Here is a 144,179-nt window from a genome sequence, read left to right as displayed (position 1 = left end):
CGCGGGGAATTCGCCGCCCCCACCCTCTCACCCCCGCCCCTACTTACCTGACCACCAGGGGGGTGCGCACCTTCCATGCGTGCCCTCCTGCAGTAATGCGTGCTCCCGCGCACAGCAGCCGCCAGGATCAGGCCTGTTTTGGCCTGGATCGGGGCCCCTGTGGAGCACAGAAGCATTCCTGCGCTCCGCAGGGGCCCAAAATGGACCCGATCCGCATCAAAATGGGCTCAATCCGTGCCAAAAAGGGTGCAGATCGGGCCCGTTTTGGCGGGCCCAAAACGGGCCCGTTCCACACCAAAATGGGCCCAATCCGCGCCCGTTTGGGCGCGGATTGGGCCCGTTTTGGGCTGCTGCGAAGTGCAGGAGCGCAGCAGCCCCTAACGGCACAATCCAGGGGCTGTGTGATGACGTCATTTCACAGAAGTGACATCATCATGCTTGCAGGAGCGTGCGCGTGCCCCCCCCCCCCAGGTAAGAGCCAGGCCCCAATCTCGCGCTGGGCGATTAAGGGAGCCTGGCAACCCTACTTTGCTATCTTGGTGAAAATGGCTGCTTTGGAGGGTGACGCCTATGGCATTATACTCTGCTGCGGTCCCTCCTTCACCAAACCCATGCTCTACCTCCCAAATCTCCAGGAATTGCCCTGCCTGGAGCTGGCAACCCCAGCCGGGAGCTGGCAACACCCTCGCCTCTATAGGGCTGGCCAGCTGTTTTGGGCGGGGCTTCTGTGCTTTTCCCAGCTGTCTCACATGTAGAAATGAAGAAAGCCCAGCTGTCCCCATAACTATTTCTTTTCCAGGCCCCCACTTTCTGCTGTCAGGTAAGCTGTTCACGGGGTAGAGGAGCCTTGCCAGGGCAAACGAGTTGGCAACCCTGATTCCACCTTCAGTGTGTGCTTTCAAAATGTCCAAATGGCCTCTCCACAAGCAAGGCAGGGCACAAAATGAGAAACGATGCCAAGCTAAAAATATTTTGGAGATTTGCAATTTAAAAACAAGGTTTTGAAAATGTAAAACAAAAGAACAGGGAACCGCAGGACAGAACAGCAGCTGCCAAAAGAAGGTAAAACTATACTGAAGAGGCCACTGGAAACTCAGCGTGTAAAAATGCCGGGGCAGTGGCTCTGGGGAGGGCATTCAGCCATCCCCCCCCCCTCCCCTCATCCTCAAGGCCCCATTTCGAAGGCAGGACAGACACAGTCTCTCTACACAAGACATCTTACACAGGGACGTTCAAGTGACTTACTTTCTGTGTGGTCTTATATTCAAATGTACTCTATCTGGACTGGTATGAAATACCTTCAGCAGACCTCTCAAGCACTCAGTAAGGTGTGTAAAGGCGCTCAGGATGCAGTGGTTGTTAAAGATGACCAGAAGTTGTTCCACCAACTTGCCTCTAGCACACAAATTCCACTTGACATGCTTTTTCCGGACCGCCACTATAATCTGTGACCCACAACCAACGGTTCTTCCTTCTGGTTCATAGCCAGAGCAGTTCATTCACAGCTGTGGCTGTCCTGGGAATTTCCCAGCAATGCGGAATAACCACATATCCTCCTAGACGTTAGGGTGGAGGTATGGAGGACGCAAGGCTCAGGTGACGTTTCCAGCAACCCTCGTGTGATAAAGGTATTGCGCAAGTTTCTCCTACTCAATGATGCGTCGATGAGCATGGTGCGTGCCAATGTTTCAGGAATTCTGTGGTGGGGCACATCAGCCAACTCAATGCTCGATGCTGCAAACCTCGGCTGGTTCAACAGCCACCACCTCCCAACAGAACTCTAGAAATTGCGCTTTTTGTGCAGGGTGTGCATGCTAAATATCTGGCATTCTCCCCAATGTATAATGGCAAGGATTCTTCAGGGAGGAGCCAGAACTGTTCAGCAGCCATACAACTGTACTGAATCTGTAATGTAAACATGAGTTTGACTACACTGAGCGCCTTGTTTTCCTAACACAAAATAGATGCGTCTGTTTCCTTCTCTCACATGCTAAAGAGTTTGCTCCCCTGCTCCTTTGCTTGTTAAAGTGCGGAAGAGAACCGACCGGATGGGCAAAGTGAAGGTGCTCCAAGTAGGATGAGATCCAGAGGAGTTAGCCGTGTTAGTCTGTAGTTGCAAAACAGTAGAGTCCAGTAGCACCTTTAAGACTATCGAACTTTATGGGAGCATAAGCTTTCGAGAACCACAGCTCTCTTTGTCAGATGCATTGTCAGAGAGCTGTGGTTCTGACGAAGAGAGCTGTGGTTTTCAAAAGCTTATGCTCCCATAAAGTTGGTTAGTCTTAAAGGTGCTACTGGACTCTACTAAGTAGAATGAGAATCCAGGCCCCAGCCTTGTAAGGGGGCAGGAGATCCGGAAAAGGGTTGTCAAGTCCAGGTTGGGAAATTCTTGGAGATTTTGGGGTGGAGCCTGAAGAAGATAGGGTTTGAGAAGGGGAGGAGCCTCAGTGATGTATAATGCCATAGAGCCCACCCTCCAAAGCAGCCATTTTCTCCAAGGAAACTGATCTCTGTGGCCTGGAGATCAGTTGTAATTCCAGGAGATCTCCAGCCACTACCTGGAGGCTGGCAACCCTACACAGGGTTGTCATCTCTGGGTTGGGAAATGCCTGGAGATTTTGGAGGTGGAGCCTGGAGAGGGCGGGGTTTGGGGAGGGGAGGGACCTCAGCAGGGTATAATGCCATAGAGTCCATCCTCTAAAGCAGCCGAGTTCTCCAGGGGAACTGACTTCTGTGGTCTGGAGATCAGTTGTAATTCTGGGAGATCTCTAGGCCCCATCTGGTAGTTGGCAACACTCGATACAGCAGCTGTGGGGAGCCATTAGCTAAGCCCCTGACAGAAGCAGCGAGATCTATCATTTATCATGATAGCAATGTCGGAGGGGGGCCATCGGTCCTTGAGGATATCATGGGTTAGACCTTCCCCATTGCAGAAGGAGGAGTAGAGCAGAACTGGCAGAGTGGAGACCGATAGACCAGCAAGGACAGCAGAAGAGATACAGGTTTCTAGTACAGCAACTGTGGACCGAACCATGCCAAGAGGCAGTGTTGTATAATGGTTGGAATGTCAGACTAGGATCGTGAAGGCCAACATTCAAATCTTCATTGAACTCTGAGAGACCTTCGGCCAGTCGTTCTGGTGGGCGGAGGGTCTGATCTGGTATAAGGCAGCTCTTGTGTTTGTGTGTGTGTGTGTGTGGTGGCCAAAGGTCTAGTACCAGCCTCCCAGAAAATATAAAATAGTTCTTTGTTGCTTTGGTCACGGACGTGGCATCTCCTCTTCCCTCCAAACACGACAGGTATGAAGAAACTGCTTCTGGCTCTCAGGGCCGCCTCCGCCAGACTTCACCAAACAGAAAGAGCTGCTTATTTTAGGAATGCCACGTAGGCAACCCCGGGCGTGCACCTTCGGATCCTGTTTGGGCACGCGTTCGTTGTTGACTCCAAAGGAATGATGCCGTCTCCTGGCTCGCCGATACCAACCTGTAGGTGTTTAACAGGAATTTTTCCGACCTCTTCTCTTGGGGCTTTTCGCGACGCCTGGATGGGCATGTACAGCAACCAACCAGAGTGTATCACTCTAAAAATCTGCTTGCAGTGGCATGAATAATAAACTTTGCAAAGGGTGGATTTTCCTGCTGCAGGCGTCCAGCTTTCTCGAAGCGGGATAGTTTTCAGGAAGAAATTCCACAGCCCTGACTGTACCTGTAACATTCCCTTTTAGACGGCCAATTCACCAAGGAGGAATCAATCGTTCCGTGTTCTTGTGTCTCTAACGGCACAATCAGCTACAAGAGTCTTCCCTGGCACAGCCAAAAACATTATCACCTGCTAATCCAAAAGCTCACCAGCAGGAACCAATTGAAGAGCTGTCACTTTTTAATTCCCATACATTGCTGGAATTGCCAACCTTTTTTTACCAGCAATGCTCTTCTGTCTTTAATAGCACCCTGACCCACAGACCTCTGGCAATGGGAGATTCTTCCTGGCACGGTAATAAAGCTGTACTTGTTTAATTTCTGTTTGTCAGGGGCGCTTGAACCAGGCCAGTCCAAACAGTTGGCGACCATGGCAGTTGCTGGGAAGGGCCCCCCACTTAAAATGCATTCTTTCCCGACCTGTTGTATTTTCCAACTGCGATTTCGGCCTCTCTCCCTGTGTGGGGTTTCTGTTTCCCATTCAGCTTTCGGCACAAGGAGTTGGCACCCCGATCCTGTTATTGAGCAAAACTTGGCCGTGTGCTAAAACACAGTTTGTCTTGACAAAATTCCCCAGTTCTCTGCCAGGTTTCAGTAAAGCTGTGAAAGCAAGCACGTAACTTACAATCGACTCCCTTATTATGTAATGGCTTCGCCCATCAACCAAGACACCGAGCACTCTTCCTCTGTGGGAAGCTTCAATCTGCCTATTGCGTCGCCAGGCTTGCTAGTTAGTTACAAAATGCAACTCCAGCCAGCAGCTTAGATGGCTTTAAAGGACATTGAACAAATTCATGCAGGACCAGCCAAGGTAAGAGAGAAGCGAAGGTGGTTTGCCAGAGCCTTCCTCTGCAGAGTCTTCCTTGCTGGTCCCCCATCCAAGAACTGACCCTGCTTAGCTTCTGAGATCTGATGAGATCCAGCTATACCATGCTGCCTTCCTTCCATCAATGCCTATTAGGCATGCTAATTAAAAATAGAACTTCCATGTTCACAGGCAGTATATCACTGAATATCAGAAGGTGGAGATGAACCACAGCAGAAAATGCACCGTGGCTCGGTGCAAAAGCAATGGCTTTGCATGCAGCAGGTGCCATTTTAAGCCTGGGCTTTTCTGGATCAAGAATCATGGGTAGTATATGTTGAGAAAGACTTCTCTCTTCCCAAGACCCCAGGCCCTGCTAGATTGGGTTGACAGATGGCCGGTCTAGCTGAATAAATGTAAGGCAGCTTCATAACTCGATTATGTACCTCTTCGAGATGCTCAGAGCATTTGATAAGAGTTGCCAATTTTTCAACCTGTCGCCGAAGCTGCACCTCGAACAACAGCTCCACGTGGAGCAATTAACTGCAAGCAATGTCTGTTTTTGTGCGGTGAGGAACCTCGCTTCGTGATTCATTTCTAGCACACCAAGCTCATTGTTCGTGCACAGCAGAAGAAACTATTTCAGCCCATTGTGACTTCAGCCAGGCAGTGATTTTAGCTCATCAGAACATCTTTATTGCAAGTACAATTGGTTACCAAGCTCCCGAAAGAGCCAGATATATGCATCCAATAGGAACACATGTAACTAGGATCCTTAATTTGCATGCCCTGAATACAACGCAACTTGTTTACCGAACAGCAATTGGCCCGCATCCCAGAGAATCGATTGGTTGCTGCTAATTAACTACCCAATAGGATTTCACACCTGAGGAGCCTAGCTTGACCAGAAGCTAGCTCAAGACATAACAGAAACCATTTGAAAAGTTGGCACCATTTGGCTGGCTGTGGGACACAAAACTGCAATGGGTGGACTTTGGGTCTGATTCGGCAAGCATGTGGAAATGGGTTGCCACGTAGGACTGCTTCTGCTCCCTTCCTCTCACGCAGCAGGAAAAGAGATTTTCTGTTAAGTGCTACAATCTTAGGTCTCTACAGAATACCCTCCAGGCCAACATGGTTTTCAGCCTAGAAACTTTGGACAGTTTTTAAGTGTCGGGCCATCAGAAGGAATGGGTATGTGGCTATCTTCTTTCTTTAAAAAAATATGAATTTTTTATTGAGTTTTAAGCAGGATATAAAAAACAGAAAAGAAAATCTGAAAAGAAAGACAGAAAAAAACCACTAATATAAAGAAAAATATGGGAATAATCACTAATTTTTAATAACAACAACAACAACATTCGATTTATATACCGCCCTTCAGGACAACTTAACGCCCACTCAGAGCGGTTTACAAAGTATGTTATTATTATCCCTACAACAATAATCACCCTGTGAGGTGGGTGGACCTGAGAGAGCTCCGGAGAGCTGTGTCTGACCCAAGGTCACCCAGCTGGCTTCAAGTGGAGGAGTGGGGAATCAAACCCGGCTCTCCAGATTAGAGTCCTGCTGCTCTTAACCACTACACTCAAACTCGCCCTTTGAGCATATAACAATCTCGCTGCCATTGTCATCTACAGAAACAATGTACCATAAGGAGCTTCTAGATTTTTATCCATTAATCCCAGCAAGAAAGCCTCCAGTTTCGTTTCTCTGTTAGTGTACAGCAGTCTGTGGGGCTTTCTTCTGACTGCTGTGGTAGCACAATGCTTCCCCAATCATTTGGCAAAGGTGAGACAGGAGGAAGGGCTGGAGGGAAAATATAGTTTGGGAGGGGGTCAGTCTTGCTACCCAGTTTCTCCCAAAGTGAAAATTCAAGGCCAATTGGGAGATTCCTGCTCAGCTGAAACGTCAAAAAGAACTGGGCCGATTCCAGACGGCCCTCCCCATGCCGAAACGTCATGCATTGTCGTGCGGAAAACGCAAAATATTGTGTTTTCTCGCGCGAGTTTTGTACGACGTCGTGGCCCTCCCTATGCCGAAACGTCACGCGTTGTCGCACGGAAAACACGTGACGTTTCAGCATGGGGAGGGCCGTCTGGAATCGGCCCCCAAAAGGGTGCCAAACGTTGTGGTACATCTAGCAAAATTCCTTTCAGTTCCTGGCAGTTAGGTCCCTCAAGCCCTCCACAGTTAACACACAGGTGTTCCAGTTGAAGTAGCTTTATTGAGATCCATACAGTACAGGTGTTCACCTGAAGGTGGCAATTGGCAGAAGTGACAATTCAAACAAAGGCATTGCTAATTATAGGGAAACTTTCCGCCCTCCCGGGGTCCGTTGACATTCTGGCGCGAAACCCCAAAGAGGTTGCATGGGAACAGATTCGTTTAGACTACATGAAGTACAAAGGAAAATATCCCAGTCTCTGGGAAAAGATACAAAATTTCAAAAGCTCATACCCCTGGAAATCTAGTTAGTCTTTAACGTGCTACTGGACTGGAATCTTAATTTTCTATTTCTGCCACAAACCAACACAGCTACCCACCTGAAACATTAATTTAATGAATTAGCAATTAATGCATATGGAAGAAACACATCAATACTGGAAAGAGCTAAATCTATTTTTTGCACAGTCTGAATTGAGACGTTGACAACCAAGCCTGCTCCTTCAGGTACTAGGGTTGCCAGCTCCATGTTGGGAAATTCCTGGAGATCTGGGGGGTGAAACTTGGAGAAACCTGGAGAAAGTGTGGTTTGGGGAGGAAAAGGACCTTGACATGGCATAATTCCATAGAGTCCACCCCCCAAAGTACCCATTTTCTCCAGGTGAACTGATCTCTGTGGCCTGGAGACCAGTTGTAATTCCGGGAGATCTGCAGCCACTACCTGGAGGCTGGCAACCCTATCAGGTACACTGGAGTGGAAAGGCTGGGAGCTCATTTTTGGCTGTGTGTATACTGAGAGAGAGAGAGAGAAACAGGCGTATATTCCACATCCCGGCATGCAAAGTATGACATTTGCATAGAGAGAGGCATGATTCCTTCTGACACGCCTGATGCTTATCAAACATCGTCGTTTCATGTTTCCTTGCAACATGCATTCTGGGCCCCGGATTGCATAATTTATTTCTTCTCCAGCATGATATAAAACGCAGCTGGGAAACACCGGATAAATAATTAGCAGAGAAGATCCCGGATGCCGGCACAATGGAGGTTCTCCGCTGCAGACCTGCTGTGCCGCTTTTTCAAGCCCGGAAAAATGATCAAAGGCAGCATGTCACAGCTAGAGCCGAGCCCAACAGCCTCTCCTGCACTTCAATTTGCTTTTGATTTTGCAGGTGGCTCATCTCTCTTTCGGGGGGCTCTTCAGCAGTCATTTGGAAGGTTTCCTCTACATTTTGAAGAATACGGTCATTGTGATGTTGAGCCCAATAAAAGTCCTGCCAGATCAAATCAAGGGTCTACTTTTTTATCCCACCCATTCTCCAAGGAGCTCAGGATAGCATTCGTTGAGGAGGGGCTGTGGCTCAGTGGAAGAACATCTGCTTTGCATGCAGAAGGTCACAGGTTCAATCCTTGGCCTCTCCAGTTGAAAGGATCAGGCAGTAGGTAATGCTCCTACCTGAGACCCCGGAGAGCTGCTGCCAGCCAAAGCAGACAATACTGACCCTGATGAACCAAATGTCCTTGGTCCAGCATACCTACGGGACCGCCTCCCTCCCTATGTCCCTCCATGGCAGCTTCGCTCATCTGAACAGGGTCTCTTGCAGGTGCCAGCCTGCACATGGGCAAGAACAACAGCAGCCCCTACACGGGCCTTCTCTGTGGTGGCCCCTACCCTGTGGAACAGCCTCCCTGAGGAGGTCAGGAGAGCCCCCACACTCCTGGCTCTCTGCAAACAATGCAAAACTGAATTATTCAAAAAGGCCTTTTTTCTCAGTTAAGAGGGTGGCATTGTAGGAAAGGGATCCTAGATGTTTCACTAATGAGTTAGAAACCATTGATTTCACCATTATGTTGCCTTACATATTCTCTGTTGCTTAAAATATGTACTCCTATATCCTACCTGCAGAGGAGTTAGCCGTGTTAGTCTGTAGTAGCAAAATCAAAAAGAGTCCAGTAGCACGTTTAAGACTAACCAACTTTATTGTAGCACAAGCTTTCGAGAATCACATCTGAGGAAGAGAACTGTGATTCTCGAAAGCTTATGCTACAGTAAAGCACTCCTACCTGTGCTTTATGTTGTTCAATGTAAGTCCTCGTACTAATCTCACACTATGTAATCCGCCTTGAGTCTCAGTGAGAAAGGCGGAATATAAATAATATACATACATACATACAAGGCAGCTTCATGAGTTCGAGTGTGTTCATAATTCTCCCCGTCTCCATATTATCCTGAACAACAACCCTGTGAGGTTGGTTAGGTTGAAAGAAAGTGACTTGCCCGGCATCACCTGAGCCTCCATGGCAGAGTGGTGATTTAAATCCGGGTCACCGGTGACCTAATCTGATACTCTAACCACTACACTACACTGTCTCCAATCCTTTCTCCAACAATGACCAGGATCTTTAGGAAACTGCCGTGCAAGATCTGAAGGTCACAGCCCCTCACCTGCATTGAACATTTCTAGATCTAAGTTCTATACCTTTAGTATCTTAGATGCATTTTATTTTATTGTTTTCCGTGGCTCTGGGAACACACTGCTGCTTGGGATGAATTAGATTCTCTGCTTGTTATTATTGCTGCTTTTGTATTTAATTGCTCAAGAACTAGAGGAGTTAGCTGTGTTAGTCTGTAATTGCAAAATAGAAAAGAGTCCAATAGCACCTTTAAGACTAACCAACTTATTTGTAGCATAAGCTTGCGAGAACCACAGCTTTCTTCGTCAGATGCATCTGATGAAGAGAGCTGTGGTTCTTGAAAGCTTATGCTGCAACTCAAAAACTGAGAGTGCATGGGTACATAGAAACATAGAGCTGTAAGGTACCACCAAGGGTCATCTAGTCCAACCCCCTTCACAATGCAGGGAATTCACAGCTATCTCCCCCCTCACCTCTCACAGTGACCCAGAGGACCTCGAGGCCCAGAGGAAGGCAAAAAACCTCCAGGATCTCTGGCCATCTGGCCTGCAGGAAAATCCCTTCCTGACCCCAACATGCCGATTGCCATTGCCCTGGGCATATAAGGAAGGGCACAAGAGCCAAGCACTGGCTCATCCCTTCATGCCCTCCCTCTTGATCTGTGTGCTTTCATATTAAGTCCAAGAATCATCACAGCCGTCGGATGACCATCTAGCCTCTTCTTATACCTCCAAGGAAGGGGAGCCCACCACCTCCCGAGGAAGCCTGTTCCGCTAAGGGACCGCTCAAACCGTCAGGAAGTTCTTCCTAAAGTTTAGCTGAAAATTCTTTTGCTTTAATTTTAACCCATTGTTTCTGATCCAACCCGATGGGGCAACAGAAAACAACTCTGCTCCATCTGTTATGTGCAATGGGGCTGAATTCCTTCCCAGCTGTGTCTCTCTACATGAGCCGCCTCAATGTGTGTTGGCCAAGTGTAGGGAGATGCAATGTTTGTCGGGAAGCGTAGTTTTAAAAGACAGAGCTGGCAGAGATTGCTCCTCAGAGGGTTTGTTAATTTCATCTTCACCTCCCCAAACACTCTGTCAATTTCACCTCTCCAGTCAAAAACTGTGTGGAATTGCAACCAGAAAGCTGCAAGGAATGGAAATGGGTTGGAGCTGCCTTCCAGAGCTGAGCTTGGACCTGGAGAGGTTAGAATGGGCTGAAGTTTCCCTTCTGGCATTTCACAGCCCCTTCACACAGCTCCAGTATATTGCAAAGCCTTTGCCCTGCCGCCTGCTCTGTCTTTTAAACTACCCTTCCCAGCTAACATTGCATCTCCCCACACGTGTTCTTCACTGTCAGATGTCTCTGACAGTGGGAAACTTGAATCCGCATCAGTATCCTGCCATTAAGATCAATGGGGGAATCTGGACCAGTTTGTTTTTCTCAACCTCACAGGGTGGCTATGAAGATAAAGCAAGGGGGTAAGCCATGCATGCTCCCCTGATCCCCTTGGAGGAATGGGGCGAAACAAATTAATGAAAGAGAGAAAAACAAATCTATTTCATTCAGCTGTTATTAAGTTTACGGTGCAATCCTACACAGAGTTAAGCCTATGGCTTCTAATGCGCTTAAGACAGAAATGCACAGAATTGCGCTGTCAAACTACTGAGTGTTCCAGGCATTCTGAAATAAACATTATAGTCTTTTTATGACGCCTCTGAAGGAAGCAACCTTGGGTAAGTCCTTTCCTCTTCTAGGCCTGTGAACATATGAAGTTGCCCTTAACGCAGTCTCTGTTTAGCTCAGTATTTTCAATTTCTGTATATCGTGCCTTACACGGTGTTTTTGTTCACGTTCTTTTTCACTTCTGTAATCCTAGTCCTATTGTATGATTCGCTGGTTGTCTTTGCTGTCTGTATTTTTTAAAAATATTCTATAATCATCCTTGAGTCTTAGCAAGAAAGGAGGGTTACCACGTAAATAAAATGAAATAAATGCTACAGCACGGTTGGGTCTTAGCCAGAGAAATGTCCCCTACCAGCTTGAAGTCCAAGATCTTTTGAAATGGAAATTCTAGATGCTGAACTTGGGACTTCTGGGTTTTCCCAAACAGCTGCTGGGCTGGATCCCTCCAGGCTTCGGGAGAGAGATGGTTAACGCTTTCCTTTCCCAGAAGGCTCCCGACTTTTGCACAAATTAGAGTGGTTTTTGCTTTTTTATGACTGATGCTTTACTGAATTTTTAATTGGCTTTATGTTTTCATTTTAAAAAGTCACCGGTTGTCTTTTAAGTGTTGCTTAATATTATTCTGAGCTGCCCAGGTGTGTGTATTTTAAAGTAGCTTGCAAAAGGGATATAAATTCTTTACTAAATATTTGTTAGTATAAATTATTGTCTTGATGAGACAATTCACCCTCTACTGTCCATAGCCAAATCTGTTATAGCCTCTAACTGGAAATCAAACAACCCACCATCAATTATGATATGGCAAAGTCGACTATGGGAGTATTTCATTTTGGAAAAGCTAGCAGACCATATTACACAACTTGAAACGTCAAAACGTAATGAGAACTTTTTTACCTGTCCTTGAATTTCTAACAATGAACCAACGAACCCAACAAGTCTACACATGGATTACTTTAAAGCACTAACATCTTTCTGATGTCCGTGTTTAACAAATGTTGCCAACTTTGAGTATTATCAGGTTATATTAAGTTGCTTCCCATGTTTGTCTATTTATATATTTATCACTTAAAGTGTAATGTTGAAATTGTTGCTTGGTCTGTTTGATTGTATTCTATAAAAATTCTTTTTCTTTGGAAAAAAATAAATAAAAATTGTAAAATAAAAAAAAAAACAATTCACCCTCTACAGTGGGCATGGATTTGGGCATGAGCCGCAGAAGCAGTATGGGGGAGGGATCGAGGCAACTCTACCTTGGTGGGCAAACCTAGACATTTCTCCTGCCATTCTCCTTGGGCAGCATAACTGGGGTAGGGGGCAATGCCCGTCAGGGGCTCGACTTGCTCCCTGCTGCTGGTGATCTGGGAGGCAGTGGCCATTACCTCTTTGCACCCATGATGCCACCAGATGGGGCTTGAGCCTTTCTTGGGACAACACAATTCAAGATGAATGTCATGCACACAATTATATGGCTCAGCCCGGAGTTGCATTTGTTTACTGACCAGAAAAAGAGGCGTATTGCAGTGCAAACTCTTTGTCATTCCCTCTGCATCTCCCTACAGGCAGCGGCTTAGCAAAGGTGCCTGTGATTTCCTTCGCCGTAAATTTAATCTGTTTTGAAAAACAGCCCGACCTTGGCAACCTCGGTGGGGCAGCTCAGTAGCAGAGGCAGCAGTCACCTGTCCATCTTGCCTTGGGAAAAGGCAGAGGTCATGTTGTCATTTGTAGGGAAGCCGAGCTCTAGAGCTGCCAGACCCAGGATCATGGGCAGCCTGCAGAGAAGGCAAATTCGTAGGCCGGCTTGCACCTTGTTCTCCCACAAATGAAAGAAATGTCATTCTTCCATGGCTAGATTTGCAACATAATGAAAGGGAAACCTGAGATCTAGTCTCAGTCCAGGGGTCTCTCCAGCAAGCTTTATGTCTCTTGAACAACACTTTTATTTCTTTAAAATAGTTCTGTGCCTGCCAGTCTCCTGTCAAGTTCAGATCAGATTCACACATGCGCTTCTGCATTGCTTACTGTGCCCTTGTTGATGGAATGCATGAAGTGACTCTATTGGAAAAGGACTGAATTTGAAGTGGCGTTCTTTACATCTACTAGCTGAGCAATAGATCCAGAGGAGTTAGCCGTGTTAATCGCAAAACAGAAAAAAGGGTACAGTAGCACCTTTAAGACTAACCAACTTCATTGTAGTGTAAGCTTTCAAGAACCACAGTTCTCTTCGTCAGATGCATGCATGCATCTGATGAAGAGAACTGTGGTTCTTGAAAGCTTACGCTACAATGAAGTTGGTTAGTCTTAAAGGTTGTACTGTAACCACAGCTTAGAAAGCCTCAGTATCTGTGTAGTCAGAACTATGTGCTGTCCCTTTAACAATTGGTACTCATGGGAATTGTAGTCCCCCCCTCCAATATAGAAGTTTATTGTAGGCTTCCTGTGAAGGTGTTAAAAGTTGATGGTCCTCTTCCTCCCTTTGTTCGGATCTTACCCCCTCAAACAAGGATGCAACAGCTATCATGAATTCACCGCTAGTCTACAAATAAATCTGGACCAATAAAGATGTATCTTGCTTCTGATTGAACCATGTGTCGTTCCCTGGCTCTAACTGTAAGTAAGGATTCCTTTAAATCTGGGTTGAAAGAGGCAGCGCGTTAGAGCTACTTGGAAGCCAGCATCTTTCCCAGCTGCTTCCAGAATAAAAGTGCTACTGGACTCTTTACTATTAAGCTGAGCAATGTCTCCATAAAATCAGCACAATGAGGCCAGATCCAGCTACAATATAGTTTACTGCAAACCTGGGAGGAAACTCCAAGTTTGCAACAACAACAAAAAATCTGTCTTTCGAGAGAGAAAAATGGCGTTGAAATATGGTTGGACGTTTCTGTAGGACTGCCAGACAAACCCCCAAAAACAAAAGGCAAAAAGACACTGCCTAACGGAGGGAAACAACAATCTATAATTTATATTTTTGTTTTAATTTATAGAAAGTGCAAAAGGTGCTCAATAGTGCAAATTGTCACAGTTACGATTCAATTCAATAAATATGCTTAATTTCATAAATATTACAAGCAATAAATAGAAGAGGTTACAGAATTAGAATCAATCGTACACCATTGGTAAAAAGTAGGTAAGTATGCAGTCCTGAATAAATATTCACAAAAAGATTATTCTTTTTCCTTTCAGCAGAGGTCAATTGTCAGTTGAGTAGGGAAAACAATCCAAACATGGGTGAGGTTGGTTTGGTGCAATGCAAGTTGCAATCTCTCCCTTTTGATCACCAATCACATAATTCGGGGTGTGAAAGAGAGGAGCAGAATTCCCCAGTCAAAAATTTTCATTATATAAAGATCCAGGATCTTCTCTGCTAATGATCTATCCGGTGTTTCCCAGCTGCATCACAATGGAGGAGAAAGACATTATACAATCCAGTGCCCAGAACGCACATTGCAAGGAAACATTAAATAACAACGCTTGATAAGCATCAGGTGTGCCTGTAAAACGTGACACAAGCAGTCTCGGCTCTCTCTGCATTCATTGGAGCCTAAATAATTACAGCTGGAAGAATACAGCGAGTTCTGGGTCAGTTCTCACTCAACATTCGGTCACACTCTTGTGTGACCCAGAAGCAAAAGCCAGAAGGGGGCTATGCAGACGTAGGAGTAGAGCAGCTGCTTGACAAGTAGACTCCATTCTCACGGGCTGCAGTCACTGTGACCACCGTAGGGTTGCCAGCCTCCAGGTGGTAGCTGGAGATCTCCTGGAATTACAACGGATCTCCAGGTCATAGAGATCAGTTCCCTTGGAGAAAATGGCTGCTTTGGAGGGTGGATTCCACGGCATTATACCCTGCTGAGGTCCCTCCCCTCCAAAAACCTGCCCTCTCCAGGCTCCACTCCCCAAATCTCCAAGAATTCCCCAACCCGGAGCTGGCAACCCTATTTCTGTATCATTTGAGGTTTTTTTGTTTGTTTAATTCAAATTTTTACAACGCACACCCATCTGTTGCAATTTTTTATAATATCGGTGCTGAATTAATGCAGATGATGTATTTAACTCAGAATGCCGCTTAGTGTTGCCAACTCTGGGATGGGAAATTCCTGGAGATTTGAAGGTGGAGCTTGGGGAAGGGGGGATTGGGGACCTCAGTGGGGTATAATGCCATACAGTCTGCCCTCCAAAGCAGTCATTGTCTCCAGGGCAACTGATCTCTATCCTCTGGAGATCTGTTGTAATTCTGAGAGCTCTACAGGCCCCACCTGGAGGTTGGCAACCTCGTGCGGCTGCTAAGGCAGAAGAGCACGCAGAGGGGAGCTTCCAACAGAAGAGTGTCCGCCACAGCAGAGTGTCCTCTTCATCCATGTATAAAACAGGAGTGGGTCTGATTCTAACATCTAAAGGGTTGCATCGGTGAACCTCACCTTGATTCTTTTTTCCCAGCCACCTCTGATACCAGAAGTTCACCAGGATGGGGGTGGCTGCTAGGGCATTAGATCTGGGGGAGATAAGCCAGGGAGAGGAACCTGCCTCTCCCTTCACCCATAACCCTCTCTTGATGTTAAAATCAGGCACACACCCTATACTTGAAGGGCTGTCACATGGACAGGCACGTTCTTTACTGCTCCGCAAGTTCCTCCTTCTGTTCATTGGAAATCTGCCCTCCCATCACTGAAGCCAGTTAGATATAGGCCGTTTCTACACACTCCTAAAGGGACAGCCCACTCACTGGCGGCTTTTCCCCAGGAATCCAGACAGTTGCTGGCCATTTGGCTTCCGTTTTTTCTGTGCCTTTTCTGGGAATGCATTTTCCACAGTCACAGAAAAGGCACCAAAATAAAGGGGTCAAACAGCCTGCAAACATTTTGCAAACGGAGATGTTACCAGTGATCCGTGAGTGGGCTGTCCCTTTAGGGGCATGTGGAAATGGCCTATATGTAACTGGGTTCAGTGATAGGAGGGCAGATTTCAGATAAACACATGGAGAAACTTCTCAGAAGCTAAGCAGAGTCGGCCTTGGATAGTAACTAGGTGAGAGACCTCCCGTGAAGACCAGGGTTGCAGAAGCAGGGAATGGCAAGCCACCTCTGGTAGTTTCATCTTGAAAACCCCAGCAGGGGTCGCCATGAGTCGGCTATGACTTGACGGCAATCTCCACCTCCAGAATTTGATTGGCAGCCGCTCTCCAGGGTCTCAGGCCAGCAGAACAGTTTCCTGCCATCCCCTTACCTGAGCCTTTAATTCAAAATGCCTGGGATTGAACCTGGGGCTTTCTGTCTGTAAAGCAAATGCTCTACCACTGAGCCACAGCCCCAAAGTTGCCTTATAGCGAGCCATGCCTTTATTCTACCAAGGATGATCTTGTCTATTCTGACCGGTGGCAGCTATTCAGGATCTCAGGAGAGGGTCTTTCACATCACTTCCTATCTGCACCTTTTAACTGGAGATGGCAGCGAGCGAACCTGGGACCTTTGACATGCTACGGATACTCTGCCAATCAGGCATGGCCCCTCCCCTACATGAACAAGAGACAGAGAGATGGTTAAGCCAATATGGTTGCCACACCATCTTGTCTGGCTCTGTTTTTGTCATAGACCCTCGCAGACCTCCCTTCAGTCATCTCGCCTGACATTTTTCAATCCATGCAATTCCGGATATGCTCAGCCCAAATGACCAGGAGTTGGCATGGTGGGGGGCAGCTGCTACAGTCCAGGGAGGAGGAGACCTCTGGCCCTGACCTGCCATTGTGGCATCAGCAAGAGGCTCCCACTACTGCCTTCTCCAGCTTTGGGCAGAGATGCAGCAGGAAGAAGAGAAGGTGTCAAATTCCATGGATCCAGAGAGAGCGCACGCATGCGCATTAGGCTGAGAAATGGAGACTGGTCCAAGATCACCCCGTGAATTGCATGGCAGAGAACAGAGACTGAAACCCAAGTCTTCCATATCCTAGGCTGACACTCTAAGCACTAGCCTAACACTGTGGATTAAGGTTGCCAACCGCCAGGTGGAGCCTGTGTTGCAAGCCTCCAGGAGGTGGCTGGAGATCTCCTGGAATTACAACTGATCTGTGGGCAACACAGATCAGTTCCCCTGGAGAAAATGACAGCCATGGAAGGTGGACTCTATGGCGTTATAACCAGCTGAAGTCCCTCTCCAAACATCACCCTCTTCAGTCTCCACCCCCTAAATCTCCAGGAATTTCCCAAACAGCAGCTGGCAACTCCCAAAATTATAACTGCTCTCCATACTACACAAATCAGTTCCCTGGGAGAAAACGGCAGCTGCAGAGGGCAGGCTGTATGGCAGGAGTCCACAGCCTTTTTGATCTTCCAGGCACCTTCGGAATTCCAACCCAGGGTAGTGGGAGGAACTAGAAAATGGCTGCCTCAGGAGGCGGAGCCAGACACAAAATGACAGGATGTGAGGTCATGCATAACCCTTGTAGTAACTTTTCAACATTTCAGGCAGATGCTCTATTTAACAGGATGCCTTTGAAAATGGACATAGTGTTTAAAATGTTTTACATTCAGTCATGCAGTGAAGATCCTTGCAACTTTTTTAAAAACCGCAGAGCCAATCAGAAGCCCTGCGAAAGCCCCACCTGACCCCGCACGTTTTTCTGTGCCAGGAAAGTTGTTGGCAGGCACCGTGACGCCCATGGGCAGCATGTTGGGGATCCCTCCTCTATAGTATAACGAAGGACCTAGATGAAATTCCTCCTCAAACTTCCTCTCTGCAGGCACCACCCTGAAATCTCCAGGAGTTTCCCCAGTCTGGAGTTGGCAACCCTACCAGATTTGTGATGAAACCAGCAGCTGTATGAGTGAATTTGGCCCCTAAGGGGATTCCAGCATTGTCTTCCATTTCTTTTTGCAAAGAATTCTCATTTAATTTCTTGCCCAGAGTAATGGCAGTTAAAACTCCAGGGAATTCTTCTACTGGAGTTCTGGCAACCGAATGGAAACCGTTCAAACTACGAGCAAGAAACAGCTCTAGGGACGGCCAAAAGAATTTCCAGCAAGACAGAAAACATATGCAGTTGTGAAGTGGGAGGAGGGGGCCTGAAATGGCTCCCAACGGAAAGCATTCCAACCTCCCAAAGAGGTGATTGTCTCCAGATGTTCTATCTTCTGACCGGCTTGCTCAGAAATGATCTCATGTCTGAGAGACCCAACAGGGATCCCTCTCCTTTCCCAGAATTCAAAGCAGAGAGGATTTTCCAGACTGCTGCATCTCGGATGCTTGCCAGCCACCCCTGGGATTGCTTTGGATGTCTTTGGAAGTGCAAAGTGGGCCCCTTTCCCCATCTGAGCCATAAATGTCTCTGCTGTTGCAGCAATATAATTAGAAATACAGGGCTGGAAGGAAAAGATCAAATTGTCCTCTTCTTCCACCCAACTCAAAAAGGCCCATGCGGGGATCAGGATGTATTGGGGAAAGATTCAATCTCCCATGGAGAATCATGATGGATAAACTCTCCTCGTCGTGATTTGAAAATGGCATCGTCTTTGCAAGCTTTTTCTGTGCCCTTTTGGGCAAATGCTTTTTCTAAGAGTCCTCTCCTGACTCAAAATGTTAGCTTATGCACCTATGCCAGATGCTTGCCCTTTATCATAGTGTCCCATACGAATTGTGGTTCCTGATTGACCCATTGTTCTGCCCAGGAACAAGACAGAATTTTCGATCTGAAGGAGAAAGAGGGGGGATACAACTTCATCAAATGTTTTCATTTGCAGCAATCAACAAGCATTTCATTGACAATCAGCAGTTAAAATTTGTGCACACAGCAACCTGGTCAGCTTGATCCCTGATTGCACTTGTGCAGAATCTCATATTTCATGTAAGCATGCTGAGAACTTTACAACAAATTTGCTTGCCTATATCACATGAACGCAACTTGTTTGAAATCTCTTAATTAAATGCAAGTAGAGTTGCCAGCCTCCAGATCATCACTGGAAATCCCCCAAAATTGCAACTGATCTCCAGATGACAAAGAGCCAAACTACACGAGACGCTAGACTCGTGTTCTTCATGTGTCAGGTTCCACAAGGTTCTCTGGGTAGTGTAGTCTTAAAAAGAACAGCTGCTCAATGTGATTCTCCACCAGGGGAAGAGAGATGGGAGGGATTGTCTCTCTCTCTTGCAAAAAGCCTTGGCTTGGGTTTTCCTCCGAGAACTCGGGGGGAGGACGTAACAGGAGGCAGGAAATCTAGAGCGACTTTTTGGAAGAGAGCAAGGAATCCCCCTTACTGCTCTTCGCCCGGCAGAGAATCACATTGAGCGGCTATTCTTTGTAAGACTACACTACCCGGGGAACCTTGCGGAACCCAACACACACCCAAGCATCTCATGAAGTTTCCCTCAAAGATACTGAAGGATCCAATCTCACAGGGTCAGAGTGGGTTCTAATGGCCCTCTTATTGATCCTAATCCTTTAGGGAAGGGTGTTAAACAAGGTTGCCTGTTGGCCCCCTTTCTATTTAATTTTTACATTAATGATTTGGTCCAGGCCATGGAATCCCAGAACTCCCCCCCCCTACACTGGCTGATTGAAAAATTTCAATCCTGCTGTATGCAGATGACATGGCAATTATGTCTTTCACCAAAACTCTATTCAGTAGGATGCTAATTAGATTGACTGATTATAATTAATTATAATAAAACTAAAATTGTTGTTTTGGGCAAAAACAGATCCAAGCACAAATGGATTATTAATGCTCATAAAATAGACCAATGCTCCCCCCCTTTAAAATATTTAGGTATAGTATTTAATGGGTGTCTGTCTTGGCAAACATACTTTAATGTCAATTTTTCATCTGTTTGCCGTACAATGGGAGCTATTTTAATTTTTTTCTATTTAAAAGGTTGCAATTAATAGCCCCAGTCTTCAAAGTATTCCAGGGCAAAGTTACCATGCAGCTCTTGTATGGCCCTGAAATTTGAGGGTGGAATGAGAAAATACTTGATCAACTTGAAATAATTCAGAACAACTTTTTAAGGAAAATCTTGGGTCTCCTGCAGGGAACTCCCGCTGCACACTTAAAGTTAGAAGTCAAAATACCTTCTATTACAACAAGAGTCCACTTGAAATTATTAAAATATTATTAGAAACTTGATAGCATTACTGAAGACTGGTAAAACACTGTTTTGATACTATAAGGAAGGGAATCAGTGGTCCAACTTGCTATCCCCTATTGTGCAGTTATACTCTTTGCACTCCTTAGAGGTTGTAATGTCTTGGGAACCAAGAAAAATTCGTAGTTGGCGTTTTGAAAAGATGCCCTTTGGGACATAGGTGTAGTCCAACAATCTAAATTTTCTTTTTGGTATCCCTGGATCAAGACAAACAAATTCTTATCTTGCTATTTAGCTGATCTTCCTAATGCTCCATTAAGAAAGGCATTTACTAGTGCTCGCTTTCAAAATATGCCATCCAAGTACTTACAGGGCAGAGATCAAAAATTACCTGTAGAACAGAGTCTCTTTTCTTCTGGTCTTAATCAGCTGGAAGACAGAGAGTTTCTCCACATGAGATATCTCACATGAGAACCCTCAAGTGTGGCGAGATGCAATGTTAGCCAGGAAGCGTAGTTTAAAAAGACAATTTCACCTCTCTACAGAGCAGCAAAGATCACTCTTCAGAAGATTTGTAAATTTCGTTTCGGGGAGATGAAATTGAGAGAGCCTTTGGGGAGAGGAACAGGAAATTAACAGGGAAGTGCGTCATGGAAAGGCAACTCAGGTCCTGTGGACAGTAGACCATGAACATGTGGAAGGAAAACTGCGGCAACAAGCGAACAGCACGTGAACAGCAAATCCAGCAGGGAACACGTGTAAATTCAATCACGTGGAGAACACGTGTAATTCGTAACGTCTGTTTCGGCTCAAACCCTCTAAGGAGCTTCGCAGCACTGCATCTCCCTACCCTTGAGTGTTCTGGTGTAAGATGTCTCATGTAGAGAGACTCAAAGTACACTATGTTTTACATTGTCCTTTTTATGAGTCTATTTGTAATAAATTGCTGGATCAATTTTTAGCAAATTTTTCTGGCTCAGATGAGGAATGTATTCAATTTTTATTGGCTGATGTTTTTCTTCTTGTTATGCTCAAAGTGGCTATTTTTATCATTTTATCTATAAATATAAGGAAGAAATTAGTTCCTGATAATCCTGTAAGAATTTTAGCTAAACTGAAATTCCACGTCATTTCACTGTTTTTGTATTTGTCTATTTACCATCTTAATTTTAAACTTACAAATTTCATTCTCCTTTGTAAATATGTGTAAATATGTTTGCTGTGGTACACTGCTTTATGTTGGTGCATATGTGGGGATGTTATGGCCTGTGGCTACAACAATGAACCTAGCAATCATCATCAAAGATCAGTTCCCCTGGAGAAAATGGCTACTTTGGAGGGTGGAGTCTATGGCTTTATACCCTGCTGAGGTCCTTTCTCTCCCCAAACCCTGCCCTCTCCAGGCTCCACCCCCAAATTTCCTAGCCTGAAGCTGGTATTCCCACACGCAAGGCAAGCACCTAATTGGACCTAATTCCTGAGCACAGGAAGCTAAGAGGATGGATTTGTGGAGGAGTGGAATTCTTCTCTCCTTCCATAATTCATTAGGGAAAGCTCTAACTAGTTCAACTGGTAGGGTTTTTTGGGGGAGGGGTTGTTTAATTCATCTTTATCCCACCCTTCCTGCAAGCAGCTAACGGCAAGATACCTCAACCATTCTCCTCCTTTTTTGTCTTTACAACAACCATATGAGGTGGGTTAGGCTGAGAGAAAGTGGCCGGCCCAAAGTCACCCAGGCAACTTCCATGAGAGAGCAGGAATTCGAACCCAGGCCCCCTGAATCCTAGTCCAATTACTACAAGATGCTGTCATGTTCTTTTAAAAATGTAATACTTTTTAAAAAGTGAATTACCAGAGAGGAAAGCTGGCAGCATGAATGAAGGTATGAGTTGTGGGGGGTTTCGCCCTGAGCTTTGTGCGGTGAAAAACAAGATCTCTAGATTGCTGTCACCATTGATCACTTGCCCTGGTCCGTGCCTGTCTAGTGGTCAAAACTGAAAAGTGATTCCACTTTGCCTTTTGCCAGCAACAGTATCTCACAATAAGGGCCAATTCCAGACGGCCCCCCGCCTCGCGAAACATCGCGCGTCGTCACGCAGAAAATGCAAAATATCACGTTTTCTTGTGCGAGTTTTGTGCGACGTCGTGCAAAACTTGTGCGAGAAAACACGATATTTCGCGTTTTCTGCGCGACGACGCACGACGTTTCGCGAGGCGGGGGGGCCGTCTGGAATCGGCCAAGGTTGCCAACTCCAGACTGGGAAATTTCTGGAGATTTGGGAATGGCTCTTGGGAAGGGACTTTGGTAGTCATAATATCATGAAGTCCACCCTCCAAAGAACCATTTTCTTCAGGGGAACGAACCTCTGTCACCTGAGGATCAGTTGTAACCCTGGGAGAAATCCAGGCCCTACCTGGAGGTTGGCAACCCTATCTCACAATGAGACTAAGCCACTCCTCACTGGACAGAGTGCCCGAGTGAGCTGAAGTTCACCTGCGGCAGCTGGCGGATGAATCACCCAAACATTAGGGTGGCTTCGTCATCACTTCATGGAGGCCGCACTGTAGATAACTCCAAGTGCAACATTTCATGCTGATTAGTCACCAAGGTCCGGAGTGAATTCCCAGGATAGGGAGTTCAACACAATGGGCCTTGAGTTGAGGAAGTTGCACATTCCTTTGTTTATAAAAAAAAAAGGAAAAACATGTCTTTGAAAGCACATGATGTTCTTCCAGAGGTCTGGGCCACAGAGTCGGGCTTGGCTGTTTTGGTTTGTGTGTTTGTGTGCATGCATGCATGCAGGGGCTAGCCCCTGAAACAAAAACTACAATCCTGCTCTTGAATGGAGCTTAGTTTTTTAAAGGGGGGGGGGGGAGGATTTATTCAAACACGTAAGGAATTTATGGAACTCACTGTCACAGACTCGGCCGCTGAGGTGTAGTGATTAGAGTGTCAGACCAGGATTTCAGAGACCCAGGTTCGAATCCTCACTGTGCCATGGAAGTTAAGTGCATGAACTTGGGCCAGCCACACACATTCAGCCTAACCTGTGTAGGGTGGCCAGGTCTCCCGGATTAGCAGGAAAACTCACTCCGACAGTCTTCTCCCCTGGCTGCCAGTCAGTGAGCCACTGGGGGGAAATGGGAAGGGGGGGCGACAGAACTGGTGACATGGTGACTCTATGTTTGGGGGGAAATGATAGAGCATCCTACACAGTGACTTCACTTCTGCGTTGTGCCACTCCTCACCTCTTCTGCCAAAGGTAAGTCTCTCCTACTAGTTGTAACTGTACTCACAGCAGGGTTGCCAGCTTCAAGTTGGGAAATTCCTGGAGATCTGGGGGGTGAAACCTGGAGAAACCTGGAGAAAGTGGGGTTTGGGGAGGGAAGGGACCTCAGCATGGCATCATTCCACAAAGTCCACCCCCCAAAGTAGCCATTTTCTCCAGGTGAACTGATCTCTGTGGCCTGGAGACCAGTTGTAATTCCGGGGGATCTCCAGCCACTACCTGGAGGCTGGCAACCCTAACTCACAGGCTTGTTGTGAGAATAAAATAGAGAAGAGGAGAACAATGTAAGCCATTTTGGGTCCCCCTCAGGAAGAAAGGTGAGATATTAAATGAAATAAATAAATAAGTCTATCTGTTTTGATCTCGTGCTTCCTCCTACAAACTTGGGGTTGGGGTTATGGTTCTCCCCTCCTCCTTTTTATCCTCCCACCAACCCTGTGAGGTACTTTAGGCTGAAACTGAGAGTTACTAGGCCAACGTACACTTTGTGAGCAAGAAGATTCGAACTCAATGCCAGGCCTCAAGTAAGGTTGCTAACTCTGGGTTGGGAAAGTCCGGGAGATTTGAGGGCAGAGTCTGGGCAGGGCAAAGTTTGGGGAAGGGGAGAGACATCAGAGGGATATAATGCCACAGAGCCCACCCTCTAAAGCTGCAATTGTCTCTACTCATCTGTGTAGTCTCTGGAGATCAATTGTAAGTTTGGGAGATCTCCAGGTCCCTACCTGGAGGCTGGCAACCCTATGGCTTAGTAGCAAATTCCTAAGACCTGGGATCAAGGCTCACAGGATCCTACTCAAACCAACATTCATTCCGGCAAGGAAATGTGTGGAGGGAGGAAGGAAATATACTTAATCCTGCATGCTTAAGCAGCGGGTGATTTCATCTTTGTATCAGTCAGTTTGCTCACCTAACAGCATTTCCTGTCTGAGTCAGTGAGGGGAGGGCCACAGGGAGAGATAAGGGGAGGCAGCTACAGACCAAGGGGCTGATAAGCCCACAGGACCGGCCTTGAGATCCAGAACTGCGAATAAGAAAACAAACCAGAGGGAAGGAGGTGGAGCTTGTCGAGTGCCAACTCAAACGCATTCAGAAAGCTAGACGAGGAAGTCTGTGCTGACCACAGTCCAAGGCCCGTCAATTCATCACTGGTCAAACATTGGCTGTTTTCACACTGCTTACCGGCCACGGAACATCATGCCGAGTTCCCGGAACGGCAGCATCTTCCTGGTGTGATTTTGCACGAGAATGGTAGTTCTCGTGCAAAATTGCACCAGGAAGACGCGGTCGTTCTCGTGCAAAATCGCACCAGGAAGACGCTGTTGTTCCAGGAGCTTGGCACGATGTTCCGTGGCCGGTAAGCAGTGTGAAAACGGTCATTCTCTCATTCATGCCTCAGGTGGCTCACTCATGAAACCAAGAGGGCCTGGACAGTTCTCTGAAGCAGCTTTCTCCTCTATCGAACACCTGAGCAACAGTTCCAGCCCCGGCACCAACCAAGAGTGCCCTGAGCAAACTCGAGATAGCTCTTGCCGCTCTGTCACCTCCTACCAGATGAAGCCGTTCTGAATTTCCTGCATTGTGCAGGGGGTTGGACTAGATGAACCTGGAGGTCCCGTCCAACTCTATGATTCTGTGAAGGCTGAATGTAGGGTTGCCAGTTCTGGGTTGGAAAATTCTTGGATATTTGGGGGTAGAGTTTGGGGAATGGAGGGAACTGAGCAGGACTGTGATGCCATAGAGTCTACTCTCCAAAGCAGACATTTTCTCCAGGGGAACTGGTCTCTATAGCCTGAGCTCAGTTGTAATTCTGGGAGATCTCCAAATCCTAGCAGACTCTTATGGCACTATATCCAGGAATTTCCCAACTCTACGAGGTTGGCAACCCTTCCTGAATGCCTGTGCCACCACCCCATTGAGTTCAACATGCAAAAGCCAATCCTTTCTGCAGGTTTTTGCTTGCTTGGTGCTGTGATGTATTTGAACCTGGGTTAGACAAAACACCATTTATTTTTTCAGCCAGGATTTTTCGCTGTCACTCTAGTGATTAAACACCAAACCATTTGTGATCTGAGACATTCAGGATCTAATATCCCAACTCCCCCCTTTTATTTATTTAGTTAGTGAGTTCATTTATATCTTGCCTCGCTCTCCAATGGGGACCCAAAGCGACTGACATCGTTCGCCTCTCCTCCATTTTATCCTCACAACAACCCTGTGAGGTAGGTTAGGATGGGAGGGTGTGACTGGCCAGAGTCACCCAGCAAGCTTCCACAGCTGACTGGGCAATTCAAAACTGGGTTTCCCAGATCTTAGTCCAATGCTCTAGCCACTAAACAACACTGTCTCCCTAATTTTATCAAATGCAAGCATAGGGACTGCCAATGTGCCCTGGCAGTGGAGACGAGTACAGGCATTTAATTCCAGGTGCCAGTTTAACGACGGTATGCTGAACGCCACCCTGGGCTCCTAGGATCTCTTCTCTCAGCTCCCAGATCCAACCCAAACAGTGTATTAACACATTCCATGATTTACCCATATTAATGGGCACCAGCGACTCTCCCCCAAATTTAGTCCTCTTCCATAGCAGCAGCCCTGGTTTGGTGATGCTCACGTCAGAAGCTTTCTTATAAAGATTTCTTATAAACTAAGACAAATTGATGGGTAAGAAAATAAAAGAAACGAAGCATTTGAAACTCATGTGTAACATATAAGCGCCGTCTATGTGGATACTAGCTGCACATCAAATGCATTCCCTTGGCCCTAAGGTGTAGAAGCATGGTTTTCCTAAATGGAATAGTGAGAATCTGGTGTGCTGCCTCTTGAGAGGGCACAGAATTTAGAGTATACCCAACACATCAGTTTTGACTAGGGAGCATTCAGAGAGGGTGGACGCCTAGGCAAAGCCAGAACTTGTAGGACTATACATAAAATAGTTCCAGTGCCCAAGTTATAAGAGCCCCCGTGGCGCAGAGTGGTAAGCGGCAGTACTGCAGCCCAAGCTGTGCTCATGACCTGAGTTCGATCCTGGTAGAAGCCGGGTTCAGGTAGCCAGCTCAAGGTTGTCTCAGCCTTCCATTCTTCCACAGTCGGTAAAATGAGTACTTAGTTTCCTGGGGGTAAAGTGTGGATGACTGAGGAAGGCAATGGCAAGCCACCCCATAAAAAGTCTGCCAAGAAAACATTGTGATGCGATGTCCCCCCATGGGTCAATGACTCGGTGCTTACACAGGGGACTACCTTTACCTAATGCCCAAGTGGGTACCAGGCCAGCCATGATGTATAAGAACTTTGGTTTAAACTAAAGCACAGCCTGTCTATGCTTTAAAAGATTGCTGTCAAATTCCATTAAAAGCTGGGTCCATTAAAAGCGAGTCTATGAAAAAAATCCATAATGTTTCATTGACTCCGCTGCACATTCATTCATCCAGGAAGCATTCTGTCATCCCCATACCATATCAAAGCTTTTCTCCCATACATAAGAGAACCAAATGCTACATAAGAGAGCCAAATGCAATTCAGCCTTCAGTACTACAAAACCCATCATGCACAATGACTGCGAATTAACCACACATGAACAAAACATCTGGGTGGAGGGAGCCTTTTGCTAGACATGATTGATCATTGAGAATAAATAGCTTTGCAATTCTGCTGCTGTTCAAACGGACAAATATTTTTCCACAGCAATTTGCTGGGCGAATGGTTCAGAAAAAACTAAATTTGGAATCCCTCTGGTATAAGAGCAAAATTCATAGCCCCCATCGGAGCAATGACTGCAAAAATCCACAGAACCTATCAGACCGATGACTTCATTTGTGCTGCTTTATCTGCCTTACTGTGTGAACTGTTTGCTTGCTTCTAATGTTTGGGTTGAAGCTGGTTTATACAAGTTTGAGGGTTTTGAGGCCCCAAATAAATAAATAAATAGCAATGGCTGCAATGTGTTTACACAAGGAAGGAGGACTTATTTGTCTTGCCTGTACTTTTTAGGGGATTGGACAACCAATTACGGAAGACGTTTTATTAACAATCCCGTGCTTGTGACATCACTCGCAGTGACCTCTTCTAAAGTGCCCCTTCAGCCGAGAGAAGGGGGAACAAAAAAAGACTTCCCTTTCTAATACAAACAATCTGCGGACATGACCCAAAGCATTCTTTAGACTTCAGTGGAAGGAATACATCATGTTTCCTTCTCCTGTCCTCTCTGTCACCGAGAGATTAATAGTTCCCTTAAGTTTTTTTTCCATAAGCCCGGCACAAATGAAGCACCGACCAGGTCCCAGGGCTTTTTCCAAGGGGCATGGGGCTAGGGTTGTCAGCCTCCAGGTAGCGGCTGGAGATCCCCCAGAATTACAACTGGTCTCCAGGCCACAGAGATCAGTTCACCTGGAGAAAATGGCTACTTTGGGGGGGTGGACTCTATGGAATTATGCCATGCCAATGTCCTTTCCCTCTCCAAACCCCACTTTCTCCAGGTTTCTCCAGGTTTCTCCCCCCCAGATCTCCAGGAATTTCCCAACTTGGAGCTGGCAACCCTACATGGGGCCCAAGTAAGGTTGCCAACCTTCAGGTGGGCCCCAGAGTTCTCCCAGAATTACCAATCTCCTGTCTACATAGATCAGTTCCCCTGGTGAAAATTGGTGCCTTGGAGGGCAAACTCCATGGTATACCATAGAGTCTAGATAGGGTCGCCAGGTCCTGGTTTGGAAATTCCTGGAGATTTGGGAGGGGGAGTGCCTGGGGAGGGTGGAGTTTGGGGAGGGGCTTCAGTGGGGTATGATGCCAGAGAGTTCACCCTTCAGACCAGCCATTTTCTGCAACGGAACTGGTCTCTGTTACCTGGAGATCAATTGTAATTCTGGGAGATTTCCAGCTACTGCCTGGAGACTGGCAACCCTAATTCTAGGTGAACCCCCTTCACAAATTCTCCCTAACACAGGCACCACCGCCAAGTCTTTAGGAATTTTCCGTTCCAGAGCTGGGCTACCCCAGGCCAAAGTAGACACTCTGAGTATGTAATATACTGCCAAATTCTGTAATCAGGCCTATTTTACTCTCCTCTGATGTCCATGGCTCTCCAAAGCTTAGTATAAGAACAAAATTCGAACCCTGAAATTGGAATAATGGTAGAAGAACAATGTCATGGAATAGACTGTGCCATTTCAGGGTATGGGGGAAGAGAATCACATGTTGAAATGCTGCCCTGCGTTAATCATAACATACAAATAGAAAACCAGAACATCTCATACATCTCAAGAAATATATTCGGCTGATGGGGATGGCAGGATTTGGGGCTCAAGAGCTCAGCAGGGTATAATGCCATAGAGTCTATCCACTGAAGGAGCCGTTTTCTCCAGGGGGACTGACATCTGTCGTCTGGATAACTGTTGTAATTCTGGGAGATCCCCAGGCCTCACCTTGAGTTTGGCAGCCCTACATCAAAGCAAACCACGTGGTGAAACTATGCCTGGACTGTGCCACGTCCAGCTGCTGGAGGAGTAGAGTTACAGGTCTGCACTCTTCTCTGCCCCCTCAACGGGTGCACCCTGCATATAGAAAGCTAGCTTTTCAGCAGAGAAGTTAAGCTACATCTCTCTCCCCCCCTCCACCCAGCATTCTATGAGAAAAATGTTTGATATGCTGCAAAGGTTTTAGGGGCTTGTGTTGTTCTGTAGACAAATTTGAAAACAAGAGTCGTATTTTATTCAGGGCCAGCCAACGTGTTTTAAAACAGCAAGCTTTTGAGTTCCCCAGAAAATCTGCCTCTTCATTTGAGAGTTCTCTAAGGGAACGATCCAGGTGCATATTGGTGGAGATCCCTAGTTAACCCTTCTCATTGCGTCTCCTTTAATGCTAATTCTCCCAACTCACAGGGAGACCCCCCCCCCAATTAGGGAAACAGGGCTGCCAGGTTTCCCTCTATTTTGGGGTTGCTTGCCACAGCTCAACAGAGCAGCAGGAGGGGGGAGGAGCACTTAAAGCCTTCAGTCCACCTCCGGTCTTTGCCGGTGTGACATCTACAGTTCTTGCTCGGTCAAATCCAGCCTTGGTGACCCATGCGTGGTCTTACAGGTGGCCGAGATTCTGCTGACCTCAGCCCCTCGTGAGAAGCTGCCATGCTTCATCTCGGATCATTGGTCCACTTGGTTCAGTATTGTCTACTCTGACTGTCCGTGGTTCTGGAGGCTCTTCGGCAGCATAAGATCTCTCCCACATCTGCTCTCCGAGATCCTCTGCCTGGAGGTGTCCTGGATTGAATTGGGGACCTTTTGCATGCAAATCCCTTCAGCCACATCTGCACAGCAAGAGTTCTCACCCGGATATTCAGTTCCCTCGCTGTCCTGACCACCAGGCCACAAACCATCTTCAAAAAGCGGTGTGGGCAGTTTTTTTTTAAATTCCAGATTAAGCAAACTGGCAAACCCACAGACCGCTTAAACTGACGTCAGATTGCACATCAACCGGCTTAAGTTCCCTCTGACGTCCAGTGTAGGTCGGTGGTTTAAATGGATTGTGGGTGATGCTGGAAGTCTTCTTTGGTCCAGGAGGATATAAAGCTAAAGCAGAAATGATCCAACAGAAGCAGAGAATGGGGGACAGATTTGGAAACAATGCTCTGTGCTGAAAGGCTGGATTAAAGGGGCTGAGGAGGGTTTAAACGCTGCAACAGCAAGAAGCCAATTAAAGCAATTTGACGCACATTATTGAATAGCAGTTGTTAACATTGGATTGGACTCTGACCAAGCATAGGCTTGTGAAGTATCAGCTAACTAAACCAATGCATAGCCTGACATTCCATCAAAGCACAGAGAACAATAGAAGGGGAAGGTTTGAGCATCATTTCTCTGGATTTAGTAACACAGGGATCCCTCCCCAGTTCCATCACATACCAGGGCAGATTGATCCTTTATCTTATAAAGGAAGCTCCCGTCTGGTGGCTGTTGCATTCTTCTTCCAAAGTCAGGTGGTTTCTATCGCTTCATCTCTATATTTAATCATTTTTTCTTGTTCTTTTTCTTCGACTCTGGCATCCCCCAGAACTGCAATGTCTATTATCCAAACTTTTTGATTTTCCACAACTGTCATGTCTGGTGTATTGTGTTTAAGGTGTCGATCAGTTTATATTCTAAAATCCCACAAGATCTTGACTTGACCATTTTCTAGCACCTTTTCCACCTGATGTTCCCATGAATTCTTTGATTCTGGCAGTTTATACTTTTTACTCAATGACCAATGAATCAGCTTTGCGACCCGGTCGTGTCTAGTTTTGTAGTCCATCTGTGCAATTTTGCTGCATTCACAAATAATAAGGGACACGGTTTCATCATTTTAATGGCAAAGTCGACATTTTGGATTTTCTCTGATTTTCTGAACTTTGGCTTTCATAACATTCCTTTGTATCATCATCATCATCATCATCATCATCATCATCATCATCATCATCATCATCATCATCATCTTAACTGCTTCTTAAAGACATTTAAAAATGTAACGCTCTCATTTATTTCTGAAATGTCACATACACCGACTAGGTAAGGGCTCTGGTGTATTTTTATGATTTTGATTGTTATTATATTTTGTGTCCCACCTCTCAGCCAAAATCAAAAGGAATCAAAAGACAATTGGAATGATAACTGAAGGTTTCTCAGCAAGGGGATTCTTTCTTGGAGCGAGATCCAGGCATGATGGGGAGGTGCCCGTCTGTTTCCCCCCCTTCTGCTGGGGATCGTTGATGAGGTTTTGATGGTAATAGGCTTGCAATTTCATTGTCCCAAAGTTCAATAAAGTGTATCCATTTTCCCTGTGTTTGGGCATGGGACAAAGGCTGCATTCTCAGCTACAAATATGGTTTCTAAGAAGAGATTCTCGGGGCTGGATCCAGCAAGCTCCCTTACTGAGTTTTGCTCAGATCCCATACAACCTCACATGGCTTTTATATATGCAGGTATCATGATCCTGAGCATAGCCTTCGGTGGTGGGTTTGAAGGGGAAACTCCTTCCTTTTCTACTACCAGAAAAACTGGCTGGATCCAACCCATAGCTACTAATGGTCTGCACTTACTTATCCTTATAGTATTGGCCCCTTCCCATGGAATTCTGGGATCTGTAGTTCAGTGAGGGGTTAAAGATGTGAAAGATCAGCACAGCGCTTCCCCACAACGGAATGTATGGGGAGAGAGGAGGGGGATGGGTCAACAGAGATTGCCGAGAGAGGCTGGGTCAGTGAGGACACCCATTCATCCAGAAGGATCGCTCTGGACTACACAGCCCTGCTGGAATCCCTCCCGTTATTCATTCTATTGTCCCCGAGCTGACTGATCAAACGGTATTGACATTTCACTGCCAAAATTAGTTTGGCACAGTGGAAAGGCACAGATGCGCCTGCCCTCCGGCATGCGAAATGACGTCCCCACAGAGACACAAAGGACAATAGCCTTGGAATAAAAGTCAAGAAGACCACGGGGAGAACTAGGGTTGACCGCCTCCAGAGGAGGCCTGGAGATCTCCTGGGATTAGGAAGTATTTCCAGAGTAGAGAGAGCAGTTGTACTGAATAGCTGCTTTGGAGGTTGGACTCTACACAAATGCTGAGGTTCCTCCCCTCCCCAAATCCTGCCCTCCCTAGGCTCCACCCCCCCCCCAAATCCCCAGTAATTTCCCAATCCAGAGTTGGCAGCCCCCCCCCCCCTAAATCTTATTTTGTTTCCCAGGCTCACATTGCTGCCACCTCAGTCCAAGGCAATCTCCAGAGGTGCTGGTAGCTCTTCCAGAAGTCATTTTGGACTTGGCCACCAGCAAGACACCTTGGGGCCGCTTAATACCTACAACAGCTGTAGGCTTGCCCGTCGCCTCCTGCCACACAATGTTAGCCATGACTCATCCAAGTTGTCCCTGGGGGATAGTGCGCCGGGTGCCATTCGGCTCACAATAGGCCAGTGAGGGTGCTGGAGGAGAGACCGGTCGTCATCCTTTCTGGCTGGGTCAGAGCGGAGCAGATTGCACAGTACCAACAGAACCTCCAGGGCTCGGCTCTGTTAGCTCCATCCTGACCATCAAATTTCAAAAGGAGCAGCTTCCCGGGACTTTCTCAGCAAGTTTGTGGCCAATCTGCCCCTGTTTCTGTCCAGAGATCCAAGAGAACTGAAGAAGCCGGACAATGTCCTGCAAGTTGCCTTCCACGAGTCATTTCTAGCCACCCAAAACTTTCACATCAGATCTCGACTCTTCTAGATTTATGTGCCTTTAAAAATAAATCCCTGCCTTAAAACAAAGAAAATTGGTCTCCACGCTCGACATGAAGCAACAAAAGAACAGCGTGTCCATGCAGAACATATTGTCCTGGTCGGCCCGTGTCAGCAGGCTGTCCCATTCTATTGTCGTCCCTGGCATAAGCCTATAAAGAAAAGCCAACTGCAGCAAAGAGAAAAGTGTCTCGCCTGTGCCTCTGAGGCCCGGGGCTGACACAGAGCCAAGCTACAAGTGACGCCTGACACAGGTTGGACACTTGTCAGCTTCCCTCAAGTTTTGATGGGAAATGCAGGCATCCTGGTCTCGCAGCTTTGCTCTCTGACAGCTGTCCAAGGGACTTTTCAACTGTCACTTGTCCAACATTCCGCCAAGCTGCCTACATTTCCCATCAAAACTTGAGGGAAGCTGACAAGTATCCAACCTGTGTCATTCGTCACTTGTAGTTTGGCCCACAGTCCTCTTGCATCTAGCTAGCCAGTGCAAGATGAAATCAGGTTGAAGTAGAATAGCCTCCTATGAGGCAGTGTCAACAGACACAAAACAAAGTGTACCAAAGAGGGAATTTGGGGAGACGCCCCATCTAACAAGCTCAGATTCCGACACAACTATTAAAGATCCAGGAGCTCTGTTGCTAGTATGTCACCCTCTGAGGAGCTTCAAGAACTATATATCTCACTTATCTATGTCAAATTAGGAAGCCGCAACCTCCAGTTTGCAAGATCTGGGCAAGGCAGTTAGTTAATAATAGGACATTTCGGAGGTCATTGATTCATAAGGTTGCCATGTTGAAAGCAACTTGACCAGAGAACCCAGCCAACTTTATTGAAACCAGAAGCCTCTGTTGCTACTAGAGAAATCGGATTGGCATTTCTGTGATTTGAAGAGTGGTTCAAGATTAAGACTGTCCCAGTGCTGTGATGCTGAACATTGATATGCTGAATACTAAATGGGAACGGCACTATTTAAGCTGAATTCCTTAAGCGGACATTGAAGAAGACTCCATTGGAAACGAGATTCTACCTGGGCTCTCGTCAGTTGCAACTTGGATTCAGCTGTAACTTGGACTTACCTCAAAACCACTTAATTTAGGGTTTATTCAGACACAGTTTTCAGAAAATTTCTTGATGTTTTCTGTATATGTGTGTGATTGATTATTTTTAATGTTATGTATTATATTATGTACAACAATTGCTTGAAAAATTTATGTTTCTGATGTATTGTATCATCATAGCTTCGCTATTATTATAATGATTTTATGTCATTTTATCATTGTGTAAGAGATTTTGGATGTATAAGTTATTTAACAGGAATTTTCCAGTGTTTTTTTGCTTTATCTAGCTTATACGCAGTGGTCTCCCAGTGTACTTTGGAAGCAACTTAATGGCACATAACACACACACAACTATGTCACAGGTAAAAATAGGGACACGCCCTACCCTTCCTCTAGAGATCTGAGAACAGTGCACTCGATTCACCATTCCTCATCGTATCGTTATTTGTTCCATCGTCTCTTCTGGATTGACACTAATTCTACCGGTCCCCAAATCTCACCTTACCCAATGTCAGGCTTTGGCATGGGCACGGCTGCGCAGAGCGCCAGTAGGCTTGAACTACAGCTCCCAGGCACAGACAGGGACAGCACAGGTTCCAGCTCTGTGGAAGGAGGGGAGGTATCCATCACCCTTTCTCCCTCTCTACCACTCGCAGGCCTGCTCAACCTGTTGAGCACCCTTGCTTCTTGCCTCCAACCCTCTTGCCTCCAACCCTACACAACCCACCACAAGCTCCCCACCTGCCTTTATAGGGCTCCTCCCAACTTCCCCCTCCCTTCCTCCCAGGCTCTGCCCTATCCCTGATGCCCTCCAGCTGGGTGTGCCCTCGGGTGTTTCCTCTCTCATCCCAGTCTCTCCCTGCTCCCCTATTCTTTCATGCAGGGTGGGGCTGGCAGGGCCTTTCCAGGCAATGCCGCTTGGCTGCCTCTGCCCACGATGAGCCACCCTGGCCTCCTGGGTTCTGGCCAGTTCCCCAGGGTAAACTTGGCTGCTGTTTCCCCCCAGGACTTGGGCAGGGGCATCTAGCCTGTTTGCCCTGGTGTCAGCGTCCCAGGTGGGCGTGTGTGCCTCTTGCCCTTTCAGGCTTGGCTGGGCAGCGTGTGCCTGGCTGGCTTCTCCAGCTTTCCCCCCTCCCTCTCCACTGGCTGGAGCTGCGTCAACTCCTCTAGGCTCTGCGTCTGCTGCTGGGGTGCCATCAGGCTGCAGGTAAGGGGTCTGGGGCAAGTCCGGGGTGCTTGGGGTACTCGCCCCCGGACACCCATGATGCATTTGGTAACCACAGGTGTTCACCCAGCTCCCTGCAACGATAAGGTCAGACTGCCCCAAACCTGTCCAAAAACCCGTGGAACTCAATGCTCAAATATGGTAAGTATATCCAGCAAGTACAAAGGTATAAGGTAAGTTCACATGATCTAGTCCTTTTGTTGATGTAATCTTTTTCTTTTGCAGGCAAATAACCATCGTGAAGAACCAAGTTTCATCCGACGGGAAGCAGTGATCCAGGAGAGTTGGCAATGGGTGCACTAACAACTAAAACATCCCATTTCGCAAAGCTTCTTCACAAGCCATATTCAAATTGCATTCCATACATAATGAAATATTTATATGCATTGGTAATATTTCCAGTACAATTCAACTTGCATCGGTTGGACATAGTAATTAATTTTCAGGGGTGTTTAGTGATTGAAAACAATTTATAAGAGCTGTCTGTATAATTATTTTTGCACTTATAGCACCTGCGCTTTAAAAAAAATACATTGGATTATTACTTTGGCGTATTGTTGAAAAATATCTTTTGGGTCTCCTTGGACTGCATTCCCCAGGTTTTTGGATGTTTGTTGGAGACCTTCCCTTTTTGTTTTCTGGTCGCCCCACCTCTGTGACAAGAAAATCAGCCACAAAGGCACCACCAGTCCACCAAGGATTTGCTTATGTACTTTGCAAAAAGGGACCCTGACTATGCCATCCTCAGCACACCGACGCTGCATCTGGTACTCCCAAATGCAATGCCCCTGGGGAATCACACAGTCATCTGCTTACCCGAACCCTTCCCGTCTCACCAACCTCTCGTTTTCCCGTCCCAAAGGGACCCATGCCAAGCTAAAGGCTAGCCCAGGTCACAGGCCCTGGCATGATTTATTCATTTTATTTATTTGCACGCTACCTTTCCAGTTTGTGTACTTCTCAAGGCGGCTTATGCAGAGCACTGTATCATTACAACTGTAAAATCATAAAGACAAGAGATTAAAACTGAATAGTAATCAATCCGTAAACAGGGTAGCCTTTTAAAATAAAAATGTCTTTTGGGAGGCCTACAGTCAGTGATCCAGACTGGTCATCGAGTTTCAGAGACATTCCCTGGATCGCGTCTTCCAAAAGAGTTCGAAGAATTAATTTGTCAGCTCTGGAATAATAACATAAATTGAGGGTTTGCATAACTGAAGGGGATGGGAGAAAACAGAGGTATTAGGCAGCTCTGTGGATTGGCTAAATCGAAAGGGAAACTGTACAGGAGCCCTAATTCTTATTTTGTTTCCAGTACGGCTGACTCACATTTTGCACTGCAAATGCTTCCCAGAATTTCCAGCAATGTCATGGGAAATTCCAGATTAAGATGCAGGTACTTTTCCTACACCGAGGAAAGCAAAACAAATCAACCCATTGGCACAATAACTTCCAAATCGACTGCAGACGGTCACGCAAAACTCGCACGAGAAAACGCGATATTTCGCATTTTCTGCGCAACGACGCGCGACATTTCGCGAGGCGGGGGGCCGTCTGGAATCGGCCCTTGTGATAATACTTCCAATGACCTTGTATGGAAGGTCGGGAATCGGGATTCTTATCCCCTTGTTGTAGATGTGGGAGGACTGAGGATGAGCAAGGGAGGGCTAACCTAGTGAGTTTATGGCTCAGCTGTGTTTCGAATTGGGCACCTCCAGATTTGGAGCTCAGGATCTCAGCCACAGGAGAAGGAGGTTGATGGAAGTGATTCGGTCCGGCATTCATCCAAGGCACTCACAGAGTTTGAAGCTGCCCTATTTACAGGAGGCAAAACTCTGCCCTTGTACCAGAAACACAAACTTTTGGGCATTCCTTGCGGCACACAAAGGCTGTATGGTATACTGGTTAGAGCACTGGATGAGAACTAGGGAGATCTGGGTTAGAAATCTCCATTGAAAATGACTGAGCCAGTTGTTATCACTGAGCCTAACCTCCCTTACAAGGTTGTTGCGAGCGTAAAATGGACACGGTGAGAACTAGGTAGGCCACCCTGAACTTCTTGGAGGGAGGGAGATATAAAAACGTGATAGGAGTCTGTGGTATCTCTGGGGGTGCTGATTTGACAGAATACACAAGAGCACCCAAACTCCAATGTTAATAGTTTTAGCTGGGTAGCTGTGTTGATCTGCAATGGAATAGCAGGCCTTGTGTCTAGTGGCACCTGAGAAATCAACAAGATTTTCAGAGTGTTAGCTTTTGAGAGTCTGAAGAAGGGAGCTCTGACTCTAGAAAGTTTACACCCTGAAAATCTTGTCCGTTTCTCAGGTGCTATTGGACTTGACTCCTGCTGTTATGATGCTAAAAGAAATTAATAAAGAGAATGCAGTTGACTATGGGCAGAAGGCATTTTTTCTACCTCCTACCTAAGCTACCGCATATCCAGAGGGGTAATTTGCAGCCAGGTGGCTATAACTAGAATCACTGGAGTTGCCCGCTCGCTCTTCTTGTATATTATTTATTTATTTCCTTTGTATCCCAACTTTCTCCCCTGTGGGGATGCGAGGCGACTTACATCATTCTCCTCTCCTGCATTCCATCCTTACAACAACCCTGTGAGGTAGGTTAGGCCAAGAGTATGTGACTGGTCCAAGGCCACTCAGCCAACTTTATTTTATTATTTATTTTATTGAAAACATTTGTGTGCTGTCTTTCCACCCAAAACAGGGTCCCCAAGGTGGCCTACATTAAAACGCTAACAACAGATTAAAACGACATTTTAAAAGAATTGAAATTTTCCCAGAAAAAAAGCCCTGGAGAAGGCAGTCCTTGAGATCTTCTGTGGAAGAGCGGGGATTAGAACTTGGGTCTCCCCAGGCTCGGCACCAGGTTTTCTGGTGCCTGAGGCTGGGGGCAGCTTCAGCGCTGTTGCTGCCCCCACACGCGCGCAAAGCACACATGCACACCTGGACTGTGTGATGGTGTTATGCAGCAGGCAGCTGGGACGGTGTGCGTGCATCCTCTCAGCCATCCCGCTCTGTTGCTCCGTGCGCCACCCCGCCCGCCTGCTGCGCCTGGCCTGCTGCCGCCAAGCCCCGCCGGGAGCACGTTCTGTTGGCAGTGGCAGTGGAAGCACAGGGCAGCTGAATGGGAAGGCTAGGAGGCTGCAGCAGCTGTGGGCCAGGCGTGGCAGGCGGCCAGGGCAGCACGCGGGTGGCTTCCCAGCCCTCCAGCGCTGCTGCCGCCAGCTCTGCAGCGCCCCCACCCCCAGAACCCCCTCCGGTGCCTCAGAACTCAAGGCGGCTGCCAGACCTGCCTCTATGGACACGCCGGCCCTGGGTCTCCCAGATGCTAGCCCACACCACCACACTGGCTCTTTCTTCCTGTGGGGTGCATTTCCCTGCCTCCTTGAGTTCCTTTTTGGACAACGAGCTCTTGTGAGTCTGAGCAGAAGATTCCTAAAGAGTAATCAGGAGGTTGCGGCTCCCGTAACTCATGCATTCCTGAGGTTGGCAGATAATGTTTTGAAAAGACGCCAAAGGGCCTGCGTCTTTCCTGCCTGCTGGTTAAGCTGTTTTAGTCCCACCGATTTCCTGGGCTCAGTCCAAATGCCATCAGCGTCCCGGTACAAAATCCCTAGAGAATCTGTGAGCTCCACATTGAGCACTGATTCATGCACAGGTAATTTGGGGGGCTTTAATTTCCATCTCTGCCTGGCGGTTTCCCCTGATCAGCTCAAATGAAAATGTGGACTTAAGACAGCAGAAGTCAGAGAGCTACACCTTGGCCCAGGTGTTGATTCAGCTCCTCTCCGCAAACAGGTTTCAAGGATTTGGTGCTGTCCGCATACCCCAGGGCCAGACAGCGATTGCAGCCCATGAAATGACAGAGGAGGAGGAGGGTGTGAAAGTCTCACAAAATGAGGACCTCTCCTCCTTTCACAATTTTTGCGGGTTTATGGGAGGGAACCTGATCTTGTCACATCTCAGAAGCTAAGCAGGGTTGGTATTTGGATGGGAGGCCACCAAGAAAGTCCATGTTTACTACACAGAGATAATGACAAAAAAAAACATTGATAGTCTCTTGCCTTGAAAAGTTATGAGGTCTCCATAAGTTAGCTGCAAATAGACTGCACTTTACACACACACAGGAAGGAGGGGGCAGAAACAAAGGAATGAAAAACCTTCCTTCCAAAGTGGCTTGGCTGGAACATAGTCACACCCCAAAGACAGACTAGGTAGGTAGGTAGATTTAAATGTTACTTAGCCCTTCTTCTAGGAAGCTACATGGTTCTCTCTTTTATTTGCCCTCACCAAAATTTCATGAAGTAGGCTAAGTTGAGAAAGAGGGATTGGTCCGAGGTCACCGAAGAAGTTTCATGCCTGAGGGTCAAACATATTCCATATTCAGAATGGTTTTTTTAAAGTATAACTTTCAGGTGTGCAAGGGGCACAAATTAAGGCCGGGACCACAGCACATGGGGTAGAGGCAGGGCTCATTTCGAGGGGGAACACACAGGAACGCAGTTCTGGCAGTTCCCCAAAGAGGTCACGTGTCAGGTTGCCCCGCCCACCTAACTTTCAGCCATTTGGGGCCCATTTTGGCCTGGATTGGGACCGAAACGGCCCAGATCGGGCCTCTGACGGGTGGTGGATCCCTCTCCCACTCAGCAGCAGCCTGATCCTGACCATTTTGGGCCCCTTTTTGGCCATTTTCAGCCCCTTTTTGCCATTTTGGGCCCAATTTTGGCCCTGAATGGCCAGGATTGGGTCCAAAACAGCCAGGATAGGTGATGTCAGGGGGTGTGGCATATGCCAATCAGTTATGCTAATGACACACATCCGGTGATGTCAAGGGGCATGGCATATGCTAATGAGTTATGCTAATGAGTTCCTCCAGCTCTTTTTCTACAAAATGACCCCTGGGTAGAGGAGACTTATACATTCTTTCTCATCCCCTGCCCCCTGTGTGTCATTTCCCCAACCTGAAATGGTCTGAATGGGGCATATACCAGCTTCCTGGAATGGCTGCCAAGTTGAGAAAATGGCTTGGTAAGAAAGTGGCCCCACTATGGCCATTTTCACACTGCTTACCAGCCACGGAACATTGTGCCAAGTTCCTAGAAAGACAGCGTCTTCCTGGTGCAATTTTGCGCGAGAACTACCGTCCTCCTAGCGAAATCGCGCCAGGAAGACGCTGCCGTTCTGGCAGCTTGGCGCGATGTTCCGTGGCCAGTAAGCAGTGTGAAAACGGCCAATGTTAGAGGCGCCTGGATTTTAGCTGTCAAATTGTTTTTATATTTTTATGATGTTTTAATTGTGTATTTTCTGTTGTGAGCCGCCCTCAGCCCTTCTGCAGAAGGGCAGGGTATAAGTTGACTAAAATGAATAAATAAATCCAAACTGGGTCCCTGCGCTCCTAAAAATTAAGTTTAAAAATCACTGAGAGCTCTGACAATGGAATGACCAATGCTCATCTGGTTTGGCCTTCAGACCTGAATCTTCCTGGATGACCTTGGACCAGTCACTCTTTCTCAGCCTGACCGACTTCACAGGAGCATCGTGAAGGTCCGTGGCTCAGTAGGCAGACCATTTTCTTGGCATGAAGAAAGTCCCAGGTCCGATCCCTGACGAAAGAGCCAGATGGTAGATGATGGGAAAGACCTCTGACTCTAGAGAGCCACTTCCAGTCTGGGTAGACAGTACCGAGTTTGATAATCAAAGAACTGATTCAATATAAGGCAGTTTCATGTGACAACATGTGTCATGTGAGGGACAAGTAAGGTAGGAGAGTACCGTGTACACCGCCCTGAGTTCAATGGAAGAAGGGCGGAACAACTTTTATTTATGGACAGAGGCTTAATCACGTTCCCGGCATCATGGTTATGATGAGATCATCGTGCCAGATGGCCACCAGCCAACTCTCTATCGTTAGGTGGCTGGTGGCCATCTGGCACAAACATCTCACTATTACACTATACTTTCAGGTAGTTGTGTTGGTCTGCAGTAGAACAGCAGGATTTGAGTCCAGTGGAACGTTAGAAAAGAACAAGATTTTCAGGGGAAAAGCATTCGAGAGTCAGAGCTTGTTGGTCTCTATGGTGCCACTGGAGTCAAATCTTGCTTCACTACATTATACTGGCTTGTAGTCTTGTCCATTTATTGATTTACTTATTGATTGACTTCATTTGTACCGCGTCTTTCTCCCCCATTTTATCCTTGTAACAACCCAGTGAGGTAGGTTAGGCTAGAGTGTGTGACTAGCCCAAGGTCACCCTGCAGAGTGGAGATTCGAACCTGGGTCTCCCAGATCCTACACTGACACTCTAACCACTATACAATGTTGCCACTGTCCAGTTCAAGGTCTAGTTAACCGGCCCCATCCAGCCCATTACAGACTCCACGTGTTTGTGCAAGACATCTGCTGTCTTCCCCGACTCTGGCGGAAAGGAAAAATGGAGCTGGAGGGGGGAAGGTCATCAATATCTCCACAATATTTCACCCCAGATCCCCAGGCAACCTTTCCCAGCAGTCAAATAACATAGGAGGCAAGACAGAACTCCTGTGCATGAACACTTTGATAATCCTACCCTGGAAGAAACTGGCTAGTGGAGATTACATAGCGCGTTCCAAACCAACGTGGGAAAATCAGGGGAAACTATGTCTGCTGTTTTTAAGGATCCTTCTGGGATCCAGAGTTATTTCACAGCCCGCACTGCCTGAAGCAGCTTTCATGGACTCCGTTCAGTCCCCCCCCCCGCCCCATTCACAGCAGCTGCCGCCCACTGACACACAATGTCAGCTCAGTATGCTGTTTTATGTCCAGGGACTGGCTGCTCTAGAAGAAGACTTTCTTGCTGCAGTCACGTTCTTTGTCAAAGTCCATCCCGAGCCATCTGGCTAATATTGGTTACACACACTAATCGTAAAGCCTCCAAGAACATAAGAAGACCCAGGGCTTTTTTTCAGCAGGAATGCAGTGGAACGGAGTTCCGGCACCTCTTGAAAATGGGTCACATGGCTGGTGGCCCCGCCCCTGATCTCCAGACAGAGGGGGGTTTAGATTGCCCTCTGCGCCATGCGGCTTGCTCCAGCTGACCCAAAGTGACATCATTGTGCAGTCCTGAGTTCCATCACTGAGAGCAGAACTACAAGTGACAAAGGGCACCGGTTGGACACTTGTCAGCTTCCCTCAAGTTTTGATGGGAAATGTAGGCAGCTTGGCGGAATGTTGGACAAGTGACAGTTGAAAAGTCCATTGGACAGCAGTCGGAGAGCCAAGCTGCAAGACCAGGATGCCTACATTTCCCATCAAAACTAGAGGGAAGCTGACAAGTGTCCAACCTGTGCCTTTTGTCACTTGTAGTTCCGCTCTGAGTTCCACCACCTCTTTTCCCAGAAAAAAATCCCTGAGAAGACCCCTGCTGGGTCAGACCAGTGGTCCATCTAGTCCAGCATGTCCTCTCACACAGTGCCCAACCAGTTACTCTGGAGGCCCAACAACAGGGCGGAGAGGCCTTTCTGTAATTAGGATTGGCAAATCCCTATACCTTCCTGGCAGGAGCGGGGCGGAGGCTGGCACTTACCTCATGACTTCCACAGGTGTGACTTTCCAGCACTTGTGTGATGATGCCATTTCTGGATGTGCCGTCATGTAGCCGTGGGTGCGCTCCTGCATGTGGCACATAGAGTTGCCAGCTCCAGGTTGGAAAATTCCTGGAGATTTGGAGGGTGGAGCTTGGAGCAGGTGGGGTTTGGGAGGTGAGGGGCATCAGCAGGGGCCATGGAGTTCACCCTCCAAAAGAGCCATTTTTTCCAGGGGAACTGATTTCTGTCAGCTGGAGATCAGTTGTAATTCCGGGAGATCTCCAGCCACCACCTGGAGGCTGGCAACGCTGGATGATTTTACTTCTGGAAGAGACATTGTTGCGTCTGCTGGGAACAGGACATTCAGGAAAACAGATACAATAGGGAATGGTCGCAGAAAAAAAAATTAAACAAGCATACAGCTGAGCACAGATGAACAGCGAAATCCTAAACCAATCAAGATGGGTAACTGTGTTAGTCTGTCTGTAGCAGCAGGAAAGAGCAAGAGTCCAGTAGCACCTACAAGACTAACAAAATTTGGGGTAGGGTATGAGGTTAGAAAGAGCAGCTGCTGAATTGCAACTGATAACAAAGCTCAAGACAATGCATCCACCTGGACTGAATCGAGACATTGACTTCCTGTCTCATTACCAATGCTGATTTCTCCACACCCACCACTCCTCTGCATACCCCACCCTATCCAATCATGCCTGCTATTGTCATTCACCAGCTATTGTCATTTACCTACTATTGTCATTTGGCATCTGAAGTCACTCCTCTCTCCAAGATATAAGGAAAGATGGACTCACATTCTAGCTGTATATGAAGAAGTGAGCTGTGGATCACAAAAGCTCATACCCTACTACAAATTTTGCTAGTCTTATAGGTGCTACTGGACTCTTGCTATATCCTAAATAGAGTTACTCCAGTCTAAGCCCACTGAAATCAATGGGTTTATACCGGAGTCACTGTTTAGGATTTCCCTGGCAAGCTATCTGAAACAAAGCACAACTAATTTCCATGGCATGGAGTTTTAAATCTTTGCAAATTTGCATTTTTATACCCTATTATGCTGTTTATTGAAATGTCTTTGAAAATGACTGTACTGGTTAACACAGTGTAATAATCCGCCTGGAGTCTCAATGAGAGAAAGGCTGACTATAAATGATGTAAATAAATAAAATAAATCTCAAATCCTATGCTTAGGAGTAGTCCCATTGAACTCAGTGGGAATTACTTCTGAGTAAACACGGCTTGGGCAGGCAGCGCCCCTGGCAGCGAAAGCGCGTCCAGCAGCAGAAAAAAGAAAGAAAGAAGGCCAGACTCGGTCACCATGGCTCCCGCGCCTGCGCAGACACGGAAAGCGAAGCCACAGCGAGGAGCGCCCAGAGAAGGGCCAGAACAAAAAAAAAGAAGAGGGGGCGGAGTGCTACGCATCCGGGTTCTCCGCCCGCGGTGGCGCGGCTGTGTCAGTCTGGCATTGAGCGGCGTGTCGGACTGTGAGGCGGCTGCCAACGTGTGGAGCTCCCGGGACTCTTCCGCCGGCTTAGCAGCATCCTCCGGGTGAGTGGCTAGTCCTGGGCAGAGGTGGTTTCCTTGCAAAATGGGGAAAGGGCGGGTGGGAGGTGATGCTATGCAACATCGGAGGGAGGAATACCCCCTCTACACACACACACACACACACACTAATTGTGCAAGCTTGCAAAGACCTGGAGCTGCCCTGTGTGTGCATTGCAACCCTATGGAGTGTCACTCCAATCTTGAGTCTATTGACATGCAACATTGGGGGGAAGAACATTGGGTGGGACGTGATTCTATGCAACATCGGAGGGAGGAATCTCCGCTCTACACACGCTCCAAAATTTGCGCAGGCTTGCAAAGACCCAGAGCTGCCCTCTCAAACAGTGCGATCCTACACAGAGTTGCTCCAGTCTAAGTCCTTTGACTTCAGTGGACTTAGACTGGAGTAGCTCATCATAGGATGGCGCTGCAACAAAGGGAAGCAGAGAAGGGAGCTGGTAGGCATGCTGTCTCCTGGCTGCCCCTGCATCTGTGGGGTGGAAGTCGTAGGTGGAGGGGCAGCCGGGTGGCATCCAGGAAGGGCATGTGACTGAGATGTCGTAGGGTTGCCAGTTCCAAGTTGGGAAATTCCTGGAGATTTGGGGGTGGAGCCTGAGGAGGATCGTTTCCATGTTGTTTAATACGTCAGTCTTAGACGTGCTTCAGCGCCGTACTGGATTCTGGCTAGTTTTAAATCTTTGCAGATTGCATGATGGATGTACCCTATTACGTTCTTTGCTGGAATGTCTTTGAAATTCACTGCACTGACTCTCACGGTCAGTCTCAGCGCAGAAGACACACTAAAATAAATAAATAAATAAAAGGGTTAAAATGCCATAGGGTTCCCTCCTCCGCCGCAGCTGTTTCCTCCGGGGGAACTGAACTCTCTCACCTGGAGACCTGCTGGAATTCCAGGAGATCTCCAGGATTAACCTGGAGTTTGGCACCCCTGCCTAGTAGGAAGCGAAGAAATCGGCGCAGGGCTGGAATATTGTTTTTAAAAAAAGATTAGGGTGGATGACTGTGTGGGGTGCTTGTGGATCTCTTAAAGTCGGGCGAGGACTTCCTTTGGCGAAGCATCTGGTCTGCTTTGTGCGGCCAGGTCACAGAGCTATTAGGTGCGGAGGGGATGTGGGCTGGAGAACCCCGTGAGTTATTGGGGCTATTCCTTCCTTCCGTGGGATGCTGAAAAGGAGAGGATGGGAGACACAGTTCTGTAGGGCTGTGAGAAGATGGGCGTGGGGGGAGGCTGTGGAGCAGCTTTGTGGATAACTGTGGCATTTGACGGTGGGTGCGCATGTTCTGCAATGTTCACGTTTTCCGTTTATGCCCTGTGATGCTGTACAGAGCTTAGGGGGATGTGGCAATGTTTAGAGAAGTTCGGTGTTTCTCAGGAGATACATGTGACTGACTGCATGTGGCTTCTCTGGAAATGGGGAGGCATGGCTCCTCATAGCCATCTATGCACATTATGTATAGGTGCTTTGTCCCATCGCCAGTATCTGGAGCTTGAAGGTCTTTTCTGTAGGGTCTTTTTTCCCTCTGCGTCTCTATGTAGCAAGTAGATCAGTATCAATGGTTGTTGTGGGTTTTCCGGGCTGTATTGCCGTGGTCTTGGCATTGTAGTTCCTGACGTTTCGCCAGCAGCTGTGGCTGGCAGCTTCAGAGGTGTAGCACCAAAAGACAGAGATCTCTCAGTGTCCAGTATCGGTTCTTGGGGGGGGGGGATTGCAGCTTGGGAGGAAATCGTAGGGGCTTTTAAGATCTCCAGTCTGTGGCCCTATGTGGCAATGGGATGTTTGTATTTTGGTCTGTGGATGGCACACAGTGTGACCGTATAGGACTACCGCTGTGGGGCGGTGGCTCTGCCTAGCTGAGGGCGTGCACGTATGCATATCCAAAAAGAATGAGGCACCTGTTTTAAATGCCACAATTCTTTCTCCTGAGTGTTTTGCGGTGGCCAGTACCAACGTACGTACCCACCTTGGCTGTAGGGAAAAGGAGAGCTCCCCGAGGTACTGACCCACTTTCTAATTCGGTCGTGGCTGTTTAATTTGGCTGGCATTGCACGACTGTTCTGCGCCCTCCCTCTGTTTTTATTGGACCCAGCTGTTGCAAATGCCCGTGTGTTGGCATGGATCCCACCTCCCTCTTTTGTCAAAGATCAAAATTTCTATACTTTAAGGAAAGATCCTAGTTTGTTGGCAACACGTGTTAAATTTAAAGCATGCAGGGCATACGTCAGAGCGTACCTTCTAGACGCTGGCGGGGAGAGTCCTTCAGAAGTGGCTCTGTGAAGAAGCTCTGATCGTGCAATTTCCTCTGGCTTGTGTGAAGGAAGCCAGACAAGATTATGAGTATCTTCGGCATGTCTAGACATACAGCAGAAGAGGGCAGGTCCATGTTTTGAGCTCCCACACACACGTTTTTGGTTATAGTGTGAGCCAACAAGCTCCGGGTTTGTGGGTGGGTCGGTGGGGAAATCTGTTGTGGTGAAAAAGAAGAGAGACGTTACCGGGATTGAGCTGTCAGTTGAACTATGTGTTAGGCCAAACACAGAGCTTGGAAATCTCCTATGGGATATTTTGTGGAAATTCTTGGGGTAGAGAAGAGCTGGCTTTTTCAATTGGCATCTAACCTTGCTTGTCAGTTCAGTTAGATCTCTCTTTGGTGCTGGCCTCTTTTGCTGCTTTTTGCAAATGTAAAAGGTGACAAACGCTAAATATCTTGAGGGGGGCGGTATTTAAAGCAAAGACACAGACCATGCCGCGGTTGGCACGGGATTGTGGTTGCATATCACCCTGCCTGGCTTTCCTCTTTCACTAGTTCTTGGTGGTGCTTGCAGTGTGCTTAACAACACGCACAGCTGTCTCTCTGGCTCCTCTTGCGGTACGCCTTGGACACGAGGAGTGTACATTCTGCGTTTTTCTGCTGTCCTGGAATTGCGAGTTTGCACTCCCACATGCCAGTTGATTGAATTTCTTATTTGTAAGACTCTTTCCGAGGACATTGGCGTGGGGGAAGAGTTCTAGCAGATACACGAGTCTGGGGAAATGTCTCTTAAAATATTGGCCTTCTGGTATGTTTTTTTTTAAAAGAAGAAAACATCCAAGCTGTTCTTGTGTGTTGGAAGGGAGAGGAGTTAGCTGTGTTGGTATTTAGTTGAGAAATCTCTTCCCTGCTCACTGATCCTTGCGCATGCAACAACCTTTGCGTTAATTTGAGACTAGATGTTTGGATGAAATTAATCATTAATGCACCGTATGCGTAGATGCGTAGCCGCTTGTGACGGCGGGCTGGTGAGCTGATTGTCAGAGATCAGCTGCATCTTCACTGTTAAAATATTTGTATTTAAATAAAGCTGATTGTCAATTGCTGATGGTTTGTCAGATAGATTTCTGTGAGCTGTGCATGGGGTGTTGAATAAAAGACGAAGTAGAGAAAAAGGGCACTAGATAGGTTTTTAAAGGACGTGGTTTTAAGGAAACTGTAGGTATGAATAGACCCAGAGGAGTTAGCCGTGTTAATCTGTAGTTGCAAAATAGTAAAGAGCCCAGTAGCACCTTTAAGACTAAGCAACTTTATTGTAGCACAAGCTTTCGAGAACCACAGCTCTCTTCGTCAGGTGCATCTGACAAATAGAGCTGTGGTTCTCGAAAGCTTATGCTACAATAAAGTTGGTTAATCTTAAAAGTGCTACTGAACTCTTTACTATTTTGTAGCTATGAATGGATCTAAGCTTAACCAGAATGCTTAATATTTATTTGCAAAGGTGAAGGAAAATCAGTAAATCAAAACCTTGGAATGTATCAAACGGTTGTAAGGGGCAGATAATTTTAATCACGTTTATGTTGAAGGTCTGAGACCCTCTTCTCTGAAAGATTAGCATTAAATCCATATGAAGGTCATCACATCTGAAGACACATGGTATACATTAGCTCACTGTGCCCCACAAATATTGATCGCTCTTTGTGCAAGATTAGCATGATTTGGAAGTGTGTCCAAAGTGCTTCTGCCAGGACCGTTTTCACACTACTCACCGCTGCAGAATGTTGTGAAAAACTCACGGAAGATAGCGTCTTCTCCCGCGAGTTTTGCACGATGTCGCGCGAAACTTGTGCAAGAAGACGCTATCTTCCGCGTTTTTTTCGCGATGTTCTGCAGCGTTCCAGACGAAGGTGAGTAGTCTGGAAACAGCCCTGGAGGCCTTGTAACTCTTAGGTGGGCTTCTTTAGAGCACGCAGAAAAATAGCACCCACAAACCTACAGAGATCCTATTCCTGCCTCTGTGCCAGATAAAAAAGATGTTCGTGACGCAAGAGATGAAGCAAGACTTGAATACAGAGCCCTTGGGGTTGCGATATTTGCTATAGGACCTTCTTCTGCTGTTCCGATGGAAGTATGGAAGCCGAGCTATTACCTAGGGGAATCTTGACTTCTATATCTGGAGCTGAGAAGATGTATTGGCCAGTTTAAAGCAGGGTGGATAAAAATCAATGATTTTTTTAAAAAAATCAAAAAAATCGGATTTTTTAAATTTAAATCGGATTTTTTTGATTTAAATCAGATTTTTTGATTTAAATCAGATTTTTTTTAATAAAATGCTTTTTGAGGAAAATATATTACCATCCAAAGGTTATTCCATCATGAAATAAAGATTAGTTTTTAATTATGTAGAATAAGGCTGTATATGTTTAATTTTTTTGGTAAATAAATTCCATTAATCCATTCACAATGTCATGCTCTTCCAGAGGTTTTTGTAAGATTATTGGGCAGTTTCTCTGCCTACAAGATATTATCACAGATGCTTGGTTTTGCAGTTCTCAAAACTGAATTTGTGTCAGCTCAGCAGAGATCACATGCCTCTTCTTCACAGCAAAAATGTTATAACATGAACAGAGTTGAGAAAAAGACCTTAATCCTATTGTTCTACAAACCTATGAAGACAGAATCAACCCCTCCAGTGCTAAGTTTCAAGAAGTTCAGTGAATAGAAACACTATTTTTCTGATTGTTTGGAGTGGAATAGATCTGCACAAGAAGAAACTAAGTGTGAGGAGGGAGGGGCAAGCAGTACAAAATGAAAGTGAAACTTTTTGAGCACAATACTGCACAAGTCTTTGGATCTTTTGTGTGTATGACCTGAGGTTTATCACACTCTTTCCTTGGAGGAAAAAACCTATAATGGCAGCAGGCCGTAAAAGAGACCCAGTTTGGGAATACTTTAATGAAGTTCCTTTACCTATCGGTAAGGCAGGCATGCGTGCAAAATGCAAACACTGCAACAAAGAAATGCAAGGCCTGGTGGCCCGAATGAGTCTTTATGTAGAAAACTATGATTTAAATCAAGCCTTACTGACTAGCGATTTAAATCGTGATTTAAATCGTGATTTAAATCAGTTTGATTTAAATCAAATCCACCCTGGTTTAAAGCCAACATTGTCCCCCTTACCCTTGGCACCAGGGCCAGCGTGCCCATTGAGGCCAGGTAGGCGGTAGCCTCAGGGCGCAGGGTGCCGGAGAGAGGGTGGGGGGCGGGAGTGCGCAGCATGGAGCTGCAGCCTCCTAGCCCTCCCGGCCCACGCCATCGCCGCCACCGCCAGCACACGCCCCCAGCCGGGCGCAGCAGCCATGGGCAGGCATCTGCGGCGGCACAGGGCAACTGAGCGGGAGAGCTTGGAGGCCACCTGCGCGCCGTCCCAGCCGCCCTCTGCAGCGATCAGGCCAGCGGCGCGCGTGCTCCCATGATGATGTCACACGTGACGTCATCACGCAGGTCGGTGTGTGTGCACGCGCCTAGGGGCGCCCGGCTGGCCGGCCGGCTGGCTGCGAACACCAAAAACCCTGGCGCCGCTGCTGCTTGGCACTGCTAGTGGGTCTAAACTCTCTGCTTTGGGGGGCTTGTATTATGATTAGGGATATGAATATGCCTGGTTGTTGTTTTCTCTGGTCCTCCTTGTGAAGCTTTTCCTATCACTCATTTTTCAAAGCGTATTCCTGATTTGTTTCTTTTATGGCACTTGAACAGAACTGTGCCGTAAGGAGATGGTTCAAAGAGATGATTCAATAAAGGCTGTTACTATCTTTTATTATGTCATGTCAAATTGCTGTTGTTTATTGTGTGTCCCAGCTGTTGATTGCATGGAATTACACTAAGTAATCCGCCTTGAGGCTCAGTGAAAAAGGCAAACTATAAATAGCAAAAATACTCTGACCTAGATAGCCCTGGTGAGCCTGATCTTGTCAGATCTCAGAAGTTAAGAAGGGTCAACCTTGGTTACTGGTTGGATGGGAGACCTCCAACGAAGACCAGGGTTGCAGAGGCAGGCAATGGCAAACCACCTCTGATAGTCTCTTGCCAGGGCAACCCCACCAAGGGGCACCATAAGTCTGCTATGACTTGAGGGCACTCTACCACCAAATAGCATAAATAAAATAAATTCCTGAATTCTGGTTCTGTTGGTGTGGTTCTCCATCGTGTGGCCTCATCCAGCTTTCGTTACACTCTCTGAACAATGATGGCTAATCCATTAGGAATGTTTACACGAAGGGAAGTCCAACTCTGTTAGTCTACGGTAGAAAAACAAAACAGAAGTCCAGGGAACGTGAATGGAGGCGTGTTTCAGCCGAGAGAGTTGGACAAGCTGACCTTTACCTCTTTCCCAGGTGTAAGATTATTTTACGGTTATCTGCCACTTCAGCCATGGCAGCCTTCGCCTATCCTCTGCAAATAATACGGGACGTGTCAAAACAGTCCAGTGACTGCTATTTTAAACTGCAGGTGGGGCAGTGGCGTAGCTAAGCATAAAAACATTGGTATGGTGAGTAAAAGGATTTCAGTGTTGTTGTTTTTCCTAACATGCTCGTTCCCCATGGGGGAGCTTTCAGCCACACAATTCCCCTCTTCCAGTCTGAAACGGTAGAGAAAGACTACTAACCGCAGGCATCCGGGGTCCAGGTCAGGGTGAAAAGGGATCTAACTTGAATCCCTTACGGTACCGTCCTGTGCAGAGTCCCTCCAGTCTAAACCCATTGATTCCAGTGGGTTGAAACTGAATTAACTGCAGAGAATCACACTGTTAGTGACGTCTGGATCTTGGCTCGTGGTGACACCATCATTGCCGTGTGCTAGGTCCTGGAATCTGGGGTCCTGCTGTTTCTCTTGAGGTGGAAAATGGGGGCCTCTTTGATGCGACAGCATTTCCTGCGCAGGTGCTCTTTGCTTTGCTTTGTGGGCTGAGCTCCATTTGTGGCTGACAGGCTGCAGTAAGATCTTTGGTTCAGGACCGTGCAGGGAGCCACGGGAAACCAGGGTCTCAATGAGAAGCTATCCAGATATTGAGCCATCCAGATACTGAGACTTGAGTCTGCTCCGCTGTCCCTCTTGACCTTCTCTGTTTAGAAAGTGATTGGGAGAGTTCCACGAACTCCCTCGCTAACTTTAATTAGCCCTCCTTCCTGATGGTGTATTTATACGTGTTTATGTATTCTACTTGTTTTAAATATTTTATGTATATTTTATTTTAATAGCTGTTTTTGAAGTGTTTCAGTGTTTGCCACCTTGGGAATCCTGAGCTGGGTGGAAAGACAGCATAGAAATGTTTCGGTGGTGGTGGAGAGTGCTGTCAAGTCATAGCTGACTTATGGCGACCCCTGGTGGTGTTTTCATGGCAAGAGACCAACAGAGGTGGTTTGCCATTGCCTGCCTCTGCAGCCCTGTTCTTCGTTGGTCTCCCATCCAATTACTAACCAAGGCTGACCCTGCTTAGCTTCTGAGGTCTGACGAGATCGGGTTCACCGGGGCTAGAAAATAAATAAATAGAATCTCAACATCTAGGCTATGGCCCACCGCACTGAGGTCGTCCTCAACAAAATAAAAGAGAAGTCCAGTGGCACCTTAAAGATTAATGCCTCTTCTTCCAGCATGCGCTTTTGTGAGTCAGAGCTTGCTTTTTCAGATACTATGAAGAGGAAATCATATACCACATTTTTATAGTGTGCTTATAAACATGGAATATGATTTCCTCTTTGTACTATCCAGAGAAGCGATTGCTGACTCATGAAAGCTCATACCGGAAGAGAAGTTGTTGGTCATTAAGATGCCACTGGACTCTTTTAAAGTTAAGAAAAAGTTTATTTAAAATAAAAAAAAAAGATGCCACTGGACTCGTTTCGTTTTGCTACAACAGACTAACACGGCTACCTCTCTGAACTCCTTACCAAAGTGCTTGGATGCCTCAGGTAATTCTGGAGAAGCAGGGTGGATAAAAATCAATGATTTTTTTAAAAAAAATTAAAAATCGGATTTTTAAAATTTAAATCAGATTTTTAAAAATTTAAATCGGATTTTTTAAATAAAATGTTTTTGAGGAAAAATCTATCTAAAGGTAGTTTTCTATTTACGATACATTATAGTCCAAGGTTATCATCGTGAAATAAGGATTAGTTTTTAATTATGTAGCATGAGGCTGTATATTCATGCAATGTTTAAATTTTTTGGTAAACAAATACCATGAATCCGTTCACAATGTCATGCTCTTCCAGAGGTTTCTGTAAGATTATTGGGCAATTTTTCTGTCTAGAAGATATCACAGATGCTTGGTTTTACAGCTCTCAAAACTGTGAATTTGTGTCTGCAGAGATGTCACATGTCCCTTCTTCACAGCAAAATGGTTATAAAATAAACATACAGAGTTGAGAAAAAGACCTTAATCCCATGGTTCCTTTGCAGATCTTTGTACACAGAACCAAGCCCTTACCTCTTAAGTGCTAAGTTTCAAAAAATTCAATGAATAGAGGATTGTTGGGAGTGGAATAGATCTGCACAAGAAGCTAAATGCAAGGAGTCTTTATGTAGAAAACCATGTTTTTTATCTAGTCTTACCGACTAGTGATTTCAATCGTGATTTAAATCAATTTGATTTAAATCAAATCCACCCTGTGGAGAAAGTAAAGAGATTCTGCTCCCTCCTCTCCAGTCTTTTGCTGCTCTACACATTGTGAATACATCCCCCCCCCCCATTATGCAACATTACGAAAGCAAATAAAATTGATTCCCTGCAGTTGCATTTGGCAATTGCTTGAATGCTTAGAACTTGTATCGGTGGTTCGATGCCGTATTAAAGTTTAACTAGTAACTCCAAGCATCCTTGCTAAATCTGACTGCCTGGAAGCTATAACAAATGACCTGGTTCTTTATTTTGCAATGTTTGGCATCCTTGCTTTGATGTTTCGTGTGCGCTGACTACAGTGTAATTCTACACAGTTACCAACAGCAAAACCTCATGGGTATCTTCAGCGTTGTGCTCCTACTTCCACTCACATTAAAGTAACTTTCAGTGAAATTCATGAGGCTGGTTTCCAAGTATGTGGTTGGTACTGGGGGGTTGTAGGCAGGAACTCCACTAGTCATTGTACTCCCCACTTTCTATGGAGTTTGTCTGACCCTCGCAGTCGCGGTTAAGAGCCTAGGGGTTATATTGGGTCCAGTGCTACTACTAGAAAAACAAGTTAAGGCAGCTGCAAAAAATTCCTTTCACAACCTCAGTCTAGCCTGGAAGATGGCTTCTTACCTCGATGCGGCCGACCTGGCCACCTGGATCCATGCTATGGTAACATCAAGACTCGACTATTGTAATGCACTATACATAGGTCTCCCATCCAAATTAAGTAGGAGACTGCAGTTGGTGCAAAATGCTGCGGCGCGACTGCTATCAGGAGTGAGCAGGAGCATGAACTTCAGCCCCATTCTGCAGTCCCTCCATTGGCTACCTATCAGTTACCATGCTCAGCTCAAGGTATTGGTTATCACATACAAAGCTCTTCGTGGACTTGGCCCGACATACCTACAGGACTGCCCCCTCCCTCCATAGCAGCTTTGCTCATCCGAACAGGGTCTCTTGCAGGTGCCACCCTGTACATGGGCGAAATCAACAGCAGCCCATACACGGGCTTTCTCTGTGGTGGCCCCTACCCTGTGGAACGGCCTGCCTGAGGAGGTCAGGAGAGCCCCCACTCTCCTAGCTTCCCGCAAACAATGCAAAACCGAATTATTCAAAAAAGCTTTTGTATTGTAGGGAGGGGCTCTCCGGTGCTTCGCTAATGAGTTAAGGGGCCATAGACTGCACCACTACGTTGCCTTATGTACTACCTTTTGTCTTAAATATGTGCTCCTATGAACTACTTGTGCTTCATGTGGTCTAATGTCAGCCCTAGAATTGCTTATGTTCTGTTTCAGCATTTCTTCAACTCTGTATTGGATTCTTACTAATGCTGTGTTTTTGTAAAATTGTGTTTATTTACCCTATGGCATTGTTTATGGAAATGTACTGGAAACTGACTGTACTAATCTCACACTGTATAATCCGCCTTGAGTCTCAGTGAGAAAGGCGGACTATAAATGACATAAATAAAATAAAATAAATAAAAGAATAGTCACTGAGTTGGATCCAGACAGCTTTTCCATTCGTGAAAAAGGGGAGACGAGACTCCTTTTATTACCCAAAAGGTTATAGGACCTGCATAAGCAGAAGCCATGTGGGACTAGGGATATAATAAAGATGAGAATGGCTGCTTCCACACACGTTGGATAATCCACTTTCAATACTCTTTAGTGAACATTTGGAACTGCTTTTCCACGTGTGGAACAAAAAATCCACTTCCAAAGGATTGCTAAAGTGCATTGAAAGTGCATTATTCAACGTGTGTGGAAATGCCCAATGAGTGAGCAAAAAAACCTGACTGCATCCTTTTAGTTTCCCATTACTGCTTTAAGGGACATCACAGTATAATCTTGAAAACATCCAAGGAACTCTTCACCTAAGATCAAAGTGGAAACGGTACAAACTTCTGCATGCAAATATAGTCAGTTGGCTTAGAGCAGAACCACAAGTGACGAGTGACACAGGTTGGACACTTGTCAGCTTCCCTCAAGTTTTGATGGGAAATGTAGGCAGCTTGGCAGAGTGTTGGACAAGTGACAGCTGTAAAGTCCATTGGACAGCAGTCAGAGAGCGAAGCTGTGAGACCAGGATGCCTGCATTTCCCATCAAAACTTGAGGGAAGCAGACAAGTGTCCAACCTGTGCCTTTTGTCACTTGTGGTTCTGCTATTAGACTGGTCGGTAACGTCTGCTGTGCAGCTCTTCGGCTGAGGACTTTCTCATTCCCGCTTGGCCGTGAAGCCCAGACCAGTTGCTATCTATCTGGGTGGCAGTTAGAATAAAATGGAGGAGAGAAGAAATTGCATACTGCCTCGAGCTTTTTGGATATAAATGTGACAGATTGTTATAATAAATGAAAGTTTGGCGTCGAGCCCAGGAAGATTACTCTTTAGTGGTATACAGGAAGGAGAAGGGCATTTATGAAGAATCAGCTGCTTGATAAGGATAGGAGGAGCACAAAAAACATATTGAAAAACAACTGGCAGATTTGAAATGGTATAACTGGTCTCAGGAGAACAGCCTGACGAAGATAGCTGTGGTTCTCGCAAGCTTATGCTACAAATAAGTTGGTTAGTCTTAAAGGTGCTACCGGACTCCTTACTATTTTGACTTCTCTAAGTATGTGATATCTGAAAGCAGAGACAAAGTCTGCTTTATTGTAACTGTGAAGCACTACTTCCTGTTAGTATGACTTTGCTGTGTTGTCACAGAATGTTCACAAACATTCTTGGCTGAATGAGGGAGAAAGAGCCGTCATGGGTTGTGGGGGATTTATACAGTTGCTGTGTGGGAACGAAGCAGTTGGCTAGGCTGAAGGAACATCACATGAAGCGTAAGGAAGGGAGAGGGACTATTTGCTGTTGGCATGAAAGGGATTGGAGAGGCTGGGGAATAGGTGGGAGAGGGTTTGAGAGGTGCTTGGGGGCTGAGAGCTAGAGTAAACTTCAAGCAGAGCCAGAAGACAGGATGGGGACTTTAATGTGAAGATCAAAATAGAGGCAAGAGGCCAGGATTGGAGAGAACTAGTGGGGTGGGGTGCCAAAGGTCATAGAGTCAGGGTGGACTGAATTTCACATATTAATAATAATAATTCACAGTTGCCAAACCTTTGGCTGCAGGTCTTTGGTTATATAAAGTTCTCGGGAGTCATTTGGGGACAAGAAATCCGTGGAATGCATCTGTATCCCCGGCCAGAATCAGTTGGATATTTGGAAAGGAAACCAATGCAAATTCAAGCTATTTAAAAATATGACTTTGACTTGCGTGGTCAATGCCGAGGACTGACTCAGCACCATCGCCTGCATGACCATGTTGCACCCATGCCATCAGGTCAAACTCCCCCCGCCCTTGACCATAGAGAAACCTTTGACTGGAAAGCATGGCTCGATGAAAAAGCCTTCCAGGGGCCATGTCTCCCCGCCGGCACCTCTCTCCTCCATCCAAGGACGAGGGTGGTGTGTCTGTTTTGATTTTGTGCCGGGCGCAGATGTGCAAATTCAGCTTTAATTATTCTCTCTGCTGAGCTGTAAATGCAAATGAAGCAGGTGCAGTCGCCCCTTGGAATACGCAGCTGGTCCCCGGAAGACAGATGCATGGTTCTTAACCAGGATTGTTGAAAGGTCACAAGGACCTTAGGAAGCCAAACTGCAGGCTGAGGGTGAGTCATCTGTCCCAAAGTTCCTGGTTGGTAGCACAGCAGTCTTTCGGAAGGGACACATCTTGTAGAAGAACAAGAACCAGTTTGGTGTAGTGGTTAAGAGCGGCAGGACTCTAATCTGGAGAGCCAGGTTTGATTCCCAGCTCCTCCGCTTGAAGCTGGCCGGGTGACTTGGGTCAGTCACAGCTCTCTCAGAGCTCTCTCAGCCGCACCTGCCTCACAGGGTGATTGTTATGGGGATAATAATAACACACTTTGTAAACCGCTCAGAGTGGGTGTTAAGTTGTCCTGAAGGGCGGTATATAAATCAGATATTATTATTATTAAAATTTGGGTCCAGTAGCACCTTAAAGACCACTACAGGCAACTGCTCTCCTATTCAACCCATAGGACCTCAGAGGGTTTGGGAGTCGTCTTCTTGCCTTGTTACCTTAACAAGTCTGCCAAACACGCTTGTGAGACCCACTGCAGTTGGTTTTAGCTAGCCTGTCCCATTGCTAGTATGTTTAGATCGTCGTTTTGGTGGCTCTTTGAATGCTGTTTTTAGGATATTAAAGATCTGGGCCTGTTTTATTTTGGGAAAAAAAAGCATTTTAATCTTTATTTCATCCATGATAATAAATACAAGGCGCAACTTTACTCACATGACCAAATATAATTCAAAACAGACCAGTACACATAACTAAACAAATAATAATCCTTACTAACCAAAGCATCAAGCCTAACTAACTTCTCCAGGTCATCTCCAGGTTGGACTACTGCAGCTCACTGTACACTGGGCTGCCCTTGGGCCTGCTCCAGAAGCTGCAACTGGTCCAGAATGCAATGGTGTGTATTTTAATCGAGGCTCCGTTCTGGTCACATATAACACCAGTTTTGCACCAGCTGTGCTGGCTCCCAGTGGAACTCTGGATCAAGTTCAAGGTCTTCGTCCTAACCTTTAAGGCCTTAGTGGACCGGGACCAGCATACCTGCGGTACCGGAGGCTCCCTGGAGGCTGCTCTGTCTATCTACTGGTGGTCCCTGGTCCTAGAGTGGTTTGCCTAGACTAAACCAGGGCCATGGCTTTCTCGGCCCTGGCACCAAACTGGTGGAACTCTCTGCCTGTGGAAACCCATGCCCAGCCGGATTTATTATCTTTCCACCAGGTCTGCAAGACAGAGATGTTCCACCAGGTATATGGTGGTTGAGGCGGGCAGGCCACCAATCTGGCCTCCTGCCAGGTAGGGGGGAGTGTTGTCCTCCCAGAACGTTTTCATCTGCTTGCTGACCACCCTACCCCACAGATCTGTTTAATATCTGGTGGATATGCAATATGTGCGCGACTGTGTTAATATAGGTTTTATTGACTGAATATGCTAGAATGTTTTTACTGCATTTGTGATCCACTCTGATCCCGTTTGCAGGGAGAGCGGAATATAAATTTATAAAACAAAATAAAATCTCCCAAATTTTCCTCAACCCATCCAGTTTACTGGGAAGAGACTTTGTGTTCCCAAGACTAGTACAACCAGCCTGGCAGCTGTGAACGAGCATTCAGCCACCTCTTGAAATGATAAATCGCTGCCTGAAATGAGCGGGGCTGGCCTGCTGCCTTAACCTCACTGACGTTAATCAGAGTAGTTTGAGGAAATCAGCAGATACAAACGTGTGACGTTCTGGTATCGGGCAGCATCCACGCTGACCTCTAACAGCAAACCTCCACTCTGTGCTGGGGGAAGGGGGGATTTTGTCTCCAAAGGAAGCCGAGAGGAGAGGTGAGGTATAAATAGTTGAATGAATAAAGAAACAGGCAAAACTTCACGGGACAGAACCATATAATTGCTGCTGCGGGCACCTTCTCCCTCTCAACCAGAGCCAGGGTTGGATTGGGACGTTAAAACAAGCCAGGAAAATATTAAGTATCCCAATCCATCCCTGGTTCCAGGTAGTTAGGAGAAAAAGAGTGCCTCTCCTAGGACCACTTGGCTCAAACCAGTTTGGTGTAATGGTTAAGAGCGGCAGGACTCTAATCTGGAGAGCCAGGTTTGATTCCCCACTCCTCTGCTTGAAGCCAGCTGGGTGACTTTGGGTCAGTCAGAGCTCTCTCAGCCCCACCCACCTCACAGGGTGTTTGTTGTTGTGGGGATAATAATAACACACTTTGTAAACCGCTCTGAGTGGGTGTTAAGTTGTACTAAAGAGCAGTATATAAGGTTATTAAATCTGGGGGGGTGATAGAGTAGGATGAAACAATTGGAGAGACACTGACCATTGATCCAAGCCTCCTGAACGGCTGCACTTTAATAATAAATAATAATATTTGATTTATATACTGCCCTTCAGGATGACTTAACACCCACTTAGAGCGGTTTACAAAATATGTCATTATTATCCCCACAACAACAATCACCCTGTGAGGTGGGTGGGGCTGAGAGAGCTCCAGAGAGCTGTGACTGGCCCAAGGTTACCCTGCTGGCTTCAAGTGGAGGAGTGGGGAATCAATCCTGGCTCTCCAGATTAGAGTCCTGCCGCTCTTAACCATTTAGTTAGGCCAACGGCTTCAAAAGAACAGGAAACTGATGAGCTGGTGCCCCTTGTTGCCTCCACTGACCCTTTGTCCTGAGTGGCTCCAGTGACCCTGCCAGCACCACCAGGGCTCAGCGTGATCCTGGCCGGGGTCATTTCGTAGAAAAAGAGCTGGAGGAACTCATTAGCACAACTCATTAGCATATGTCACGCCCCTTGACATCACCAGAAGTGTGTCATTAGCATAACTGATTTGCATGTACCACACCCCCTGTCATCACCTATCCTGGCTGTTTTGGACCCAATCCTGACCATTCAGGGCTGAAATTGGGCTCAAAATGGCATAAAGGGGCCCTAAATGACCGAAAGTGGCCATTTGGGGTTCTTTTGGGCCTGGTTTGGGGCCGAAACTGCCCAGATCGGGTCGGTTCTGGGCAGGGGAGGGTTCCCTCGCCTGGCACCTATCCAGTCCAGGCTGTTTTGGCTCCAATCCAGGCTGAAACGGGCCCCAAATGGCTGAAAGTCAGGTGGGCAGGACCACCTGACATGTGACCTCTTTGGAGAACTGCCGGAACTGCGTTCCTGCGCGTTCCTCCTCAAAATGAGCCCTTATCCTGGCTGCCAAGTCAGCAACCCCCTGAGAACTTTCTTGTAGAATTAATTGGTAGTCTCTATCTTGCCAGAGCCCCTTATTCTGTTTCTTTGGGGACCCGATCCGTAAGTTGGATTCTGTTCTTGCCTTGCACTTGCGTACATACACAGCTCCCCATAGAGGGGTAAAGAACGATTTCTTTGTGGGATAGTCTCAGGTGGGTAGCCGTGTTGGTCTTCAGTAGAAGGACGCGATTGGGGCCCAAAAGCACCTTAAAGACCAATTAGATTTCCAGAGTACGAGCTTTCGAGAATCAAAGCTCCCTTTGTCAGATACGAAGGGAGCTTTGACTCTCAAAAGTTTGTACCCTAGAAATCTAGTTGGACTTTAAGGTGCTATTGGACCCAAATCTTGCTCTTTTTTGTGGGCATCTGTCATCCTAGTGTTGGGCAAAGACTCAGACCCTCCGACTTCAGAATATCCCACCAGGTTATCTGTGTTGCTAAGACTATCCCACTCTTCACATGTACCAGAAGTCTCCGTAATCTTAAAAACTTTCCCTCGCCCTACTCCAGACCAGGCCCCAAATACCAATCATTCTTGAATTTATATATAACCAGTAGCTGTACACATTGGCCAAGGTCCAGAGAGCGTCTTTCAGTGTGCCAACAAGGGCTTGGGCGTGCCCGCGGGTATGTTTGGGTTACTTTCTCCTGTGAATGGCAGACTCCCCGGCCCGTATCACAAACGCTCCGCTCAGTGCATCAAATCAGATTTGGCACGTAATGTAGGAGTCTCCCGTTCAACGAACTCCAAACATTGCCTGGCTGTGCAGAAAGTCGTGTGATTCCTTGGATCGAGGCCACTGCGTTGAGAACTTTGTCCTGCATGAGAAAGATGCCGTTTCTGCACGTCCCTATAGGGACGGCCCACTCACGGAACACTGGCAGCTTTCCCCCTGGAATCCGGACATCTCCGTTTGCAAAACATTTGCGGGCTGTTTGGCTTCCGTTTTGCGGCACCTTTTCTGGTCTAGCTTGATCCTGCCGAGAAGGTGAAGGTCTGTCCATCTGCTGCCATCCACGGCTGCCCGATGGAGTCTCCAGAGCTTATTCATAAGAAAAATCGGTTACGAGACTGCTTTACTACCTCTGTGGAACTCTCTTAAAGGGACACAGACCATTATTGATCTTCCCCACTGCTTTGTTGGGACTTTCAGTTCTTTGCATGTATAAATGTGTTGTTTAAAATGCGTGACTAATTGTGCACTGAGCACTTCAATAGAATCCTTTATTTTTTTAAATTAACCATTGATTGTACAATAATTTCTTTTTCCCAGGTGTATTGGTTGCAATGATGGTAAGATTAGCTTCTCGTCCCAAGCAAGCTCAGAGCCACTCTTAAAATACCTGTTCCTTTGAAATTGCAAAATGGATGAAAGAATAGTGGATATTCTGTGTTACTTAACCTGGCTGCTTTCCTCTTAATCCGATGGACTGCAGGGAGTGAATTGGAAGTGGACGGTAGTACATAGAGAATCAGTGGTGCTCTTCCAGTATATCTTTGATGTGAGGCTGTTTTATACCTTCCGTTGCGCTTTAGCCCCTTCACATTGCTCTTCCTAAAGACCCACATATGAAGCAGCGGATAATGTGTTCTGAATGCACAAGCTTTGGGTTTTGTTATTTGTTTTCTTTATTATTTTAGCTCCTGATATTCCATATCTAAAAGCCACTTCTCAAGGTGGTTTTTGTGCATAGTAGACTTCGCATCATGGTGCAATAAGTGCTTTTGTATCCCTCCCTTCCTCCAAAGAACTCTGGGTGCCTTACATGGTTTTCTCCTTTTCTGTTTTACCTATTTTATCCTCATAGCAACCTTGTGAGGTAAGCAGAGCTGAGGCAACCAAGGGTTGTCTGCTAAGTTTCATGCCAAGCAGAGATTTGAATTCGGGTCACTCCTAGTCCAGTACTCTAGGCACTACACTGTACCGTCTCTATTTTCCATGCAACATGCTTTCTATGTGCAAAGAATTTTCTATGCAATATATTGTTTTTAGATGTCTATGTCCTTGACTGACTAATCTATGTGTTCTTAAAAGTGTGTGCCCATCTAACAACAACAACAACAACAACAACAACAACAACAACAACAACAACAACAACATTCGATTTATATACCACACTTCAGGACAACTTAATGCCCACTCAGAGTGGTTTACAAAGTATGCTATTATTATCCCCACAACAAAACACGCTGTGAGGTAGGTGGGGCTGAGAGAGCTCCAGAGAGCCGTGACTAGCCCAAGGTCACCCAGCTGGCTTCAAGCGGAGGAGTGGGGAATCAAACCCAGCTCTCCAGATTAGAGTCCAGAGCTCTTAACCACTACACCAAACTGGCTCTCTTTATATCTTTGTCTACCCAGAGCAGGATTCGAGTCCAGTAGCACCTTAAAGACCAACAATATCTCCAGGGTATAAGCATTCGAGAGTCAAAGCTGCCTTTGTCAGAAGGGAATTTATCTACCAAGTATGTTCAATTAAGACATTTGCAGCAGCTAGTATCATCCCTATTTTTTCAATTTGCTGGTGGCTTTGTGGGGAGATGGCTATTTTTGCTGACAGGGCTTTTTTCCATCTGGAACGCGGTGGAACGGAGTTCTGGCACCTCTTGAAAATGGTCACATGGCCGGTGGCCCCGCCCCCTGATCTCCAGACAGAGGGGAGTTTAGATTGCTCTCTACGCCGCTCGGCAATCTAAACTCCCCTCTGTCTGGAGATCAGGGGGGCAGGGCCACTGGCCATGTGACCATTTTTGCCTAGAGTGATTTAAATTTTAAAAAACTCCTCCCTTGTTCCAGCTGACCCAAAGTGATGTCATTGTGCGGTCCTGAGTTCCACCCCTCTTTTCCCAGAAAAAAAGCCCTGTTTGCCTATATTCCCCCCTCCCACTGCAGATACTCACTTTGCTCCCATCCAGTTCTTAGAGGGGAGGGCAGTTATTCCCAGGGCAGGATTTTGAAGGAACAGCAGGCTTCAGTTAATAATGCAGGAATTAGCAAAAATTGGCTCACTTTTCTGCTCCTGGAAGTGCCTTTTGCAAACTGAAACCTTAGTTGCAATCCAAGCCTGTTCTTTTTATCAACATGCATATGTTCAAACTGACTTCTCTGCAGAACTATAGGAAAGAATGTAATCCATAGATGGTGCGCATCCAACTTGTCCGTATAAACACCCAGGGAAGAACATTGCTCCATAAGACCCACCCATAGCTGAAACCCTCTTGCTCGTACTGAAGTAAACTAAGTTATTTATTACTCTGCCCTCTCCCAAGAAACCATCAAACCATTGGCCCAGTTCTCCTGTCAGAGCATACCAGGGCTGCTTCAGGGCCAATGAAGAGGGTGCCATGTCTTGCTGCGACTCTGTGTGCTCCCACCCATCAATGACCTTGGAAGCAATTGGCTTCCTCTCCTGAGTTTGTGAGTCTCTCTACACAAGACTTCTTACACAAGGATGCTCAAGAGTAGGGAGACGCAATGTGAGCTGGGAAGCATAGTTTGCTGCTCAGAGGGTTTATTAATTTCATCTTTGCCTCCCCAAAGTTTGTGCCAATTTCACTTCCCCTTCAGGGAGGCAAAGGTGAAATTAACAAACTCTCTGAGGAGTGATCTCAGCCAGCAATGTCTTTTTAAACTACCCTCCTGTAGAGAGGTGAAATTGACAGAGCCTTCTGGGAGGCAAAGATGAAATTAACAAACCCTCTGAGGAGTGATCTCCTGAGCTCTGTCTTTTTAAACTACCCTCCTGTAGAGAGGTGAAATTGACAGAGCCTTCCAGGAGACAAAGATGAAATTAACAGACCCTCTGAGGAGCCAACTCCACTGGCTCTGTCTTTTTAAACTACACTTCCTGACTAACATTGCGTCTCCATACACATGATGAACACGCGACGAGGTGTCTCATGTAGAGATACTCTGTGTCATGATCGGATCTTGCTTGACATGACAAACCAGCTATATCGCCCCAGCAGTGTAACCGACTCTTGTTTCTTGTGTCAAGCATGTGCTTTTGTGGAACCTAATTTTGATCTACTCAAGCCCACCTAACCACAATTTTCCCTGTTAAGAGGCCTCTGGACGATGGTTAACTTAACATCTTGCCCTGGCCTGGATAGCCCAGGCAAGCCCGGTCTTGGAAACTATGCAAGGTCGGCCTTGGTTAGTAATTGGATGGGAGACCTCCAAGGAAGACCAGGGTCGCTATGCAGAGGCAGGCAACGGCAAACCACCTCAGTTAGTCTCTTGACTTGAACACCCCAGTGTGTGGGGGGGGGGTCGCCATTAGTCAGCTGTGACCTGACGGCACTTTCCTCCACCACCATCTTGCCCAAGGCATGGTTGATTTTCTGGCTGCTGGCATTTCTCTCTTGCCCATGTTCATGCGACATCTGCCCCTATGGTGCAGTTGCCAACCGACTCTCAATATTTGGTATTAAACCTGCAATCTACAAATCTTAGAATGTAAGAAAATCTCTGCTAGATCTGACCAGTAGGTCAACTAGTTCATCATCCTGTTTCAGCCAGTTGCCTTGGAGAGCCACCGAACTAGGCATAGAGGCCAAGTTCTCCCCCTGATATTGCCTCCAAGCTCTGGGGGTTTACAGCCTCTGACTTCGGAGAGGGTGCCCTCGATATTTCTGTGTGTTGGGAACTCTTTTCCTATTTGTGAGGTATGGAAAGATGCGGAGAGCTGGGAAGCTGTATTCCAAAAAGCGTTTCTCTGGCTAACCCAGTGGAGTGGCCTGACATCCCAACCCCACTAAAAATAGATTTGCATACCAAGGCACTCAACCTCACCCGGGGCCCAGGGAAGCACTCTGTCATGTGCAGCAGCCGCACACTTAAACTGGCAAATTATGGCACGCAGAACCGGCGGCTGCATCATTGGGACTAAATATGAGCATCATCAAGAGATTATTGCAATCCTCTCTAAATACGAGCGTCTAATAATATCCATTTATTGGATTCCTGAGGGTGATAAAACCTCCTTTTGTGGTTGGCTTGAACTGCCCTCAGGTCAGAGAGGAGCGAGGGAGGCCAGAAAGTAGGCTGGAAGAGATTACAGTGCAGGGAAGGCTGGGGGAGTCTAAGAGCCAAACTACAAGTGACGCCTTACACAGGTTGGACACTTGTCAGCTTCCCTCAAGTTTTGATGGGAAATGTAGGCGCCCTAGTTTTACAGCCTGGCTCTCCATTACAGCTGCAAGACCAGGATGCCTACATTTCCCATCAAAACTTGAGGGAAGCCGACTAGTGTCCAACCTGTGTAAGACATCACTTGTAGTTTGGCTCTAAGAAAAGTAGATTTAGGGAAATAGGGAAAGGGTCTGGAAGCCCTCCGAGGGAATGAGGGGACGGTTAGAAGGAGGAGATTCGTAGTGCCACGCTGGGCAGAGTCACTCCAGCCTAAGCACATTGATTTTAATGGGTTTAGACTGCTTTGTACTCAGTCCATGTTCTGACGAGTGGTTAAGCTGTGTCTTCAGCAGGGCTTTTTTTCATCTGGAAAGCAGGGGAATGGAGTTCTGGAACCTCTTGAAAATGGTCACATGGCCAGTGGCCCCGCCCGCTGATCTCCAGACAGAGGGGGGTTTAGATTGCCCTCCGTGCTGGAGATCAGAGGGTGGGGCCACCGGCCATGTGACCATTTTATCCGAGGGCAACCCATTGTGTTCCACCACCTCTTTTCCCAGGAAAAAAAGCCCTGGTCTTCAGAATGGAGCCAGAGGCTTGCAGGCTCCTCTGTTAGAAAAATTCCTTGTACCTAGAACATTAGCATGTCAGGGAGAAGAGGTCTAGCCTAGCTTCCTTGATCTGCTAGTTTTCTATGTGCAAAGATTTTTTTTTTTAAAGAATGGAGAATCGTTCCATCATGTAAGCCCCACCAGCTGTCCAAAGTGGTGTATCCAGAGTCGAGTTTACAGACTGAGCAGGAGGTGGAAAGAGGGAACGAACAAGAGAAGAGAACAGAAGAGCCGCACATGGCCACATCCTGCAAAGGCCAAAGAGCCTCGTATTGATTTGAAATAGCCAAGTCACATCCTTGGCAGCCAGTCGGTAGTAATTTGTATTAATTATTGAATATGGAGATGAAAACAAAGCACTGCGGGTTATGACAGCCTCTAATTATGTGTGCCAGTTTCATTTTTTTAAGTGGGCTGCATACAGCAAAACGCCACTGCGTTTCTCCTTCTGTTAAACCCTTTGCCTGTGGTTCTTTTTTGTTGTTGTTACAAATTATACTTACTGTTACTGCCATCTTGGGACTTCCAGGGGCTTTTCCCATCCTCCTTGAACGCATGCTTTTGGAAACGTGAAAAACGAGATCCACCCCCACCCCCCATGTACATTTCTGTGTTGCAGAAGGCATGGCCAAACGATTTATTGCAAAAGAGTCCCCTGGATTATGGACGGCCCGTAAAAGTGAGGAATCTTTGAGTCCCATTGGCGTGCTGGGGAGCAGGGGATGTCTTCATTGCATGCAAATCAACCCTTATGGGGAGGTATTGTAGCATTTTCCAGGTGGCCAAACACAGAAAGCCTTTTAACAATACAAACAATGGGACTAATTCTCAAAATAAAAAGCCCGCCCCGCCCCCTCCAGCTCCTGTCCGGTCAGCTGTCCACCCCCCATGTGCAGAGCAGATGCGCCTGTCATTCCGGCCCCGTTGCTTCGTCAGGGTTCTTGCCTCCTGTATTAATTTCCAGTGTCGTAGCAGCAGCCGTCCTCTTGCGGCCAGTGGGATTCGGGGTTAGTGGCTCTCTCTCTCTTTGCCTGCTCCTGCCATGTTATATGCTGCTCTCTGGGCTGTTAGAACTCCTTTCATTATTTGCTTTTAAAAAATGACCATCTCCATTCAGATGTCCAACCTCATGTAAGTTGCCCTCTGATCCTTACCGAAATTCAGGGCTGGCTGGAGCGGACAGAGGCCGTTGCAGGAATTCTGGTGGAAGAGCAAGAGAAGTTGGCTGTCGGGGGCACGGGGGAGGGGGGGCGCCTGCCTGTTTTGCAGCATCTGAGGTTTAATTGTCTCGAGTCAGTGAAAAGTGGTTGGCTTAGAAGGTGGACAGACGTGGAAGGAGTGTGTGTTGGTTGTGGCCGTTTTCTCGATTTAGATGCAAAGAGCACATTTTTGTGCAAAGAGGGAAAGGTTGAACTTGACGGCGTTCTAGATGCCGCTTGCAGAAAGAATCATTTAAAAGTGCCCATTGTCTTAGCATGTCTGCTACCCCTGTTCTTGTGTATTGAATCCAGCTGCTTCTTCGCACTGAAGGCATATCTAATGTTAAGAGTTTAGTTGCCCTTTGTCCTTCATTTGACTGATCTTAAACTCAATTGCACATATTTTTCAAATGTGACCTGAATTTTAAAACATTGAAAGAATGGAGTTAGGATGGACAAAAGTCAGGGTTTTTTAAAAAAAATTATATCTGAATGTTCTTATGTTTGAAATCTGTTAATTGCAGGTCTCTTTAAAAATAAGCCAGTTTGAAATTAAATCTGAACTTAATACTGGTAAATGTGGAACCCTGTGCTTGTGGAAACTGCATCTGCTTTTCTAGCTAAGGACTTCTGAGCGTACTTGTTACAAATAGCACAGTAAATCTTGTATTGTGGGCTTCGGAGTTAGCGTCGTCCCAGGTACTGGAATTTAGGCCAGTGGTGTCTGGCTTCCTCTCCAACAGCATCCATGCGCTTATGGATGACCTTGCAGTTTTAAAAGATTGCATTACGCTGTCCCACAAAGAAAACCCCACTGTGTCCAAAGAGGTTTTGCTGCTTGCACAGGGCACCGCGCAAGACCTAGACTAATGGTCAAAATGTTTTAATATTAGTTTTTAGTGTGACGATGTCGTTAACGAATGGTATTTCAAAGCGGGATTGCACAAGTATCGTGCTGTGGGCTGTGCTGCGTTTGCACAATGATCCTTGCATTAATGAAACATCCCGTTAGTCGCTGATGAACTCCTGCCGTTAGATACATGCCAGTATCTTTAGCATAGTCCTGTGGTGGCTGGTGGCTGAGATAGAGTGGCTTGCCTAAGGCAACTAAGAGTCTCTCTACACGAGACACTTCGGTGTGTGTTCGTCAAATGTGGTTGCAATGTTAACCAGGAAGCATAGTTTAAAAAGATAGAGCCGGTGGAGAGCGCTCCTCAGAGGGTTTGTCAATTTCATCTTCGCCTCCCCAAAGCTCTGTCAATTTCTCCTCTCCAGAGGGCAGCGAGGAATGGAAATTGGCTTGGACCTGGAAAGGTTATAATGGGCTGAAGTTTCCCTTCTGGCATTTCACACAGCTCCAGTGTATAGCAAAACCTTTGCCGTGCTGCCGGCTCTTGTCTTTTTAAAACTACCCTTCCTGGCTAACATTGCATCTCCCAACACGTGTTCTTCATGTGTCTGATGTCTCGTGTAGAAAGATTTGATTCCGCACATCTTGGATAATGCACTTTCAATGCACTTTATCAATCGTTTGAGGTGGATTTTTTGTTCCGCATACAAAAAAATCCGTTCCAAATTATCTATAAAGAGGATTGGAAGTGCATTATCCAGCGTGTGCAGAATCACTATTAGTGAGTTTGTGACAGAGGCATGATTGGCATCTAGGACTTCCCAGATCTCTGCTCATTGTGTTAAACTGCACCATTACGCTTTCTGGAGTCTGGGCATCTGAATTTTTCTTTAAAGTTAACTTTCCCAAAAATCTGTGACAGGGTGACAGGGTTTGTTGTGGCTCATTTGCATTTTTGCACATTTTAACCATTATTCCCCTGTTTGCATGTGGGGTATCATACGGCCTCCTTCTTGTTAGCCCCCTTTCTTAAATCCAGCTCGTCTCAAAGAGAGATGGGTTCTGCCCATTATCGCATCCCTTCTGTTGTCACAAAAACTAGCTCTGGCATTACCTGGTTACACAATGCATGGGACTGTTGTGTTGTGAAAGAACCCCGAGCGGTCTGTTGTTCTGTCTGGAATTGTGCCGTGGAAATTTTTGACTGGGTGTGTTATGTAATTGTGTTGCTGGGGAGGAAGACGAGTGGATGTCGTAATGATGTGCTTGCATTAGGCTGGTGTCTCATTGGGTTCCCTTTTGCACACACACACACACACACACACACACCCTGACCCTGTGGTGTGTGTGCATTGCCTGCAAAAGTAGGCCGTGCTTGTGGTATGTTACTGTTTTGGTATTTGTTGTCAAGTAAATTTAGAGAATATTTAATTTTTAAAAAAACGAATTGCAAATTGGAAACGGATCAGATTCTTCCTCAGGCGTAATCGCTGCAATATCTAAAAGGGCACAAATTCTTCCTCTCCGGTGCTTGGCTGTCTTTGATATGCACACACAAGCCTGTTCCTTCCTGCCTTTGCACCGCTTGAACAGCTCACTTAATAGAGTTGTAACAGATCCCTGCCTTAGAGAAGTTTCTGTCTACATTTTGACAGGCTGTGTGTTTTGGCTGAGGGGCTGGGGGGATAGATAACTGTTGCACGTGGTCTGGATTTTTCCCGGCTTGGCACAGGTTTTGCGGGGACTTGTTAGTGGGACAACGAAAAAGGGACACAGAGTCTGACTCCAAAGCTATCTCTGGTCCAGAACCATGGAACCTGTAAGGGAATCGCTGTTGCAACCCTGAATGTGTGCGTGGATGAACTACCTCATCCTCAGTAGGTTGGCATACTTCAAGGGAAGATCAAGGGTGAGTTCTGCTGACGATGTCATGCAAGTTGAATTTTCAGCCAGTGCGTCGCAAGGAAGCACTCTGAGAGCAGGTTCTTCCCGTCACAGTGATAGACTGAAAGCAAATCGTTGTGATTTCTTTGTCTCGGTACTACTTTTCTAGATGACTGTGTTGCTCTTGAGGTGAATCTCTGCAACCACAAACAACCTTCAAGTCCGTGTTTTTAGAGTCGGCAGCTAAGCAACAACTCGAAAGTGAAAGTTAAACGTTTACTTCAAGTCCATGGCACGGATTCTGTGGAGTTTTACCTTTCGTCTTTGAGTTGGCATGTGTTACTTACCTGGATGTACCTCCAAACAGGAAGGAGCCCAGCACAGGACAGTGACTCATGCAGAGATACACCAGTCATTCTCCTCTAAGTGCAGGTAACTCTTCAGGATTCTTTATGTCCCCTAACTGGGACCCAGAGAAAGCATTAGTGAAGGTTGTCAGCCAGACTGTGCCATCTGTGTTCTCAGTCCTGTTGTAGATCCGGTGAAGGAACTCTGTATGCGGGAGGCAAAATTGCATCCTAGGATAGATTTGGCCGATGAAAGTTGAGGTTCCTGAGAGCCTGTATGGTCTAGTGGTTAGCGTGCCAGACTAGGATCTGGGGACCCAGGTTCAAATCCTCAGTCTGCCGTAGAAATTTGTTAGGCGACCTTAGGACATCATACCCTGTACTTCAGAGGGTTCTTATGAGGATAAAATAAAGGACAGAAGAATGATATAAGCTGTTTTGAGTCCCAAGTGGGGCATAAATGAAGTAAATAAATTGCAAAGGAATTCAAGAGAAGCAAGAACGAGTTGTGCGAAGCAGGGCTTTTTTTCTGGGAAAAGAGGTGGTGGAACTCAGTGGTGGAACTCAGGACTGCACAATGACGTCACTTGGGGTCAGCTGGAACAAGGGGGGAGTTTTTTAAAGTTTAAATCCCCCTCGGCGAAAATGGTCACATGGCTGGTGGCCCCGCCCCCTGATCTCCAGACAGAGGGGAGTTTAGATTGCCCTCCGTGCTGCGGCGCGGAGGGCAATCTAAACTCCCTTCTGTCTGGAGATCAGGGGGCGGGGCCACTGGCCATGTGACCATTTTTAAGAGGTGCAGGAACTCCATTCCACCACGTTCCTGCTGAAAAAAAGCCCTAGTGAGAAGACTGTTTTGTAGGAGGTGGGTTTTTATTGCACAACCTTAATGCCTCTTAATGTTCAATTCTCATGAGTTCTAACTCTTGCAACTTGGATTTTCCAACTGTAAGTATTTCACCCCAAAAATAAAGAAGCTAAAAATCTAGTTTTCACTGGGGCTGAAATGGAAATGCTTGTTTCCTTTAGATGTCCTGGGCACTGAGGATTGTCGCTTGGTTTACTTTCTTGTAAAAAATAGCCTCAGCGATGTTGGTGAAGTTCTCGTGCTGCCTTGTGTATGTCAGGAATTCAGCTTGGATATCTCTGCTTCTCTCCCCGCTTCCACTACTTTTTTAAAAGCAAGTCGTCTAGGCTGAGAATCTAAAAGCTAGGCTGCTTTGGGTGTGCGTGTATGTGCGTGTGTTGCATTCTAGTAATCTAAGGAGGTGGGTCGTTCTCTGACCTGAGCGCTGTGTCTGCCTTGTGCATTGCATCAGATCCCCAAAATAACCAAGCATGTAGTATATGTAACTTGCAGCCCCCTGACGCTCTGAGGTTTCTCCCTGCGTTGTACTCCATACATCAAAACATTAATACAAAACTTGATTCAAAACTTGACAGGGAAGTACAGGAACCAGAAATACCAAAATAATAATAATAATAATAATAATAATAATAATAATAATAATAATAATAATCCCATTGCTTTGTTTTTATGTGAAGTTTTTTTCATCCGTTTACGAAGATTCATTGCTTCATAAAATTAATAGTTGTGAATGGAGGCCAAGACAACATTAGTCAAGCTTGGCTGCGTCAAAGTTGCAGTTCATGTTTTTTCAGGCAGTTATCCCTACGAATCATGTGAAAGAGGATATTTTTACTTATTTGAAAATGAGAAGGCAGGAGTTGAACCCCCAAATACATATCGTAAGCCAAGTTAAAACATCAAGTTATAGTTTACCTAATTGGCCGATGCAGGTCAACTGAAAATAGGGTTCCCAACCTCCAAGTGGTAGCTGGAGATCTCCCAGAATTATAACTGATCTCTAGGCGGCAGAGATCAGCTCCCCTAGAGGAAATGGATCCTTTGCAAGGTGGAATCTATGGCATTATACCCAGCGGAGACCCCTCCCCTCCCCAAACCCCGCCCTTCTCAGGCTCCACCCCCCCACATCTGGTGGCAGCCAGTGGTGTCAGATAACTATGTTCTTTGTGAAAAGGCCTGCCCTTTAACTTCTTTGGGTGCCCTGAGTTCGACTATTGTGGGAGAAAGAGAAGAGGGTTTCCCCCCCCTTTCCATATTCTCTGCCCCTCCATGTGTCACTTGAAGCTTTCAGTTTGGTAAGATTCTCTTGGCGATCTTGGTTGTGGGAGCTGAAAACACTCTTCTTAAAAAAAAATCTGGCAAAAAAAGAGAGAAAAGATTCTAATCCTTTCCAATGAGATCAAGCGATTAATGGTTTAAAATGCTTAGAAAATTGCAGGGATTAGCTAGGTCCCCTTCCGTCCTTCCCATATGCCCCCCCTCCAATTCAATAGCATGATGGTCATTGTGCTGATGTTATACTCTGCAGTATGTGTGGTTTCTCCCTGGCAAGCAGACAACTAGGAAATTCTTACTGGATTCCTCACCGCCTCACCGCACAAGGAATCTACCCTAACCCTTTCTCCACAGCTGAGATCGGCAACATGAACCTCCCTGCCTGCCGCCCAGTGCCACAGTGTGCAGTCCACAACTGCCCTGAAACTGTGTCATCGTGCGGTCCGTTTGTGTAAAATCTGTATGGTATATCCTGGGTTGAAAACGGCAATTCTTCTCTGCTCCGGCTTGCAGAGAATGCTAGTGTACAGTGGATCTGAAATGCAAATCACGAATGCAGAACTGGCCCTTTAAGGCAGAACGAAGTCTCATCAGAGCTGCAGTCCTAAACGGTTCATTTTTCCAGTTCTGGCTTTAAATGGTTAGATGGGGCTCCTTAGACAACCCAGTTAGAGGAAGAGAGCTAAGATAAACCAGAGGAGTGACAGATGCACTCCTGAATTGCCGCATCCGGTGCTCAATGGGGAACATTTCTGTTTTGATGTACCCCATTCATTAATATTATGAACTCCAGGCTGACAGCTTTACGAGTGAAACATTTGGTCTAGATCAGTGGCTTTGCGTAATTGCTGTTGAATGCTTCTCTTACGGGGCAGCCAAATAGCAGCTTCCCTCATTCTCTGTGAAGTACTTTGTGCTGTGCAACGTGACCTCTTGGTCTGTGTGGGGCCTGCAGTATGGGGGCACTGCCAAAGGACAGGAGCTTGTGAGCGAGCGAGCAGCTGCACCTCAGTCGGGGAGTGCCTTCTCGTGTTTGCAAAAAGTCCCCGGAACAATCCCCCCTCATCTCGAGAATCTTAGCTAGGAAAACCTTTGCCCAAACCTAGGAGAGCTGCAGTCTGCAGAAACAACTTTGGCCTATATGGACCAATAGTTCGACTCCTAAGTAAGGCAGCTTCCCGTGATAACAAAGATCCTGTTCATGTGCTTCAGAATCCCTTGTCAAAAAGAGTCCAGTAGCACCTTTAAGACTAACCAACTTTATTGTAGCATAAGCTTTCGAGAATCACAGTGAAGAGAACTCGAGAGGGAAATTGACAAAGCCTTCCGATCTCGTCTTCCCAGCTAACACTGCGCCTCTCTTCACTTGAGCCTCCGCGTGTACTTCATCTCATTTAGAAAGACTCTGAGACGGCAACTTCTTTGTTTAGTAGCAATTGTTCATTTCTCTTGCAATTATTTTGGCATTCTGCCTGATGGGAGATTCTCACTTATGCTTTTGAATTGCCACATCAGAGGCTGGGAAATTTGAATTGTGGCTTATTTTATTTAAATGGGCAATGGTGCCTGTGAGACGAGAGGCTCCCAAGTCATCCAGCTTGACTCCTGAGGTTTGGCGCCGACTCGGGTCCCTCTGAAAGCACAGAGGCCAGGCTGAGTCTGGCAAGGAACAGAGAGCTTCCATGTTGCTGTGAGGAAGAAAGAATGCGTGCACAGCTGTTCTTGGTGAGCGTTGAGTTGTTTCCCCCTTCTTTGTGGAGAGAGGTGGCTAGCAGATGTACGGTGCCATAAGAATAGCAGGGAAGTCAGATGCCCAGGCAGAGGAAATTCAGTTTGCTCCCCACAAACTATATTGGGAGAAGAAAAAAATTAGAATCATAGGGCTGCAAGGAATCTCCAGGGTCATCTAGTCCAACCCCCTGCACAATGCAGGGAATTTAAAACTAACTTCTCCCCCCCACACATACACACCAGTGACCCCTGCTCCATGGCCAGAAGATGACAAAACACCATCAGGAGCCCTAGCCAAACTGGCCTGGGGAAAATTGCTTCCTGACCCCAAAGTGGCGATTGGCATTACCCCGGGTGTGTAAGAAGGGACAACGAGAGCTAAGCACTGTTGTAACCCTTCCTGCCCCCCCCCCTCATGATCTGCCTAGGCTCACAGAATCAGCATTGCTGTCAGGTGGCCATCTAGCCTCTCCTTAAAAAGCATCCAAAGAAAGAGAGCACACCACCTCCCGAGGAAGCCTGTTATACTGAGGGACCGCTCTGTCCGGAAGTTCTTCCTGATGTTTAGCCAAAAACTCTTTTGATTTAATTTCAACCCGTTGTTTCTGATCCAAACTTCTGGGGCAGTGGAAAAGAACTCTGTGCCATCCTCTATATGACAGCCCTTCAAGTCCTTGAAGATGGTTGTCATATCCCCTCTCAGTCATTTCCTCTCCAGGCTTAACGTACCGAGCTCCTTCAACCTTTCCTCATAGGACTATATCCATGGTGCATGGATACTGTTATTGTGGTTGTTTCTAGTCCGCCTTTCTCACTGAGATCCAAGACGAATTACGTTCTGCAAGTGAATACAATATACTCAGTAGCTAGGACAGTCACAGCAAAAATACAGAAAGATCAATACTTAGGGCATTCAATGAAAACCGGTACAGTAGAGTATGGTAGCTGCAAATCTGAAAACTAGTGTAAAGCCGCACATAAATGAAACCTTTCTGAATTAAAGCATACATCTTTAGCAACATCGAACTACCCAGCAGACAATACTCAATAGCCCAGTCTATAGTTCCTGTCCCATACCAAGGTATCTCTTTGAGCCATTTCTTATGACACAGCCCTATAATCTGAGTAGAAAGCCCTCCTAAATAATTCAGGCTTGCATAGTTTGCGGAAGGCCAAAGATACCCAGATGGCTTCCTCTAGTGATAAGCTGCCTGCACAGAAGGAATGCAGCCGATCTTGGACTAGTTTTCTGACATCGGTTTCTAGAACCAGGAAGGTACCAGTCTCTGGTGTTGGTGTCCTAGCTTGAATTGGCTGCAAGACCCTTCTCTGGCCAGCAGAACTGGGGTGAGCAACTTGATATCATGGGATGAAATCTAGGGGATGTTCTCCTTTACAGGCCAGGCTGAAATGAACAAGAGCAGGCTAAGAGCACGGTATTGTCAGGGGCTGGGCTGGGAGCTTCTGTTTGGACTTTCCATCTCTTTGGTGGCACCATGGTGTCTTTGTAGGAAATGCGTGATGGGTAAATCTGCCTGGCAAGAGAAAACAGAGAAACGACAGACAGAGAAAACTGTATAGTGACACGCCTCCCTCTGAAAGACGCTGCGTCTTGCTTTCAGATGAACTTTTATTTTTCCCAAACCATCCAACCTGCCCGTCCTGTTGGATTTGTTTTGGAGTCTTGCAGTCTTGGCTTCTGTTGAGCAGCGAAGTAATCCTGATTGGCAGAAGGCCGTCGCTTCAGGCCAGAAAACCCGCCGGCACTGCCTAGGATGTTTTCGTAGACACGTTTTTAAATGCATGCAAAGGGGAGGAATCACGTTTTCAGCCATGGGACGTTCTCTCTGTGTACAGGCTTGTGCCAAGTCATATAGCGTGCCTCCGAGAGCTGCCTCAGTGGCATTTTTAGCCAGCATAATGCACAATTTCAGTTGCAGACATGAACGCGCCCTATACCGCATCAAGCCATTCGTCAATCAAAGTCAGGATTCTCTACACTTTATTGTCGAGATGGGTAGCCATGTTTGTCTGTAGCAGTAGAAAAGAGCAAGAGTCCAGTAGAACCTATAAGACTTAACAAAATTTGTGGTAGGGTATGACCAACTAAATTTCCAGGGTATGACGTTTCCCTTGGACCTTTGATTTTCAAAAGCACATATCCTGGAAATCTACTTGGTCTCTACAGTGCTACTGGACTCGAATCTTTCTTTTCAGACAAGCACTTGGAGCAGTTTCCAAATCTACCAAAACATAATTGTTAAGGCGATAAAACAATGACAGTAGATTGCATCTTTGGCTACCTGATTCTTTTATCTGGAGATACTGGGGATTGAACAGGAGGCCTTCTGCGTGCCAAGCGGATGCTTTGCCACTGAGCCACAGCTCCACCTATTTACAATTTTGAATATGCTGGTCTTGAAAGAGGAGGTGCTGATCTACTTTTTATGACTGTATGACACAGTATTTTCATAAGGGCCCAACAACTGGGATGTCATTAATCGATCGTGACAGGTGCTGCTAATTGAAATCGTTATAGCATCTTGTTAACCTGGAAAATCCTACGTGGCAGGCAACAGGCATGTTTTAATGATACGGTGCATTTTAAGCAGCCGGGTTGTGTTGACTCTTATAAGTCATTCCCTGTCCCCGTAGAATCCAGGAACTGTAGTTCTGTGTGTTTGTGTGTGTGGGTAAAGATCTGTAAGAGAAACCATCATTTTAAAATCAAGATTATATCAAAACATTACAAACGTGAGCTTTTCTTTAAAAAAATACCCAGTTTTTGGATTTCTTAAGAGTAAGTGAAAAACAAAAATACTCCACCCAGATCAAACCTAGCAAGGCATGCTTAGGCTTAATATTTTTTCTGGCTTAATATTTTTGCGTGACGGGGTGGGTCACATTTTTTTTCGGATGCAAGGTGCAAAAGACATCAGTGTGTGCATGCACACGCCCCATTCATAAAAACCAGGAATGTGTTAAGGGGAAGCCATGCCTCATTCATGCTGAGCTCTCCATATGCGTGGCCAGTATCCCAGAGCAGCCTGGAACGGGTACCACCCAACGGCTAAGCAGCTTCTCCAGTCTGGTAGAAGACAAGGGAGACAACTCCCTTGTCTTCTCCTCTATCTCTAATAAAGAATGTCATGTGTTACACATGAGTTGTGGACAGGGCTTTTTTTCTGGGAAAAGAGGTGGTATAACTCAGTGGGTTGCCCTTGGAGAAAATGGTCACATGGCTGGTGGCCCCGCCCTCTGATCTCCAGACAGAGGGGAGTTGAGATTGCCCTCCGTGCCGCTTGGCACACAGAGGGCAGTCTAACCTCCCTTCTGTCTGGAGATCAGGGGGCGGGGCCACCAGCCATGTGACCATTTTCAAGAGGTTCCGGAACTCCGTTCCACTGCATTCCTGCTGAAAAAAAGCCCTGGTTGTGGATATTTTCTCATATGCCTCTATCTGCATAGAACTTCTGGGAGTCAGAGCTGAGATTCATGGAGTTTATTCCACTGTCATGAAATGGCATGTATTGCCCATGATCGTACTAGAACAAGCGACTTTTTATATTGAGGGAAAGTGCTACAGCTTAGTGATAGAACGCATGCTGACTTGTGTCCTTTAAAGCCCTTCATGGCATAAGAAACAAATTTCTAAAGAACTGACTTCTGAGGGCAAACTCTTGTCTGTTCTTCTACTTCTTCTGAAGGTGGAACCAGCTGCCTCGGGAGGTGGTGAGCTCCCCTTCACTGGCAGTTGTCAAGAAGAGGCTGGATGAATATTTGTCAGGGATGCTTTAGGCTCATCCTGCATTGGGCAGAAGGTTGGACTAGAAGGTATGGCCCCTTCCAACTCTGGGATTCTGTGATACTTATGGTGGCCCACCTGGCCTTAACCAGAGCCCATGCTTTTTCCTTTGCAAAACGGGCACCCTGAAGAGGGAAGGGAGCGCCATCATTAGAAAGCTTCAAGAGCGGCTGCAAGGCCATTTTATTCATCAGGGCCTTTAATGTAGAATAGACTGTAAGAATCCTTTGAGGGAAGGTTGTGTTACCCAAACTGGGGGGGGGGTCTCCTTGTGAGCTGGAAGACTTAGCATTAAAGGAGACTCAGCGAGATGGGGTAACTGGGAAATCTCTACCTATGTACACCAGGATTATTCTCTTAGAGAACTCTGAAATAAACACAACGGGAAAGGCTTTTTTATTTAAAGAGGAATAAAAGGTGATCAAGCAGGCATAGAACGCACACAGCACACCTACGAGGCTAGCTTGAAAAGAGGGAGGAAAGTAGGAGAGAGTAGTTGGGATGGGGTGATATTCTCCAATCCTGAAGAGAAGGAGAGGTCCATGGGGACAGCAGTGAAACGGCCAGCGTTTCACGAAGAGGGGGCTCCGGCGAACTTGAGGGTGGGCGTTTGGATCCAGAACACGCACACACTGAGCACATGGCTGGACATCCCAGTTACAGAGCAAAACATACCCTGGATCAGAACTGGCGTCTTGCTTCCAGAAAACAATACGTTAATGGCTTGCCCGGTGGTGGAACAATAAGTTGGGAAAGGTGTGATCTGATTATCTGGGCTGGTCTGTAGGTAAAAATATTGCTTGATGACCTCGTAAATATTGAACAGGAAAGCTGTCAGGTTCTCTGAATAGCCTGATTAGGTTAGCTAGGTGAGGGGAAGCACGGAAGGGCGTTGATGGGATGAAGCTGGCTGGGAGTCTCCTGAGGAAGCTTCCTTATCTCTGCTGCTCCCCGGGGCGTGGGGGCCAGTCAGTCAGTCATCTCCTATGACTCACGTCTTGGTAATTTTCCAGTCTCCAGGCCGGCTGGCATCCACTCTGCCTGGGACCAGGCGATGTCTGGGACTTCTGGCAAGGGGTTTATGATATTTCATATCCATAAAGTGCCCTTTTATTAAGAAGAAGGCGTCTGACTGCTAAAAGTTGGGTATCAGGTTTTATTCTGTTGGGTTTAAATTGTCCTGGTTAAGACTTGTGAGCTGCCTTGAGCCAACAAGAGAGGCAGGGTATATTTTAATAAAGAAAGAAATGGTTTTCGTACAGAACATCCCCGTTTCAGCCCCCAACATCTTCTACTGAAGCGGTCCAATAGGAGATGGTGAGAAAGGCCTTGCTTGGTCTAGAGCTGCTGTCAATCACGGCAAACAATACTAACCTTTTTCTGTTTTCTGATGTTTATCTCTTGAAAGACTATGTTTTAAAAAGTGTGTTGTCTTTCCCTTTCTGCCTTGCATGAAGAGATGTAGTTGTAAGGGATACACATAGCAAAGGAAATATAATGGACCTGCACTCCCAAGTTCAAAAGTTCCCTAGTTCTCACAAACTGTAGGTAAGGCAGTAATCTCGTGTCTGGACTGTACCACTTTAGGCAGCAGGTGAGGATTGAATGTTCTCCTATGGGAAAACTGTTGTGAGTGCTTAAATCTTATGAATAAGTAAATTAAATACAATTCCTTTCCACATAGAAAGCTAGCATTTTAGGAAGAAGGCAAAGCTAGAACACTTCTCCTTTATGCGCTAGTTTTCTGTGTGGATGGGAGTTGTTTCTCCGTGAGAAAGCATCCAGTTCCAATAGGTTGACCATCACCTGTATTTGCCATACAGATGGCATGTTCACTAAATTTCCTCCACTGAAAGATGGCATTGGACCTCCAAGGACAACATTTGGGCAAGGGGTCTCCAGCTGCCAGCTGCCCATGTTACAAATGTCACAGGTTTGCATATACGTCACAACCTGACATATCTGATCTCTCTTAGGACCAGGGTAGCACATATTTCATGAGCTGGCCTTTGTGTTTTTGTATCTCCTAATGAAATAAGGAGTTTTGTGAATTTCATATTGTCTCTGAATTATCCTATGAATAAAGTTAAAGTGATTTTGCCAGAGGCCCGCCTATGGACTGTGCAGTTGAATGGATATTTGAATATTTTATTTAATTTATAAAGTTTCTAAATAGTTTTATGCTGTCTTTCTACCCAAATAGGGCCTCCAACATGGCATACCTCTAAACATTTCAACGTTAAAACATTTGCGACATTAAAACAATTTTTTTTAAAAGAATGTATAAAACATTTAAACAGTGCAACACAACATATAAACACACAGGGTTTTTTTCAGCAGGAACATGGTGGAACGGAGTTCCGGCACCTCTTGAAAATGGTCACATGGCCGGTGGCCCAGCCCCCTGATCTCCAGGCAGAGGGGAGTTTAGATTGCCCTCCACGCCACAGGGTACGGAGGGCAATCTAAACTCCCCTCTGTCTGGAGATCAGGGGGCGGGGCCACCGGCCATGTGACCATTTTCACCGAGGACAATTAAAACTTTAAAAAACTCCCCCCTTGTTCCAGCTGACCCAAAGTGACATCATTGTGCGGTCCTGAGTTCTATCACTGAGTTCCACCACGTCTTTTACCAGAAAAAAAGCCCTGTAAACACACACAAGCTAAACAAGGAGGAGGCCAGTAAGAGTTTGCTGGAGGTATGCCAAAGGAATACAGTTCCCAGGTGTCTGCTGGTGGTGGACAAACGCCTGGGGGGGGGGTTGCCTCCGTGCCTGCCGATCCACCAGCAATCGTTGGGTGGTGGCAAGCCCTCGGAAGTCGCCTGCCACTGGCAGGCACTCCAGGAACATGCAAAGTGCATGCACTCCCAGGAGGTGACGTCATCATGCTGGTCACAGGAGCCCTCCCACAGGGCTGGATCGACAGGGGGGCAAGGGGGGGTAGTCTGCCCCCGGCGCTGCCAAAGAGGGGGTGCCGGGTGCAGCTGCCAGCCCTGGGAGCGCGTGGGCGGCAGGACAGGGGGCGCGCGGCAAGCGGGCCAGGCGAAAGGCAGCACAGGTGCCTGGGAGGCCGCCCATGCCATTTACTTGCCCCGCAGGACAGGGGGCACGCAGCAAGCCTGCCGCCCCCTGTCCTACGGGGCAGGCGAATGGCACAAGCGGCCTCCTTGCCACTCGCGCTGCCGCCGCCAGCTCCACAGCACGCCGGGACAGCTGGCTTGCTGGGGGCAGCATGCACCGCCCTGTGTGATGATGTCACAGAAGTGACTTCATCACGCAGTGCCGGGAGCACGTGTGAGTGGCTGGTCTTCGGTTGCCCTGGGCACCGGCAACCGTAGATCCGACCCTGCCCTCCCAGGCTTTGTTTGGGGCCAATTTTGGCCCACACAGGCTGAATCAGCCCCACACTTCCAGGAGTGATGTCATTGCACAGGTGCCGGAGTGCGTGTATGCTTTGCGCATGAAAAAAAATCACCTCACCAGCACAAAGTAAGTGCCAGGTTTCCCCCACCCTTCTGCTGGGAGGGTATAGGGACCTGGCAACCTACAAATGAAACAAAAAACTCTTCACATGTTAGCGGAAGACAGTGACACAAAGAGACAAGCAAAATCTCCCCTGGAAAGGAGTTCCAAAGTTTTGATGCCATGACCGAGAAAGCCATTTCTCGTGTTACCACCTCTCTAGCCTCAGATGATGGGGGCATCCAAAGCAAGGTGACCAGAGTGGATGGCTAGCTTCAAATGGGAGAAGGCAGTCCTTCAGAGATGCCGGCCCCAAGGTCAATACCAGCACCTTGAATTAGGCCTGGAAGCAAATTGGGAACTAGCAGGAGCGCCGCACCTCCCAAAACAACAAACACTCTCATCCACTCACAGCACACTCTGTTAAATATCATATAATCCCTGCAGGGTGCATGAGCGCATGAAAAAAACGCGCATGTGCATCAAGCTGCCAACGACATGAGCAAGAAACGATGTTGTAGGGTGACTATTTTTGTAGCCGATTCCACAATGCTGCATGTAACCAGAAACTTGAAATGCTGAGAGGTAGGACGATACTATTGATATAAGCAACGTGTCTTGGTGACAAACATGCCAGAGGCAGGGCGGTCTCTCGCAAAAGGTCACGGTAGCGTATAATTCTGCAGTGAAGTAAGAATACAAGCTTTTAATGCAGGCTTGTCGAAGATACTTCACAGCGGACTGTTTTATTGGAGCATGACAATCCGCCGGGTGTTTCATACCTATCATACTGTGGCCTACATCTGGCTGTGTATGATGTTTCATAGCAAAAGTTGTGCATCGTGTCAACAACCCTCCTAGTTGGGGCCCTCTCGGTTGTGGCCCCTTCCCCTTGGATTCATCAGATTCCACCATTATGGACCTTCAGACTACGAGTTACAACATGTGTTCCAATGAGTATTTTGATAAGTGGTATTGTTTTAGTGGTGTTAAAAATGCTGGCTTAGTTGCGAATCAATTTCAAATAATTCTTTTTGACCATGGCCCTTTTCACACGTCCTTACAGGGATGGCCCACTCACCGATCACTGGCGGCTTTTCCCCTTGACTCCAAACGTCTCTGTTTTCAAAACGGTTGCAGGAAGTGTGCTCCCAGAAAAGACACCAAAAAAATGGAAGCCAGGCAGCCTGCAACCATTTAGAAAACAAAGAAGTCTGGAATTAAGAGGAAAAGGCACCGGCGTTCGGTAAGTGGGCCATCCCTTTAAGGACATGGGGAAAGGGTCCATGTTTATGGTCTGTTAGCTGCCTCGGGCTCCCAAGAAGAAAGACAAATCTATTAAATTAAGAAAATATGTACATTAGTCTCTCAAACCGGCAGCTTGAAGAAAATGGGGTGTCGGCGGAAAGATTCTGTGAAACCACTTTTTGTTTGCTGTAGGTTTCTGAGTTTCACACTCCATAAGAATCTACTTTGATTTCTGAAGCTTTCTGTGTTATTCAAAAATCTTGTAAATACCATACTAGGAGGGGCAGCAGACAATATCACGGCAGCTGTTTTCTGCCTCCTTTCCCAGGGTGAGCCTGGGAATGGTTATCTTTTCCCCCCTTCAAAATAAAACTGTGCCCCCACCCAGGTGTGGGCAGGGAAGGCGTGGTTCATTTTCCGTCAGGAAATCAGATATCCCTGAGGTCTATCTCAGTGTCCATCAGATTTGTATGGGAAATTGGGTTTTCTGAAATACATGACAGGCATTGAGAGTTTTGCAGAAGTGGGAGAAACAGATGGCAAACAGAACGTACGGTTTGGAATGCAGGGTCATTTGACAGCGATGTATGCCGTCTTCTAAATACTCCCCAGTGTTTTGCACCTAGAGGCAGGCTCAGGGGTAGGAAGAGTTTTCTTTTTATTTTTAAGTTACACATTTATTCGGTTCACACAGGTATATATGCCAAGTTTCTTACCTGTTAATTTATGAGAAAGACAAGAACTTCCCCAAGTTTCCTTTTAGCATGCTAGTGTATTGTAACATGCATCTTTCGAAAAATCTCCATTAAATTGAGCTAGGATTAGACATGGGCACGAACCAAAAAAACCCCCGAACCACGTGATTCGTGGTTCGTAGCATTCCACGGAACCTCGAAGCACGAACTTCCGATGTTTTCTCAGTTCATGGTTTGTGGTTCGTGGCATTTCAACCGCCCTACACCGGCTGCTGACGCTGGTGTGGGGCATTTGAAACAGACAGCCCCTTTCTTCCGCTGCCTGAGCAGCAGGAGAATGGGGTTATCAGTATCACAGACCCTGCGCCAGTTTCAGCCGATGGGCTAAACCCAGCAAGAGGTCTGTGAAATTGACAGCTTCTTTCTCCTGCTGCCAGAGCGGCAGGAGAAAGGGGCTGTCAGTTTCACAAACCCCCGCTGGGTTCAGACCATCGGCTGAAACCAGCGCGGGGTCTGTGATACTCTGAACTGGCCACGGAATGGTTGGAAAAATTCATTTGTTCCGTAAAAATGCGTTCCCTTGAAACGCGTGTTTCGGTGCAAACGAACCAGCCATTCCGTACAGAATTTTGTTCAGTGGTTCATTTTGTGCCCATCTCTATCTAGGATAAAGAAGGAAAAAATATTTACAGTGAAATCCTAAACAAAGTTAATCCAGGCTAAGTCCACAATGGACTTAGACTGGAGTAGGGTTACAGGTCCCCTTAAACTCCCAGCGGGAGGCACTCACCTTCTCTGTGTCGCCCGCTTGCGTGCTTCTGCGTCTGCATGATGATGTCACTACTAGGGAGTGTGCTTCACAGGGGGCCGCTTTGGGTCTCAAACGGGCCCAATTCAGCTAGTTTGGGGCTCAATGAGTCCACTGCAAAGCACAGGAGCACTCTTGGGGGGGCCCGATAACATCACTCCTGGGAAGTGACATTGTTGTGCCGTCCCGTGAGCATGCCCAGGAGGCTTGTTCCTATACCTTTCCCCTGCTGGCCAGGTGAGTGGTGTTGGGGGGCAGCAGGTGAAAACAGGGAATGCCCCGCTACTACCAAGGGACTGGTAACCCTGGACGGGAGTAAATCTGCACTGTTAATGATGTGAATTAGTGATTGTGAAGGCACACGTTCTGACCCAGTATCCCTTTTCTGAGTGTCCATTTTCCATGGGAGGAGGGAAGCAGGATCGGCCCTGGTCAGAAGTTGGATGGGAGACCATCAGAGGAAACTGGGGTAGCACTGCAGAAAAAGGTATATATATATCTTTCTGGGGTCGCTTGAAGTCAGTTAGTAGAGAGTCCAGGAGCACCTTTAAGACTAACCAGTTTTATTGTAGCATAAGCTTTTGAGAAGCACAGCTCTCTTCGTTAGATGCATCTGACGAAGAGAGCTGTGGTTCTCAAAAGCTCATGCACATATATACGTATGTACTATTCACGATGGTAGGGAAGCGTGGCTCAAGGGGAGAGTGCCTGCTTTGCGTGCAGATGTAGGGTTTCCAACTTCCAGGTGGGGCCTAGAGAGCTCCTTGAATTGCAAGTGATCTCCAAAATCAGTTCCCCTGGATAAAATGGCTGCTTTAGAGGGCGGACCCTATGGCATTGTAGGCTCCACCCTCAAATCTCCAGGAATTTCCCAAGCCACAGCTGGCAGCCCTAGTGCCAGTCCAAATGAGGGCCTTGGATACCAGATTTTTGAAGATAAAAAGGTTTGAGAACGTTTTCCCTGAATTCCCAGGGCTGCTTTTGTTTGTCGGTAAGTCCGAATGGCAGTATGGCTGTGCCTGTTCCCGAATGGAAATTAGCTTGACGTGGCTTCACTAGAATGCGGCTCTTGCCATTTGGCAAGCCCAGAACGCACCCCTAGCAAAAACAAGCTCATAGCATGCATACGATGACTCAGGAGCAGCTGCTGATATGTTAAAGGCACAGCAGAACAATGCGTCTGCTTGGCCCTTTCCATGACAAGCATTTTAACTTTTGAACCAGGAATAAATTTGGGCACAAAACAGGACTGGGAGGTCAACAGGGAGGCGCCGGGATGTATTGCGCCATTCTGCTGCTCATCCCTTTTCAGTTTGGTCCCCCCCCGCCCTTTTGGAAAACACCCTAGCCTGAAAGTAGAGAGAGCTCACTGGCTGGGCAGTCATTCTCTTTCACCCTGCCTTCCTCACAGGGTTGTTGTGAGATGAGAATGGGGAAGGAAGAACATTGTACATCACACTGAACTTCTGGGAAGAAGGGCTCAATAAAAATGGACTACCTTAGGGTTCATTTAACCCCTCTTCCCCAATGCTGTGCCCTGACCTGGATAGTCCAGGTGAGCCTGATCTCATCAGATCTCAGAAGCTAAGCAGGGTCAACCTTAGTTAGTACTTGGATGGGAGACCTCCAGCAAAAGGTGGGGTTGCAGAGGCAGGCAATGGCAAACCGCCTCTGGTAGTCTTTTGCCTTGAAAACCCTACCAGGGGTTGCCATAAGTCAGCTTTGACTAGGTGGCACTCCATCATCCATTCCCGAGCGCTATGACTTGGATCCATTACAAAAAAACTGGGAACATTTTAACCTTCCAGGACCTTCCTGTTCAGTTACTGTCCTAAAAATAGCAGATATCCTGCAGAGGAATTTCAAAAGGAGATTAGAAAGAGAGGCTGCTGAATTGCTACCGATAACGAAGCTCAAGACAATGCATCCACCTGGACTGAATCGAGACCTAGGCCTCCTGTCTCATTACCAATGCTGATTTTTTCACACCCACCACCCCTTGCATACCCCTCAGCTTGCCCTATCCAATCACGCCTGCTATTGTCATTCACCAGCTGTTGTCATTTAGCATCTGAAATCACTCTACTCTCCAAGATATAAGGACAGATGGACTCACATTCTAGCTGTATCTGAAGATGTGAGCTGTGGCTCACGAAAGCTCATACCGTACCACCAATTTTCTTAGTCTTATAGGTACTACTGGACTTGCTCTTTCCTACTGCTACAGACTAACACAGCTACCTATCTCGATCCACATTGGGGGTCCCTTGTTCTGTCTACAGTTTAAAAGATTTCTGTTAGCAGGCACTGGGGAGGGATCTCTTTGTGAGATCTTTGTGAGATCAAAGGTATCCACTGGATAAATCAGCGCAGTTTCATTGGTTCCAATTCTATCCTGTGTTCTGAGCCAGGAAAACTTGCATTCTGCAATGTGTGCAAATTATTTTTGATGATATGTATTCCAACGTTTGCAACTTTTTAAAATCATGCTGGGTTTTGCTAGTTATGTGGGAAGCTGTGCGGAACATGGAGACTTCAGTGGCTGGAAATTTACACGCACACCCACACACTATACACCCCAGGCATTTCCCACACCTCCAGGCTTATCTTTATTTGTTATTTTCATTTAGATACGTTAGCTGCATTCTCCATAAGATACGCCTGAAACGGCGTACAATATTATTATTAGATATATATAAATGCTTTTATCAAAGTAGCAAAACAACTAAAATGGATAATAAAATCAATAAAACAAGCGAGATAAGAGAGCAGCCAAAACTATAAACGGCTATTACGGAGATAATCCATCCGCACAACATCCATTTAGAATAATTTAAAAGCATTTCAGTGAGAACGCTTCCAAATAAAATCAGACAGCATAAATGTTTCCGCCTCGTGCCTACAATTTAAGAAAAGAGACAGGTGACTAGAAGGGGAAAGAATTCTCCGCCCAAGGTGACTGCCCTGTGACTGGTGATAACTTGGCTTTCTTCAGAAGGTGGCAGCGTACGAAATTGGGCTTTGGATTCTTGTCTTCATTGGCAGGGCAGGTTCATCTGGGAGAAGACAGTTCTTTGGGTTCTTTAAATTTAGGCATCAGCCCTTTGTCTGGAAGTCACACCAGTTGCTCTCTTTGCTCTTGTATTCTGTACCAGTCCCTTGTGTCTGAAAAAGGGAGCTCTGACTCTCTGAAGCTTACGCTCAGAAAATCTTGTTGGTCTCTAAGGTGCCATTGGACTAAATCCTGCCGTACCAATCGCTATGTCTTTAAGGGCAGACCTACAATAGTTAGTAATTTAACTTGCAGAGGAGTTAGCCGTGTTAGTCTGTAGTAGCAAAATCAAAAAGAGTCCAGTAGCACCTTTAAGACTAACCAACTTTATTGTAGCATAAGCTTTCGAGAATCATAGTTCTCTTCGTCAGATGCATCTGACAAAGAACTGTGATTCTCGAAAGCTTATGCTACAATAAAGTTGGTTAGTCTTAAAGGTGCTACTGGACTCTTTTTAATTTAACTTGGTTATGGACTACTCGGTTATAAAACTTACTTTTCAAGGAGAGAGTAGTTGGAATTAGAGATGGGCACGAACCGGAATATGAACCAAAAAAACCCACGAACCAGCTCGGTTTGTGGTTCGCGAACCAGTGGTTCATGGAAGCTCATTTCCACAAACTTCCACCAACTGGTCTACTGGTTCATTTGGTTCGTTTTAAACAGTAATGCCCCTTTCCCTGCTGTTGCAAAGCTGTTTAAATGGCTATTTCCCCACTGCTCTGAGTGGCGGGAAATGGCCATTTAAACTGTGGGTGGGGCTTGGCTAGCCAGCCAGGAACTCCCGGCCAGCCAGCCATGCCCTACCCACAGTTTAAATGGCCGTTTCCCCGCTGTTGGGAGTGGCCATTTAAACAGCCCCGCGGTTTAAATGATCAGCTGCTTGTCGGGGATCTCCCAGATCTCCCCGACAAGCAGCTGATCTGGAGGTTTAAATGGCCTTTTCCCTGCTGCTGCTGAGCGACTGGAAAGGGGCATTTAAACCCCATGAACCATGTACCGGTTCGTGAACTTGCCCCAGTTCATGGGAGTTCGTGGTTCCTGGTTCGTGAAAACACCATGAACTGCACGGTTCAGTTTTTTCATGGTTCGTGCCCATTTCTAGTTGGAATACCAACAAGGTTGGTAAGAACTGGCCGCAGTATCCACCTGTGGACCTTCTTTCTCAAGGGGCATTAATAGCTTGAGTCTTTAATATGACATTAAAAATTAGTAAATTGCTTTATTTTAGCCTTTTGTGCCCAGCACTGTGTTGTTGGCTCCCACAAAATTACAACAGTCCCCACAACCCCGGGGATACACAGTTATTTGCCAATCGCATGCACAGTTGCCTTGTCGAATAATAGGCTAGGTTTCCATTTTACATCGCACAGGAGAGGTTAAAAACCCTAACAGACTCAGGGCCAAGCTACAAGTGATGAATGACACTTGAATGGCGAGTGGATCAAGTGGAGGGCAAGTGAATGGAGGAGTACACTTGCCGTTCAAGTGTCATTCGTCACTTGTAGCTTGGCCCTCAGAGGAAAACAAAAACCCAGGAGATGAAGCCTAGGAACTTATTAGGAAGAAGTTGGATATTTCTCAGGGCCAAGCTACAAGTGACGAATGACACTTGAACAGCAAGTGTATTGCTCCCTGTTCACTTGCCCTCCACTCAATCCACTTGCTGTTCAAGTGTCATTCGTCACTTGTAGCTTGGCCCTCACATGTATTTCTCCCTGTTCACTTACCCTCCACTCAATCCACTTGCTGTTCAAGCGTCATTCATCACTTGTAGCTTGGCCCACAGTTGTTAATTGCCCAATCTAGTCCAAGGGTTGGCTGTAGTTGCCCTCCTGGCCTGAAACCCCAGCCTGACACGTGTCATTTCTCCCTCTGGCCGCTTTGCTGCTAGTTGCGGAAAGGGAGTCTTTGCCTGTGTGCCTTATATACTGAAAGCCAGGGCAGGTGGCTGTAACTTCTGTTATTGTTGTTATTTTAGCAGGATTTGAGTCCATTGACACCTTTGAGATCAACAAGATTTTCAGGGTGATTCAAGATTTTCAAATGAAGGGAGCTCTGTCTTTCGAAAACTTGTACTTTGAAAATCTTGTTGGTCTCTAAAGTGCCACTGGACTCAACTTCTGCTGTTCTACTGCAGATGAACACAGCAACCCACCTAAAATAATAATAATAATAATAATAATAATAATAATAATAATAATAATAATAATAATAATAATGTGCTTCTGCTTCTTCTTGTTCTTCCTCCTTCTTCTCCTCCTTCTCCTTTCCTGCAATTTATCCTCACAACAACCCAGTGTGGTAGGTTAGGCTGAAAGTATGTAAGAGGCCCAAGGCGATCTAGTGAGTTTCCATGGCAGACTGGAGATTAGAACCTGGCTCTCCTAGTTCTAATCTGACACTCTAACCGCTATAGCGCACTGCCTATCAAGGAATCGTGCATTCAGCTTAATATGTAGTTTCGCTTGCACCCATTACTACCTCCATGCCTACAACGAACGAGATGCAAAAGAAACAGGGAAATACAAGAGGAGAGGAAACTGTTTTCATCGCAGGAGAGAGGAGGCAGAAGGGATCCCACCAGAAGTCCCTCAACTTATTTTTATGCCATTTCTGCCAAATTTCTCCTCCCTCTCTGCCATATTTTTCTTATTTTGAATTTGTATGCCAGTTCTTCGATACCCGTGTCTGGTTTGGACTTACCGTTCCAATAACGCAGTACCTGTTAATTTGGATTTTAATCCTCTGTGGAGCTTGGCGTGTAGTACATAACTCTCTCTTCTCACAACCCTGTGAGGTAGGTTCGCCTGAGGGAGCATGACAGGCCCGGGTTCACTCGCCAAGCTTCGCAGCTCAGTTTAGCTTTGAATCAGTTCTTGGTAACCCCCTCTTTTGTCAGAGATTGTACTATCTTTGTACTATACCAATCGTCTTGCCCACTCAGGAAGATCTAGTTGTAAACTTTTGCTGTAGCGCAACTGGGACATAATCTCCAATGATGTGTGGATGCAGCCGGTCTTCCACTCTAACCACTCTACAACTCTGTCTCTTGTTTGTGCGATCTGTCTTTTAGGAACTAATGTTGGTCTCCCAGTTCAAGACAGCCTTGTGTGCTTTCTCTGTGTTTTCAAGCTGGGTGGTAATTGCACTTGGACTGAAAGGCCTTCTGGACTCAGGGCCAAGCTACACATGACGAATGACACTTGAACGGCAAGTGGATTGAGTGGAGGGCAAGTGAACAGGGAGAAATACACTTGCCGTTCAAGTGTCATTCGTCATGTGTAGCTTGGCCCTAAGATTTAAGAATAGAAGGTGGCTTTTCTCTGTTTGCAGATGCAGAGGAGTTAGCCGTGTTAGTCTGTGGTAGCAAAATCAAAAAGAGTCCAGTAGCACCTTTAATTGCCTCTTCTCTCTCCTCCTCTTCTGTATTTGACCAGTCTCTGTATCAGGCATCTGACGAAGAGAACTGTGATTCTCGAAAGCTTATGCTACAATAAAATTGGTTAGTCTTAAAGGTGCTACTGGACTCTTTTTGATTTTCTCTGTTTGGTTCCTTATTCTGTCCCCCCCCCACCCCCCCACCACAACAATTGTATCACTTCTCCATTTTTTCCTGCTTTTTCAAATACCAGTAAAATAACCGTCGGTGTTAATTTTAGGAAGGTAAACTATTGCCTTCTAGCAGTTGCAAGTAGATGTGGAATCTATGTTCCACCCCCAAGTTAAGCACCTTTCAAGTGAGTATCTCAGATAAATAAATTCCCTATCGTATTTGAGGTATAAATTCACTTCTCTCCAGCCTACCCTGTTTAGGCTAACATTCTTGATGTTTACAAAGAGGCAGGCTAGCAAGGACCAAATTCTTCATGTTAGATTAGCAGAGGGGTTAATATATTTTCATAGTTTTCTCAAAAATCAGCTTTTTTATCTGGCTTTCGGCTTAACTCCTTGGTCTTAATTTTCAACAGTAACCACCACATTTACACTTGTGTGACTGCGTTTGCTGGCCTTGTGCCTTCCTTCCCTCCGTCTGCTGTCTAAACCATTTCCAGGTTTTTCTTGGTGGCCTTAATGGCCAACCTGCCGCATTAATGGTTTTAAAGAAGAGCATCGGAACGGAGACTAGTGATCCACCTAGTCCAGCATCTTCCAAAATGGCCCGATGATGCCTCCAGAAAGCATGAAAGCAAGTTTATTTATTTACTCCCATTATACCCTACCTTTCTAGCCAGTGGGGACCTAAAGCATCTTTCATTTCCCTCTCCTCCATTTTATCCTCACAACAACCCTGTGAGGTAGGTTAGACTGTGGCTGGCCCAAGGTTACTCAAAATGTAAGATCTATCTCTGAAGAATGATGGACTGTTATACTGTTTACCTCCTTTTTGCACTTACCACTTTGTATTGCTGGTTTTTATGTTGTCCTAGCTTGATACTTGTGCTTTGCTACTGTATTCAACTACTTTAAATCCAGTTATAATACTTATGTGTATGTTACATTTTTTGGTTTGTGGGGTTTTTTTAGTTGAAGTTGACCTGAGTTTATGGAAGAGAGCACCTCTCTACTCGTCTTCCAGGATTGCTTTGCTTATAGAGAGACTCTGCTACTCTGTGCACCTCTGGGTGATCTTGGTGGTACTTGGCCACCGCTGCTCAGTGCACCGAAGGAGTACGAAGTGCATATTTCTTGGCTGCATCTCTAAGTTGCTTCCTCCTTTTAGCGCTGGTGTATCTTGCACGGTCTGCCAGGAGGCTTTTGGGGGGCAGTAAGAGGAGATGACTGCAAGAGGTGTGAGGTGGCATTGGACTGAGGGAGGGGTGGTGTGGTGGGCACTTTGGCAGGTTCATGTGAGAGGTTTGCATCGAAATGGCCCCTAGAAAGGTCATGCACCATCTCCCCATGAACATTTAAAAACTCAGTTGCAGTTGCCATACTGACTTTTATATAAAATCCCTATTCAAGAGTCTTGTACTGTCTTTCTTCCACTGTCTGCAGTTTCCTTGACCTGATTTTTACCTCAGAACACAGAGTTCCCACAGGTGATCAATCAGAGCGAGGCAGGTGCAAGCAGGCAGGAGGAAAGCCAGGCCTCACAGGGAGATTGGCAACCTAGCAAACTTTGAGGGGAAGACTGGGAGGTGCATTTGACCTCAGGACACATTCAGTGACTCCCAATAGCAACTGCAGACTATTTAGAAGGTGGGGAGTGAGGACCAATCAGCCTGCATTTGCAAATGACCTCTGTGTTCCAGCTGTCTCTGGTGTGTGTGTGTGTGGGAGGGGGATGAGGTGTGGAATGTTGTGAGCCCCAGACAGCCCGCATATGCAAATGACCTTGAAAGGCTGGCCCAATCAGGGAAGAGTGGCCAAGCTGGCAGTGGGCAGGGGCACAAGCAGGCAGCAGTCTGCCAGCCACACAGGGAAGCTGTATCCCTTGGGGAAAACACATTTGACCCCTTTTAACCCCCTTAGAGGGCAAATTTCTTAAAATCCTTTCATAGTGGGTGTTTATATCAATAAAGGAGTGCTCTCCCCATATTTCATGTTTCTTGGTCTAGGGGTTTGGGCTGGGCGTTGATGAGTCAGTCAGGACACTTGTCTTTATATATATATATAGAGAGAGAGAGAGATTATAAACATATTTTTAAAAAAGAGATTCTCTATCCATTTGGACCCACCAGGCGGGTTTTCTTGCCTAGATGGAGGTAGTCCATTTCTCCTGCAGCCCAGAATCCTCTCGTTGGTGCCAACAAATGCCACAGTGCCCCTCCCCCCTGCAATCTTGTGGCCCCCGTAGAATAAGCAAGGCCCCAGCAGCTGGCCAAGAAATTTCGCCAACGGCCTCGAAGCAAAGGCTGTGCAAGATGAAACCAACTTTTGCAAAAATATGCCCATGAAATTTTTACTGGTTAAAAAAAATCCTAATAAAATTAACTATCTTATAAAAAGATTTTGAGTAGAGCATTATGCAGTTTGAGTTGCCAGGCCACACCTTAACTGTGCGGTCCAGGTAGGGTTGTCAGATCCCCTTACCCGCCTGGCAGGAGGGGGAACCTGCCACTTACTGGGAAGGTATTCTTGTGTGCAGATGTTCTTGGCAGGTGAGATGAAGTCACTGGAGGAATTGACGTTGCATTCGGCAGGAGTGCACCTGCTGCGTGCTGGCCTGGGAAGTGTTTTGCCTCTCAGGCCTATTCTCTGGCCCTCCCCACCCCCACCAGCCAGGTGAGTGGCCACGAGGGGCAGAGGCTGGGAGCGGGGGGTTCCTTGCCCCCACTGGGGGACCTTAGGTTCGGGGAGTCTGTCAGCTGATCTACAGACCCAACCATCACACACGACCCTGTTCACAAGTTACAGTGAATGCATGTACAATCTGTATGTGTAAGCGCACATCTGAAAGAGTAAACAGGTGTTTGCTTTATAAACAGAACTGGAGACTTGTACCTGCTTAAATGTGGGGTTCAGCTATATGTACGTTGAATGTAATATGAGAATTATTCAAATGGCTATTGGCTTTTCAGTCCACTGGCCCTGTTTCTTTAGGATTATTGTGCTGATACGTTGACTGCATCCTAACAAAACTAGATGGCTGAGAGCAAGATGTCAGCAGTGATGCTGATCAGCTTAGACAGGGAGGGAGCAGCGGAGAAGAGAAAAGGAAGGCAGGTGCTGGTACGTGTGGGCTGGTTTTTGAGGCTTTCTGAGCGCGGAGAGCTTGTGTTCTCCGCACAGCTTCCTATCAGTGCTGCATGAATTCCCGTCACATTCCCTTATCCCATGGCTGTCGCTTCCTTTCACCCTCTCCCAGCAGAATAGTTGCTCGTTCAAAAAAGAAACCCGCTTGCGGAAGAGGGAGTCTATCAGCAGCTGGCTGGAGGGAGCCTCCATGTTCAAAGGCAGTATACCTGTGAATGGCTGGTTTGGGGGCAAACAGGGCTTCCTGGAGGCATCTTGATGAGAATAGGTTGCTGCTCTAGATGCACGTCCAGGTTGATCTAGAAAGCCTCTTCTTTGGTGTGGTTCCACCACCCAAATTCCAGAGAATGTCAAAAAAGTAAAGAAAGTATGCAGAGTGGAACGGCTCGTATCAAGTCAGCCAGTTCACATGCATTTTATTGTTTTGTGTAACAAGATCTCAAGATCAGAATTCTCTGTCTTTTGGACCAATGGGCCTTGGCTTGAATTGTTTCTGCTTTTTTTTTTGCAAAGCCATCACAGGGGTTGCAAATTGAGAGCACGGTGCAGGCCCGCTTCCAACCGGGTCAACGTTGCCTTGGCCCAGAGTTGTCCTCTTCGATAATACAGCCTGGCGCTTTATGGTTCAGGACAAAAAAAACCTGGTCATGCCCTGGCTGTGGAAAGGCAGAGAGGCTGGCATTTCGTCACCCTGCCCCTTCAGTGTTGAAATTTCATGCTGCGGTTTCTACATCGGCCAACTGATAAAGAGCCGTTCTTGTGCTAGTTGCTTAGTACGCCCCTTGGTCACGAAGAGGCAAAGGAGGCAGCGCCCAAGGGAGGGCAGCAACTTTGCCAGCCGGCCGTCCCATCCAAGCATCTCTGGAGTCTCAGAAAGGGCTTGCAGAAGTAATAACGTGCATGTAATGTGCTTCCCCTAGGGTTGCCAGCTCCAGGTTGGGAAATTTCCGGATATTTTGAGAATGGACCCTGGAGAGGGCAAGGTCTGGGAAGAGGGTCCTCAGCAACGTATAATGCTATAGAGTCCCTCCTCCAAAGCTGCCATTTGCTCCAGGGGAGCTGATCTCTGGAGATCAGCTGTACTGCCAGGAGATCTCCAGCCACCACCTGGAGACTGGCAACCCTACCTGCAGCACACTTGAATTGGTGGGGATGCGGCCTCTAAGTAGGTTAACCCCACAAAAAGGGGTTTAGCCGACTTTGCCTTTTGCACAGTTATAATTCTGCAACTTGCATGGCTTTATGTTGCAGCCGTGGTGGTAGAAATACAAAATTAGGTATCGAAGCACATAAGGGGTTGAAATGCAGAGGAGAAAAGCTCAGCAAATAAAAAAAATGCAAGATCAGCACAGACTGTAATTTTTGAAAGCTCCATAACCATTGGCTGTGAAGTTCTGGCTTCAGTCCATTGAAATGAGCCCATCTTAACCATTGGCTTGCTGCTGGGGCGTTACGGAATGTTTCCAAACACTTCAACTGCTCAGGGGTTTAAAAATACTGTCGGCCTGCAGTCCTTGTTGATCAGCGGGGCTGTGTATGCTCAGAGGGGAAGGAAGCAGTAGAGCATGGAGAAGTCAGCCCTCTGAGTGAATTAGTCAACTGTTATATGCAGTAGGGAGTACGAGAGACTGTGGGTGTGTGTGTGTGTAAGAATGGAGAAATAAACGCAAAATTGTGACCCAACAGAATAACCACATCCACAGAGGTCCACGTGTTTTCCCTTGCCCATCTACAACTTACAGCTTTCTGTAGTTTTTTTTCCTTCCGTATTTAGTAATTTCTGTGCGTATTGCTTCAACGGTGTTTCATAAAGCCTAGCTGAGAGAGTCTGTCGTCTTGTTTTCACTGGGGAGAGAACAGAACTGAGCGGTTGGCACGGGCCATTGAGAACGTACTGAAAAATCTTGGCCGGTCCCAAAGCGGGGTATTATTAGATCTGTCCTGGGTGCCCATTTAGTCCCATCACGTCCAGGCTTTGCATAGAAACGTAAAAGTTATCATCTTTGTTTCCAGGGCCTACTCTGAGCCCGAAAGAGAATTTAAAATACAGGGCGAGTAAAGACTTCAATGTGTTCTCTCTCCTCTTTCTAGCTCCCTCCCCGGGAGTGCCCTTTGCTCGTCTTTTTTTTAAAATAGGCATTGTTCCCATTTGGAGCCGAGCCTCTGAACTTTCCCCTGCTTTCTTACAGGAGAGCCATCGTGTGTTCTTGGACTTCTCATTTTTTTGACATTTTTTTTGGAGCAACCGATTCCTCCCCCAGGCACACACCAACACATGCGGGAAATGCTAGGATAATACAGTCCAAAGCTTTTTACCATTCCCTTTATTTCTCCTTAGTCTTATCCTTTCCCTCTTTAATATTCATCCTCGATATGAAATATCCTTCCTATGCCCTCTCTAATAAAAGTCTCAGGATATCTTACCTGGAAATTGTAATTCCATGAGGCAAAGGTTGTGGCTGCACTCCCCCCCCCCCCTTGATCTTTAAAGCAAAATAATATTTCTTCTGAACTTTCTACAATACTTTAAAAACCTTTTTTTTAAAAAGGTGCACGAAGAGGGCCTTTCATTACTGCTGGAGGAAAATATTGGGGAGGGGGGGTAATAACTGTCAATATAATTTTGATCTTAATCCTTCTTAATCTGACTTTGCCTATGGAAAATGGGGTTGATACCTGGCTCTGGTGTGTGTATGCGGTTTTGTACTGTATCAGGAAAAAGGGATGAGGGGGGCTATAACATTTTTTATCATGTAAGACAACTGCTGTAGCACAGTGTTTAAGTGGTTGGATTGCAAATCAGCACTCTGCTGGTTCGAATCCCACTTCTGCCATGAGCTCAGAAGGTGGCCTTGGGTCAGCCACTCCTCTCAGCCCAGCTCCCCAGCTGTATTGTGGGGATAATAATAACACTGACTTTGTTCCCTCTTAGTGTGGCACTAAGTGGTTGGGCTGTGAATCAGCACTCTGCTGGTTCAGCTTCCAGTCCTGCCATGAGCTCAGCAGGTGGCCTTGGGTCAGCCACTCCTCTCAGCCCAGCTCCCCAGCTGTATTGTGGGGATAATAATAACACTGACTTCATTCACCAGTCTGAGTGGGGCACTAATCTGTCTAGAAGAGTGGTTTATAGGAGCTGCTGTAGCATAGTGTGAAGTGGTTGGGCTGTGAATCTAGCACTCTGCTGGTTTGATTCCCACGATTGCCATGAGCTCAGCACGTGGCCTTGGGTAAGCCACTCCCTCTCAGACCAGCTCCCCAGCTGTATTGTGGGGATAATAACAACACTGACTTTGTTCAGTGGGGCACTATTCTTTTTAGAAGAGCAGTATATAAGCATTGTTGTTGTTGTTGTTGTTTCCTCCAAGAAACTCAGAGCTGTATGTGTAGTTCACTGTTCTCCATTTCATCCTCACAGCAACCCTGTAAGGTAGGGCAGGCTGAGGGAGTGTGACGGGCCCAAAGTCACCCAGAGAGCTTCCAGGACAGAGGGACTTTTCAACCCGAACTATTTGCACGATTGCACAGCACCTCGTGTAGTAGAACCTTCTGCCACATTTAACAGGTAAGGGATTATAGGGTTGGAGTATGGCTGCAAAAATTCAAATCACTACTTAGCCATGAAGCTCACCTGGTGATCCTGGGCCAATCATTCCCTCTCAGCCTAACCTACCAGACAAGGTTGTTGGGAGGATAAAATAAAGGAGGGGAGAGCCAAGTATACCACACAAAGCTCCTTTGAAGACAAGTGGGATAAAAATCGAATAAACTTTTTTTTTGAAAGCCAGCACGATAAATCCATGGTGCAAAAGGCCTGTTTCCTCCGGCAATCTCTCTGTCCACAGACATCCCGAATTCCCCTTTTTGAATGTGATACCATTTAAGCTGTACATTTTTGCAGTACTTCTTATGGCCAGTGCGAATTTTCCTTCCAAACCAGTCGTCTTTCATAGTTGCATTCTGTACTTTTCCTTCCTTGTGTTTATGCTACTTCTGGTATTTTCTTTGTCTCTTTTATCTTTTTCGAGGATTGCTTACCATCCCTGGACAAGTGAGGAATCTTTCTAGCTCTGTCAAGATTGCTGGAATCTACCCTCACCCCCTGAGCTCTGCTAAATTTGTGCCTGTATGTATATATGATGGCTTTTTTGATCAGACGCCTTTTAATTCCCAAAGGAAGGCCATTTCCGCACATCCTTAAAGGCACAGCCCACTCACCGAATGCGGGCAGCTTTTCCAATTCACTCAAGCTCACTCTAGATGTCTACGTTTTCAAAACTGTTGCAGGCTGTTCAGCTTCCATTTTTTCGCCGCCTTTTCTGACAACTGCGGGAAAGCGCAGTTCCAGAAAAGGTGCCGAAAAAACAGAAGCCAAACAGCCTGCAACCGTTTTGAAAAAGTAGATGTCCGGAGTGAATTGGACAAGCTGCTCGCATTCGGTGAGTGGGCTGTGCCTTTAAGGACGTGCAGAAACGCTGAAGCGTGGACGGGAGAGGAGAAGGTACTTGGTCTGATCCAGTAAAGAAAGTCTTGAGGTTGGACTCCGTATCCTAGGAATGTGTGACAGATGATTTATGAAAGGCAGAACAGTCCTGAAAGCAGAGTTCCCCTTTTGGTCCAGCATCCCATTTTCTTCAGTGGCCCACCAAGTGTCTCTGAGGACCCCACAAGCATCATGAGAGCTCTCCTCTGCTGTTACCCTCCCCCCAGCAATTAGTATTCAGAGGTATACTGCCTTTGAACATGGAGGTTTAGTTTAGCCAGTTACGGCTAATAGCTATTGATACACCTGTCCTCTCATAGTCTGTCTAATCTCCTTTTAAAACCACGAAAGGTAGCAGCATCACTAAACCATGTGCTGGTAAATTCGGTGAAATTACTATGCACGATTTAAAGAAATACTCCTATTAGGGTTGCCAAGTCTGGCCTGGAAGATTCCTGGATATTTGGGGCAGTGCCCGTGGAGAGGAGAATATGGAGAGGGATTTCATTACCTGATCTTTTTAACTGGAGATGCCGGGGGGCTGAACCTGTGGTTATCGAGGGCTTGTGCTGCAGTGCTGCTGAACTCTTTTTGATTTTGCTACTACAGACTAACACGGCAAACTCCTTTGAACCTTTACACAAGCAAACTGATCCTCACACCAAAAGGAGCTGTCTGCATCTCCATATCAAAGGAGTTGTTTACATCCCCCCCTCTCCTCCTTCGCCCCCTCCCCCCCTCTCCTCCTCTATATCTGACCAGTTTCCTTCTGCCCTCCATGCATCTGACAAAGAGAACTGTGATTCTCGAAAGCTTATGCTACAATAAAATTGGTTAGTCTTAAAGGTGCTACTGGACTCTTTTTGATTTTATTTACCTCCTTCATTTATACCCCATATTTCTCCCCAATGGGGACCCAAAGCAGCTTACATCATTCTCCTCCATTTTATCCTCACAACAACCTGGCGAGGTAGGTTAAACTTGAGTGTGACCGGCCCAAAGTCACCCAGCAAGCTTCCACAACAAAGTAGGGATTCAAACCTGAGTCTCCCAGATTCTAGTCCGATGATATGTGAAAAGAAAGCAGTTGAGTGCTGTGTTTGGACGTTTAAAATGTTATTTTCTTTTTTGTGTCTGATGCAAGTTGGAGGGGGGGGGGTCTGCGCTCCTAATTCTCACCCCTCCACACAGAAGTGCTCCTGCCTGCCTGTGTGGCAAGATAAGGACCGTAATTTCAAGCATTAATAAACATTGACAAGGACGCTTCCATTCTAGCGAGAATTCTGGCCGTGGTCAATTTGTTTAACTCCATGTTGGAGCATTAGCTGAGATTCTGGCAATTGCTGTCTATTTACAAAGTAGCTGAGTTAGTATTAACAGCATTTGATTTGGTTAGCAGCTTAAAACGCCACCTTTTGACTTGTTAATAATGTTTAGCATTCATCTAGTGTTTTCAAAGAATCTCACAAACCCCGTCTCGGTAAACTCGGTGGCGCAGATCAGGGTTGGTGGTGGAATGTGCCGTCAAGTTGCAGTAGGGATCGCAGACCCACGGTGGGGGTTGGGGGATCCCCTGCTCCCCACACCCCGCCCCCACTTACCTAAGCAGCGGGGGTGGTGCACACCTTCCTTGCGTGCTCCCCCGCAACTCTGCGCTCTCCCGTGCTCCGCAGCCATTGGGATCGGGCCTGTTTCGGCCCAGATTGGGGGCGCTATGGAGCAAAGGAGCACTCCTGCGCTCTGCAGCGCTCAAAACGGGCCCCATCCATGGCAAACCGGGCCCATTTTCAGCTGATGCAGAGCACAGCAGTACTCCTGCGCTCCGCAGCGCCCAAAACAGGTCCGTTTTGGTATGGATTGGGTCCGTTTTTGAGCCGCTGTGGCGTGCAGGAACGCTCCTGTGCTCTGCAGTGCCCAAAATGGGCCTGTTCTGCTGTGGATCGGGCCCATTTTGAGGCACTGTGGAGCGCATGAACGCTCCGCAGCACCTCAAAAACGGGCCCGATCCGCAGCAGAACGGCCCGTTTCCGGCACTGCGGAGCACAGGAGCTCTCCGCAGCGCCCAAAAACGGGCCTGCCCAGGAGCTGCGCGATGATGTCACTCCTGAAGTGACATCATCGCGCCCGTGGGTAAGGGCCCCTGTGCCAGAGGTGTGGTGTCTTGTTACAAAGCAAAAATTGTGGAGGGGGGTCCCAAATCAGAGATTGTCTAAAAACACTGTGAAGGTGCAGTGGGGACTTTTGTGAGGTCGAATCATCAACAAGAGGGGGGTTCAGTCTTCGGGCATCTGCGGGTTGTCCCCCGTGAATTCCTCCCCACTGGAGATGTGGGGTTTGTTCCCAGCTAGTGCTGAGACCAGAAGACATCTAGTTGTAAGGGAAATTGTCCTAAGAGCCAGTGTGGTGTAGTGATCAGAGTGTCAGAAGAGCCCCAGGTTCAAATCCCCATTTGCCGTGAAGCTCTCTTGGATGACTGTGGATCAGTCTCTCTGAGGGCCAAGCTACACATGACGAATGACACTTGAACGGCAAGTGGATTGAGTGGAGGGCAAGTGAACAGGGAGAAATACACTTGCCGTTCAAGTGTCATTCGTCATGTGTAGCTTGGCCCTCAGGCTAACCTACCACATAGGGTTGTTGTGAGGTTAAAATGGAGGAAGAGAACTGTGTACAAACGGACCGGTGAAGCACGCCCCTGCCCAATACACCCTAGATTCTCCCCTGCAAACACTTCATGCCGTATATTGAAGGCTTTCACAGCCGGAGAACGTTAGTTGTAGATTTTCCGGGCTGTGTGGCTGTGGCCTTCTGCCACGGCCAAGACCACGGCCATACAGCCCGGAAAATCTACAACAACTAACGTCCTGCCTTCCCGACTGCATTCATGTTTCCCTACAGACCTGTATTTTTGCAAGCCTGCTTTTGCTGGTATCATTGGTAGCGCCAACCTGGAATCCCCTCCCGTTTTCAATCCCTGACTTGCATTGAATTCGCTCCTGAAACATTTGCATTGGACAACCTCTTTTCTTTCGAAGGCCTTCTTCAAAACTACCTTTTCTGTGTTTCATCTCCAGCCGCAATGGATCTGAGCACGTACAACTACCCGTGCTGAATCATCTCTCTTCTTGCTCATTCCTGCGACCCACTTTATAAACAGTAATGATGATAAGGCTTTTGGGGAGGGGGGGTATACAGAAGATTGGTTAAGCGGAGCAAGCAAACAAAAGCACATAGGCACACACAGCACACCTCCCAGCCACACCTCCCAGTTAATATTTTTCCGCCAGCTGCTTTGTCCGGTAATCACCACAATACCTTTCAAAATCAGACCGTTGAACTTTGTTATTTGCAAATTGCTCGGCCTTAAATGTAAAATGTCACCAAGTTAAGTTGTCAGAGCTTCATTTATTAGCAATTTCTAGGTCAAGATCTCTCCCTGCGTTTTATAGATCCAGAGGAGTTAGCCGTGTTAGTCTGTAGTAGCAAAAATAGCAGAGTCCCTCCAGTAGCACCTTTAAGACGGACCAACTTTACTGTAGCATAAGCTTTCTAGAATCACAGTTCTCTTCTTCATATGCAACTGAAGAAGAGAACTGTGATTCTCGAAAGCTTATGCTACAGCAAAGTTGGTTTGTCTTAAAGGTGCTACTGGACTCTTCTCTGTCTCTGCGTTTTGATTGATTTTATTTTCTAAAACAGAAGTTGTCGACCCGTTCGAGTTCCCACCTCTGGGTTTGGAAATTCCTGGAGTGCCAGGTGACGCCTGGGAAGGGCAGGGTTTGGGGAAGGTGAGGGACCTCAATGGGGTATAATGCCGTAGAGTCAGCTCTTCCAGAGTGGCTATTTTCTTCAGGGAAACGGATCTCTGTAGCCTGGAGATAAGTTGTAATCCCAGAAGATCTCTAGTCCCTGCCTAAAGATTGTCAAACCTAGAATCCATGGATCATGCCCCTGGCAAGAACTCCAGCGCCTTGGTTGCAAGCCCCTACTGAGCTGCCTTTTTTTTTTTTTGCTGATATTTGGAGAGACGTGCTGTTCCCACATGTGTAGAGAGTACTTTCTACCTCTCATTGCATGTGCATGAGGCACAGCAGGAGAAGGAGGTGAGGCTGCTCAGTAGTTGAAAAAGGATTCCTTTTGAGCACAGCCATGTTGAGGGAGAACCTCCCACGCACTAGGGTGGCCAGGTCCCCCAAACCAGGGACCGAGGGGTCCCCCAAACCAGGGACCGAGGGGTCCTGGGAGACTGCAGGGGGGAACTTACTGTGCATGCTCCAAAGCTTTGTTGTCGCACTGAGAATGACATCATCCTCAGTGCAACAAGAAAGAAAAGGCTCCTGTGGGAGGTATTTTTGCTCAAAATTGGGCGATTTTAAGCAAAAATACCCTCCCTGCGGGGGCCTTCCCTTCGTTGTCAAGCCAGTAATGATGTCATTCCTGGTGTAACCATGAAGGTTCCCGAATGCTCAGGAGTGCACTCTGGAGCTCCCATTCCTGTTCCACGCACCTTCCCCCCCCCCACTGGACAGGTCAGAGGGGGCAGGGGCTAGGGTTGGCAGTCCCCCACTGGGGGCAGGGGATCCCCCACTCCCATTCTTTACCCCCGCCCCTGCTTACCTGGCTGGCGGGAGGAGGGACACACCTCCTGGGGTGCACTCCCGGGCCGTGCGGCATGCTCCCGGGCGCTGCAGCAGCCTGATCCAGGGCCAAATCGGGCCGCTATGGAGCAGAGCAGCTTTCTCAACTGCTCCCCAGCAGCCCAATCCATGCCAAATTGGTGCTGAATAAGCCCGGATTGAGCTGCTGAGAAGTGCAGCAGTGCTCCCAAGCTCTGCAGCAGCCCAATCCGGGCCCAGATCCAGTTCAGCCCAGTTCAGGCTCGAATCGGTCTATTTTGGCCCTTGCGGAACGTGGGAGCGCTTCCACGGTGTCCCACGCAATGATGTCACTTCCAGGAAGTGATGTCATCACACCGCCCAGTGTCAAAGAGGTAAGTGCTGGGCCTCCCACCTCCTGCCCGGTGGGTAGGGGAACCGGACAACCCTAGCAGGAGCTGGGATCAGGGAATCCCCCATCTTGACCAGGGACTCGGGAACCCTTCCCACTCTCACACCGAAACTTAACTTCTGTCCTCCCCCCTCACATATCCTGGTGTAGTGACACCACCTATAAATCCTCCAATGTTCAGTTTGCCACTTGTGGCCCCTAAATCAGGCTCCTTCCTTCATTCAAGGAAGTTGTAGAAGTGGACTGAGGAGTTGCCGCCTTTAAATTGGTCTCTTGGATGTGTACATGTCTACTCTCACACATTTCCAAGTAAATTATGAATAGCCAGAACGTGGTTATAATTGGCACCTCATTTATCCTTGTAACACCTCTGTATTAAGTGAGATGGTGGCTTGCCTGAAGCCATCCAGCAATTTTGTTTTGAGCAAGATTACAAACTTCTTCAAAATCTAACATTTTCTCCCTAGTCATTCCCAAAAGGTGTGCCGTGAGAGAGCTTAGCTCATGTATCTAAGCTGAAAATAAAAAACACAGATTTTATAGGTCAAGATGGGTATCCGTGTTAGTCTATCTGTAGCAGTAGAAAAGAGCAAATCCAGTAGCGCCTATAAGACTAACAAAATTAGAGGTAGGGTACAAGCTTTTGTGAGTCACAAAATTTGGTATCTGAAGAATCAAGCTGTGGCTCACGAAAGCTCATGCTCTACCACAAATTTTGTTAATCTTATAGGGGCTACTGGATTCTTAATTCTATAGTAAAAAAAAAAAAGTGTGTGCTGTTTGGATTGAAATGGCCTTAAACAGCCATACTAGGGCTAGTACGGTACTTGATGTCAAGGTAGACCTTATAACATTAAAATCGTTGAACTCAATAGTGTTATCATGTGTATTGTAGCAAGGGTCCCTAGCAGGGTGTCTGTGGATGCCTTGGTGCCCACCAGCTAGGGTTGCCAGTCCCCCTCTGGGGTGGGGGTCACCCACTCCCACCGTCTACCCCCCACCCCTGCTTATCTGTCCGGCGGGGCAATGTGCCTCCCACGGCACACTCCTGGGTGGCATGGCATGCTCCCATGCACTGCAGTAGGCCAATTTCATCCCCAAATGGGACCAATTCAGCCTGAATTGGACTCGATTCAGCCCGTTTCAAGACAAAATCAGCCCTCTGAAGAGCACAGGAGCACTCCAGGGCCCTGAGAACACTCATATGCTCCGCAGCGGGCCAATTTCAGACCCGAATGGGCTGAAATTGGTCTGCTGCGGAGCGCGGGAGCACTCCCGGGGGTGGCATGTAGCCTTCACAATGACTTCACTTCCTGGAAGTGACATCATCTCGTATCTTTGGGAGTGCACACATGCAAAGCGCGCAGATAAGGATGTTTGTCCAGTGACTGCCCGGTCTTCCACCTCCCATCTGGAGGGTATGGGGACCTGGCGACCCTACCACCAGCAGGATGGCCACCACATTTTTTAAGAAAGTGGACAGATGGGGCTTCTGATCGCTCATTGGAGATGGAGACAACTTCTATATCCTCTTGTTGGCTCTTCATCGTAACTGGTCGGTCACTGTGTGACACAGGATGCTAGGCTAGATGGACTGCTGGCCTGATCGCAAGAAGATGTTCTTTTGAGATTTGATAGGCTGTGTGGATATTTTTAAATGTTGCTTCAGCAGCAGCGGCCACCACAGCACAATTATCTTCACTGTGCAATTTGAAGGGCAGCAGCGGCAGCCATTTTGTGGCAGGCTCCGCCTTCTGTGGCAGCCATTTTGTGGCTGCACCCACCACACTGTGTCAGAATTCCAAAGGTTGCCATAGGCTCAAAAAGGCTGGAGACCCCTGTATTATAGCATATTGTACACAAGATTAGTCATTTTTAAACAATAAATATCCATGAAAAAGCACTGTCTGTGTCTACAGGGTACAAATTATTGTTATTTTATTGAAACTATTTCATTTATTTATTATTTAATAATAATAATAACAACATTCAATTTATATACCGCCCTTCAGGATGACAACACCCACTCAGATGGGTTTACAAAGTACGTTATTATTATCCCCACAACAAATACCCTGTGAGGAAGGGTGGGGGCTGAGAGAGCTCTGAGAGAGCTGTGACTAACCCAAGGTTACCCAGTTGACTTCAAGTGGAGGAGTGGGGAATCAAACCCAGTTCTCCAGATTAGAGTCCCACACTCTTAACCACTACACCAAACTGGCTCTCAGTTTATGTCAATTTATTTATTTATGTCACTTAATGTCCACTTTTCTCACTGAGACTCAAGGCGGATTACATAGTGTGAGATTAGTACAATCAGTATCAAGGGCATTTCCATAAATAATGTCATAGGATTTTACAAAGATATAGCATTAGCAAGGATCCAATACATATTCGTATGTCCTCCATTTTCTTGACTGTTTCAGGACCTAGTATCTACCGCTGTCGTTTGTCTGACATAAATATCTTCATGCACTCCTTCTTTCTCGGTATGCAAAGCATGGTCGTAAAAAGCATTTCACTGATTTCAAAGGAAAAGAAACATCTTTGGAATTTTTTCGAGCGCTCCAATTTTTTTCATTGGAAATTTTGAAGGAAAAAGTCCGCTGATAAGAATGAGAAGAGAAAAACTGCATTCTTTCCCCAGGTTTTTCTCCCCCCCCCCCCCCGGCTTTAACATCTCTATACTTCCAGAAAAATCGCAATTTGCATCTTGGGGGTGGAGTGCATTGCTTCCAGCCTCTTATGCAGGCTCCTGACAGTCTGGGGAAGGTTCAAAGCAAGTTCTCCAAGGCCTTTGGTTACAGGTTACTCAGGGGCTCTGCTTCTGTTCTTTCCCCAGAATACCTAGGCTATTTTTAAAAAGCACGTGGTTTTCCTGGGAGAGATGCATTACTGCTGTTGCTGTCATAACCCATTTCACCGTACTTGGAGTCTGCGGCCCAGTTCTCAGGGTCAAACCAGACGAGATGCTAAAAGATGTGAGATCGGGTCTATCCTTCAGCAAGTCTTTTCTTGATAAACAGCAGATATAGGGGCCCCTGATTTTGCATTAAGACTGTGACAACTGTGGGCCAAGCTACACATGACGAATGACACTTGAACGGCAAGTGGATTGAGTGGAGGGCAAGTGAACAGGGAGAAATACACTTGCCATTCAAGTGTCATTCGTCATGTGTAGCTTGGCCCATAGAGGGGGTTAACACTTTGGTCCCTCTTCCCTCCACCCCGCCACAATTTTTCAACCTCAGTGTTTGCTCCACAGAGAGGAAATACAAATTACCTCTTGTGCCTGCATGTTTCTGCAATAAGTAAAAACACGGCTTTTTTTCAGCAGGAACGTGGAGGGACGGAGTTCCAGAACCTCTTGAAAATGGTCACATGGCTGGTGGCCCCGCCCCCTGATCTCCAGGCAGAGGGGAGTTTAGGGGGTGGGGCCACCAGCCATGTAACCATTTTCTCCGAAGGCAAACCCACTGAGTTCACCACCTCTTTTCCCAGAAATAAAGCCCTGAGTAAAAACATTGCACTGAGGGTACGGGTCATTGACTTTGGGGAAATGGGGCAGGGAGAAAGTCTGGCCTCCTCCCTTCATCTTGAATTGAAGCAGCCGCTTTTGTGAGGCAGTACACGCAGAGTTGCCAAGTTTCCGCTGGTGACGAGGGATCCTCTGCCGCCAGCGAGCTTCCCATAGCCACTCAGCTGGGTATTGCACGGAAAATGTTAGGAAATTGGGAGGGGGGAACAGTGTCCCAATGTGCTGATGTCACTCCTTGTGTGCCCAGAAATGATGTCAGCACATCGCTGGGGACACACTAGCATTTGGGCAAAACTCTATGATTAAGCCATAGCGTTTGGGCAAAACTCTGTGATTAGACCATAGAGTTTTGCTTAAATGCTAGAACAACCCTGGCGATGCTCTGACATCACTTCCAGGAGTACAGGGAATTATTTCAGTGCCTCTCTTGAGACATAATTACATTGCCAGCAACCTGTGTTGGGGTGTTATCACTTCAGACTACAGGAGTGGGCTTACACAATTGAATGTTTTTTGTGGGAGAAAAGTTGCACGCACGTTTAAAAAGGAGCATATTGAGGAAAGTCAAGGCTACAAGCCGCCTCCTTGACTTGCTACTAGTTTCCTGTGTGGATGTGAGGAGGAATTGTTTGCTAAGAAGGGACATTTGCTCAAATGTTTCTCTGACTGCAATCTGAGGGCCAAGCTACACATGACGAATGACACTTGAACGGCAAGTGGATTGAGTGGAGGGCAAGTGAACAGGGAGAAATACACTTGCTGTTCAAGTGTCATTCGTCATGTGTAGCTTGGCCCTGAGATGGGTGAATCGGAACGAGATCTATGGCCTCGGTGAGAACCCAGCCAGTGTGTGTGCGTGCGCCTTCTTCCTTAACTCATGCAAAAGCAACGGAAAGGTCACTGGGTCGGAGCTTTCACAAACAGGGAACTCCAGAGCCAAGGGGGAAAAATAATTTCGCTTTCCCGGACATCAGAACCGAATGTTTAGATGCAAGCGCTCCACAGCAGTGTAAATAAATAGTTCACATTTTTGAATGGCAACATTGCATCGGGGATTTTCCAAGATATTCTCTAAAACAGTCGAGCTTGGAAGCTGTTGGGAATGAGGTCAGAAGTTCTCTGGCTGTGCATCCATTTCCCCCGAGCACTTCTGCCAAAAAAATTCACCACGAAAAACTCTAGAATTCTATGCAGCACTGATAATGTGTGGTGTTTTGCAAGTGGTAAGAGACTTGAATCCAAAGCAAGCCTGGGATGGGATAGAACTGTAGCAAGCACTGGAAGATAGCTATGAACAGGGCTCATTTCGAGGGGGAACACGCCGGAATGCAGTTTCGGCAGTTCCCCAAAGAGGTCACATGTCGGCCATTTTGGGCCCGTTTCAGCCTGGATTGGGGCCAAAATGGCGGGTGGTGGATCACTCTCCCACTCAGCAGCAGCCCAATCCTGACCATTTTGGGCCCCTTTTTGGCTATTTTCAGCCCTTTTGCCATTTTGGCGCAATTTCGGCCCTGAATAGCCAGGATTGGGTCCAAAACAGCCAGGACAGGTGATGTCAGGGGGTGTGGCATATGCAAATCAGTTATGGTAATGAGACACATCCGGTGAGGTCAAGGGGTGTGGCATATGCTAGAGTTATGCTAATGAGTCCCTCCAGCTCTTTTTCTACGAAATGACCCCTGGCTATGAACCAGCCAGGTGGGGAAGAAAACTGCACTGTGAAACTGGCTGCGAGTTCTAGTCCCACCCCCCCACCCCCCGCCGGGAGGTGGATTTGCAATCTCTCCAAGATATATCCCATCATTCTTGTATGGACTGCACGTCCATCTCCTTCACTGTGCCACACTGCTGCTGCAGACCCTATTTTCTGTCACCACCTGACTTTGCAAGGTTGGTCACACGCACACATTAGCTATACCAGCGCAGCACTTGCTTGGAGCTTCCTTTCCGCAATATGAGGGGGGGGGCCCACCGCTCAGTGGTATGGCACCTTCATTGCTTGTAGAAGGTCCCGGTTTCAGTCCTTGGCATCTTCAGTCAAAGGTAGCAGGGCTGGAAAAGATCTTGTAGAGACACTCCTTAGTCAGAATCGCCTAACACCGATCTATATGGACTAGGTAGATGGCCTGAAGGAGTGACGTACGATAGTTGGTGTGGTGTAGTGGTTATATAATTGAGCTGTGATGCAGCACTCTGCTGGTTCGAATCCCACCACGGCCATGAGCTCAGTAGGTGGTCTTGGGTAAGCCACTTTGCTCAGCCCAGTTTTGAGCTTCTGTAGCTTAGTGGTGCAGTGGTTGGGCTGCGATTCAGCACTCTGCTGGTTCGACTCCCACTCCTGCCACAAACTCAGCATTGCACGGATTGCACATTAGAAGCGCCAGATTAGAAGTGAAATCCTATATGGAGTTATGCCAATCTAAACCCACTGAAATCAACGGATCTGGACCGGAGTAACTCTGCAGAGAGGTTGCACTGTTGAAGTGCTGTAAGTTTGGCGGGTACAGTTGTAAGAATAAACTGACTCAAGTCAAGAAGAAAGGCAAGTATAGTTAAATTAATAAATAAAATGTAGTGGGATGGCCTGAGACCTTATAATAATTATAAGAAGGAGCATCAGTTTAAGGGAAGAAGTCCGGATCCTCCCCAAATGTCTAATATTCAACGGATATTTTGGATTTCTGTAATCTTAGTCCTTTCAACGTCTCATCCTACTGACTGCATCCATTGTGTAATCTGCCTTGCATCTCTGGGAGAAAGGAGGACACTAGTGGTTAAGTGGTTCGCATGTGAATCAGCACTCTGCTGGTTCGAATCCCACTACTACCATGAGCTCAGTAGGTGGCCTTGGGTAAGCCACTCCTCTCAGCCCAGATCCCCAGCTGTATTGTGTGGGGATTATAATAACACTGACTTTGTTCCCTGCTCTGAGTGAGGCAGTATTCTGTCCGGAAGATCAGTATACAAAGGAACTGTCGTTGTTGTAATTCTGGGACATCTCAAGGCCCCACCTGGAGGTTGGCAACACTAGGCTGCAGGCACAAAGCAGACTGTGGAATAAAATGGCATGCATGGTTGGATACTGGCAGGGGATTGGGGAAAAGGGGATATTGGGAAGATTGAAAAGACTGCATTTTGAATGTATTTTAAATGATCGTACTAAGGCAAGATTGCAGAGGATATATAGTTCATGCCCGCCCATCTTTGGCCATTTGATGATTTCAAGTGTTAGGCTTCTTTTGTTGACCGAAAATTATTAGATGGGGCGGAGACTGCATGCAATGTGTGTTTTTGTCGGTAAATACACTTTTGTTTGTTTGCCCCAATTACACAGAAGATTAACACAGTCCCCGAAGCCTTATCGTTACTGTTTATAAAGCGCTGAGAAATATACACAGGATTTTGAATGATAGTACTATGGCCTACTTTGGTGCTTGCAGAGTTTGAAAAACAAATATTCCTCGTTTCAATATGTAACTTGAAGCTGGGGATTATTCAGAGCCGTTTTGATTTAAACAGCTGTCACTTTTATTGGAGAAATTGGCCTAAAAATTAAGTTGCAAGTTTTTTTGTGGTTGGTTTGGCAGGGCTTCTGGGATCTTGATCGTAGATCCAGAGGATTTAGCCATGTTAGTCTGCAGTTACAAAATAGTAAAGAGTCCAATAGCACCTTTAAGACTAACCAACTTTATTGTGGCATAAGCTTTCGACAACCACAGCTCTCTTCGTTCTGGTTGCTCTCCTCTGCACCCGTTACAGTTTGTCCACATCCTCTTTGAAGTGAGGCCCCCAGAACTGCACACAGTATTCCGAGTGGGGCCTGACCAACGTGGTATATAGTGGGACAACGACGTCCTGTGATTTGGATGTTATGCTTTTGTTGATACATCCTAAGATTGCATTCGCCTTTTTTGCTGCTGCATCACACTGTGTGTGTAAAGTGCTGTCAAGTTGCAAGTGACTTACGGCGTATCCCAGCAAGGGGCTTTCAAGGCAAGTGAGAAGCCGAGGTGGTTTACCATTGCCTTCCTCTGCAGACTCATCCTTGGTGGTCACCCATCCAAGTACCGACCCTGCGTCGCTTCCAAGATCGGATGAAGTTGGGCTATACCATGCCACCTTCCTTTGCATCACACTGACTGCTCATATTTAGCTTCCCATCCACTTGTATCCCAAGATCTTGTCCACACACACTGCTACCCAGAAATGTATCCCTCATCCAGTATGCATGCTTTGCATTATCCAGGTGGAGATCCCAGCACTTGTCCATATTAAATTGCATCTTATTCACATCTGCCCACGCTCCCAGTATGTTCTGATCTTGTTGATGCCTCCAACCAGCATCTCTCTACTGCCTCACATCATAAGCAAATTCCTTCTCCAGAACTCAAAAATTATTTTTCCTTCTTTGGGTGGATTGCAGAATACTTCCTCCATAATCTCTCCATCAGAACAGGTTAATGGTAGTTGCAGGACTTTTTTTCTGGGAAAAGAGGTGGTGGAACTCAGTGGGTTGCCCGCGAAGAAAATGGTCACATGGCTGGTGGCCCCACCCCCTGATCTCCATGCAATCTCAACCCCCCTCTGCCTGGAGATCAGGGGGCGGGGCCACCAGCCATGTGACCATTTTCAAGAGGTGCCGGAACTCCGTTCCACCGTGTTCCAGCTGAAAAAAAGCCCTGGGTAGTTGTATAAGCCATTGGTCTGAAGTGATGAATTCAAGAGCAATAAAATGTTTCTCATTCAATGAGAGCCTCTTAGTGAAACTAGTTTTGTTACGATTGTTTTCTTCTCTCCTCAAAATGAAACCCAAATGCCTGCCCTACTGGAAAATAAACACCCACTGAGACCTGGGCCCTGGGGCATGCTCCTGCACCTGGTTTGGCATGTTCCCTCCCCGTCTGAAGTCCATCCAAGTCTTGCTTTGTTCAAATGGCCACTGTGATAGAACACCTTAAAATTTTATCTCGGGCTGCTGCAAGCTGGCGACGCAACTTGGATTGTGCACTCTGACTCCACCGTCACCATAAAGCATTTCTGTCAGGTACGGATTCATCCGTTGCCATGGTAACGTGCTTTGCCGCTGTACAAAAAGCCTTTCATGTGATGGGAACGCGCTGTTAAAGAAGTGAGATAACGGCAGAAGTAATCACATGGGCTGCACAGTTTGAGGGGTTGATTCCAACCTAGTTGGTTCGCACTTCTTGTCTTGGGCGTGTTGGTACTAATAACAGCCATTGAGAACCAGTGTTCGGACTAGGGCAACCTGGGTTCTAGTCCCCCCAGTCTGCAGTGAAGTTCAGTTGTTCATTGGCAAGTCATTTGTGCACTTTCAGCAGGCGTTCTCCTGGCCCTGGGGAAGGCAGGCAGAAATGACGTTGCGCCATGTGTCAACTCAGTGTCACAACTCAGGATGTGATATCATATCAGACACTCTGGAAACTCTATGGTGATACCATAGAGTTTCCAGAAAGTCAACCGACATTATGCCCAGTTTTTCACCCACCAGAACTACCAGAGAGAAAACTCTCGGGAGAAATCAACCACAACCTTGTAACTTATCACAATTATTTCAAAAGTGCATTGTGCTATAATCATACATCAAATTCATATCCAATAAATATATATCCATATACAATCATTCATATACATATACAAGAATAACCCAAACAAGACGGGCAATAAAGTCCAAAGAGGATCTCCTTCAGTATATAACTTCTTTTGCCTTCTTGTAAACACTCATATGCATGTATGGAAGTATGAGTATGAGTGTTTACAAGAAGGCAAAAGAAGTTATATACTGAAGGAGATCCTCTTTGGACTTTATTGCCCGTCTTGTTTGGGTTATTCTTGTATATGTATATGAATGATTGTATATGGATATATATTTATTGTATATGAATTTGATGTATGATTATAGCACACTGCACTTTTGAAATAATTGTGATAAGTTACAAGGTTGTGGTTGATTTCTCCCAAGAGTTTTCTCTCTGGTAGTTCTGGTGGTATATTACGGGAGAAGCCATTGTTTTTTACACAGGTTTTCACCCAGACATGACATCTACACACAGCACAGTGTTCACCCTTTGTCTCACCTCCAAAGTTCCTAGCGGTGTCAGACGGCAACTTGGCAACCCTGCTTGTTGACTTTGGGACAGTTGTTTTCCCTCAGCCTAGACTATGGTCCCTTCACTCCCCCAGGGGGACATTGGGACGCTGACTCTTACCTCCTCTCCTCCTCCTTGTTTGCATCTCACATGCACAGTGCACACGCTCCCGGCTGGCATGATGATGTCACTTCTGGGAAATGACATCATCATGTGGGTCAAAGGGCAGCCCAGGAGTGCTCCCGTGCTCGCGAAGAGCTGAATTGCCCTCCTGCGGGGCCCGATTCAGCCTGAAATGGGCTCGCTGAGGGGCATGGGAGCGCACCATGCTGCTCGTCGTTGCGCTGTGCCGCCTCGTGGGGGGGTAAGTGGGGGTGATTTGTGGGAGCAGGGGATCCTAGCCTAGACTACTTCATGGAGATGTTCAGAGGATAAAAATGGAGGAGGAGATAATGATTATGCTGCCTTAAGCTCCTTGCAGGAAGGGGGAGCATTTCAGCAACGTGGCCACTGTAATAGATGTGTCAGCCTGACAGGAACGTTGTTTGTGGTGGCCTGGAAATGAGCAGTGACACGTGGCAAGCCTCTGAGTGCCGCATACTATGCCACATGGAGTCACTCACTATACAATCTGATTTCAAGTGCCCCCACTCGGTGGTGACCGTTTTCATGCAGAGGGGCCCAACAAGAGGCAGGGTGCCGTATTTGGATCCTTACTAATGCAATGTCTTTGTAAACTTGAGTTTATTTACCCTATGGCCTTCTTTATGAAACTGTCCTTGATACTGCCTGTACTAATCTCACACGGGTTGATTCCGCACACGTTGAATAATGCACTTCCAATCCTCTTTATAGATCATTTGGAATGGATTTTTTTGTGTGCGGAACAAAAAATCCATCTCAAACGATTGATAAAGCGCATTGAAAATGCATTATCCAACAAGTACGGAATCAGCCACTGTGTAGTCCGCCTTGCATCTCAGTGAGAAAAGCGGACTATAAATGACATAATAATAATGATAATATTCTGGACCGATGTTCCCTTTGTCCCAAGGGTAAAATTGAGCATGGCTGGAGAAGGAAGGAATCCAGCTTAAAGGCTGCGGAGTAGTTGGGCAGCCTCGTGCGGGTGGAAAGCGGTGGGTGAGTTGGTAAAATCCCCCGTTCTGTTATGCTTGTAATTTTCCTCTGACCCTGCCACATGGCCAATGGAAATCTCCTCCCTCGTGGAAGCCTAACACAGAGCCGAGATAGGAAGCCACGCCTGGAAATGCAAGAAGAATGCTTTATCTGCCTCTGGGCTCATTCATGCTGGCCGGGAGAAGGATTACTGCAGAGGTTTTTAAACAGTGCTAAGGAACGATCGCGTTTTGCCTGTGTGATTTCAAGTTTTCCGAGTGGGATTGTGCCAGATGAGCGGCCTGTGTCTTGAAACTGCCGGAAGAAACTTTTGTTCATCTTAGCGAGAAGCCGCTTGTTTAGATAGATGATCTTTCATAGTTCATTGTAAGTTTTTAATATCGACGGTCCCGTGCTCTCATCCTCAATGCCTCACGCAATGTAAGTCTAATTGTGCAGAAATTTTTTTATATAGCTTCTCTCTTTTTTAAGAATTCTTGCATAAAGGTCTAGGAAGGAAAATATCATCGTAGGAAGATCAGATAAGCGATCTTTGAATGCTTTTCTCTGTGCTGTGGTTTGTTTGCATTTCAGCTTGTCTCTGGATTCCTCGCCAAGAACTTTTTCTTCTTCTCCCAAGTGGGGGGAGTAAAACAGTCCTCTTATTACATTTTTTTCCTCCACCGCTGACAAAAGGAACAATAGAAGTAGTAATAATGAGAAGGAAAATACCCATTTAATGCTTTGGAGAATTCAAACTGTTACGTCAGTAATCCTTATGACAGCTCTGAGCAGATCATGTTCCCTCGTGGCTAAAAGAAGGAGCCGGGTTCGAGAGGTGCCTGGTCTAAATCTTCCCACAAACTTTTGAGGTGGCTTTAGGCAAAGCAGTCTCTCTCTCTCAGCCTCAGCTTGCCTACCTGCAAAATGGGGGTAATACCGACGGCCTTCCTTACAGGGCTGTTGCAAGGATTACAGTCAGGTCAAGGGTTTGGAATGATGTTGAACTATGAAAGGTGGGTCAGTATTGTTATTTCTCTTTTGCAAATCCGGGGACGGGGGGGGGGGGTGCGTACTGAGGTTGAAAGATAATGGGAAGAAGAGAGATATGCTTGGAAGTTGAAGGAAGATCTTTGTCCCGTTTGTTTTCTGTGGTGTGGCGGGATTTTATTGTGCCATCAAACAACACTTTTGCAAATCAATTGCCTGTTTATTAGCATAAGTGGGGGAGCTAAATTCTTGGCTCAGTCGAGGCACGGGCAAGATTTTGCGTGGGGAAGACAGGAAGGCTGTCACCTCTTCCCTAGTAACCTCTTGCTTCTCCCGGATCGAGCCCCCTCCCCTACTTTTTTAAGGGTGGAGGAAAACTTTCCTCTTAAGTGGATTTTAACAAGCCAATGCGATTTTGTCCTGTAACCTCTGCCTCTGGTTTCGTTCATGCAAATGCTCACCGCTTTCGTTTTTCTCCTTTCGGTTTTCCGGCAGACCATCCATGAGCTCGGATTTCCAGCATTACAGTTTCAGGATGCCAAACATTGGATTCCAGAACCTGCCTCTCAACATATACATTGTGGTCTTTGGCACAGCCATATTCGTCTTCATCCTTAGTTTGCTCTTCTGCTGCTACCTGATCAGGTAAACAAGCCACTCCTCTTGCTATCTGGGGCATGCCCAGTTCATCTCCTTCCAGGCAGGCTGGGTGGATTCGCACCACTATTGTATGTCACGTCGTCTTCTTTTTTTTAAAATGTGTCTCTCCACTTTGTACTAGACTGTCCGTACGCATTCCGGTTTAGCAAATTGATTTAACACATGTTCAGACTCACAACTCCATGCTCTGCCTGTAAGCTTCCTGTGGTTACCCTCCGTCAGAAACAGGCTGCAAGATTAGTCAGAACCTTTGGCTCTCGTCCTGCAGCATTCTTTAAGAGTCCAAAAGGCTTCAGAAATCAAGCGGCTGCCTCTTCCGCTTCCCCTTTGATTCCCTTTTATTTGGGTTTGCACTGATGTTGTTCTCCTTTGACGCCTCTGGGATTGTGAGCTGTTCTTGGAGATGGTGAATTTTTTTGAAAAAACACACCAAGCGACTTTACAGCCGCCAAGGCACCCCTGTAGGCGGCAATCAAAAATGTAGCATGGTCCCATGTTCAGGATGCATGTGAAGCTATCACAAGACCTGTGGCTTGTGGATTTTCACCACATTGTTTGTGTGGAGGATGACAATGTGGGTTTTTAAAGATTCCACATAATTCCTTAATTTTACTGAGACTAGGGCAAGTTCATCCCGACCTGGATGGCCCAAGCTAGCCTGATTTGGTCAGATCTCAGAAGCTAAGCAGGGTCAGCCTTGGTTAGTCATTAGATGGGAGACCTCCAAAGAAGACCAGGGTTGTAGAGGCAGGCAATGGCAAACCAGCTCTGTTAGTCTCTTGCCAGTTTGGTGTAGTGGTTAAGAGCGTGGGACTCTAATCTGGAGAGCCGGGTTTGATTCCCCACTCCTCCACTTGAAACCAGCTGAGTGGCCTTGGGCTAGTCACAGTTCTCTCAGAGCTCTCTCAGCCCCACCCACCTCACAGGGTGATTGTTGTGGAGATAATAACATAGTTTGTAAACCACTCTGAGTGGGCATTAAGTTGTCCTGAAGGGCGGTATATAAATCAAATGTTGTTGTTGTTGTTGACAGCTGCGACTCCATAGCACGTTACACACAGCGCAAGTTCAGCCTTTGTATGGTCAAGTTAGCTCTATGACGGGCAAATCCCACACTTTGTGGGACTGAGAAGCCCTGCAGAATGATACAAATTATTGGGGTTTACTGGCACTGTGTTGCCAGACCATAGCATACGGTTGCAGACTCCAGAATGGGTGCTCTTGCTTTCCAGTTTGGTGTAGTGATTAAGAGCGGCAGGACTCTAATCTGGAGAGCCAGGTTTGATTCCCCACTCCGCTTGAAGCCTGCTGGGTGACCTCACAGGGTGATCGCCGTGAGGATAACAATAACAAACTGAAAACCGCTCTGAGTGGGCATTAAGTTGTCCTGAATTAGACGTTATTATGTTATTATTTCCCTAGCCTCAGCCTTTCCTAAACGTTTGATTGCAGTCAGGAGGAAAAAACTACGTCTGTTCCACTAGACCCTTTCTTTTTGACATTGAACAAGCACAGAATTGCAAGCTCAGGGGCAACCTTTTAAATTAAAAGAAACAATATCCATTAACAACCTTTTCTACTATTTCCCCCCCATCCATCGGTGCTCCAAATCCCACCAGACTTAACTCACCTATGATTGACTTCCTTATCTAGTACAAACAGCTCGATGGTCTCCGTTCGCCTCTCCCACTTAGCATCCTGATCGCTGGTTTCTATCTTCTTTGACACCTCCGAGAAATCGTTTTAATTTCCCCCTTTTTGAAAGGAGAACAGCTCATTCAGTCTCCCACTGAAGGCAGCATCAGTTCTTGGCAGCAGCAGCAGGTGCAGAAAACACTTTTCTTTGATGTACCAGGCAGGTTTTAGAATGTGGTGTTCGGAAAAGTAATTATATGGCACTTAGCGCCTCCCCACAATAGCTTGGAGGGAACTGGCTTTTTTTAAAAAAATGCATGGGAAAAATTTGTTTTCTTTCTGTAGCTTTTGGAGTAAGCTTAGCCCATTTTGTACTCTACTGTATACAGAGCCTGGTAAATGGTTTGTGGCTTAGAACCACCCAGTGAATTTGTCTCTCTTTTTCCAGCGGTAATTTCAGGTGGCTAGTTGCGTTGGTCTGCAGTAAAACAGCAAGATACGAGTCCAGTAGCACCTTAAAGGACCAACATTTCCCAGGTTATAAGCTTTTGAGAATCAAAGTTTATACCCTGAAAATCTTGTGGGCCTTTAAGGTGCTACCAGACTCAAATCTTGCTCCTCTTTCCAGTGAATTTTGTCCTTTGTCCAGAAATCATCAGTATTGGCCCCTTCCCGTTTGTGTACTCGTAAGACATGCTCTTTCTACAGCACAGTTTAGGAGTCAATGAAAAGAGGCCAGTCTTGTTAGTTGGGACAAATCTCTCAAACGGCAACCCGTTTGCCAAATGTTTGCCCTTTGGGAAGCTTGAATAGGGAGACAAAATGGATTGGAGTTGGACGGGTGGCTGCGTGGGGGTTAAAGAAAAAGAAATGACAACAGAGCAGCCAGCATCTGAGAAAATCTGTGTTGCCCGTTTGGCATACAGCATTCAGGCTCTTCTGGGCTTGGAGCAGGGGTCACTGGGGCAGTTGGGGGGTGTTGTGAATTTCCTGCATTGCGCAGGGGGGTTGGACTAGATGACCCTGGAGGCCCCTTCCAACGCTGTGATTCTATGATTCTTGTTGGGAACAATGGATTTTATTGGGTGGCAGTTGCTCTTATGGGAAAATACTCCCAATGCAGTGCTGGGCACCCAACTGGAGTTTTCCAACCAGCCTTTATCACCTCACCAATTACAGTGCATGCTGCTTGTCAAAGAGGAAGCACTGGTTGGCGCTGTCCCACTACTGCTGGTGCTTTCCCCCTGCACAAGGGGCTTTACATCAGAGGAAGCAGGGCTTTTTTTCAGCAGGAACGCGGGGGAACGGAGTTCTGGAACCTCTTGAAAATGGTCACATGGTGGGTGGCCCCGCCCCCTGATCTCCAGGAGCGGCACGGAGGGCAATCTAAACTCCCCTCTGCCTGGAGATCAGGGGGCGGAGCTACCCACCATGTGACCATTTTCTTCGAGGGCAACCCACTGAGTTCCACCACCTCTTTTCCCAGAAAAAAGCCCTGAGAGGAAGGCAGCACCATTAAATAATAACAACAACTGTTACATTAGCAGAACAGATCCATGGGATCCAGTCCTGTGCTTCCAATCTGAGAAATGACTGCGTAGCACATCCATGGGATCTACGAATGTAGGTGTGTGCTATCAAGTTGCAATTAACTTATGACAACCACAGCATGGTGCTTTCAAGGCAAGGGAGACACAGAGGTGGCCAAATTAACCCGGATCACTCTGATTTCTCCGAGCCAGATCAGAGAATCTTTCCCAGATTTGGAGAGTTCCAGATTTTTGGGGATCCCTGAATCTGAGATGCAGATTTTCCAAATCTTTTTTTTTTTGATGCACACTCCTAAAAGGTGGTTTGCCATTGCCTTCCTCTGCAGATTCTTTGTTGGTGGTCCCCCATATAAGTACCAAAGCTGCTTAGCTTCAGCAGTCTGGTGAAATCGGACTATATTGAAGAGGAGAACAATTACATTTTTCCATTCTGGGAATGTTGGCAACGATAAAACTTCCCAGTTAAGTAAAATGGGAATACGGCTCATTCATAACGCATAAGCAAATCTTTAATAACTGTAGGAGGTTGGATTTTTGTGTGTGTGTGTGAGAATTGGCATTGAAGACTCACTTTCATTCTTTATACAGAGAGAGATCTCTGTTGGCAGCCAGGCCTAACGATCAGACATCCTCCTTTGCAACTCTGGGATAACTCAGTTTAATTTGCCTTCCCATGTCCCAGCCTCCTTTTCTTTCTTTCTTTCTTTCTTTCTTTCTTTCTTTCTTTCTTTCTTTCTTTCTTTCTTTCTTTCTTTCTTTCTTTCTTTCTTTCTTTCTTTCTTTCTTTCTTTCTTTCTTTCTTTCTTTCTTTCCTTAGACTTCTATTCTGCCTTCCCCACGAGCAGGCTCAGGGCAGATCACATCCTTTAAAAAAAAATAAAACATTATAAAAAGCTTAATTAGTTTATAATAAATAAATAAATAAATAAATAAATAAATAAATAAATAAATAAATAAATAAATAAATAAATAAATAAATAAATAAATAAATAAAAAGTTATCAAGATGGCAGCCGCCCCTGCTTGGCTGTTTATTTCACTTTGGATGAGAACCGTAGGCCATAGCCAATATAATTATCAAAAGCAATTAAACAACTGAAACAGAGTGGTAGACGTATCTGATGGGGAGGTTTAGATCGTTTTCTCCCGCTGCAGGGCCAGCGGAGGCCTGGCCCAGCCCTCAACCATATGCCTGGCGGAACAACGCTGTCTTACAGGCCTGGCGGAAGGATAACAAATCCTGCCGGGCTCTAGTTTCGATGGACAGAGTGGCGCTGCTTCTTGGCTTTCGCTACGTTTGTCCGCTTATAAATCAGATGCTTCACAAAGATAGGAACACACACACACTTTCTCTTTCCCCACCTTCGGAGTGTAATTAACATGGAGATGCTATCGTTGTTCATGTACTAGCTAAGAAGAGTGTGTGGAAGGAGATTAATGTTGTACCAGGTCTCTCCACTCCAAGGGGCATAGAGCAGAGGATGCACCCCTGATGATAGTTTAATGTTATAAGCCACACCTCCCAGCCCTGAGTTCAGGAATCGTTGCTTTGAAGCAAAGGTTACTTATTGTGCAAATATTTTTCCAGTCCTTTCCAAGGCAAGCGTTCTCAGAAGGGAAAGAGGCATTGAGTTCAGGGGATTTTCCTGTTTCTGAAGCTTATTTAGGATTGCAACCATTGATTAAAGGAATTGCTGGCACAGTTCCCAGATACTGAGGGGTAGGAGAGTGGAAAGTACGTTTTATGTAATTATTCAGGAAGTTTTTTTAAAAAAAAACAGGATATGGCACCAAGAGTTGACCTGTTTTCTCTGATTTCTCCTTTATCGTTCAACCATATAAACATGTTCCCTGTGTGGCATACTGCGTAAATATTTTAATTTTCAATCCCTTACTAACAGAGAGAGAAAACACATAAAAGTAATAAATTACAGAACAACGTGCAAGACTGCATGGATTTAAAATTTTCCTTGCACCCAGCTTTAAAAGTCAAATCAAACTGGTTCCTACATCAGTTCTGTGAGTTCTGCAAAACGTTCAGTCAGCTGAGTGTCCAGTGGAAAGGAGTTCTACCGTCACTGAAAATGCTCCTGTCGTATGGACGTGGCTCCTGGATTCCTGAATTTTGTTAAATTATTTGAAACAGAGAAACGTTTTTATCTTAACTATTCCTCGACTTTGTGTCCAAGGTCATCCATCGTTTGTCAGTAGAAGGTTCTGTTCCCGTTGGAATGCGGCTTTGATGTCCCATAACTGCAATGGGTTGTTCTCTGAGAATGAGCTGTGTGTTAAGCTTGGGAGAGAAGAAAAGTGTCTAATATTAACTATGAAAGCAGTTTTGTAATGCAAACGCAATTCAGTTCAAAGAACAATTAATATCCTTCTAGAGTGTCCTGCCTTGGCAGCTTTTTAAGTTCCCTCAACTTTTTTTTTTTAATGAGTGCAGTATCCTGTACTTCTACTTGTGGGCAGTTAATATGTGCGTATGCTGTGCATTGCTCTTGGTGAAGTGGCTTCCAAGAAACATGTAGGTTCCAAGCTCAATATTTTATGACTGAATAACCTCTCCTCGCTCAGCAGCGGGTGCAAGCAACTCAGTGTCCATTCTGGAAGCGGGGCTCACTGCTCAAGAGTCGTAAGAGAAAATGCCCAGACTTGCTCCAGTCCCAACAAGGCTGTGAGGCCTAGGTCTGCATTGGGCTGTAATGTTGGGTTGGCCTGACGTTGCTGTCCACCCAGGAGGGGCCCATGTGCTTGGCTGCAAAAATGTCAAATACAAAAAAGCAGGGGTTATTTTGTAGAAAAAGAGCTGGAGGGTCTCATTAGCATAACTCATTAGCATAACTCATTAGCATAACTCATTAGCATGTGCCACGCCTCTTGCCATCGCCGGAAGTGTGTCACACCCTCTGACATCACCTATTCTGCCTGTTTTGGACCCAAACCTGGCCATTCAGGGCCGAAATTGGGCCCAAAATGGCAAAATAGGGCTGAAAATTGCTGAAAAGGGGCCCAAATGGTCAGGATTGGGCCACTGATGAGCAGGAGAGTGATTCACCACCTGTCAGAGGCCCGATCAAGGCCGTTTTGGCCCCAATCCAGGCCGAAACGAGCCCAAAATGGTCGAGAGTCAGGGGGGTGAGGCCATCTGACATGTGACCTCTTTGGGGAACTGCTGGAACTGCGTTCCTGTGCGTTCCCCCTCAAAACGAGCCCTGCAATAAAGGAAGTAAGTGGGTGAGAATCAAGTTGTAGCTGCCCGCTAAGAATTTGCCAAAGCTGGATGGACAAAGATCACCTATGGCCCCGATTTAAATCAAACGTCGGAGGAATTGCATAGGATTATAAATTGATAATAAAGGGTGCATCTACACAATCAATGTGCTGAGTTGTATATCTGTGAAACTGTCATGGCTTCTCCCCATCCACACCCCAAAACAAACATGCTGAGAATTTTCTATTAGCCTATTAGCTAGAGTTTCCAGGATTTTGCGTTGTCTGCGGATAGCTGCTCAACCACTTGGCAACTGTAGGAAAGATTAGCCCTAAATTTCATTGGGTTCAATACCTGAACAATATCCAGGAAATATATAGAATATCGTCTTTTCTGAGACCTTCATGACCCAAGTACCCTTCAGCCATGTGGTCTAGTGAGTTGAACTTAAGAGCCTTAAATTCTAGAAGTGTAGTCATAGAATGGAAAACTTAAAATGGAAGGTGTAGCCAAGGACTTAAAATAAACTGTCCGTTAACTGTGCAGTGCTTTTTTTGTTAACACCATTCTTTGAGACCTCATTAGTACTAGAAATCTTGGTACCTTGCTCAAACAAATCAATATATCTAATTTTCAACATGCTCAAATCCATGGATACTTAAATCCAGAGATTAGAGCCACAAACAAGATAGAACTTTCTACCAACCTGAAAAAGGCCCAAGTTTGTTGGAAGATATGTAATCTTAAAACTCAAGCCCAATAGGGAGTTAACCCTAAAATAACAAAAGCAGTGCCTGTAGTGTTAATAAACAAATGCTTTCGCAGGGGCTGTTGCTAGGCAACCACAAAAGTATTGCCAGCCTTCAAGTCTTGGTTTCTGTCAGGAAAAAACAGGGGAAGAGGTAGGGACCTTTCCAGGGGTGTTTTGACCTTTGAGGTGGGATTAATTGGGGCTAGGGTCAGCAGCAAGCACCAGGTGACTTCCTACCATGTGACTTGCATGACACACAAGACGGGCTGCTTGCTACTGTTCAGCACACATAAAGCCCAATGTGTTATAGTGGTTACGGTTTCAGGCTAGGATCTAGGAGACCTAGGTTTGAATCCCCACTCTGCCATGGAAACTCACTAGGGGACCTTGGGCCACACATGTTGTTGTGAGGATAAAATGGAGGATAGAAAACAATGTATAAATGAAGTAAGTCTATAACTATTAATTAATTAATAAATGTAGTAGAAGATGGGAAGAGATAAAAGGTAGGAAGCAGGGAAAGATGAGAGTATGAGCGTTGCCAGGAAGTCTGTGGGGAGGAGGAACGTGAATTGCTCCCTGCAAGTCCTTTCTGTTCTCTGCTTTACACTGGGCCCAGCCCAACCTGGCGGCTGGAATCATGAAGAGTTTACCCAGGGAGAAGCTGCCAGGGAGAGGGAAGGAGGGAAAGCTGAAGATGGGCAGCCTGTAGAGGAAGGTTGGGTGGTTGGTGGGAAGAGAGAAGGAAGCAGGAGAAGGGGAGCGGCTATGGGGGATTTCAGGGAAGGGAAAGAGGAAACAGAGCCAGTTTGGTGTAATGGTTAAGAGTGTAGGACTCTAATCTGGAGAACCAGGTTTGATTCCCCACTCCTCCACTTGAAGCCAGCTGGGTGACCTTGGGCGAGTCACAGCTCTCTTAGAGCTCTCTCAGCCCCACCCATCTCATAGGGTGTTTGTTGTGGGGATAATAGTAACATACTTTGTAAACCGCTCTGAGTGGGCGTTAAGTTGTCCTGAAGGGCGGTATATAAATCGAATGTTGTTGTTTTTGTTGTTGTTGTTATAAATAGCAGGGAAAGGGAAAAAGAAATGCCCACCACAACTGCTTGTGGGTCGCTGTTTGTAATGATCTATTACCCATATATGATGCATCCATTGCATAATGTTTTTAAAGGAACATTTTGCAAAAATCTTCCTTACCTAATGGTCACTTGGAGGCACCTTTTACTCTGTAGACATGACTATATTAATGGCTCTTTACCAGCCTGTTTCACCTATTTCAAACAAGCTTTTGGGGCTCATTTTAAGTTTGTACAGTTCTCTTCCTCCTCCCTCCCCCTGGCATAGCCACACTGTAGTGTGTTTTGTAAAGTTCTCATTTTGAAGCCATTTCCTCTTTTTTTGCCACAGCAGAGCAAACGGCTAGTTTTTTGGAAAGCTGATTATTTTCAGTCTGAAATTTTGCCCAGATTAAACAAGTCGTTGGTTGTTCCCTCTGCAAAGCTAAAGATGCAGTATCTCTTTGTCCCACATGGTACGTTGATGCTGTTTCTCTTTCCTCATTCAGCACATTCTTACACTAATTTGTTGCTGTTGCACTGAGATTGAGTCTCCTCCTTCCACAAAGATGCCATTCTGTTGGTTGATACCGAAAGAGAGTGTCGGGTCGTACACAGATCTTCACTCTGAATCATGTATAGCCTGTTTTGTGGGCAGTTTCATTCATAGACTGGGAATAGACTCACACAACCCTTTCTAGGCGCATGGTACAGTCTTCACGGGACCATCTCAGAATGTGCATGAGGGAATGGCATGTTTGCATCCACATTTCTTTGCATTTGGAAAGCCAGACCCTCAATAAGAAGGCTAAACTAAGAACCTCTTCACACGCAGGAGATTTTAATGTGAGAGTCTCAGAGTCAGTGATTCCCCCATGCAAGATGGCACACTTCATTGTGGGACTGTGCCGTGCACTGCCAGTAATCCCTTAACCGTTCATTTTAGATCCATGCAATCTGTCCAGACTGGCCACAGCTTTCCAGGGTCTCAGGGCCAAAATACACGATACGTATGACACGTGTTACATCACACATGCTCAACCGGACTGTCAGTTACACGTACATGTGCAGAGAAGAATCTTTCATGCAGTTCCAAGGATTGCAAGGGGGAAAGAGGGGCTTCCATTTTTCCCAGCGGACACAGCCACACAGGGGGACCTGCCCCGTTCCTTGGGCTATACATGCCCATCCCAGCACATGTGAAGCCTGAGGAAGGGACAAACAGCCCCCCTCCCCGTGGCCATTTCCGCTGGCGGAAGCAGTGTGGAAGCCTGAAGCAACTCCTTCCCCCTCGCAGTGTTTGAAGCAACAAGAGATTTTTTAAAGGTTAGTCCTCACATGTATGTATGACCGAGAATTGGGTCGGGTACCTGTGACCCAACGCGTGTCGTGCAATCATGTATTTGGGCCCTCAGATGAAGGTCTTTCCTTCTTCCTTTCCTTGGGGAGAACATTTGGATATTTTAGCCACGCCCTTGAACTGGTTCCATGCAGCCCACGCACCAATTGGCAACTATTTCTGCTTTCCCACATAGGAAGCACTAATTCCTACCAGCCAGTGTGTGTGACTGAATATGCATTTAAGTAAATAGAAGCGCACAACCTTCAAATGTATTTGATGAAAGGAGCTTTGACCCTCAAAAGCTTACACCCTGGGAATCTTGCTGGCCTTTAAGGTGCTGCCGGACTCGAATCTCAAAAGCGAGTTTCAAGAATCTTGTTTGTTCAAGAGCCAGGGAACCAAGCAAATAATTGCCTCGGAGAGACTTTTAAAACATAAACACTGAGTGTTTTTTCACGGTGGTAAAACAGGTCCTCTGCCAGCATTCCCACCCTGGGGAGGACTGTGAATGTGTATGTCTGACCTGCTGCGGCATTCTCAATGGAGACCGTACGATGCTCCCCTGTTGCAAACTGAGTCGTTGACAAGGTTTTTTCTTCTAGGCTGTGCTGTCTGTTTTACAGATTTCTATCTTTGAACTCGGAGAGATTAAGTGTACTATTAATGGAGGTAAATCTATCAAAATGTTTTTTTTTCCTCTCTCTCTTCCCCACTCTGCCGTTGATTGCCGTTAGTCATCTGCAAGTGTTTGCTTTCTCAACTAGAAAAAACCCTGAGCTGGGAAATCAAAGGGGAAATTAGCCACAGAGATGTTGTAAATTCATTTTTTAAGAGTAGAGCACGTACCCCTACAGTACCCCTACTGGCTATAGCCGTCACTCCCTCTCCCTGGAGAACTGTAGTTCCATGAGAGGCGGCTTCCTTGAGAGGTGGTGGGCTTTCCTTCTTTGGGGGTTTTTAAGCAGAGGCTAGACAAGAGTCCTGTGGCGCAGAGTGGTAAGCGGCAGTACTGCAGCCCAAGCTCTGCTCACGACCTGAGTTCGATCCCGGCAGAAGCCGGGTTCAGGTAGCCAGCTCAAAGTTGACTCAGCCTTCCATCCTTCCGCGGTCGGTAAAATGAGTACCCAGTTTTCTGGGGTTAAAGTGTAGATGACTGGGGAAGGCAATGGCAAACCACCCCGTAAAAAGTCTGCCAAGAAAACATCGTGGTGCAACGTCCCCCCATGGGTGAGTAATGACTCGGTGCTTGCACAGGGGACTACCTTTACCTTTAAGCAGAGGCTAGATGGCCATCTGACAGCAATGCTGATTCTGTGAACCTAAGCAGGTCATGAGAGGAAGTTCTTGTGGCCCCTTCTTACATGCCCTGAGTTATGCCGATCGCCACCTTGGAGTCAGGGAGCAATTTTCCCCAGGCCAGTTTGGCTAGGGATCCTGACGGTGTTTTGCCATCTTCTGGGCATGGAGTAAGGGTCACTGTGTGTGGGGGGGAGCGGGGGAGGCATTTGGGAATTTACTGCCTTTCGCAGGAGGTTGGACTAGATGACCCTGGAGGTCCCTTCCAACCCTATGATTCTATGAATCTAATAAGAGTTCTTGGTGCTCTCCCCAAATCACAATGCCCAGGATACTTTAGGGCAGAAATTATTATTCTTAAACTGATACAAGTTTACAGCATAGATAATAGATATGCCTTTCGGAGGAAGAGATGAGATTGCTAAAGGAAAAGAAAACCCTAAAATGTCAGCAAACATCCAGTAATCCAATACTGTGCAATCTGGACTGATAGATGCGCAGCCTCCCTAAGAGTAAATCCACTTGCATTGAAAGAATACATATATGAACATTGGAACACCCCCGGTTTTGATAGCAGTACGTTAAGTCAAGCTAAACAGAATCGATGTTTTTATGACTTCTTCTATCAAATGAAAAACGTTGCGTTAAAATGGGGAGAGAATATTTCATCGTTTTAACTTCTAACTTTTAAAGCCAGGGCAATTCCATCTATCGTTCCTCTCTTTCTTTGAGTTTTCTTGATATGGCTCGGCTGTTATCACCTTCCTCTCCTATGTCCCCAACCCCCACAAATAAAAACGAAAGATTTTTCCGGAAGATCCAGGCAATGGAAAGAAGGGATGTCTAATCAACCAGTTATGCCCACTGTTTAAAATGTCAAATCCTGAAAGGTTACCATTAAGCAAAGTTGTTTTGCAAAATGCTACGGTAGTGAGCTCCTTGACAACTGGACACTGCACTTAAAATATGTTTGCTCCCCCCTTCAAACAGACGGGGAATTTAAGACCCCATTTTCCCAAACAGCCAGTCGCATGATAAAAGCGTTTCTGGAGCACAGGTGGAGGGGTTATTATTATTATAATTTATTACATTTCTAACTCGCCCTTCCCACAAGCAGGCTCAGGGTGAGGTACAACAGATTATAAAAATATAATACAAATATTAAAACCGTAAAACAACAGTTCTTCATAAAAACAACAAACAGATAGTAACTGTCCCAAGATGGGGTCAATTCCAGATTCCTGTCCATCAACATACAGGAGGAGGGAAGTGGACGGATAATGTACTGCAACCCATACATGGGTCAGCAAAGGAATGGGCACTACATAGCCCCGTGCTGTACCCATATGTTGGGCAGTCGGCCGGTGGACACTGTATCACCCCACACTTGGTGGGAGGCTGGTGGGAGGCTCTGTGAGGGTCTCATGCTGGCCTCAACCATACGCCTGGTGGAACATCTCCGTTGAACATGCCTCCACGAAAGAAACAAACCCATCCTCCCAAATCCAGCATGTCAGGAGAGAAGGCTAGGCTAGAACTTTTCTCCATGGTGTCTAGCTTTCCATATGCAGGGATTTTTCTGAGAAATGATCTGATTTCTGCCATCTTGAGTTTGAAGCAAGACAACCCCAGAACGGTTTTACTTTGTGATTGGCTGTTTCAGTAGACCAGGCTCAGCAGCCACTGAGCGTCGTTGTGTTGGCATTTGTGTGTTATTTTGTAGAGCCTTCCCTGTTCATATATGCCTTCCTTTTGTTTTTGGCTTCCAGGCTCCGACACCAAGCCCACAAAGAGCTCTATGCCTACAAACAGGTAAGTTGTCGTCCCCTGGCTCTGTCCCCCGACAGCTTGAATTTTGGGGCGGAGATGGACAAAGGGGGTGGGTTAGGTAGGTATGCCCGCATCCACGCAGTGTCCAAGGCTGTTCCCTGAAGCCCTGCCAGATTTTGAGAGAGGCACAGAGAAAAGCTTGTTCGCTACTGGCTTTGAGCTCAGTGGCACCAAAGAGACTAACAAGATTTTCAAAGTATAAGCTTTCAAGCATCAGAGCTCCCTTCTTTAGACATCTTCTTCAGGTGTCTGAAGAAGGAAGCCCTGACTATCCAAAGCGTATACCTGAAAAATCTTGTTGGTCTCTTAAGTTGCTCTGGCCTCCAGTTCTGCAGATCTGAAGAACGGAGCTCTAATTCTTGAAAGCTTACACCCTGAAAATTTTGTTAGTCTCTAAAGTGCCACGGGACTCAAATCCTGCTGTTCTACTGCCAACCCCCACCGCCAGCAGCCTTAATGGAGGATGCTGTGCTTGGAGCCACCTCGCCTGATTCCTTTAAACCAGAGCAAAACTGCTTTTGTTTTTCTCCTGGTTAAAAGGGAAAGCCTGGGAATGCTGTCGCCTTGGTGTTTCCCTTTAATCCAGGGATTTTTTCCATGCAGGGAAAAATCCCCTGGTGGAAGCAGATTAACATGGACGTGATCCATCATGCTATGCATGGACTCCATGGGTGAGAAGCTGGGAGCCAGTGCGGTGTGGCAGTTAAGAGTATCGGATCAGGATCTGGGAGCTCTGCGTTCCAATCCCTAAACAGCCATGGTGCTGAGAGCTGGTTTGGTATAGTGGTTAAGAGCGGTGGGAATTAAACATGGAGAGCCAGGTTTAATTCCCCACTCCTCCGCTTGAAGCCTGTTGGGTGACCTTGGGTCAGTCTCAGCTCTCTCAGAGCTCTCTCAGCCCCACCCACCATTGTGGGTAGAGGAAGGGAAAGTGATTGTAAACAGCTCCAAAACTCCTTCGGGTAGTGAAAGGCAGGGTATAAAACCAATTCTTCTTCTTTTTAGTGGGTCATTTTGGACCAGTCACTCACAGCCTACGCTGTTTGGACAGGGTTTATGTGAGGACAAAACAGTGGGGTTGGAGGAGAACTACATTTGCCTCTCTTCATTCTTTGGAAGAAGGGTGGAGTAGAAGTGAAGGGCTAAACTGTGAGCCAAGCTACAAGTGATGAATGACACTTGAACGGCAAGTGAACAGACTCACGGGTATTCCTCCCTGTTCACTACGGGCCAAGCTACACATGACGAATGACACTTGAACAGCAAGTGTATTTCTCCCTGTTCACTTGCCCTTCACTCAATCCACTTGCCGTTCAAGTGTCATTCGTCATGTGTAGCTTGGCCCTATGTGATCAAGTGGAGGGCAAGTGGAGCGCAAGTGAAGAGGGAGGAATACACGTGCGTCTGTTCACTTGCCGTTCAAGTGTCATTCGTCACTTGTAGCTTGGCCCTGAGTGACCGAGGCAGCCAGTTGAGCATTAGCAAGAGCGGAGGGGCTCCTACTGCCATGCTTAAGCACGCGCTTCCTGTGTAGATATTCTTTTCCAGCATCCTCATTGGATGCTCAGCAGGCATAACGGGCTGAGACCTTGGAAAGCCACTGGCAGGCCGAAGAGACCCTACTGAGCTAGATGAAGCGATGTTATGAAGCTAGATGAAGTTGGCTCGGTATAAGGCAACTTTGTAGGATCTCTCTCTCTCAACCAGCTCTCTAAAGTGAACGGTGGCAGGTGCCTCTTGCGCTTGACTCCTCTTGCAAAGATGTTGTTCAATGCCTTACATGCCTCCTGAGCTTTGCAAACGAGTAATCTGCATGCGCCCTCCTTCCTTTGTCCGTTAGTTGCGCAGGCATAAATTGTGCTTGCAACTGCATTTGCTGCCACGCTTCCTCTGTTGTTGATGGGTTCTTTTTCCCTTGCAGGTTATTCTAAAAGAAAAAGTAAAAGAACTCAACTTGCACGAGGTAAGCTGGCTTCTTTCCTCTCTTCCTGCCCCCTCCCCGATCAACGTATGCACCCTGGTTCCTCAAGCGAGTAGTGCTACCCAAGGGTCATTTCGTAGAAAAAGAGCTGGAGGAACTCATTAGCATAACACATTAGCGTATGCCACGCCCCTTGACATCACCAGAAATGTGTCATTAGCATAGTTGATCTGTGTATGCCACACCCTCTGATGTCACCTATCCTGGCTGCTTTGGACCCAATCCTGGCCATTCAGGGCCGAAATTGGGCCCAAAACGGCAAAAAGGGGCTGGAAATAGCTGAAAAGGGGCCCAAAATGGTCAGGATCGGGCCGCTGCTGAACAGGAGAGTGATCCACCACCCGTCAGAGGCCCGATTCAGGCTGTTTCGGCCCCAATCCAGGACGAAACGGGCCCAAAATGGCCGAGAGTCAGGTGGGCGGGGCCACCTGACACGTGACCTCTTTGGGGAATTGCCAGAACTGCATTCCTGCGCGTTCCCCCTCGAAATGAGCCCTGGTGCTACCTTTGGAAAGTCATTAAGGGAGCAGTCGCTGCCATGTAATTATAGAAACGATCGTCTGCATGTGGTCAGAGGAAGGGACAGGATTTGATAAGCTGAGATATTGTAGTAATAATAGGGGAGGAAGTTTTTTTTTTTTTTGTTCACCGATTTTTATTATTGATTGGGAAGAAGGAGGAGGTAGGTACTCAGTTTGTGTAGTATAGAGGGAAATATATATATTAATTGGATTTAATATTGGTTGTAATTTTCACTTCAGTAAGGACAAATGTTGATAAAGGTTAAGCTCTTTTCCCCCTTTTTTTATTTGTGTACTCTGTATTTTAATAATACTGGTAGCAAATAGCTGTAAAATCTCTGTGACTTTATTACTCTTTTCCTTTTCCGTTTTTTTCTTTCTGTACCCTTTTTATTTTGACAAAATAATTTTTTTAAAAAGAACATGTACTGGAGCTCAGGGGTAAGCCCTGCAGACCGTTCATCTCAGGATATGGGATTATCTGAACAGGACCAGACGATAGAATTGAACATCAAAAAAGCCCTGTCGGATGAGACCAGTGGTCCATCCATTCCTGCATCCTGTCTCACCCAGTGGCCAACAACAGGGCATAGAGACCGAGGCTTTCCACTCACGTTGCTTCCCGGTACTGATGTTTATAGGTTTATTGCCTCTGAAAGCGGAAGTTTCCTTTAATCACCAGGGCTAGTAGCCTCTGATAAACCTATCCTCTATGAATGTTTCGGGTTTCTCTCAGAAGTGTCGAACGGCAACCTCTTGGCGCACATATTACTGAGTAAATTGGAACCACGAGTTGCTGTTTTACAAGAAAGCGATGGTGGTCCCTTAATGACTGACACCTTCAGGCTAGTGATGGCCAATAGGGTTTTCAGAGTCAAAGGTGACGCCGCTCCATCCTCATCCCACTCTTGCCTCTGGTCCAACAAGTTTTGCAGGTTTTTTTAAAAAATTCAAAAACCTGCAAAGCCTGTTTGACCAGAGATGAAAGAAATGTTTCTGCACTACCGGCAGGCGATGCCTCTAGCCCACCACCTTTCAGCTCTCTTAAAAACTTGACTCCAGCCCCAGCCTTTCTCTCTTTGCTGTGGATTGTTACCTACATTCATGATGCTAGCGAATGATCAAGGCACATTACCTCCCTGCTCTTTACCCCTTTTTGCTGGGAACTTTCTTTAAATGGTGTGGCGCTTTCTCTAATACCACTCAGAACACAGCCTCCTTTTTCCACCTGCAGAAGGCTTCATTGAAGCCTGTAAGCTTGCCCAGGCCACCAACAGGCGTGGGCTCAATGAAATGAAATGGGAGCTGAGTCACCTTATAGCTGACCTATTTCCCAGCTGGTCAGTAACTTCTTGCCTCTTTAACTCTTAATATCTTTGCCCAGCTCTCTTGCAAGAAGGGGGAGAAATTCTCCTCCTTTTAGAGGGCTGTGGCATCAACAGAACAACTGGCAAAGACTCTGAATTTAAACTTTGGGACATGGGGGAGGGAGGAGGGAACGCTGGCTCCATCTGCGCAAGCAGGACACCCCTCGTTGAACCCGACACCGTTGTGTTGCTGCTCCAGAGAGGCAAAGTGAGAATCTGGTTATGCAACTCGGAGGCGGCTGCCCTTGCCAATAGCCACAGAAATGAAGAAGTTATTTATATCGGCTATAAATCCTGATGTGGGGGGCGGGGAGAGTAACCCAGCAAGGTTCTGGGAAGGCTGCCAAGGAGATGTACCTTTCCCAAGAGAACTGGCTCTTGCTTTTCCTTGGGAGGGGGGGGGCAAAGGTTTGGGAGGTGCAGACTCGGGCATTTTACACACACACACACACACACACACACACACACACACACACACACACACACACACACACACACACACACACACACACACACACACACACACACACACACAGAGTGAGAATTTTTTTTTAAGTGTTTGTTTCAGAAGGTGGCCTGCAGTTCCTCCAGACTGCTGTCACAAAGCTCTTTCAAAGTTCAGAATGCTGTTTGGGAGCGAGGTGTGAGAGGCAATCCCCTCTCCCCCAGGCCTGATCCCCGAATTGTTACTTTGAACGTGGGTATTCAGATTTATGCCTGTTTTCAAATTTCTGCCAAACATACCCTGTTGTACTGTTCAGTGAATGTCCCAGCTGTTGATTGTATTGAGTGGCAAAGTGGTTGGGCTGTGAATCAGCACTCTGCTGGTTTGACGCCCACTATTGCCTTGAGCTCAGCAGGTTGTCTTGAGGAAGCCACTCCTCTCAGCCCAGCTCCCCAGCTGTATTGGTGGGATAATAACAACACTGGCTGCGTTCACTGCTCTGAGTGGGGCAATAATTTGTCTAGAAGAGTGGTATATAAGCACAGTTGTTATTATAGGAGCTGCTGCAGCATAATGGTTAAGTGGTTGGGCTGTGAATCAGCATTCTGATGGTTTGAATCTCACTGCAGCCATGAGCTCAGCAAGCGGCGTTGGCAAAGCCGTTCCTCCCCTGTAAGACATCTTACAGGGGGACGCTCAAGTGTAGGGAGATGCAATGTTACCTGGGAAGTGTAGTTTAACCTCTACACGGAGCAGGCGGAGATCGCTCCTCAGGTGAGGTGAAATTGATAGAGCCTTCAAAGTAGCGAAGATGAAATTAACAAACCCTCTGAGGAGCAATCTCTGCTGGCTCTGCCTTTTAAAACTATGCTTCCTGGCTAACATCGAGTTTTCTTACACTTGAGGGTCCCCGTGTAACATGTCTCATGTAGAGAGACTCTGAGTGGGGCACTAATCTGCCTAGAAGAGTGGTATATAAGCACACTGTTGTTGCTGAGGATGTTGTTGTTTTTATTGGTGAGAAAGGCAGACTATAATAAATCCAAAGTGTAGTTTGAGGGTACCTGGGGCAGAAACTGCAAACAGCACTCCACCTGCCTTTGCTTTTTTAATGTAAGACACGATCCACAGGGAAGTTTGAACGGCTCTATTGAAACAGTAGCTGTGTAAAAGAAATTTGGGGCAAAACTGCAGCCCGGTCCAATCACAGAATCCTAGAGCTGGAAGGGGCCTTACAGACTATCTAGTCTAACCCCTTGCCCAGTGCAGGAACGGCCTAAAGCATTCTTTAAATGCTAAAGCATTCGTTGCTGTTGACTTTTGCGATGTAGTGCCTTGCTTTGCTTCAAAGTTGTAGGTTACAAAAGTTGTCTTCTAGGACAGAAACTTGGGGATGGGTGCACAGGTTCACAAAAAGGTGAACACACATCTCTCTGGATACCCACATTGCACTCCCAGAAAATTTAGGGGCAGGTCCAAGGGGACGCACCCTCCACACACAGTTTTTCTTGTAAATATGAGCCACTCTGTCACAACATGGCTTTGGCTAAATGAAGCTCCCCAGCCCCAGCCATAGAGGATGGTTTGAAGAGCGGGTGTGGGGGGGCACCAATGGAGGGTGTAGCTCGTGGGAAACAGGTAGTCCCTTAGTTTTCTCCGTCGCTGCTGTCTGCACGGTGCCTCAACCTTTCATTAAAAACAATCTCTTCCCCGCCCACCCCTGGACATCACACACTGAGGGCCAAGCTACACATGACGAATGACACTTGAACGGCAAGTGTATTTCTCCCTGTTCACTTGCCCTCCACTCAATCCACTTGCTGTTCAAGTGTCATTCGTCATGTGTAGCTTGGCCCTGAGTGAGCATGTGTGTCTTGTTTTGTCCATCTTTACCCAGGGGAAACGGCTGGCCCTCCAGATTTTCCACTGTTTGGGGCTGTTAGCAGCTAAGGGCAGAATCCACAAGGCTGTGCCTACTAGGTTCTTAAGCAAGTAACGTGTGAACTGCTTTGGGGGAAGGCATGCCCTAACCAGTTGCAAATCCCATGCAGTCTCTAGCCATCGGGAGAGCGAATGTGGCTAGGCAGTCGTCTTTTATGCTCTTGCGCTATACTTCAGAAATAACGGGAAATGCTCATTGTTACGATTCTTTGATCTCCATCTCCGATGCAAAATGTTTCCTTGTGTCTGTTGCTGACTGCCCTTCTCCCCCCTTCTCCTCCCTTGCTTCTCTTTCAGATCTGTGCAGTTTGTTTGGAGGAATTTAAGCCCAAAGATGAACTGGGGATCTGTCCGTGCAAACATGCCTTCCACAGAAAGTAGGTGCCCAATCCAGCAAATAACTGTAAAAAAACTCCTGGACAATTGCTAGCTTATGAACTACAACAAACAAACAAAAAAACAGGGGTTGGCTCTAAGACGAGTGGATTCCTTGACTTTCTGTGTTTAATCTTTCTATCCCATTTTTATCAAGGGAACTCAGAGCAGGGTGTGTAGGTTTCCCTCCCCTCCCCACCGTTTGAATCATCGCACCGAGAGAGCGCGATTGGCCCGATGTAACCTTTGTGCCTCAGCTGGGATTTGAAGTTCCAAAGCTTTAACCTCCACGTCCTCACGGGGAGGGAACAGAGATTGCTTCACCCTGCCCTCTTCGAACTTCCGTGTGTTTTACATTTATTTTATTATTTGTCCCAAGTGGAGGCTCGAAGCAGCTTACAAAATAAAGGCAAAAAATATGATTTCAGCAAAGAAACTTAAAAAGCAGGCACTGCAATACTCCATCATCCTGGGCTGGTCCTAGATCCACTGACCCAGCTCACTTGAGAACCATAGAATTTGGGATGATTCCTAGAAAAGACCAATGCCATTTCTTGTTTTCCCCAGAAGATACATCACATGGTTGCTGACAGACACTCACTCATGTCCTCAACTCATTTGGTCTTGTAACACTATTAGAATGGGATTTTTATCTTCTATCTAAGATTCAAAGATTTCTATCTTCCGCGTGTTTTGCACAACGCTCCAGAGGCTGGTAAGTCGTGTGGAAACGGCCCTGGTCGCTGGTGCCATCTTAGAAGAAGCATTTTCCGATAAAGTGCCTGCTGCTTTTTCAAGTATTACCCATCCAGAGAGCCAGTTTGGTGTAGTGGCTAAGAGCACGAGACTCTAATCTGGAGAGCCGGGTTTGATTCGCTACTCCTCCACTTGAAGCCAGCTGGGTGACCTTGGGTCAGTCACTTAAGAGTGGCAGGACTCTAATCTGGAGAGCCAGGTTTGATTCCCCTCTCCTCCACTTGAAGCCAGCTGGGTGGCCTTGGGTCAATCACTTAAGAGCGGCAGGACTCTAATCTGGAGAGCCGGGTTTGATTCCCCACTCCTCCACTTCAAGCCAGCTGGGTGACCTTGGATCAGTCACTTAAGAGCGGCAGGACTCTAATCTGGAGAACTGGGTTTGATTCCCCTCTCCTCCACTTGAAGCCAGCTGGGTGCCCTTGGGCGAGTCACAGTTCTCTGGAGCTCTCTCAGCCCCACCCACCTCGCAGGGTGTTTGTTGTGGGGATAATAATAACATACTTTGTAAACCGCTCTGAGTGGGCATTAAGTTGTCCTGAAGGGCGGTATATAAATCGAATGTTGTTGTTGTTGTTATTATCCCAAAATAAAGAGAACTGTCTCTTTTTATATCTTATTTTATTCATATACAAATGGAATCAAATCATACCAAGAATGCATGTTGCCTTTGTGCAAGTGGGAAAATGGAAATGGTTGGGTGTGTCCTTCTGCATTTCCCCGTCTATGGCAATCTCAGGCATGCATTTATCACTCTTATCCTCCCAAAAAAACCCGGGAGGACTGGAGGAATTGTATACTTCCCTTCTTCTAGCAGACCTCGAGCCCAGAAGTATGGATAGAGTCTCTAGATTCTGTGCAGCCACTAGAGTCTACCATAGTTCACCACTGACTTAATTACCGATCAAGCTGGGTAGCCATGTTTGTCTGTAGCAGTAGAAAAGAGCAAGAATCCAGTAGCACCTATAAGACTAACAAAATGTGTGGTAGGGTGTGAGAAGTGAGCTGTGGCTCATGAAAGCTCATACCCTACCACAAATTTTGTTAGTCTTATAGGTGCTACTGGACTCTTGCTCTTAATTACCTATATTCACTATTTCTGTATTTTCAATATAATGGTTTCTTGTAAATATTTTTGCTATCACATGTCTTACTCTGCTGCTCCGGAACCATGGTAAACGATTGATTGAATTAAATCCACTTATTGAATTTTAATCAACAAAGACTTCTGTAGCTGGGTGACGGTCCTGGCTTGAAGGTGGCTTGGAATGACTGACTGATCTTCTTTGTCTCCGTCTGCAGGTGCCTCATCAAGTGGCTGGAGGTGCGCAAGGTGTGCCCGCTGTGCAACATGCCCGTCCTTCAGCTGGCCCAACTTCACAGCAAACAAAATGACCCTGGCCCCCCACAGGAGCCCCTGCCCGGGGCAGCAAACCTCGTATAGCTTCCCTCAAACAATGCACTTTTCTAGCGCACCTGATCGCCCATCGGACTCATGCAGAGATTCTCTCGCTGCTGAACTTGTTTCTTGCGGCCTCGGAGGATCTTCCAGGATTCCCTTTGTCTCTTGAAGGACTCTCAGTGTGCCCTGGGAGAAGGGGGAAGGCCAGATGCTCGGACTACGGACACACCCGTAGCGCAACGTCAGCCAGTGCAGCAAGAGGGGCCGATGGGAAGTCTCTGGTTCTGGAATTTTTTTTCTTCTGTTTTTTAAAAGAGCACTTTATAAAGTTCGGTGCAAGCACCTTCGACTTGGGATGGCGCAGAAACCCAAAGCCATTTAAGGGAAACAGAAGCCGAGATGAGCAGGCCCCCCCGTGCATGTGGGGTGTGTGCGTCTTTGCATCATGGAACAAAAACAAGACTCCACACGCCCCTTCCTGTGCCACGTGATTCCGCTGCTCCCTGGTGGTTACTTCATACCGAATTGCCTGTGGCTTCCGGAACGGTCAGCATCAAGGCATAATCTTGACGTTGGAGGCTGCTCCGGGATGCTTGCCAACGCTCTCCCTCTCGTGGTGGGAAGCAACAGTGAAACCCGCCCTCAGCCTCTGAGGAAGAGCGAGTGCTTATTAGAGAGAACCGTTTGGAGAAATCACAAAGATGCACAGGACGTGTTTGGTTCAGGAGACGATGGTTCACCGGTGCCCGGATTGGAAGTGCTTAGTAAGGTGCTTGAAATCCACGGTCCCTGCCTGAAAAATAAATGATCCTTTAAGTGCCCCTGGAGAGAGAAACCATTTCCTCTGTTATTCATCAACCGTTTCTTCATCCATGAGTTCTAAAGGGAGCAGCCAGCAAGAGGGGCTGAAGACGCTTGTATCCGACACCAGAATACGTCGGACTTCGTCCCACAGTGTGAATCCATTCTGAACTGTGCGCGAGCACAAAGTGCATTTTCACGAATGAGTCTTAAAGCGGCTTTTTCTGGGTTTGTCGTGTGCTATCATGGTCCCGAATGCTCATCTGCAGTACAAATGCCTTTCCCCTGCTTATAACAGCAACTACCGGTTCAGGCGAGCAGCCTCAGAGCGCCGGTAGAACCGTCCTTTGTCCTCCCCACCCTGTACTGCCTAACCTCTCTTTCACAGTTTATAATGTAATTTGGGGCGGGGGGAGGCCAGAAATCCACCCAGGATAGCCACATCGCTGCCACTCCGTGCCGGATATAAATCATTTGCCAGTCAAGGAGCCACATTTTTTTCCAGCTATACCAAACAAGGCGGAAGGGTTTTTTTTTCTTAGAAAAACATTCTCCACTTTTTTTGTTTGCTTTTTAAAAATCCTAATCCTGATTTCTGTGGAGCTGGTCTGAAAAAGTCAGCAGAGAGTATGTTGTGAAATCTCAGAGGCCCTTAGGGCTATAAGAGGAGGGAGCCGAGCACAGAGATAAGTCTTTTGCGTACGTTCCTCCCTGTCACTGCTGAAAGTGGAACAAATAATACAAAATCAGCCCGATATATGATAGATTGCATAATTTGTCTTTTTCTCCCTTTGGGATTTGGTTTCCGTGGTCAGAAATTGGACTTTTTTAGTACTGGAGATCCTCCGTAATGCTTATTTATGGTGATGGCTCTGACATATGGCTACAGTGGTAGAGCGTCCACTTTGCATGCAGAAGGACCCAAATTCCGTCCCTGTCGTCTCCAGTTTATAAAGAAGGATCAGGAAGCTGGTCATGTGAACAAAAGATTGCTACGATCCTGGAGAGCTACTGCCAGCGAGAGTAGGCAAGACTGACCTTGTTAGGCAGGTGATCTGACTTGGTACCAGTCGGATTTGTGTCTGAACTAGAGCATCAACTGGGGGTGTCTCCGCATTCAACTTTGAGTGCATCACGTTAGCATTGCAGCTGAACTCATGCATTTTTGTTCGGCATTAGGCTGTGGTTTTGCAAATCTGTGTTGCAGTGCTGGGCCTGAGCTATTCAGTGATAGGAGTTTCAGGCAGATAGCCATGTCGGTCGGCAGCCGAACTGCTGGATTTTAGTGCAGTAGCACTTTAGAGACCCACAAGATGTTCAAGGTGTAAGCTTTCAAGAGTCTCAGTTCTTTGGAGGCAAAATCTCTGCAGCTGACGTGCAAAGGCTCCCGTATTTGGTAAATGGGTTTTGCAGGTTTTAAAAACAAAATCTTGCAAAACCACTTTGATCAGAGGCAATGGACGGGCTGGAAAAGAACATGTCTGTTGTTCCTGATGAGAAGTAGTGTGACCCACTCAGACTTCTAACTCTCTCACAAACTAGGATCTCTGTCCAGTCTCAGATGTTCCACTTCTGTCCGTGGTTTACCCAATGCCAGATTAGTCCCGGTCAGTTTTCCCATTTCTCCCACTGATTAACAGACACGCTACATTCTTTCCAAAAAGACCCACCAAGTCCATTGCAAAGCTCAGCAGCTTTGCGCTGTTTGCCGGCTGACAACTTCACTGGTTTGGGGAATTTAAAGGGCTGATGTTTTAATAAAGGTGCCGTCTTGTGCCGATGTTTTGGCCAGTTGAAAACCTGCTGGGCCAGTCTCAGATTCACTTTTATGAGGTCCACCCTTTCTGGAATCTTGCTGAACAGTTTTATCTACCTCTGTAGGGTTTTTCTTTCCTTTCGCTCCAGTATAAAACGTATAAACAAAGGTTCGTGCAATTAACTTATAGCCTGACGAGTCCTAGGAAATTCAGCTATTCGAATTTTGATTTTCTTACAATAATAATCTTCAGGAGTGTTGGGTTACGATCTAGAACATTTGAAAATAGAACAGTAATATCTCCCAGGGGGCTCAGAAATCTTCAGGTTTATAGGGAAAGCTGTGATAGCTAAACATTTGATGCTGGCACCTAAGAATTTTGATTTGTCCCGATCCTCAAAGTAGGGTGTAATGGTTAAAGTGAATTGGATATATATTTTTTTAAAGTTGCAAATACGTAGCCCTAAAATTTGAATGCTTGCCGGTTTGTTAGTGATGCAGGTTTCAGTGATGAAAATTTGGCTTCTGTGGCTAGAATTCTAGCTTTTCCAAGTAACGATTCCATTTCTCGATCAGTATTCTGTAAAATGTCAGTGCTGTGTTAGTAATATCAGTTCTGTAATTCCAAATGTGGAAATTGTGTATAATTCTGGCAGGTCCTCCTTTTGGGCTCTGATTTCCCTGGTCGCTGCAGAAAACGTGGCTCCTAAGAATATTGCTCTGCCTAAGAGCAGATCGGAACCCAGTTTACCCTTCTCTATGAATTTGACTTCCTGAAAACAATACGAATGAGCTTGCATTATAAAACACAAGTTCCTGGTCCTTATTGTTGCAGAGGAATCTCTGACGGCAAGACTGTGTGGTAACGATAAACTGTGTGTTGTCTTTTCAGTGTATACAAAAGAAGCAGGGTGTTATCCCAAAACATTGTCCTCCCTTTCAAGTTTGGTTAAGCAACAATACGTGCTGTGCAAAAGATACAGCAAAGAAATTCTTCTGCGTTGCATTGTACTGTATAGATTTTGTCTAACAATGGCACAGACTGTTCTTCCCAGCCCTTTTAAAGTAGGGCAGCCTTCCAATAACTTGGCAAGCATTTCAGGAGTTGCTCCTGCCTAGACTTACGATAGTCTTGACCACTTGAGATCGCCCAAGACTCAGTTTAATCTCTTCCCTTCCAACCTTCTTGTAAATAGTGCGGAACTCGCAGAAGTGTTTATGAACTTCGAGGCTGCTCCCCAGTTCATAGACTTGTCTGTACACTAAAATAAGTAAAATTCTGCAGCAGAGTATTTTTTTTAAATAAGAAAGGAAAAAAAACTTTTGCTGGGTTTTTATTTTGTAAGCTATATTTTTGTATATTTAATTGCTATTTTAAAAATAAATCTAATGCATCCTTTTTGCTAATTACTGTTCTTAAACTGCCCGGGGAAGGGGAGGGAAGGAAATGTAAAAGTTTGCATGTGATTTGACTTGAACTGTAAATAAAGGCAGATTTTGGAAGTAAGAATAATGTGTGAGAATCATTACTCTCATTTGCCTAGATGGTTCCCTGCAATTTGGAAAGAGCCTTCGGGATGAAATCGCTATGGTGGTAGATCAAGATGGGTAGCCATGTTCGTCTGTCTTAAAGATGGGCACGAACAGGTAAAATTCCAAACTGTGTGGTTCATGGTTCGTCGCGTTTCTTGAACCACAAACCATAATCCTTCACAAACTTGTCTCGGTTTGCAAACCGGTTTGTTCGGTTCATAAACATCACTTTCAGGTCAGCAGAAAGTCTGCAAAGAGCCCATCCCCCCCCCGTTGCCTAGGAAACTGATTGATCGGTGCCAGGCTGTCTACAGTGACGAACCGAAATACAAACCAAATGAACCAGGCTAAAATTCATCACGTTTCCTGAGAAATGAGCTCCCACAAACCGTCAGTTTACGAACCAAGAACCAACCCAGTTCGTGACAAACTTTGGTTCGTGTTTTGGTTCGTGCCTGCCTCTTGTCTGCCTGTAGCAGTAGAAAAGAAGCAAGAGTCTAGTAGCACCTTTGTGGTAGGGTATGAGCTTTTGTGAGTTACAGCTCACTTCTTCAGATACAGCAAGAATGTGAGTCCATCTGTCTATGATGGTAGAGCGAGGCAAGAGGTGAAATTAAAGCATGAAATGTTTTATCGGCAAAACAGTGTTTTGCCTGGTCTGATAAACTACCATGAAATGATCACAGGCTTCAGTCTTTGAAAGCTTCCCTGGCTTTTGGCTGGTGTGGCTCAGACATTGGGTTCACAATGAGCCCTTCCTAAATCTGCATTTTGGCTGCTGTTCTTGGGACAAATGGGGCTTTGGAGGGGGGGGCAGGTTGCAGAAGAGGCAGCAGCGCCCTAAAGGCTGCTGTATGTGACTAGAGGAGAATGTGGCTTAGTGGAAGACCCTTGTGCTTTGCACACAGAAGGGCCGTTTTCACACTAGTTACCTGCTCCCGGAACGTTGCAAAACGTGCAAAAACGCAGAAGATAGCATCTTCTCGCGAGAGTTTTGCGCGATATTGCGCAAAACTCTCGCGAGAAGTTGCTATCTTCTGCGTTTTTTGCGTGAAGTTTTACAACGTTCCGGGAGCAGGTAAGTAGTGTGAGAACGGCCAAGGTCCCAGATTCAATTCCTGGAATTTCCAGCTAAAAGGACCCGGCTGCAGATGCTGTGAACGATCCCTACCTGAGACTCTGGCGAGTGGCTGCTGGTCTGAGTAGACAATATGGACCTTGATAGAACACGGGTCTGATTCAGTTTAAGGCAGCTTCGTGGGTAAATGGCACTTTCCTCACATTTCTCTTGCTGCAAGTTGGGTTTTGTGCCCTCTGCCCGTGGCCCTGGCATGTCTGCGCTGCAGTGCATGCGGGGTGCCTATCAGTGGAGCACTGAAACGACAGAATTATTTGGGAGGGTTGCAGTCAGGGCCAGGGCTGTGCCCCGGGTATGCTGCCAGCCAGACAAGCTGATGGCACGAGGCCAGGCAGCTGGCACCTTTCCAGCATCACGGGCATCCACCAAATGTGGTTGGCATTGTTCCTGTCCCCTGCAGGTGCTGGCGGAGAGATAAAACCAGGACAGCATGCAAACACTTGAATCAGTCAACAGAGGGTACAGTTTTAAAAGGGCTCTGCGGCTGCCTTTGGTCCCACAAACGGGGCCGGTTCTCCACCTGAGCCACTCGGTGAAGGGGGCACAGCAAAGGGGGCACCGAGGCACCATCACAGCACAGGAGGTGACTGGCACCCTCTGACAGGGCGAATGTTTTCACCATCCCTTCGCACGGATAAGGAGGTAGTCCCTGTAGCCTCCTGTTCCCGGGACCGGCTTATGGTTTGAAAGCCTCTGAAATTAATTAAATCAGTGAAGGGGAGCTATCTGTTCTTGAAGCTACTGGACAGCTGCCGTGTAGCTTGTCCCCAAGAGACCTTCCGTCCGTTCTGAACAATAGCAAAACACCCCTTGGCGTGCTCTGAACCACTTGGGAGGTCACCACGGGAGGTATCCCAGGCTTGTTTGCTCGTGGCGTTCTATGTTTTGTTTGGCTTTTAATCCCATCAAAGATTGTTATTTCCTGTCTCTGTGAACATGGATTTCCAGGGGAATTAAACAGAAGTCCGGTGGCACCTTCAAAATTAACAAGATTTATTCCAGCATAAATGTGTGTGTGAGAGAGAGAGAGCGCTCCCTTTGGCCACTTAACTTCCAGGCTGTTTCGGCCAACTCCCGAGGTTCTTGACGGGTCATTGTGGTTCTCCAGGGAATACCGCAGGGAGGGAAGGCGGCTTGGTACAGCCATCTCTCATCAAGCTAAGCGGGGTCAGTAATTGAGTGGAAGACCACCAGGGAAGGTTCTGCAGAGGAAGGCAACGGCAAACCACCTCTGCTTCCCACTTGCCTTGAAAGCCCCAGCAGGGGTCGCCGTAAGTCAGTTGTGACTTGACAGCAATTTATACACACAGGGAACACCGTAGAAAGATGACAGCTACCAAGTCTGCTTTCAGAGGATTTAAATAGTGGGATGAAAGGTCCACCGAGGAGGCTATGATACATCATCTCTATTTTATTTATTTATTCACTTGTTTATGCCTTTCTCCTAAGTGGGCACTCAAAGTCACTTACATCATTCTTCCATCCTCCGTTTTATCCTCACAACCCCGTGAGGGTCGGTTAGGCTGAGTGTGTGTGTGACTGGCCCAAGGTCAACCAGCGAGTTTCCACGGCACGAGGGATTCGAACCCAAGTCTTCTAGATCCAAGTCTGGCCCTCTAACCACGACAACAGGCAGGCTTTTACTGAGGAAGGGTACTAGTGTGTTCACAGATGAAAGCATGGCTGAACACTGGTGTAGTGAAAGAGCCTGCAGCCAGACCCAAAATGGCAGGTCAAAAAGAATGTGGGTATGCAGTTTGAACCTGCGTCTGATCTGACCCTAGGGTTTTCTCTCACTCTGTACAGACTTTTTCCCATGCAGAATTACTCCGGTCAAATCCCCTCGATATCAATGACAACAGACATGCACATACAATCATGCACATATACACAGGGCTTTTTTCTGGGAAAAGAGGTGGTGGAACTCAGTGGGTTGCCCTCGGAGAAAATGGTCACATGGCTGGTGGCCCCGCCCCCGGATCTCCAGACAGAGGGGAGTTGAGATTGCCCTGGGTCGGGGCCACCAGCCATGTGACCATTTTCAAGAGGTTCCAGAACTCCGTTCCACCACGTTCCAGCTGAAAAAAAGCCCTGCATGTACATATAGAATAAATTTAACAATCCATACATCCGATACAAGCTTGTTTCCCCCCTTTTCTCCCCCACCCCAAGAGGAACGACCATAAGAATCGATGGGGCATAAGAGCCCCTGGGATGGGCGGTATATAAATTGAATAAATAAATAATAAATAAAATGTATTGTCGAAGGCTTTCACGGCCGGAGAACGATGGTTGTTGTGGGTTTTCCGGGCTGTATTGCCGTGGTCTTGGCATTGTAGTTCCTGACGTTTCGCCAGCAGCTGTGGCTGGCATCTTCAGAG

The 144,179-nt window shown here is 46.7% G+C and overlaps 1 protein-coding gene across 6 annotated transcripts; it reads left to right on the top strand.

Annotated features, from left to right (window-relative positions):
- Window positions 1–43,617: 43,617 nt before the first annotated feature.
- Window positions 43,618–140,631, top strand: RNF24 (ring finger protein 24). 6 transcript variants are annotated; one of them, XM_054990047.1, is made up of 6 exons: window positions 43,618–43,784; window positions 114,946–115,095; window positions 127,725–127,767; window positions 129,707–129,748; window positions 134,338–134,417; window positions 136,471–140,631. In XM_054990047.1, the coding sequence occupies exons 2-6, from the start codon at window positions 114,953–114,955 to the stop codon at window positions 136,610–136,612; spliced, it is 450 nt and encodes a 149-aa protein (XP_054846022.1). In that variant the 5' UTR covers window positions 43,618–43,784; window positions 114,946–114,952; the 3' UTR covers window positions 136,613–140,631. The 6 variants fall into 6 exon arrangements, with proteins under 6 accessions (XP_054846022.1, XP_054846019.1, XP_054846023.1 ...); XM_054990044.1 differs by lacking the exon at window positions 43,618–43,784 and adding an exon at window positions 66,287–66,415; XM_054990048.1 differs by lacking the exon at window positions 43,618–43,784 and adding an exon at window positions 96,667–96,771.
- The last annotated feature ends 3,548 nt before the right edge of the window (window positions 140,632–144,179 follow it).

This window comes from Eublepharis macularius, chromosome 10, assembly GCF_028583425.1.
Source record: "Eublepharis macularius isolate TG4126 chromosome 10, MPM_Emac_v1.0, whole genome shotgun sequence".
NCBI lineage: Eukaryota > Metazoa > Chordata > Lepidosauria > Squamata > Eublepharidae > Eublepharis > Eublepharis macularius.
The sequence above is the reverse complement of the archived record's forward strand: the minus strand, read 5'-3'. Positions and strand labels throughout refer to the sequence as shown.

Coding starts and splice junctions, on each gene's coding strand:
- RNF24 (XM_054990044.1), top strand. CDS start 66,384: ATGACCATCTCCATTCAGATGTCCAACCTCAT. Junction 127,768..129,706: donor AGCTCTATGCCTACAAACAG/GTAAGTTGTCGT, acceptor TTTCCCTTGCAG/GTTATTCTAAAAGAAAAAGT. Junction 134,418..136,470: donor AAACATGCCTTCCACAGAAA/GTAGGTGCCCAA, acceptor CTCCGTCTGCAG/GTGCCTCATCAAGTGGCTGG.